This window comes from Stylophora pistillata, chromosome 2 (assembly GCF_964205215.1).
Source record: "Stylophora pistillata chromosome 2, jaStyPist1.2, whole genome shotgun sequence".
In the NCBI taxonomy this organism is placed as follows: domain Eukaryota; kingdom Metazoa; phylum Cnidaria; class Anthozoa; order Scleractinia; family Pocilloporidae; genus Stylophora; species Stylophora pistillata.
In genome coordinates, this window is record NC_142520.1 from 24,414,890 (window position 1) to 24,557,098 (window position 142,209).

Consider the following 142,209-nt stretch of genomic DNA (forward strand, 5'->3'; position numbering starts at 1 on the left):
AGAAGTGGGAGACAAGGCCGGAGAGGGAGGTAGCTATGTCAATCTCGGCAACGCTCATGGAGGTGAAGGAAAGTTCAGAAAAGCAATCGAGTACTATGAACGTAATTTAAAAATTGCTATAGAAGTGGGAGACAAGGTCGGAGAGGAAGCAAGTTATTGCAATCTCGGAGAAGTTCATCGATGTCTGGGACTGTTGAAAACCGCAACCAGGTACCATCACCTTGCTCTAGAAATTGCTAAAGAAGTGGGAGACAAGGTGGGAGTGGGAAGAAGCTTTTGCCTTCTTGGCAGCATTCGTCTAAATCAACGAGAGTTTAAAGCAGCAATCGAGGGTTATGAGCGTCAACTAGAAATTGCTAAAGAAGTAGGAGACAAGACTGGAGAGGCATGCTCACTCTGTTTGCTTGGTGAAGGTTTTGAGTGCCTTGGAAATGTTTTGAAGGCGTTTGTCTGCTTTCAGTCGAGTGTAGAGGTGTATGATGATATCAGGGCCAGTCTTCAACTCAATGATCAGTGGAAGATTTGTTATCGTGATCAACACCAAACGGCGTACAAAGGTTTGTGGCGTACACATCTACAGGAAGGTAACGTCGTAGAGGCTCTTCTTGCCGCAGAAAAAGGACGTGCGCAGTCTCTCAGAGATCTCATGGACATAAGATATCAGCCTGGAGATTCTTCAACAAACAGCCCTTCGAACAATACGTTTCTGAGTGCTGTTCCATCGAGCACGGTATTTATGGCCATAAATGGTCCTTGCGTTTACCTCTGGGTAATCCTCAGCAACAATAACATCAAGATGAGAAAGGTACATGTAAATAGTTTCAAGTATGAGGATGATTTGAAAATTTTCATTGAGCACCTGAACAACACCGCTCTTGAGGAGATTGGAGCAAAAATAAATGTTAGGTGCGAAAATCCTTCGCTTGATTCGCCGAAACGGGAGGAAATGGCGAGTGATGGCATCCCAATTAATGTGTTGTACTCGAAATCAAGGGCTTTACAGAAGCTTTATGAAATCATCGTTACTCCCATTGCTGAATTGATCGAGGGTAGAGAGCTTACATTTGTTCCTGAGGGGCCATTTTGCCTTGTACCTTTCGCTCCATTGGAGGACTCTAAGTGAACTTATCTAAGTGATTCTTTCACAATTCGTGTGCTTCCGTCCTTGACGACCCTCCAATTAATTCCTGATTACTCAGCTCAATTTCATATGACGACTGGTGCATTGCTTGTTGGAGACCCATGTTTCAAAGATATCATCTATCAGGGAAAATGTTTGCGGCAACTTCCAGGAGCACGGAAAGAGGTGGAGATGATCGGACGTTTCCTCAATATCGCCCCTCTCACTGGAGAAATGGCAACAAAAGATGAAGTGTTAAACCGAATGTCATCGGTGGCGTTGGTACACATCGCAGCGCATGGTAAAATGGAAACTGGAGAAGTTTTTCTGGCACCAAACACCACAAGAGAAAACCCAAAACCTCAAGAGAAAGACTACCTAATGACAATGAATGATGTGGCAGAATCTGGACTGCGAGCAGGACTTGTTGTATTAAGTTGCTGTCACACAGCTCGTGGGGAGGTTATGGCTGAGGGTGTGGTAGGCATCGCGCGAGCACTTTTGGGTGCAGGTGCTAGATCTGTTGTGGTAACCTTGTGGGCGATTGACGACGAGGGAACCCTGGAGTTCATGAGTTTCTTCTACGATGCGCTTGCTAAAGGAAAGAAGGCAAGTGAAGCTCTCAATCAGGCCATGAAGTGTATGAGAGAAATTGGAAAGTTCAAGGAGGTGAAGCACTGGGCACCATTTGTACTCATTGGGGATGACGTCAGCCTGGATTTCAACGATGTTTAGACACTGAAGTAAGCAACTATTCTGTTTATAATTTTTACTTAAAAACATAAAAAGTGACTTTGAATCATAATTCATTGTTTATATTTGAGCAGTGTTGCTTTTGCTATTGTTTTGCTTCTAATCGGGTTAAAAGTTTATCTTTTTGCCCCAGCTAATTGAGATGCGGTACAATCGCGTGGAGAAACCTACGATTACAACAATCTTTTAAGAAAAGATGATACGAGCTAAAAAGGAAACATCTTATATGAAAATCTTGTTGTGTAGTGTATCTCTTCATGTCTAGGGAAAAATTTTATTGTAACTCAACGATCTATTCTAAATTTAGATTCTTTTATTTAACAGCTGAGGCAGTGAGCATTGGAATCCAGAGGAGTTTGTAGTTACCAACAAATGTTGATATTTGGAGCAAAAACCAGGAAGATACCGATGAAATCTACGTCAAGAGTCTTCTTTGCAAAGCAGAGACAACCAAAAGACGGCCAACGTCTAATTCAACAAGTGGCATTAAAGATTTCCATTGACTCAAAAAGTTGAACTGCTGTGACGAGCATGTAGAACTTTCGACACTCAAAAGGAGAACTTTTAAGTGTTTTGATCTTTGATATCTTGCTTAAACTTATTTCTATACATATTTTTAATGAGAAAGTTTTAAAATTATCAGGACTAGCAATCTGAAAAGTAACATTTTTTATCTAACTTAATCTATCAACAGGATCTCGGGCGTAACATTTACTTCGAGGTTAGAACGTCTGGAAAACGCTGTCAGCGTTTTCTGACAGGTTTTTCTCGATCATTTTTTCTCAGGAGGAATGTAAGGCTATCATAGCCATATGCATGTCTAGAGAATTTCCATTGAACTTAGAGAGTAGTCAGTTGCCCCATTGCTCCGTGATCATAGTTTATGTTCGAAGGAAATTGTGATTAGCGGTTTGAGGATTTTTACTAAGTCATTGCTTAAGTCAATGTTATTTTAATTTCCGGGAAAATAACAGATTCTGACCTTTATGGCCGGAAGTTAGTCTTCGGATTACTTATTTTTTTAAGATTTCTCCTTTACGTTTGAATGCGATAAATTGTGTTTTTTGTATAAGCATTTCAACGTATTTTTAGGATGCTGTTTAAACTAATCGTCCAAAGGCAAAACGAATATTTTTTTTTAATTTGTTACCGACCAGCATAAAATTGCGTATCCTACGAAGCATTGAAAGAAGCACAGAAATTGCGAGGGAGTAGGAAACAAAGGATTTTATTTAGTCCCTTTAATATTGTTTACCTATTGTATGAGTACAATAAAATAACGTTCGAATGTCAAAAAATGAGACAAATCGTTAGAAATTTTGTTGGAAGGGTAGGGAAAGTCAATAACAAAATGAAGAAAAGTCTCTAGCAACCTGCAAGCAGCAACTGCCTTGAATGGATATATATGTATATATATATATCTCTTTGGCATACAAAGCTTTGCTTTCATGTCCAAATTGAGCACTCTATCTAGGATGAGTCATTGCCGTTGCAATTGCGCATGCTCGCTGGTTTACTCTAGTTTGAGCACTCTGGCATGGCTTAGACGATACCACAAAGGTTGGGTCGTTTGGGGTGACCGTCTCGGTTCTCCCCCATCCTAGCATTAGCACTGCACTGATGAGGCCCAGAAGGCCGAAACAGTACTGTCTGCAGTTAGTTATATATATATATATATATATATATATATATATATATGTAATAATTTATAGCTGTATGACAGTTATCGATGAATGCCTGAATCATATCTGTGAGGCCATCAAGTATTTGGCAGAATGTGTCAATAAAATTGAACCCCTAGGACAAACAAATGGGAAGAAGATAGTTATCAGAGTACTTAACCTCATAAAATCAATATTTCATCAAATAAATTCAGCTTTTCTCTTTCCCTTCTGTTTTATTTAGTTCTTTCACATGCTAAAGTAAGAAAAACAACTAAATCAGGGCTAACTTAGAGCACAAGAGTAGTTTTTGATTGTGTTTCTTGATGGGGACTCACGTTTTTTCTTCCTACGCTCGTGACAAGACGAAAAAACGTCTTTCTCTGAACAAAAGTTCGTTTCGAATTTCGCCCAGTGATCAGTGTAGCTTACGCGATTTTCTGTTCTTGCACTAGCCTGCGAGGAAGTCCTCACTATAACCGCTTTAAGTAGAAAACTTGGATAGAGATCAACGGAGAAATCTTTCTGCGCAAGAACAATCCAAGAAGGTATTTTGAGTCGCAATTTCCTCTTCCCCCCCATACCCCCTCCCCCTCCTCCCATACCCCCTCCCCTCCATACCCCCTCCTCTCATACCCCCTCCCCTCTATACCCCCTCCCCCCTTCTTTTTACCTCGCGCAGGCAGTACGGGTGAACTGAGGAGAAAGTTGCAACCCACAGGAAGAATCCTGGAGCAAACGGTGAGATAAAGAAACACTCCCACTTTTTTTCTATCACCCAATTTCTTCATCGTTCTCTACCTCTGGAGACTAACGTAACGATTGCACTTTAGATTGAATTTTATTCCACTTTCTTAGGCCCTACAGCAAATGATGCAGCAACTGGATCACGAACGGAACTTGAAATTCGACGCTTTTGAACGCGTGGAAGATCTTGAGAGACAGGTTCATCGCGTTTTTTTTTTTTATTTTCTTCAGATAAGGTGGCGTCTTAAAGACATTATTCTGTACACTGGGTGGTTTTGTTCTCATCTCCGTATTTCTATTTTTTTCTTCCTTTCAGATTTATAAATACAAGCAACATCTGATCAGCGATCTATCAAGGCCAGGAGTTGGAGCAGGTACGGTTTATGGCACGCAGACTAAAAATAATTCGAGTTTTAAAGAAATCCGTGACTATCCACGACTATCTGATGTTATTAAACGTTTTAATTTTTTTTGACATATGGAAGGATATTGTTGACACATACCGCTTCACTCTCTCTCCAACCCCCCCCCCCCCGCTCCATAACGAATCACTAGCCCTTGCATTTTTAATTGAATTGACGTGTATGTTCTGTTTTAAATTGGTTTGAACCTCTTGCCCTGGATTTTATCCGCGTCCTTTCTTCTCGAAGAGGGTTAGACGCCGCTAGAGAACAAAGATAGTTACCTTAGCAATAAGTGATCTTTTGTGCTTATGATTTCCAAATTTCAATGAGACTTTGGGCTTTTGATATAGCGTCTCTATGTTATGAAACAAACTGCTAAAACTCCGAACCAAGGGTTGGTGCAATTTACTCAGAATTGGAAGCTCTGGGTGCATTCCGTTGCACTTTAGAGCAAGACATTTTACCCATATATTTTACTGACATTCTATTCTCCATCCTGGATTATAAATGGATTTTGGAGAATTTTTGGGGACTTGGCAAATTCTTGTAGGGAGTGGGGAATAACTCGCGGTGGACTCGGTTTTAGTTGCTTCTCACTGTCGAAACGGGATGATCACTGTAACGTAGCAACGTCAGCCACTTAGCCTGCGAGCAAAACTAAAGGACATATGTGAAAAATGAAAAATTCTCAGTGCTGACGTTATAGTAACCACACAAAAATCATGAGACGAACTCTTATCCTGGTCTCTTTTTATAGGCTCGAGAGCCGCATCACGCACAGACAAACGCTTCTTGTCCTCTTACCAGACGGTGCCGGACATCTACGCAGCGTCCCTGCTGTTCGTCCCATCCGCCAGTCCATCCGGCTAAGCCTGTCAAAGTGGTGCAGCCAGTAGCTGGAGGAGGTTTATGGCCACTCCCTGTAGTATTTCCACAGAGACAAGCTCCCACACCGGACCCTGGTGAGTCATAACAATAGGTGATGGTTCTTTAGTTTTTTATTTGTTTGTTATTTTCTTTGACAATTTAGAGAGGACGGGATTAACGCTTTCCACCCTAGTTGTCAGAGATACGTCATCTGATTGTATCAGTTTTCCCTAGTTCACATTTTTCTTGATGTTTCAGTGAGTGGCTCGTATTCACCGCCTCCCAAAATTCAAAGGCCGAAAACTGTAAGTACTTAGAGAACGATATTATTTGCCCAAGGCATTACGTCCTTTCGAATCCAGATGAATTATCATCCTAGCTTCCCGTTGAAGGACATATTGCACATATCTGCCTTGAGTTTAAAGGACTCCACAAATATTTGTTACAAAACAAAATAAGAGATAACATCAACAACAACAAGAGACGGGCAATAGAAGCAGTTTTCAACTTACTGTAGAAAAACCGAAATCAATCTAATCACCAAAGCCAATCACAATAAAGGCTTACATCATTATTAGCCAATGAGAACTAATACTTAAACCCGGCAAGCAACCAAAAGCATGGGAAAACGCAGCTGACCACGATTGGTTTTCGTTTTGCCTGTGATTGGTTGAGCGGATGGTGCGAGTTTTCTGGACGAATCAAAGAGAAGGGTAAAGCATAAACAGAGGCTCCCGGATTACTTTCGACACCCAATTTCACAATTCAAATTCTCGATTTAGAATGTTCTAAATACTCGTCTTTCTTCCTGCAGCAGACTGGTCGTTTAAGGGGGAAAATTTCTCACAGTCTCTTGGGCGACCTTCAACCAGCTGATGTTCCAAATACAAGACCTCCTTCAACATTTTTAACTTTTTTGCTGAGAGCAAAACAGACTCACTAATTGGGCTACGTTTAGCGCAATACGACCGAAACGACTTGAAAGGGCCCCGGAGAGATGAACTAGCAGCCCTAGCACATACTCGGGTTTCTTATTAAGCAGCTTGTTCACACGCTAAGGAAATGCCTTTCTTCTCTGATGATTTGGCAGCTTACTATTTCAGAGGAAGTCTATTACCTCGAATCTACAAGTTTACTCCCAGAGACACGACTTGGGTCCTAGGACTCGAAAATACGAGACCTCATTGTATTATTGACTCGAGTGATTAGTTTAATATTATCTTGAATATAACATAATATGTGAATAATCATCACAAAGAAATTGTGTGGAAGAAACTTAAAAGCTCCAACAGAATAGATCAACATAGTGGAAAGTACTTTTCTCATCTCTAGAATAAATGAGTTATTCCTACCGTGATTATGGATACATTCTTATGCTAATGAAAACATTTGCTGAGGTTTTAACTTTTAAAAAACTCGATTGTAGAGAATTTTCAAATGGAGGAGTTAGTTGCAGCAAAATTTTCCTTATATTATGTTTATTTTCTCTTCAGTGGTACAAATGACATCAAAACATCTTAAAAGGTTTCTATGAACCACTATTTTAAATGCAGGCTGGTAAAATGATTTTTGAAGAACTATATATAGTCGAAATTGTGGTTGAGAATTAACTCCGAAGCGTAAATTAAAGTGGTAAATGAAACCCATGAAAAACCCACTGAGCGTTAGCCCTAGTGAAGGGTATCAGGGAACTACACGATATAAAGAAAATGATCTTGTGACCTCGGTGTTGGAATCGAACCCACGACCTCCGAATTAGATCTACCGTTGCTCTTCCTACTAAGCTACCTTCACTAGGGCTAACGCTCAGAGAGTTTTTTATGGGTTTCATTTAGCACTTTAATTTACACTTCAGGGTTAATTCTCTGTTCCATCATTCATTAATGACTATGACAATTAATATCTACGAGGGCTCAATGATGAGCCGCTGGTCGGAAAATGATACCTCACTCCTTCCTCAAGGAACAAAGACTGAACTTAAGGAGTGGAATGCGGGTTCATTTATGAAGCAGAGTTCATAGCCTATTAAATCTGGTGAAAGGAAGAACTTAAAACGCGGATGATGCATACATTTAATGTCAATACTTACCGGATAATGCTCATTTTTAAAAACTAGATCATTGGATAATGCAATTCAACAATTTTTATTGGCTTAGCCATTATGGTATATCAGCCAATATACCATAATCTACAAATATGGCAAGCGTACGTGTCAGCCTAAAATTAAAAGGGAGCTAAAAATTTAATAAAATTTAATAATTTAATTTAACGTTTTTAATAAAACAATTATTCCGCTCGCGCTTGTTGGATATGAGATGACTATAGCCAACGAGGCGCCGAGTCGGCTATCTATCATCTCATATCCAACGCGCGCTTGTGGAATAATTGTTAACTACCGCTTCTGGTTTTTCGCAGGAAAAAAATATTTAGCCAATCTCTTAACTTGTCTTCAAATTCTACTAACAAAGGTATTAGACAAGAGGGGTCTGTCACACAAAGTCGTAGAGATACTGTACAATATCAAACTCGAGTTGTCTAGCAGTTTGTAAGATGGTGTAGAAGCTCACAAGGCATTTGTATTTAGGACAATCTATCTGATCATCTGCTGTGATTTGCGTCAAGAGATTTAGTGACACAAGGGATGATATCTGAAAAGGATGTTAGCGGTTGGAGCGACTTTATCCTCCACAATACTGCGAAATATGGTCATTAGTCTGTCCATTTGGAAATTCTTTGGACCTAACAAAACAATTATTCACTATGAAATAATTAATAATAATAGGTACATACGCCTTTGACTGAATTTTTATTGGATCGCACGTTTTTCCAAGGCGGATTAAAAAACACCTTGAATCGTCTGAACGTGATAAACTTTAATCCGGATTTAGGATTTTGTTTGTTTGGAAGTAGACATCGAGAATTGCACTGTTTGTCTTCGGTCGCCCTTGGTCGCTATGATTTGGTGTCTAGTTCACCTAATTTTGTAGCTTGAAGAATATAAAAAAGATTGGGAAGGCTTTCAGTGACTTGAAGAACCTTACTGTGTAGCGTAGTTCTAAAGAGACCGATTAAACGATACACATTTTCATCTAACATCTTGACAGAGGAGCATGTTTGCCCGTTTCACCTACCTCTCTCACAGGATGTAAATCAAACATTTTCTTCTGATATCTTGCTTCCCGAGCAAATATTTGATCACTCAGAAAGAGGTGTTGTAGCGTTGGCGAATTGACTCGTTACATACATACATTTACATACATATACATGCATACATCATCTTTATTTCACCTCCGATTTACACGAGTACTGAGCTGTATGGCTAATTTCTCCGAGAAAGAGAAAAAGAAAAAATTAGGTTAGTAAATAGATAAATAAATAAGTAAGTAAATAAAAAATATAAAAACAAATAGAATCGTATATTATATACAGTACATTACAATACTATTTACATAAGTAACAATTGCATTTATGTTCGAAGGAAATTTAATGTTCGAAAGAAATTTGACATCTTTTAGTTCTAAACTCATTCAAAGACGTCACTGACCTCAGGTCCTCTGTTAGTTTGTTCCACATGTTTGCACTGAGAATTGTATCTGAAGGAGTGAAGACCATAAGTGGTGCTATTGGCATAATTATGGGATAACAAGTTTCCTTGATCCTCGCAGTTTGTATCCAGTATTCCTCCTTTGGAAAATACCACGTATGTACTTCGGCATTGTTTCGCACTGAATTGTCTTAAAAACTATTTTCATCGTGTCTTGGCACCTAATACTGTTCAGATCACTAGAATTAATTTTGCTCAGTAGCTCCTAGTAGTGTAGGAGAATACTTGTTTTTCCCATTTTTGGAGTAAAACTACTACAAAAGGCGATCAGTCTCAGCCTTAGTGTCTTTTACCTACACTGTTACTCAATGATGCATCAAAATCGTTTACAATTTAAGAGACCTTGTTAAGGATGACAGTATTGACGCAAAGAAAATCTAGATATTAATTTCACAGAGATGTCAACAGTACTTCGACATGCAACGTCTAGCTTTAGCCTTTAAAGGCGCAAACAACTACTGTAATTAAGTACATAATATTTTGAAACAACGATGCTATTTAACATTTCTAAGTTTACTCAATGTTTCTAAGAATTTCATTTCGTTTTAAGCGTCGATCTTTCTCATTAAGAACAAAAATATCTGTTCTTGCAGCTAATCGGTCAAGTACTTTGCTTCGGTGTGCATACTTGTTTAAAGCACGACCTCTTTCATCGAAGAATACAGGCATTCAATGACGTGGAAGTCCAGCATCTTTATCTCCATCTAAATAAAGGGTAGCCACATCTTTAACTGTTTCTTCACACTGCACTGGCATTGGAAAACACCAATCAACATTTGTTCTTTTCACAAGCGTGTCATTTAATTGTCCTCCTTCCATTTTTTTATGCCTTCATCACAGAGTAATATGACTCGACAACTGCCTCAGAGCCACTCATAGCTGAGTGCAACATCGAGTGCAATACAAAAGGTGGTATGATGTTGTCCATAGCAGCGCTGTATGACGAAAAGTTGACTTTGACTTTCAACGAAGACTCACGTCAGATATTCTGGACAAATATATTTATCCAGGGAGTAGAGAAATTATGCTGAGTGAATGCTGTTTTCTAGAAAGGGAAAAACTATGTTCAATTTTACGCCGTTGCAAGAAAAATGACGTTCTTATAGTGCTGTGGATTGGTTATTCAAGAAGAATAATTGTTCCAGATTTTACGCAAACATTGAACATCGGCCATTTACAATTTTTGGAATTAAGTCATTGTAGAGTTACAGACTTGCTCTTCAATCAGCTTCCCTCAAAGTGCCCACTTCTGAAATTTTTTCTTCTACAGGACTGCCACGAGATAGCCAGGGAAGCTTACATAAACTCCCATTTTAAAACACATGGATGTCTCACCCTTATCAATGTAGCAGGAAATAGAGAAGCTCTTTCAGTAAACTGTGTAATTGAACTATTGAAATATATAGCTACCGTAAAAGAATGGTGGACATCCGAGGAAATCATTTTACAGAGGAGGATTTTGATAGAATTGTAAAGGAACACCCAGATGCAATCGAAAGAATAAAGGATGTTGAGGAATACCGCTTCATGTTAAGTTGAAACCAACTAAAGCAGAACCTTTTTTGTTCTTGTTTTGTACGTTCATTTTCGTGCAGCCAAGAAACTGTATGTTTACTGTGATTGAAAGAGACGCAAGTTACAGTAAAGTTGATAATATTTATTTAGCACTCAGTTTTATCTCTTTTTAAGTCTTAGTTATAAATTTGGCGATATTTGTGATAAAAAACAGAAACAAATGTCTGTCAGTGACTCTCAATCCGCCTAGTCTCAGTCCCCCAGAGGTTGTCACTTAGGTATGCGCAGCCTCCAATGCTCCATTGACGATTGAATTCCAAAAGCTGTAAATCGCGTTACATTCGGTTGCATAAAAAGGTGTTCGAATTTTTCAAAGACCGCTTTGAGTGAGGAAAATTAACTATATTGCTAGATTCTCTTTAAGCTCAACGCTTAGCGAGCCAACGGGGCACATAACTGCAACCACTGCATCACCATGCACGCTGGGCACAGGTTACCCAGGCTCACTGTTTGTGTCACGTACACATGGTTAAATGGAGAGAACATATGGGGCGAAGTTAAGGTCTGGAAATTTTCTTGAAAATGGAAATAAAAATCAATGAAACTTACCATGTGGTGATTTGTTGTTGTACTTTATATGTACACGAAGTTTCGGGAAAAATACACTTCTTCACTTTTCCTTCATAAAGAAGAGTATTTTTCCTAAAAATTCGTGTACATTTAAAGGAAAACATAAAATCACCCCATGGTAAGTTTCATTGATTTTTATATCCATTTTCAAGCAAATTTCCAAACCTAAACTTCGCCCCATATGTTCTCTCTTTTTAACCCTTTGTACGTGACACAAACAGTGAGCCTGAGTTACCTGTGCGCTGGGTTGCACGCGTGAGTTTTTGGTCACATTGCACGCGGTGCACGCGGCAAAAAATGGCTCTGCACGCGCGAGATCTCGTCGAGTTCTGCCATACTCTGCAAACTGGTCTCTCAGCAAAGTCTGCACAACAAATGACTTCCCTGTACCGATGTGTCCACAACTGGAGATCGCTGAAAAAGAGAACGCCTTCCTTTGCCCAAAAAGAGTTAAAATTGTATCGATTTGATTCTTTCTGCCAATTACTTTGGTGTAAAGTTTCTTCACGTCGTCTTCACTAAACTCGAATGAATAGCTATAGCTCGCCATTCGCCATATTGCTTAACGCAAAGGCACTGGGGCGAGTTGCCAAATCTTTTACTGTCCAGGAGTAGGTGCATTGCTGGTTTTTGGTCTGCGTTTTGTTTTATGATCTCAAATTGAGGTATTTTGGTCCTTTTACCTTGATAAATGCAACCAGGACCTATAATATCCAGCGATAGACCCATAGCTTATTTTGGACAACTTTATTTCATTTTTTCAACGGTTTGAAATTACGAGAATAACTCTCCTCACTCTACTTGTGTTGGGAAGGATTCTTTAGAAAACCAAGATGGCGTCCTTTGTTTTCACTGTTCTCTATTTCATCTTTATAACTTTGTGTATGACTGTATTTACCCTTGTTCTTTGCTTCGTGGTTTATCTGCAACATAAGCACAAGACACTTGATCACATTCCAGGTCCTAAACGAGATGGATTTTTCCGAGGAAACATACAGACAATCGAACGCTTGAAAAAACAGCATGGATTCACCAACGGCTTCGAAGTTTTCAAGTTTCTTTCCCAAGAGTACGGCCCTGTGATAATCGTCTGGATTTTTCACATCCCGTTTGTCTACGTTTCAGATGTCGAATTAGTTAAAAAAGTGCTGATTACCTCCAATCTCCCCAAAGATGCTTGGTCTTACGATCAGCTTGGTTTCCTCTTTAAGGAGAGGTTTATGGGTAAAGGTCTTGTTTCTGAGACTGATCATGGAAAATGGAAATCCAAACGGCTGGCAATCAATCCTGCATTTCACAGGAAGTATTTAAAGGAGCTTATGGAACAGTTTAATTTGAGTTGTGATGTGTTTTTGGCAAGACTGACTGAATTAGCTGATGGTAAAACTGAGGTGAAAATGGCAGATGAGTTTAACCGGATAACTTTGGATATAATAGGGAAGGTACGTGAGGAGTGTATTTCGCAGTTAAGATGCAATTTAATTTTAATGATATGAATGACATTCAGGAGATACAAATGAACTCACCACTCTACCGAATAACGAATAGTGAGCATACCTTTTTTTATCTGCACCCTCCTTTTCACTGTCCAGATTTTGAGTGCCTACCCCCCTTCCGCGTGGATTATTTCTCGTTTTGGGCTATGGAGGATTTACTACTGAGTGGGATCACAATTTTACAACTGCATTGATGATAATGGGGTTGCATTTTCAACAGCTTAACTCTAGAATGGGGTAAAACATTCTGGAAATTAACAAAGGAATTAAAATTGGGGAAATTCAAAAAAGTTTTTACCTTATTTCCAAATGTAACCAAGATGGGTCTATAATTGGCCACAGAATAGACTGTAATAGAGTAGGGGCACTGAAAGGCCAGCAGCATGTACACTGCACCCAGCCAAAACTGAACCAATTACCCTCCCCCCCACACAAGGCCTGTTTGGTGGTGCTGAATAGATACATCATTATTTTTTCAGCTCATGGCTGACCCATTTTAAAACTTTTTTTCTAGGCTACTCAGTATCCTTTTGGAGTTGCACCACTAACACTAGAGACCTTTCTGCATATGTATGGCATAAAGCTTGTACTTTCTTTCTTTTTCAGGTGGCCTTTGGAATTGATCTAAATGCTGTCAATGATTCTGATTCCTTGTTTCCAGCAGCCATTAAAGAGTGTTTAGTTGCTCCAATTTGGTGTTTATCCCATCCTCTTCATGCTATTGATTTCACAACCTATGGCTATCAAAACACTGTCATTGCAGCAGTTCATTTTTTACGGGATACTGGCAAGAAGATCATAGATGAGAGAAGAAAGGCAATACTGAATGGTGATGATGTTCCATCAGATATTCTCACCTATATCCTGAAGTTAGCTCCTGAAGACACTCAGTTGGACTATGAAGAGATGTTGGATCATTTTATCACATTTTTTATTGCAGGTATAACAAGCACTGACAATAGCATAACATGTTAAAGTGAAGTCTGTTTATGAGCCAAGTAACCCATAAGGCCTGCACTTAGCCCCGGTTTCCGTACCATGAAGCAACAAGGAGTATTTGTACTCCCCCCCACCAAGATGCCATGTTAGTCCATCATAGGGTTACTCCCCAGCATTAACATTGTTTTAGTACCCATTTAACAAACACCTAAATGAAAAGAGGCACTGTGACAATAAAGTGTCCTGCCTACATGTAAGAACACAACACAATGTCCTCAGGCCAGGGCTCTAACCTGAACCAATTGATCTGCACTAACTATGAGGCCACCATGTGTTCACAATATAACATGTACAATGTAGGAAATGTGGGGAATGCTTTGAACAACTTTCAAATTCAAATAATGGAGTAAAAAAAAGTTAACTACAACATCCTTTTAAAGTAAGCAGTTTTGATCTCATTCAGATTCTTTCTCTTTCACCAACAATATATTAGCCAAAATGTTCAAAAGTCACTTGGTAATTTCATTATCTTTCTTCCTTTTTACTAAACATGGTGCTTGCAAAGCAAATCATTCAATATTTTCATTCACTTTTCAGGCCAGGAAACCACTTCAGCAGCTTTGTCCTTTATGTTGGCTGAAATAGCAAAGAATCCTGAAGTTGAAAACAAGTGAGTAAAGTGTTACAAAAATCTCCTCTCAATCTAGTATGCATTCATCATGCCACTACATTTCAACAGCATTCTGTAAAATGTAGAGACCTGAGTAATAATCAGGGATAAATTCCTTTCAACTTTGTTACAGGTTAGTGTAAGAGGTTGATGATATCCTTGGCTCTCATCAATGTGTTTCGTATGATGACCTTGGCAAACTAAGTTACATGGGTCTTGCCATGAAAGAAACACTTCGGCTTCACCCCAGTGTCCCTGGTTTCACTCGCGTAATGTATAAGGCTGGTGAATTAGGGGGGCACAGAATACCAGCAGGAACATTGATAAATATCGGCGTGTTTACTTTACACAACAGCCCCAAGTATTGGGACAACCCTGAGAACTTCAATCCTGAGCGATTTTCAACCTTAAATGATGAAAAGGAAGGAGGACATTCACACTATGCCTACATTCCTTTTTCACTTGGCCCACGGCATTGTATCGGTCAGACCTTTGCCGAATTTGAGTTCAAGGTACTCATGTCACGGTTTCTGAAGTCGTTCAAGTTTGAGCTGGTTCCTGGACAGGATTTGAACTATGAGGAACCCAAGACAACACTATCACCAAAGGACAAGATTCGTTGCACTTTGACTTTGCGTTGATTGTTGTTAACTGAACACTGTTAACATGCATGTTTGATTCAAGCAACTGAAAATTTAATTATACCAAGGACCATAAGCAGTTAGAGGAAAACGTCAATTAAAAAATGGATATTTTCACAAATGGCTGGATTCATTTACTGTCTCTTGCAGCACCACACCTGAACTTCAGCAAAGCGTACATGACCAGATCAAGTTTCAAATGAAAACTTGTATAATTATTTTGCGGCTCAGTTTCTGTTCTCAGACTATGCAAATATTAATGATTTCACATTCTTGTTGTTATTCAGAGGTATAGACTAAGAAATGTACACAGTTTTAAAGCAATTGTTCTGCCCATCAAATCTTTTGTTTTGCCACATTTTGTTACCATCACCGTTGTGGTTTACTTAAGGTCCTTAATACTGGGTTAGTGCAGTTCATGGAAAGCCCCTGGAATTCATGGAATTCTCACAGACTTTGCAAGCAAAAGAACTCATGGAAGCTAAGTGCCAGTCATGAAAAGTAATGGTTAGGAATTTTAGGATTCCACAAGAGATTATGAATCTTGTGTTAGTGAAATTTATAGTTTTATTTCCTTACAATCTCTTAAATACAAGTAATATCATCTTCAACGGCACAAGAACTGCCTCTGATATAATTATAAGAGGCTTATAAATTTATCAATCAATATAAGTTGAACTAATTGGTACTTTTATTATTCTTACATGTTCAAGTACACCTGTTGCTCTTAGTTTGACTTGTACATTTCTTATTAAGGAGATTTTTTTCAAAAATTAATGTCTCCTGGAATTTACAGACAAGAACACTTTACAGAACACAGTATAATACTACAGGAAAAGTTCATTACCTGTTGAAGGAATTCCATGTGAAAACCGTTATTGCACAAATTACAAAGCAATGAGGGTAACATCAGTTTTCAATTATAATTTAGTGTGGAATTCAAGAGTCAGGTAATGGATCTTCCTTGAATCGCATAATTGAATACAAAATAAGAAAAAAAGAAAACAGCGATAATATTGTTTGTTTGAGCACAAAAATAAGAGTTGCAAAACATTTTTAACTCGCAATTCCATGCTATAATACCTCTTTGTTAACCAATCAGAATGCAAGATTTATTCAATTACGTGACTATTTAGAACGTGTAAGTGTGTACAAAGAAGAAATCTATCAAGAGAACTGTGTCTAGAGATGGTGAAAATACTATTTGCCCATGGCAAATATTAAGTTATTGTCAACACTAGCGTTGAAAGTTTTAGCGATCTGAGACTGTTTGAATTTATAATTTAGTCCTTGTCTCAGCAATATAATTTGAAAGGTCTCTGATTTGTATAATATTTCTCAGCTGCAACATGCGATATCCATTTGTTCCAGATCTTTGGCTGTTACCTTGTCATGAAAGCAAAACTTGTTTGCCTTGCTGTATAGCAACAAGACACAGACCATAGTCACTATAATGTCATACATGTCTGCTTTCACTGTCAAAAGAGAGGCAAGGGCCTGAATAATTGACAGACCATAGAGTTTCAGGTCTTGAGAACTGATCTATTAGTAAGTAAAATTAGGAGTTTACTTGAATCAGCAGTTGATCTTTAACATGCCACTTGGCAAGAAGCAGACTCGCCATTCTCTGTATTTGACTCTAAATTCAATGAAACAGGACTACAGAGAACTCTTCCATCTTTTCCCACTGCTTGAATCAATTGAACTTAAAAATAAATTTCAAGTGATAATGTACTAATTAAGTAATATATTGGAACAACCAGAGTGTAACTAAACATAGAGGTTAAAACTCTCAACTGGCTGGGGGTAGCCCAGTTGGTTATAATTATTCAAAACACAGCCAAGTAGTTGAACTCATGACAACCAGGACTTGAACTGGGAACCACCAGATTACACAAACTGTCCAGCACCCTAACCTCTCCAAGGCTCGAAATTAACACTCGCAAACTCACAAAATGAGAGTAATTTTGATAATCTGTGAGTGAGAAAATAATTATCCACTAGCAAACGTTTTCAAGAGAGCTAGAATCATCCATGTCTCCCAAACATTTGGAGAAAGCTATTCAAATGCAAGAATAAATATTATACAGATGACATCTGAGGAAAATAAAGCAGTGAATGCTGAGCATTTTGATAGTCACTGGTCAGCAGTATTACACTGATTGAGGCTCTGTGCCAAACCTCTGCATTCGTGTGTTGTTGTTGTTCCTTGTGGTTTTGGAGCTATCATTTTCATTACCCATGTCAAATGTATTCTTTGAGTAAGAGCGCCAGTGCCAGTGGTAATTAATTTGCTAGTTGTCTCACCAGTTTGCTGATAGAAAAAAATCTTACTAGCAAAACTTTACAAGTGGACTAAAAAGTTAACTTCCAGCCCAGCTCTCCACACACCACACTGCCTCCCTAAGTATTAAGTAGATGTACTATAAAGTTCATTATTGCTAGCATTTACACTTTCAATTTTCACTGGTTTGCTGTCTACAGAGGTGTGAAGATTGTCTCAATTAACATCCAAGTCATCTAAAAAGATTCAATCATGTGCTAAATGTGTTTAAAAAAGACTCACAAACTTGTCCTTCTTTTTCCAGTTTGGTTAGATGATGGTTGACATTGTTTTCAGCTGCTTTGTGAAGGTACCAAGGAGTTTCCTGTGTGAAAAGTGTGATCAGTTTGTAAATTAATTGGATTTGTATAAAGTAAGAACTAATTAATTGAACACCTTTGAAAAACCTGACTATGATCAAGGAGGTAGTGTGGTCAAGTGGTCAGCGTGTTGGACTCACAATCCACTGCTCCTGGGTTCGATTCCTGCCCCGACCACTACCTGGATTTGTTTCAAGGTAGTTCCGAGTTCAAATCCTTGGCAATGCTTGTACATAGCCAGCTGGTCTGCCTCTGGCCAGTTCAGATTCTTAATCATGTTATATGTTCAATTTGAATTATTTGTTTCAGTTGTTTTTGAGGGCCACTATAGTTCATCAGTTGAATTACTGTCATGTGTTACCCCCTCTTAAATAAAGTTGTTATTTATTGATTTAATATTTACTTATCTTCATTATTTTAACCCTCAACCCCACCTTGGATGTTACAACAATTTCAGTTTGTTTTCTAGCAGCCAAACTAGCTGGTGGAAATCGAAAACCACTAGCCAAAACTGAACTTCAACTAATCTGTGGCTAGTTGGCTACTGCTAGTGTTGATCCCAGCTTCTATTTTTCTCTCTACTGTACCACTCATGAATATCAAATAATGTGAAATAGATTTTGTTGCAAACTCAGCTACAATACAAAGTATGTAATTATGAAAGAAATTAGTTCAATCTCAATTTTGACAAAACTTACAACATAGACTTTCTTTACAATGTCCATTGCAGTTACTGGATTTTCCGGTTTTTCTCCTAATGTCGCGTTCCCGATGCCGCAGACACGTGGTGTTGTGCACCGGAGTTCGCCAGTATAACCACAGTGTTGAACTTTAGACAAGCAGCAGCATCAAACTCTTTATTCACTTAAGCTGGCAGTCTTTGTACAGCACAGGCGGTAAAAACTATAGAACGGATACATGAAGGTTCGAGATAAGGAAAACCGAAAGACTACGAAACTAGAAATGATAAAAATGAGGAATATTACAAGCGTAACTTACATCGGATCTTGACTCCGGGGTAGAGAACTCCTAAACTTCGTTCGGCTCCGAAATGCTTTCGCTACAGTGACTCCTCGCAACTGAGCTACTTGCTTATAGAAGGCGAATTTAGTTCTTACACTTTGACGTACGGGAAATAGAAATGAACAGAGCTTTATGTAGCTAGCTTTGAGCGGATATTCGCTAGTCACGGAACAGAAATCAAACAAAGCGCGCTAACAAATTAAATAGAAAGTCATTGAAAGTTTCTTAGTGTCTTTGTGCTAAAAACGGAATAGTTACATAAGTAAAAAAGATTAGAGTTCGTATCCGTAAACGTGACACCTAAGGCTTGAAGTATCTAGAATCAAAACACTGCATAGTTGATTTAATAGAGCTACAATCCTATTTAAAACAGATTTTCTTCAGCCTTTAAAACAAAGTATCTTATACTCAACTGAGGTACTTCTGCTGTAAATGAACAGCAAATTGATATAAAGTATCACATATTGTCTTGGAGTTTTGTTTAAGGACAACTGCATGTCACAGGGCTTCTTTAAAACTTGAAGCTCTCAAAAGCGAACTTCCACAGAAGCTTGCTAACCCTTCAATTCCCAAGATGTAATTGTAAATTCTCCCCTCTGGCTGCTACACATTTCCTTGTAACTTAGGTACAAGAATTTGGTGTTGGATCAAGATAACTTTTACATGTACCTGATGAGTTTGAATATTCTCATTACCTGTTTGCTTAATAAGGTAAGGAGTCATAAGGAGAAGTTGCATGTAAAAGACACCCCTTGAGGTTAAACAGTTTATTACCTACCACACATATAAATCTATATTAATTTGATTTAATAAAAGTGAATTTGAATTAAATCTAAACTTTCAAAGGCTTCAATTAATGCCCATCTGAATTGAAAAATAGTGAACACCACAGCATGGATGCATGCAGGAGGTTGCTAAGCATGAGTCATGCGAAGCGATAGATGCGAGCGACTCTAGCTTTTCGCATCTCTGCTGTTTTAACAATTTTAGCCTGTGTTAAACCTTTTCCCAGGTTGAAAATCATGATGACTTTTTTACTACCGGGGAAGGTCGGGTTCATATTCAGGATCAAAGAGGATACTACATCCTATACGATACGGCGCTTGCAAGCTTCAAGTAAGTGCATTTTTCGTCAACACCAGTGAAAGGTAGCTTACGAGTTGTTCCTATTTTTTTCTTTCCTTAAAAAAGACTATAGGAGGCGCGGCAAAAGACAAGCAAAGTTTACACAAGTTTAGAGGCTTTCTTGTTTGTGTCTTGTGGCATTTTAATGTTTTGATGTTTTACAACAGGGAACTGGAGACAGAACTTCTTCTTGTGGCCACTCATTTCCTTCAAAAAGACAAAGATTTGAGGCTGGCTAGAAATCTGAAGGTTAGTTTCTGAAGGTTAGCGCTAAAAATCATCATCCCTGCTAAAATAGAAAGATTTGATAATGTTTTTGTGCCTATGTTAGTTTCAGGGAGATCATATTGATCTGGCAGCGTATGGACATCAGCAAGTGGGCAGATTTGCTGTTCTTTTAGATTTGTGGACAAATGAAGCTGCATATTTGGAAAACAAGAGACAGGTAATTGCCCGGATAAGACAATCTATATAAACCTGCAGTGTTTAAAAGCAGTGAAAAGGGCTGCATCTACACCATTTAGCTGACAGACATGTTGGCTTCAAGGTTAGCGCGCTGAACTTAGAGTGGGAAATGTTGAGTTCAATTCCTGGCCGTTATCTTCGAGTTATCTTATTAGGGATCTTAAGTAAACCACAATGGCAATGGCAACGAGGACGTGATAGAACAAGAGAACTAGTTTGCAAAATAATAGCTGTGCACGTGCATTTTAAAACTTTGAACACTTCTTAGCCATCTTCTGCCAAACAACAAAGTGAAATCATCAAAACGTACGTGGTCTGAGAATTGAAAGACCGACGCTAAATTATTCAAGTTTAAATTTGGAACCCAACCCCGCTCATATACATGATGCTGAGGTTAAGGTGTGGCGCCGTAAAATAAGCCATTCACGAAATTCTTGTTATAAATTTAAATTAATTTTTTAATCAACGTTTTCTTTGCCGTTGTCGCCATGACTACTTAGGCAGGGCCAACACTAACAGTAGCCAACTAGCCACGGACTAGAAGAAATTCAGTTTTGGCTGGTGGTTTTGGATTTCCACCAACCAGTTTGGCTTGTAAACAAACTGAAATTGTGATAACATCTAAGTTTTCACTAGCCACTTGGCTAGTGAGTAAGTTGAAAAGTTAGAGTCGAGCCCTGCTAAAGCGTCCATATTGGGCGTGGTTTGCGCTTTCGTTTCGAAGCGTTACTGTAGCTTTGAAGGTTACAGATGTATGGTGACCCGTTTATTTTTGTACTGGTTGCCAGAGGAAGCAAGTCAAACTAAAAAACAAATTCAGATTTTTTTAAATATAGAATAAAATTTGAGAGTTCAATGAAATGTAACTTACAATTAGTAGGGCATTCCATACATCTTATAGACCTTTACCTTATCTCTGGCTGACCGTTATTTTAAATATTGAATTCGTCGCGTCTTTAAATAAAAAGAGGGGTTGGTCCCCAGACTCCCTGGTACAACGCTCTGGTGCCAAAACTATTAAACACTAAGTGCAAATCAGAGCGAAAACCTTTAACACCACAGTTCCCCTTAAAGACAAACTACTGTTTGAAGACATTTTTATTGTCTTTTAGTTTTTTTATTTATTTACTCGTTTTTCCAGCTTTTGGATTGTTATCTGGAAGCTTATCATCATGTCTTTGACCCAAAAGAAAAGAAACGGCTCGCTCAGGTTTGTTAAAGTTTAAATGATCTCAATTTTCCATGAGAGAGATCCCCAGTATATATTTTGTTTGTTTGGTTGTTGTTGTTGTTGTTTTTTTTTAGTCGTTTGGATAGTTTTTCTAAATTTCTTGGAATGTTTTCCTTAGAATTTAGCAAGATAGTCATGTATATGAACATAGATGTCGATCAATATTACTGATCGGGACACTGATAAGGATTACGTTGGGAAATTTGTAGGTGATAAATTTTTCAAGACAGACATACTGTGTCATAGTTCATTTGATAATTTTTTTCCTTCTCAGATTATCATTAACGTGATGTACTCGAGACCAAGATACGATTTTTCTGCTGACTACTTCGTGAAGACGTATCGAGCTGAATGTGTCTGTTTGCGACTTCACAGCAACTTAATCAAGTCAATTCTGGACAAACAGGTACAGTATGGAAACCTTTATTTTGCTTTACTTCGATTCAAGCGACACATCCAGTGAAGAGACGCGAGGGAGTTTAAGAAAACCACGGCGGCAACAGCAACGGGAACGTCACTAAGCAGAATAGTGGCTGTGCACGCGCCTTATAGAGCACGTGCACGTGCCTTGTACAGCAGGTGCACGTGCTCTGTAAACTTCTTTGCGTCCTCTGCAAATGACCAAATTTTGTGTTGTCTGGAGAACATGAGCGACGACGGCTAAGTCTTTTAAATTTAACTTTTGTTTTAATTCTATGTTCCACATTCAGTTTCGAGATAGTTTTGACTGTGAGAAACAAACTGAATGACTTGGGAGTATCGTGAGATTCGTAAAATATAAGTCGCCGTCGTTGTTCCTTAAACTCCCTAATGACTTTTTCCGCCTGTGAGAGTTTTTTTTAGAGTGCCTGGCTTCTAATTTCTCCTCATAGTACCCCCCTTGATACCGTAAAGGTTATGGTGAAGGATCTCCAATTTATAAAGCTCCTGACTTACAAACTAATTTTTTTTTTTTCAGTACTAGAAAAATGTAAAGAGAACGATGTGGAGAAAAATGAATACTTAAATTAGGGTGTAAAGGCTGCAACTACACTGAACAAAATCTTAAAATTACATTGTGCAGCATTCAAGTTGATTTGTTGATTTGCAAACGAACTTAAAGAAAGATCATAAAGTTGTTTATATAAATTTCAGATTGACGACGAACGAGAGGACATTCAGAAAGTTTCTAGGGAAGATACTTCTAGTACGTCGAAAATCACTGCTTGATTTGAGAACTTTATTATTATGATAAGCTTTTCGTAGGTCATGCTATTATTTGACAGGGGAATGTATTTATTTCTTCAGCACTTCATCTACTTGGTTTAATGAAACAAAGACATGTTCTGAGTAAATTTCACAATAACACGCACACACACACACACACGCACAAAAACACGAAACACAAAACACAAAACAAAACAAACAAACAAAACAAAACGGCTGCCAAAGGATGAAAGATTAATTTTTGACCTAATGAAATGATTTCGATAAGACGATAATCTTTTTTTTGGTTTATCTATTACAGCATTGTTTGGTCTTCCACATCGGATCATTCCTCAGCAGCATATTGCGGTGAACACCAGTCGGTGAGGAAACTGATGCAGATATTTTAAGCCATTTTAAGGATTATTTAATTTGTTATTCGTCGAAGACAGTTTACTTCTGTGTGTATACAATATTTTTATGATAAGCTAAACTGCACATGCATTTTGATTGGTTCTTTATGGTTATCACAGACGCATATATTACGTCACCATGACCAACATTTTTCTTTTTTATCATATTTAACAATGGTTAACACCACAGCGTACACTATTGAGTTATGGATGCACGCGGGAGGTTGCTTAGCACGAAATCGATCAATCAATCAATCGAAAGAAGCATAAGAGTCGCGCTGGGCGATAGCCGAGAGCGACTCTAGCTTCTTGAGTGCTTAGCAAACCACCCAAGTGCATCCGTAACTCAATATTGTACGCTGTGGTGTTAACCATTTCTTTTACATGTATAACATAACATTGATACATTGTAGCAAAAGAGTTCCCTTTAATTTAACCAATCTTACGTGACCAGAAGAAACAAGCGCGCGCGGAAAACTTGTCTTCGTATTTGCTCCCGTCAGCAGTGTACACCCAGGGGCAAATGGTGGACGCTGAATTGACCAATCAGAGCGCGCGCTTTACCTTGGTCATGTTATAAAAAGCAAATAGATTCCATGTTTCCGTGAGTCTGTACGGTGATAGGTCGTCAGTGAAACACTCAGCCGAGCTTTGTGTGCCACTTTTTTGTTCTTCCAACATTTCGACGCCTTCAGTGATCTGTTACTGGGCAGATGCAGGGGTTTCACGGGCACTGGGCAAATTGGTTTTGCCCATATCTGGTTTGACCATATGGAGGAAATTTTATCTTGTAAAGAAGTTCAATTCAAAAAGTTTTGCCCTCCTGTGAAAACCAGTTGCCTTCTTGCTGCAAACGTTAATGAAACCCCTGACAGACGCACGGCAACATGGTATCTTTTTCTTGTTCAGACTTATTTGCTGTCAGTAGGCCTTTCCGTTGCGAGTTCCCTTCCTCACAGGTGCTTCCTCCACTATGCTGCCTCTGTGATACAGGCGTCTCTGGGTAGGCACCAGTGATGAATTGTTTTACAAGCATGCTGTGCGATACACTTTCGCTGGAAACCTTCTCTTTGTAGTCTAAATGCCATTCAACAATGATGCATTTATCAGAAAGTAACTATGAATGGATTTCATCACAGACCCGCTCTGAGGTACGTCTACATGTTGGAATTCCATCCATCTCTCGGTCTAGCCAGCAGAGTATACGAGGCAATGCAGAATGCTTTAAAGGTATGCCTGTAATTTGCATGATGTATTTCTTGGTAGACCTTTAGAGTGCTGAGCTGTGCCTTTAAAAAAGCAAATAAACAAACAAAACTCACTTGGTCATGCATGTATGGATTACTCTTGGAAACTTTCATTTGGCAGTCCACGATGCACGCTATTCATCGAGACCTACTAAACCTTCAATATGGTGAAAGATGCTCTTACAACTCTATGAAAAACTGTTTGGTTTTATTTTGTGCCAAACAGGTTCTAAAAACTAAGGTGTCAACGTAACCTTTGCTCACCAAGTCTCGTCAACATATTGAATTTCATCGATGTCGTCATGTTTGCTTCCTTAAACCTTAACTCCCAGAAGTGATTAAACTGTAACTTCTCCCTATAATATCCATACATGTTCCGGCAAACAGGTAATGAGAATACTCAAACTTATCAGATAGAAGTTGTTACCTTGATTGAACACCAAATTCTCATAAGCAATTGACAAAGAAATGTGTAGCAGCTTGAGGGGAGAATTCATAATCAGATATTGGGAGTTAGAGAGTTAAACCCTGGCATTTCGTTTATATACTTAATATTATACCGGTACAATACTGGTGCCACACTAGTACAATACTGGTACAATACTATTACAATACTGTTACAATACTAGTACATTACTAGTACAATACTGGTACAATATTGGTACAATTTTCATGTCTTTTCTTGTTTTGTTTTGTTTTGTTTTTTTTTTTTAGATTCGAGAGGATACCTCTTATTTCTTCTATGATCACTTTCCAACTAGTGAAACATCTTGTTTCTTATCAGATGTTTATCCAGATACACAAACCAAAAAGCACAGGAGAGATGATTTCACTTGAACGCCGCTTATATGAAGTAGCACAAAAGGAATGGGACAGTCGAGAACCAACTGGCCACTCGTTTGCACAGCAGACACAGAAAGACGTAAGTACCAAAGCCTGAAGAACAAGCGGTTGTGCCACTGCGCATTCCACAATGATAACATTTTCATTTTCTAAAAAGGTTGATCATCGAACTTCCTATATATGCTTTTAGTCAGGCACTTTCTCCGTGACATACAGAACTTATTCTCAATATACAATCAGTGTGCAAATATTTAACACCTTAATATTGTTCTTTTATCTCAGCTCTTTTCTGAAGTATTTGTGGAAGATCCTATCTTTGTTTGTGAGGTTGCGCAGTCCCTGGTAAACCAAGCTTCTAATTCCAAAAAAGGAGGGCGAAAGTCTGTTAAAGAAAAGCAAAAGATTTTAACAGAAACCTGGTCAAAACTGTTGGAGGTGAGCAATGTGACTGATTAAGTATCTCGTGAAATCTTCAATGGGTCCCAAAGAATCACTTATGCTTTCCATGTCCCTTGAAAGTGGAAAACTCTCCTTTATGGTAGCTTAAGTGATCCGTCATCTCTGGAAGATCATTCCTTTTCCCTTGACTGTTTCAGGTTATAGCGTTAAGACACAGGCTTATAACTGCTGCACAGGAAACAGATGTAGTCACTAAGGTATGTGTGTTTTTTTGGACAACGACAAAAGCGTTCATCTCTTCTTTAACCCTATCGTAGCAATCTTCTGATTTGCCTGTGGTAATGTGGATCATGGCCAAAGGCCGCCCAATCACCATGGTTAGAACATTCTTGCTCACAACGCAATCAGGTAGTTGAGTCATTTTCTGAGCCAGAAGGCAAATCGTATTTGCATCACACCACAGGCGGCCCAAGCTCTCTTTGAGAACCACACAAGGAACACAATTTGCATATCGATTTATAAGGATTTGTATGGGATTTTCTATAAGATAGCCATAGAGATAGTTAAAAGTGAAAATATTAAATAAAATTTGGCTTACCTTATTCCATACGTGTGTTGCTTGCTCCTGGTGTCGTTATTTTACCGATTTCACTTGATTTAAGGGGTTTTTTTTAATCCTGGTTTTCTCTTCTCAAAGAGAAGACAAGGACTACCACTTCTGTCCAGACAGCCTCCCGAACCATACTTAATGGTTTAATTAATGGTTTTTTTTATTTTAATTAATTTTTTCATTTTAGTTAATTTTTTACTTCGTTCGGGCATAGTTAATCGCGGGGGTACTAGATCTCAACTTGTCAACAAAACCTCTTGTAAAACCCGGGATCCCCTCGGGTTTAGTACCCCCGCGAGTCTTATTTTGCCAACATGACGAGGTTACCAAGCCAATTTCAACGGTCGTTGTGTCGTGTTGAAAAAAGACTCGGATGTCTACAAACGTTTTAACGTTTCACTGAGGACACGAAGAGCTGCCTGGCGTCGATCGCAGGGCCGAGATTGTGTGGCTAGAGAATCGAAATGAAAGGTCAACCTTTGCCCTTGACTTCTGCGGTGGATTTGTGGCCGTGGGTACATTTTAGCTCGGGATTTTTTACTTCGTTCGGGAGGTTGTCTGGACAGAAGTGTTCGGCCTTGTCTTCCCTTTAAGAAGAGAAAACCAGGATTAAAAAAAACCACTTAAATCAAGTGAAATCGTTAAAATAACGACACCAGGAGCAAGCAACACACGTATGGAATAAGGTAAGCCATTTTTATTTAATATTTTCACTTTTAACTATCTCTATGGCTATCTTGTAGAATATCCCATACAAATCCTTATAAATCGATGTGCAAATTGTGTTCCTTGTGTGGTTCTCAAAGAGAGCTTGGGCTGCCTGTGATCACGCTTAAACCCTTCCAACGCTAAGAGACTTGCGTCAAGTCAGAAATTTGCTCCTGTTTAGCTCGGTTATGATCACTTTTAAGGAGTTAACAATATTTGCCTTTCCGCAGGCATACAAGCGACAAGCCAAAGAGATTGGATTTGATGAATACCATGCGTTTCTTCGTGCCGTATCGTTTGACTTTGCACAGGCAAAACCAGATGCTGAGCTACAAAATGTTCTCATTACCGTGGTACAAGAAGACGATAGTAGGGTAGACAGGTGATAACACAACCCTTTTCTTCATTGTTGTGCTGGCTAAGTCAAGTCACATTTATTCAGAACGTTCCTAACTGAAGGTTCTAGGACCAAAACCGAAGTAGCCGCGACGGCCAATCGGAAGGAAGGAAAATAACCGAAGGACCAAATCATAACTCAGTGTCACTTGATGTAACGAATATTTTAAAATGCGCTGAAGAGTCGCGATTGTGATCAGTTTTGCATCTGCCATCTTAGAAGGATGGCGTAAGGTTTGTAGTTCAAAGACCCTTGTATGTAAAACCAAAAGAATCCTGAGTTACGTTTGAAACTCGACTCCAAAAATGAGAGGAAGAAGAGGAAAAGCAGGACTTATGTTGTTAAACTTTTACGTTATAATTTTATTTCAATCGTGGCTTTTTGTTCATTATGTTAATTCTATGTAAAGGATAGGTTCTCAATGTCTATAATTGAATGCATGTATCCTGGGTTATTCTGAATTGCACTTTCCTTCCTTTTCTCCTACCCTATCTGGAATTCAAACGTTTTTTTTTCCTTTGTTAGATACACACCAGCATATACTCCTCTAGCCATCCAAGAATTGGATGAAAAGCATTTGGGCACCTTCAGCTTTCGCACAAGAGAAGGACTGTTGCAGGTTTGTTAATAACACAGCCCTAAAAACAACTCAGCGAGAAAGTGAAAAAAAGTAGAGACAAAGCTCTTTAGGGCTTGAGCGAGATCGAGGTCCAAACTTATAAGACTGTCTACACTTCATGAAACAGGTGTCGAATTCTGTCCGAAATTATACTCACTATTAACAGATCGGACCTTGTTAATCACTCCTACGATCATAGACCGACTTGGACTTTACTCAGTTCAATTACCATTAGCAACCACACATGTCATCAGAATCCCTTTATTGCAGATCATGTCAGGAACAGGGGTGGAAAAGTTACAAACGATCCTAATGGCTCAGGTAAGTACGAATGAATTTCTCAAGCAGAAACATAAATAGAATTATCAATTTATTATACTAAACTGATTGTTTTTTTCAAGTTATCTCCCTTTCGGTGCAAGCGTTGAATGGATATCTCCACTTCCATGCATACTTGTTGAATATCTATAAAGTATGCTCAATAAATTATTATTATTATTATTATTATTATAATTATTGTTTACCGTGTGATTTTTAGATTAATCGTTTTGTTACATGATTTGATTATAATGTAATTACTTTGAACACCTCTAGTATTTTACTAATTGCTTTGCGTATAGGTTGTTCACAAGAATCTTATTATTGCATCCATTCTTCAACTCGACGGTTGTTCTAAAATCATCAAAGCTGCAAAAGCGAAGGAAGCAGAAACCGAGAAAAGGTATTCGTCCTGAATTATAGTCATGAATAAAGCTGCAAGATGAAAAATGTCATAAAAGTGCTTTGTTTAACGTTGCAAATCCCAAGGGAAATTTAAGAGCCAGAGGAGGTAGTTAACAAAGTGGGCGGAAAGATCATCGCAGATTTTTATCTTTTTAAACTTCGGAGATAAGATTCTGGTGCATATTACTTTGAAAAGTTGACTGTGTCGAGTCAATTCTCGAAACTATCGCGAATCGAGGATAGAGACGCTCGAAGGACCTTTCGAGGATCTAGATCCGCAGTTTCGAGGAAGCAATTGAATTAGTCCTCGCAGGCAAAACAAAGGCGAAGGACAAAGAGCTTAACTCGCGGCTTCAGGACAGGAGCGTTTACATATATACAAATATTTCTTTTTAAACAGGATTCAAATGCAAATGCTCAGATCGTCAACTTTGGATCTCTCTTCTTACGGTAGTCAGTTCACATTATCAACTCAGTTGAGAAAGCCAAATTATCTGGTAACATCTCGCATCAAGCAAGTTATTTGAATCACCAAAATTGTTTTTTTTTGTTTTTTTTTTTAAGAAGTATTTTTGAGGACTTTAATTTCTTAGCCATTTTGTAATCGGTTCTACAGGGTAAAATATAGTGACTGAAATGTCGCTTCAAATGTACTTACACGAAAGAAGTAAGCAAAGCCTGAACCAAAACAACATTTGTCCTTCCAAGCGATAACCTGACTCCCTTAACATTTGATTCGCTTTCAGTGCTGGATTGTCCCTAGGCTCCTCGCATGACACTTCCTTTGCTAGTCGGCCAAGTTCAGGCGAGGTAACGTCTGCTCATCTTCCATCATTCTCCACAAAGAGACTGGACCGAGAGTTTGAGCGTAAACTTCAGGAGGTTTTTGTATCGGTACAGTTGGAGAAGGTGCGTCGCAGAATAGGAAAATTTCTTTACTAATACAATGGAAACTCGATTTAACGAAGTGCAAAGGGACTGGGGAAATTGGTTCGTTATATCGAGGGTTTGTTATATTGAGGTTTTGTGGCATACATTTTACCGTAACTTTAGCCGGGCTGAAGCTGTATCGTTCGTTATACCGAGGACTTCGTCATATAGAGGTTCGTTAAATCGTGTTGTGTTTTTTTTTTCCTGCACAATGTTTGATTCTGCCAAAAACACATTAAATTGCAACCCCATATTGCTTTTTCCTCGCTGGTCTTTCGTTTATGAACTGGAAATCTTTCCTATATCTTTGTAATCTGTCAAATATGAAATGTCGGAGACTGGGCCCGAACTTTGGTTGAGTTTATTGACACTACACGAGAGTGTAGTGATGCAAGTCGCTTTGAGTGTTTTTTTTTTTTTTTTTTTTTAACTACAGAGTAGGTGTGAGAGAATAAAACGAAACGGTTGTGTTTATCTTAAGATTTTGACTTCGGGAAACTAAAGTTCTGCCACCGATAGGGTAACACTAACGGTAGCTAAATAGCCACAGACTAGTAGAAATTCAGTTTTGGCAAGTGGTTTTCGATTTCCTCAAGCCAGTTTGGCTATTAAACAAACTGAAATTGTCGTAACATCTAAGATGTCACTAGCCACTTGGCTATTAAGTTGAAAAGTTAGTGTCGAGCCCTGTACGGAGGCATTCCCGAAAAAATTTCCCGAACAGTTTCCCGGCAAAGAATAACACAGCGTTTTGTTGTTCCAGACGTTTTTGAGAGACAGAATGCTCAATGACTATATCCACAAAAAGGAACAACTGGGAACTGCCATGAAGAACATTGATGAGGTCATCAAGCTGAAAAGGTGATTTTAATCACTTAGTTGTAAAAAGAAATTTGTGGGAAAAAATCAGAAAAACAGTTTGGCGGTGACTTTTGTCCAGAAACTGATAGCATTAATCGCAGACGAAGGGCGAGTGCTGGAATCGTCAGCTTTGGATCTCTCTCTACGAACGGTAGTCAGTTCACATCAACACAGTTAATAATTTGTCAATCTATTTGTCACGAACGTGAGACATGGAGTTTGCCATAAAGATCGAAAGGAAACCTTCCGATTACCCGTAGAATGTTTTGACATTGAATTGCCGCGAACTTATAGCCTCTGACGAAGGGTAAACGCCTGGAACGTGAGCTTTTAAAACTCTTCACGGTGGCCAGATTTCATCATCAACTGATCATGAGTTGATGAAACCAAAGTATCTTGTCATACTTCCCCACTGACGCAGCACCATACTTTATTTAATTAGAAACTTACCCTCTTCATTCATTAGATGTATTTCTAGATTAGTTTTTTTTTTATCCCTGTGTTTCTTCACTTTAGAAAACTAGTCAGGGATTTCTGTGAAAACCTTCACAAAAGAGTGTCGCAGTATTCCTTGCAGTCTCAGGTAATTATTTTATCCTGCAAAGTTCCCTATGCCGCATACATGCCTCCCCTGGGTGTGCCATGTTATGGCCGACGTCAGCGTTTGTGGACGACCATCTTGATGATGCTTGGCCGTTATGAGTTTTGGTATTCTCCATTTCCTGTACTCTTTTAATACTTTTTCGTTTTTTATCTTCCTATCTTACCGAAGTTGATATTTTGTGGTTGCCGCCACGTTGAAGATGGTGATGCCATTAGCAGAAACCTCAAATTTCCAGAAGTTACTTTTTTTTGTAAAAAGTTAACATTGGGGTGAAATGGGCAGAAAAGATCACAATAGGGGCCGACCATTTAACTCTTGAGGGTGGGGGGTGGGTAATTTTGAAAACAAATTTCCTGCAAGCGCTTGTTGGAAGAGAAAATTGCATGCAGCCCAAATGAAACAGAAAAAAAGAGCATTTAGAACGGAAAAAATATCCTGCACAGCAGATAGCTAAACAAAACATTTCTTTATGACCAGAAATCACCCATCCCCCCCTCAAAAGTTAAATGGTCGACCCCTCTCAAATTGTTCACGTAAACTATGTCAATCGCAGTAATTGTGGGAGACTCATCAGCTCATCAGCTCATCAAAATAGACACTGCGGGTGCGAACTGGCTGTGCATGGTTCACAGGTGTCTTTGAATGTCGCTCAACACTGATGATAGTTATGTGTATAACAAAGACTTTTATTTTAACCTTAAAGAGTGAAATAAGTTCATTCTCTAGTACTAGTCCTACTTTCTATTGATTTTCTTTAATGCTTCTCCTGTATTCTGTAGATAATCGCTTATTCTGCAAGTCTATTAAATCTAATGGCGGACTTTCCGACCACGAGGTACTTATATTAAAATTGATTTTTTCTCTCTATTGTACCCGAAGTGATGATTTGAAATTTAAGACAACAAAAGAAACTTAACAAACCCTATAGTTTTCAAATAAAGTCTCTGAAGTCCATGTCGTGACTTTTCCGAATGCGCCTCTACAAGAGTGAAACAAGCACTGTTTACCCAGTCTGTACCATAGGAACTAAAAATACTCAATCACATTGGCATAACTTGGTTGAAAGTGCCATTTGCTAGGGGGCTGGCTAACCAGTTGGCTTTGTTTAAAGTAAAACCAAAGAGTTGAACTTTGGGCAACCGAAAACAAACGCTTGGAGCAGCAAGAAGGAGGACTTTATTCCGGGACCACTGGATACAGCACGGCCGCGTCGTGTACTGGAAAAGTTCACACGAAGCCTCGACTTCGTGTACTTAACCAAACATATCGAACCTTGACTTCTTGGCTTGGTGACGGCTTTCTTACTTTCGTTTTCTTTGTTTTCTTTGTTTTATTTTTTTTCTCAGAGATGCTCATTTTGTTATTGGTGAGGAGGATGAGAAGAAGTCGGAAGAAGATGATAACTTGGTTTCTGATCCCAAGTACGCTATACATGACACCTTATTTTTACTTCGTAACTTTGTTTTAGTTTTTATCTTTTACGATATCTTATGCACAGCTTTAAGTGCCCTTTCGCGCTCCTCTTTCCCTCTGAAATGCTCGAACAGGCCAACTTGGAATAGGTGGATGTCGCCGAGTTTATTCATAGTTAGTTGAAGATTTATTTTGTACGTTCACATCATACGCTTTTTTTTTAATCTCAGGCAATTCAGACCCAGGCCCCGAAGGTTGCTGTCGTCCGATGGCAAAAGTCTATTAAACCTCTGGTTTATTCCTCATTACACCGAGGTAAAGGGAAAATATTTAAAAACTCAAATATGATACTCAATTTAAAAGCTTTAAAAAATGATAACTTAACACCTCTTGGAATATCGATGGTCATACTGGTCTTTACTGAGCTCAACGCCTGTCTCACCATGCCTTTTTCAAATGTGTGTCGAAAGTGATCCGGGAATCATTGCTTTTCCTTTACTTTACTCTGTGATTGTTCCAAAAATCTCGCACCACTCTCTCGACCACGCATGTAAAACCAAAACCAATCACGACTTGGTCACCGCGTTTCCCCGCGCTTTAGGCGGTTACCTTGGTTTCACTTTGAGTTCTCTTTGATTCTCGAGAGTATTTTATCTTTCTTCTGATTGGTCGCGACTTGCTCACCCACCTTTTCCCGCGCTTTGGATGGTTGGCTTGGGTTCATTTGAGTTCTCTTTGGTTCCCAAGGGTATTTTATCTTTCTTCTTATTGGTTGTTGGGATAACCTTGGGTTTGGTTTAACTACACTCGATCGAAAAGCTCTAAAATCAAGTGCACGATTTTAATTTTCAGGTAACAAGGATGTTTTCTAAAATGAAAGGAGGTGAAAGAAATGCAGCTCTCAAAGTGATGCTGGTGGGTTGTCCCTGTCATGATCTTTTTTTTTTTTTTTTTTCACCAACTTACTAACTTTACCTTTCTCTTCCGAGTCTTTTATTCCCATATTTAGATCTCTTGTGGTCAAAGATGCATGCATGATCTACTTAAATTTTATTGTGATGCGGTTCCTTTTTATTCTTGTTATCAGCAATTGATTTCATCGCTTCACGACATTTGTCAGTATCTCTGTGCGCATGCCCGCCTCGGTAGCTCGCATGCCCGACTTGGATCCCAGAAGCTAGAATTTTCAGGGGTGACCGCTGACTGGGGAGGCACCGAGGGCATCGGTGAGTATACAGTGTAGAGGAAGGCGTTAACTTTTAAAGAGCTCTTACCTCATTCGGATGCAAAACTAGACCCAGTGGCGACTTCGAGGGGTCTCTTGCATTTTCACGCGCTTTGTGTTCTAGTCATAAATCTGTGTTATTAGTTTATTGACGAGGGATGTGCCATCTACAGTACCTGGGCACTGCATTGCAGCAAGCTAAGCTCTCATGAATCCCTATGTAACCAAGGGAGCACTGCAGAATTTGTTTTCCCTTGATTTCGTGCGTCTTTCCCATATTTCGAGTCACCATGTTGTTTTTCTGCTTTTATCTGCTGACCGCTATGTTGAGCCGCGAAGCGGCGACTTTCCGAGGTTAATACGAATGAGCCCCGAAGAGGCGAGATGAACCGCGAAGCGGCGAGAGTAGCGGTCAGCGAATAAAAGCGGAAAAGCAACATGGCGACTCGAAATACGGGAAAGACGCCCGAAATCAAGGGAAAATGAATTCTACCGTGCTCCCTTGATGTAACGAAGTCTTCGAGATAATGGAAGGTGGTTGGTGTTGCTATTGTTGTTTTCATGTTTGTTTTTCTTCCTATGAGATTGCGGGGACGAAAATTCTGTTACCTACTGCGTTTACCGCGTTCTTTTTTTCTTATACGATGAATATATGAAGTTCATATATTTTGAACTGCGGTTATAGATACGTATGATGCACGATCCTCGCAGTAGAGAGCGCTATTTATGCAATAGCGAAAATCAAACCTGAAAAAAATCGGGCCTGTACGGGATTCGAACCACTGACCTCTGCGATACTAGTGCAGCGCTCTACCAATTGAGCTAACAAACCAACTGGGATCATCACAGGTTTATTACAAATCAACTTAACGGCCTGCTCCCAGTTGGCTTGTTAGCTCAATTGGTAGAGCGCTGCACTAGTATCGCAGAGGTCAGTAGTTCGAATCCCGTACAGGCCTGATTTTTTTCAGGTCTGATTTTCGCTATTGCATAAATAGCGCTCTCTACTGCGAGGATCGTGCATCATACGTATTTATTTCTTATTTCGCTCACGCTTATGGTGAAGACTGACGACCCAATAAAGTTCTGTTTTTCATACTGTGCTAGTTGAAGAGATTTACCACTTTTAACCCTTCGTATTTGAAAATATCCTACTACATATTTATCTCTTCACTTGTTACTTCAGGTGCTGAGTTACGCGAAATACAGAAACAAATAAACCATCTGGAAAACCCGCACGATCCTCAAGAGGTACGCGGACTAGATGCGATACTTCTCCTTACTGTTTGCCATGTATTTCGTACATTTTCAGTCCTCGGAATGTAGTGTCAATTTTAGAGCTTTGTGTCTCTTCACGTGCTTGCTTTTCCCTGTGCTGATATTGAAACCAGAAAGAACTTATCAAGCATGGCTTTTGAGAGTGAAGACTTACATTGAAGGAACGGGTCAGCAAACTCAGAGTTTCTTCTTACAACATTTTTCATCGCCTGTTTATGGAAGCCCAACTATTATACTTCTCTTTGTTGCAGGTTGCAGACTTCCTTGCCAAGCGGCGAGATAATATGTTCTTGGAGTTCGATATTTCCATCAGCCATTCAGTGCGTGACACTTTCCTATCTACTGGGAACGAAGCTGCTTACAAGGTTAGCGGTTAGCATATCTGCAAAAAAACACAAAAGAGGATTTAGAGAAGCGAAGAACCATAGCATTCTCAAGGCGTGATCAGAACATTTCCACATGTTCGCATCGCGAGGAGCCAAGTAAAACTCGAAGTAAATGCATGTGTACGAAGCCAGCCTCGAGGGCTGTATACCGCGGGTGGAAAAATTCACGATTGGTGTGTCTTGCATCTGATTGGCTGAGATAGGGACGCGCGGTTTTTGGACCAATCACACAGCGCGATAAAACAAATGATATATCACCGGATTACTTTCGACTCAGGTTGAGAATTGCTCAATGACCTTTTGGTGAACCAATAACTTGGTAGATGGCTTGCAATATTGCCCTGGCTTTCCCTAAGTTACTAGTTGTGTGTTTGTGTACTATCGGAAGATCATTGGATGGTTGTTTAACTCTTTCCAGTCTCTCACAAAGCCCTTAACGTGAAATCTATTTGAGTTCCTATTGTCTTCTTGTCACAACCTCGTTCCCGGGGCTTTTCCCTTTTTGAATATTTAAAAAGGGAAAAGCCCTGGGAACGAGGTTGTTCTTGTCATAGTTTTCCTTGGTCCGATACACCGTTGCCAAAAGGTTGAATTTGAATTTTCGGTTTGTTTGTTTATTTTGTATCAGTGTGTTTTTGACATTTAATCGAAATGAGCACTCCATGTGACTTTAGACAGTGTTTGTTTGACTTCAAATAACTTAAAACTACGCTAACATCATGATTTTCCCTTTCTTTGCCTCTCAGAGCATAACGGATAACATGGAATTTGCTCTTCAGAACCTCAGTAATCTCCCCAGGTTTGATGTAATATTCATCTTTCTCCTCAAACCGATTTTGATTTGAGGTTTAAAACTAAAGAAAAAAATGAGGCTAAATGAAATGGAGGCCACGTTAAAACCGAGCCGGACAGTGGTTTCACCACTAAGGTGTAAGGGGCCGGGGATGCTTTGCAGAGGCTTTGCCACGTGCTTTCCCTCGGTTTCCTTTTTTTCCCTCCTACTCGCCTAATTTTTGGGAAATTATCCATTTCACATACTGGTTTGTTGGTGTGTTGAGTTGAGAGGAGTCTGGAGGTACGTTATGGCCCAGTTACTATAGTGACTTCCTAATTGGTGAAGAGATTGGGCCTCCCTCTGTCGTTATCCTTATAGCACCACCCACTACAAAATTTCTTGTGCTGAAGATCGACTATATTTTTTACTCTGCCCTTTTTTTCCCATAGACCTTGTATCTATAATGCTCAGATCTCTTTGCCTGAGCCCTTTGAAGCAAAAGAAGCTATGGCGAGAAGTCTTTATCCTTGGAGAACCTTCCTAGAAAGGTAAGAGATGCATTGCACAAAAGTTTATAGTTTTAAAAATCACTTTGTTGAGATTCTCTCGGAAAAGGATTGAAAAGAATGGATATTTGCTGCTTGAGGAGCCTAATTCTTTAATTTAATCTTTGCGGCTCAATGAAAGATGCAGGATTATTTACCACGCCTTGATACAAATAAACAAATCTTAGGACTCGGGAAGAAAAAATGGAAACGAAGTTAAGGTGTTTATTGTAATGTTCGCTAGGAACTATGGGATAGATTCTAAGAGAAATACCATCCTGGCGTCCACATGTTTCAACTGTTGATTAAAATCGTTGTGTATCAGACACATCTTACTCTCAAATTTGTAGTCAAATATACATACAGTTTACTTTTCACATTAAAAAATATACCTTTGTCAATCCATATGTTACGGACGTGGAAGATAGAGTTCGCGACAAGGATCGAACCGGGACCTTCCGATTAACCCTTGAATGTTCTGACAAAGGCCAAACGCTCGGAGAGTGAGCTTTAAAAATATTTTACGGTGGCCAGTTTACATTATCAACTCGGTTGATAAAACAAAATTATCTTGTATTACCCCCACCGATGCAACACCACAGTTTCTCTAGAAACTTACCCCGTTTGTTCTTGGCGAGGTTGGCTGTTATGATCAAGTACCGATGCAATACCAGAATGATATTGAGAGTTGAAAGTCAAGCAGAGCCATCCGTCCAGTATCAAATTGTACGACATTTTATTTCAGGTACGGTCCTTTTCCAATGATGTACTGGCAGTGGGATCTCATTGGGGAGAACATGCAGTTGTGTTTGGCTGGATTGCGTGATGTGGATAGGTTAGTTGTCAGTTGTAAGTTGTAAATGCCGATTGACTCTGGGAGTTTATGCTTTATTTCCTATAAAATGTAGTATTTTGGAAAGAACTCTTTCAGTAATTCCTGGAAGTCATCCTTTTAGGATTTTTGGTCATGATATTGTCCATGAATTTCTTTTGCGTCAGCAGTTTGAAGCTGCTAGCCCTAAATAAAAGAAATTGTGAATAAGAATTTCCCAAAATACCATGTTCTATGCCTCGCTATATTAATTTTATCTAAATCGCCCATTTTATTAGTAAATCATGAATATTCGAAAGTGATGCAGAGCTTTGTTCCCGTGATATAAAGAGCTCAAGAAACCCATTATCTTCCTCTTTGCTCAGGGCTCAACACTAACTTTTCAACTTACTAGCCAAGTGACTAGTGACAATTTAGATGTCACAACAATTTCAGTTTGCTTACAAGCCAAACTGGCTAGTGAAACTCGAAAACCACTAACCAAAACCGAATTTCTACTAGTCTGTGGCTAGTTGGCTACTGTTAGTGTCGAGCCCTGGTTATGGAACGTTACCTCTTCCAAATTCACTAAGATCATTAAAAATACAGTCGCTGTTTGGCTGTAAGAATAATAGTATATTAATAATGGGTGTTCTGTGACGCAGACATGTCGTGAATGGTGAAATCCTTGGGGTATCCCTACTTCTGGAAGATGTCCTCCAAAATGGCCTTCCAGAATTATTTTCACAACAACCAGACGACTCGGCAGCCTCCGGTTCCACAGGGCAGCGTTCCCGACCGAACACGAGCACTTCCCGAAGACCTTCGAGCCGTCATGGCGATAAGCGGGACAGCAATGAAGATGAAGGAGGTGAAACCTCTGTTCCTGTGGAAACTGGTCCCTACGGAGACATCCCCAAGGGAGCGGTATCGTTTAGTACCAATCCGCAAGCGGCTGTCAAACTGATAAATTTCTTTCTGTTGGTGTGTTCCCGTTTGGAACTTCTTAAAACTGACTGGGGATGTAGAAAGCTTGGAGTCAACGAAATATCAACTTCTAGGCTCTACAGAACCATGTGGTAAGCCATCTATACCATGGATGATTCCCATCATTAACAACGTGTTTCACATTAGCTGGTCTCAGTGCGTTTTGGTCGTTCAGTTGAAAAATGGGCTTCCACGTATAATTTCATGTTTAACTGCTATGCGTAGCCGGTACAACGGCAGTAGACTTGGAAAATGTTGTATTTGGTGTTGCTCAGCCATGTTACCAACCAAATTTGATTTATCGTTTTCTTTCAGCAAAGTGTACAAGATCGAAATCCTGCAGCCAGTTTACCAACAAGTTGCTATTAGAATGGGCCAGGTATGATTAAAAAATAATAATTCTCAAATACAAGTATTAGCCCCAACGAAAGAAGGAAAGTGTTATTGTATATTAACACAAATGAGTGCAGTTTTTGTCTTTCTTTGTATTAATTTGTTACCTCAACCTTCCACAGGGCCAAGAGTACGCCGCCCTAGGTGCGCTGGTGAACGACGACGAACCCCTGTCCTCTCCTCCTGGAGCAACAGAGATGGAGCTGAAAGTCAAACAGGTCTGTCCTGATTTTTGCTGGAATCGATTCAGAGTACCTCAAACCTACAGAGTGAAATATGTATGCCGAAAATTTCTTGTTAGGGTATCGAAAAGAACAATGGTAGACCGTTCACCGCAATTATTGGGTTTCAAGAAGGATTTTTCTTTCTCTTTTGCAGCTCATTCGATTACTGGAGAACTTAGAGTGCACCATGATTTATGACGTTATTAGGAGGATTTCCCGTGAGCACACGCTGGTCGTGTCTGAGAGAGGAAGAGATGATGCAACACTGCCCACTGATCTGTGGAAGAGACCGGTAAGAAAAAATTCCCTGTCTTCACCACTAGTCTTGGGTAGGAATATATTTCACGCTCCTTTTTTAGCTGTTACTGGTTTGGTTGTGCTTAATGTTGTCAGCAGGGAGCTTAAGAAACGACGACGGCGACGCCATGGACAACTTCGGTTAAAAAATGAACCTATATTTTTTTTACCAATCTCGCAGTACTCTAAAGTCATTCGGCTTTTCACTGTCAAAGCTATCTCCAAACTGAATATGGAACACATTGTTAATTTAGAAATAGAAATCTAAAATATTAGCCGTCGTTGTTCACGTTCTCTAGACAACGCAAAGTTTGGACATTTCACATTGTTGTTTTGCAGAGGACGCGAAGAGATTTACAAAGATTTATAACGCACGTGCACAGCCATTGTTCTGCTCATTAAACCTCTTGTTTAGTGGTGTTCTCTTTGCCGTTACAGTCGTGATTTTCTTGAACTACATAATATGTTAGGAAAACGGTAAAGCTGACGAGAAAGTGCACCAAATGGTGGCTTATTGCCAAATTTATCTGTTATATCATGTGACAGGTCATGAAAGAAAACTGCACCATCGCTAAACCTCATCTGGTGGATAATTTCATCCAGGATCTAATGTCCGAGAATACGGAGAAGGACGACAATGTTTCCTTTACAAGGGTATGAAGTTTTCTTTTTTTTGGTTTTTTGAGTGTCTAGTCAATGTCCCGGACGGGACATTGTGTCGTGTTCTTAGGCAAGACACTTTACTCTCACAGTGCCTCTCTCCACCCAGGTGTATAAATGGGTACCGGCAATTTAATGCTGGGGGTAACCCTGCGATGGACTGGCATCCCATCTAGGGGGGAGTAGAAATACTCCTAGTCGCTTCATGCTACAGAAACCGGAGTTAAGCACCAGCCTAATGGGCCACTAGGCTCGTAAACAGACTTTACTTAGTCACTTATAGTTCATTAGGAGAGGTGTTGACGTATTTATGGTATTGATAAGGGAGTGCTGGGCTTCCTACCTCTACCTTACTATGAGAGGACCTCTCTATAAGGATATTTTAAAACCCTTTACACTCTTAACATCAGTATTCATACATTTCCTGAGGTACTGACAAGAAGAATTTGTTTAATTATCAAGCGCTTCTTCTGTTGGTGACCAGTTCCGGCGTTTATTCTTGTGGTCTTCATGTTTGATTCAGGGGTGACTTTGTGGGCAGAAATTAGTTGCTAGTCACTGTTAGAAGTAAAACGATGTAGGGTTAGTTTCCCTCCACTTTCTTTCCCACTGTAATCTCATAGTTTTGTCCCTTCTCTCGGAGAGAGGGAAACTGCTTCTGGGTAATTGTGGTTCTGATGGTGCTATGTAAAATTGTATCCTCCCGCACGTTTTCTCATGCTTACCCTTTTCAAACTCGCTTCGTTTCTTTGAAGACTACAACACATTTTGAAAGTGGTGAAAATAAAAAATTCAGTCCCGTATGGGCTTTGAACCCATGATCTCTGCGATACCGGTGCAGTGCTCTACCAACTGAGCTAACAAGCCAACTGGGTGTTGGTCATTAGGTTGGTTCTTATTAAACCCATTCACTACTGCGAGAATCGCTTCCATACATATCTTAAAACCGCAGTACGCATATATGATTTTCTTATATTCAAATTCATTGATTCTACAACATGTTTTTATGAGTTGAGTCACTTGGTTTCTTTATTTCTGTATTTATTTTTTTAATTCGATTAAGTCAATATTTTAAACGCTTCCTTCGGATTTTGTCTAATACTTGCTTATTATTTCTTTGTTCATGTTGTTTGCTGTTAAGGATCATTTGGACAAGTGCCTCTTAAAGCTAGCGTCTGAGACAATGCTGAGAGAAAGGAACTGTTTCGAGAGGTAACATTATAGGCTTACAGCAAAACCGATGACACAATGGAGGATTTGACTCTGCTACATTCAAAATTCGAGTCCAGTCTCCTAGCTAAAGCAAGTGACCTGCCCCTTTATTTACCTGGAAGAGGCCTCTATGATGCGATGTTCATTTTGTTTGTTCTCATGCTCTTTAAACAGGAAGACGTAGACTGTAATCAACTGTTTGAAAGAACTGATTAGCTGTGGTAAATCAGACAGAAAACAAGTAGATTTGGAAAGTTTGTTCATGTACAGTACAGGTTAGAAGGGAGTCATTTTAGATTAGAGTTGGGTAGTTGTCAGTTTTACATGATGTACTTTATAATGTAGAAAGACAGAAGTAGAAAATTTGGCAGTGTGATAGATGAAACGTTAACAGTAAAATTTCAGAGATAGGTTTGCGAAATAAAAATGAAAATTTTCCAAATAGGTAGGGTAATAACTTTGTTGAAGACCTAAATCTCTTATTTTAAGATAGTTCGCCAAAATTTAAGGAAACTTTTTCAGTGTAGTCGTCGCTGAGGTAACGGCGTAGTTGCCCATAGGTTTCTGAATTGTGCAGATTTTTTTAGCGATACAGTCAATTCCTGACACTGAGTATTCTGCAAAGAAACTTCATTAGCCGAAAAAGTTGTAATGAATGCACTCTTTAGTTGAGTGTCAAAACTACTCCAAAGAGACATTGTTTGTTCTTCACTTCGCTCTGTGAGTGGTCAAGAAACTGAAACCAATGGTGACTTTTTGTGCGTCACTCTCGTTTTCCTGACCTGGATATGCATGGGTTCCCTTTGCGTTGTTGTTTTATCTTGTAAGAAAGACGTTCTGATTGGCCTGCATTCGGTTTTACGGGACACTTATTGGAAAGTGCATTGTTTAATGTCGTAGCAATTTACAAACGTTGGTATATCTATTTGGACTAACTTTCCGTTTTGCTTATTCCAGCTACGCCATGTATTATGAGAACCTCCTCCGTCACCAGCACCAGTTACTGTACATGAAAGAGCAGGTATGATGGCAATGAGTTTCCATTCGCTTTACCAGTTGCTTATCTAGTTTATGATTTCAAAAGAAGAATTTTTTACATTAAAGATAGTTCAACCCACAGAGAAGTGATCAGAATCAATACATCTGGCGCGAAGATATCCAAAAACAATCGATGATGTGTACCATAGCAATTATGCTTTTACGTCACGACTTCATTTATTTCTGTTTAATTCTTCTTGGGTAGACCTATCGACAAGTAACCCTTAAATATCAAAAAGCATTCATGTGCCCCAACAGATATTAACTTCAATTTTGCAAGGCAGCACAATTAGCGTCTAAACAACAAGTTCCATTTGCAAGAGCATCGTAGCGCGCGATCTGGAATCTGAAGGTCTGCGATTCGATTACTCATGGCCACTCAGATTTTTTTCTTCGCCCTGCACTCTTAAGAAGACAAATGAAAATCGTTCTGTAAGTTCCAATTTAACTTGTAAATGAGGTGCCAGCTCAAAATTAATGAGACTAGTGGACTGCGATGATAAGACATATGGTCTCTTACCAAGTAGTATATTAGGGGAAATGTCTTTGAATAATATGAATTTCGTTTCACTCGGTGCAGGAGATTAAGCAGCATCAAGACACAATAGAAGCTAACAGTTCTGCTACCATCGTAGATGTTCACTGTCAGTTAGCAGATCGAAGCCATGAACAACTGCTTGGTATGTATCCTCGGGAAACAAGTGGTATCCTCGGAACTTTGCCGGACTTTTGAAACACTCCGATTCTTGGAGTCGAGGCCTTCGATGTGAGGATGAAGAAATACGGTCTAAATTTCGTATCATAAATTATTATATTCGTAAATTATGGCACCCTTCAGACGGCAGTGTATCTGGAAATACGTGGACAAGGAGCAGTTTGGGCTTGCCAAAAGAACTTGCCTTTCAAATTCGCAAAATAAAATTGCATTTTAGCCAATAATTTGTTGGTTTTTTTTCTCCTGTATGGTTTCGTGCACGTTTGTTATTTTCAAAAGTATTTTATTTAAGCAATAGTGAAAATCAGACCTGAAAAAAATTCCATACAGGCCTGAATTTTTTTCAGGTCTGATTTTCACTACTGCTTAAATAGTCCTTTACTGCGAAGGATCGTGCACATATACGTTTCATAACCGCAGTTCATATATATGTATTTCATATGTTTGTTGTTTCAAAAGTATTGTTCCATTTTTGTTCTTTTTATATTTCTCTAATCAGAAATCACTGCTCTCCGAGCGAAGATTGCAGAGATGAGAGAGTCCCTGATGAATCAGGTAAGAAAACACTTTTCTTCCTCAGATAGTTAGTATCATCTCACTTATTTGTCTCTCTTCATACGTTTTAGGAAAAGGAACTCCGAGAACGAATCAAGAGCGATTTTGCATTTCTAGTTCAGGAACTATTTTCAAACTGCTTTTCGATGAAAAACAGTTTCGAAGAATTCAGGTAAGATAGTCGTAGCCCTATTGTTGGGTTGTGCCATTCGAAATCAATTCTGTTGGAAGAATTCATTTTGTTCAATTCTCACTTTGCAAGCGAAGTGACCTAACCTATGAAGGATTCCACTCCTGCGTTACGTAACAAACCGATTCGTAGGTGGTGGAGAGGGGAAGGGCAACGGGGGAAGCTCTCGCTAAAAATACGAAAATCAGGGGGGAGGTGACAAAGGCCCCCCTCAGCTACAATTGATTAATTCGTGAAAATGAAAACTAAGAAAATCAGAAATTTGATCGTTGTAAAGAAATCTCGTCTCGATTAGCTAAGATTTTGACAATTATATCTCTCCTTTTCTAAACAAGGACTTCTGTGTTTGGTATGTTATATATGATATAATTGTCGTTTCACTCATACCAGATTATTTCTACACGATGATGTTCATGAGGGACTGAATGACGTGCGTCGTAAAGCTGTGGAAGACATGAAAAAACTCAGAGAGAAGTCTGGAACATTAAAAGGTCTTGTTTGGCTCTAAGACTTTTTGTTTCTGACGCAAACACAACAGATTCTCTTTCGCTTAAATTTCGTTTTCCTCAAACCCGATATCCAATCCAAGCTCCAACGCGTGGATCTGAGTCCTTGTTTGATTTTACCCTAGATATTTCGAACATCATTGAGCAATTTTGATTATTAAGCCCCTTTTAATTATTATACTCCTAAAAGGTTCGAGACTCAATTAATATCATAAAAGAAGCCCACCTGTACTCGCTGCTTCAAAATCCGCGTGCATTAGCGGTAGGTTGAGGATTCGAGTCTCAGATCGAACAATTAATTAGCATCGAAGAATACACATGTAAGTAACGTGCTACCTTTGTGGTGGCAGTGACATCTGTATCATAGAATAGGAGTCTCTTGTTTTACTCCAGGGTGAGGTGGGGGAATGATAGCAGATATGTCTTAAAAGTCGTGTATATACTTATGGCTGATCTCACTCAGTATTGACCCTAAATATCCCTGATATGGAGCTTCCATATATCAGTAGAGGTGCATAAGTAACATTTTGTCTTTATACCTCTACAGAGGAAAGCGAAGCTGCTTCTAAACAAGTTTTAGCCAAATCAGAACAAATCAGAAAATTCCAAGAAGAGAACAAATACCTTGGACAACTGGTGAGTACAATTGCACTTTTTTTTCATTTTTTCCCGTTTATTTCCCATGTAAAAGGATCCTTATAACATATTAGCATGTAATAACCGTCAATTACAACAAATAAGGGAAAAACGTAGAGCACTTATACTCCATTCAGGTAAGGAGATGTTGGATAGTAGAGGTTCTCTTTTTTCAGGAATTTCCATGAATCTATTTTTCTGTTCCATGTTTTAATGCACGAGTTTTCTTCAAATCTGAAGCAGTTTATGTAGTAGAAAGGTACTGAATTTGTTCTTGTCACTGGTGTTTTTTTTTCCCAGTTTCTAAAGATAAAGACTATGAACAACTGGAAGCGGACCCGTCTCTTTATCCGGTATCACGACTCGGTAAGATCAACAAATTGACAGTAGTTTAGTAGTGGTCTGTACTTTTACTTGTTGACAATGATGTTCGTCATCATAGTCGCTCAAAAAGGCGACCAAAGAACTGATGTTTGAAAAACCGCGAAACTGCCTTTAGGGGTACCGGAGAACTTTCAAGTTTATAAAATGCCGGGGGATGAATCTTCCATCAAATCAAAAACCCACGTAATGCTATTCGCCATACCCATCAGCTTGGTTGTGTTGGTTACCTTGCATAAAATACCTTTACTTTGGTTTTGGGTTTTTCTACTCTTCGCTGAAAATTGCTCTTTGGGACTGATTTTGACAGTTTTTATTTTATTACGCGTTTCTTTGTTTGTTTTAAAGGTTGAGAGTTTACGAGATGAGGCTGACAAAGCTAAACGAGAGTGCTTAGGAGTTAAAAAGATTGCGGAAGAGAAAGAAGTGCTATTTAAACAAGAACAAGCAGCACTGAGAAAGGTCATTAATCTAATCCAAAAGGGTTTCTGTCCATTGTGACACTGTCAGCAGTTACTTTTAAAATCACACTTATAGATTTGACCTTTTTTCCAGTGAATTATGTTTAGATTCAAGAGGTGACTGAATAAATCAAACAGCATTCGTATGTAGCAGAAACCGGAGTTAAGCACCGGCCTAATGGGCCACTAGGCTCGTAAACAGACTTTACCTTTTATTCGTATGTAGCACTCTAAATATGGTGGCTATCCTTTTTAGTGGCACGTGGAACTTTTAAACTTTGAGCGTGTTTATGTGAGGATTTTGGCATCAGTTCCCGTCCCCAACGGTAGTAATAAATTAATAATGAATAAATATCTTCAGCCAGGAGACAACCTCACCCTTTGTTGGTTTTCAGTCTAATCGTGAGTACGGAGTCTCCGGTTCAAAAGTGGATCAAATTCTAAAGGCGAATTTAAAGATGAACAAGACCTTCCTTTTTGAGTCTTCTGGCAGGCTACTCCTATTATTACTTGTATTTACATAATGATTGTTAATATCATCATCATCTTCTACAGGCTCTTTCAGAGGTGGAGCGAGAGTGCCAGAAACTGCGTAAAAAGCTACAATACGAGGTAGGAAATTTCAAGAACTTGCTTGAATGATTGTTTTGGTTTTCGCGCAGATAGCGCCAACAAAGAAAAGGAAAGGACTTCGGCTTGATGGATTGCTATCAAGAATAGTCACATCAACTGCGAGTCGTTCTCATAGTTCAAATAGCTCTGCTATTTGTGGGTAGTGCGTCATTATGCTAAGTGTCATGTCATGTCTGATTACAATAAATGAATAAATATTAAATAATAAATAAAAAGATAATAGTAAATCACCAAATTCGCTTCACTTATTTACGAAATACGAAGCTGGCGGCAGCGTGAAGAAAGAATTAGGAATTATACCGTGGGAACTAAAGAGTGAAGAGTACTAAATAGCCACAGTTAGCTGCGTTAATTAAGTGATTGTAGTCTCGAAGAAAACAGACAAATATTCTTAAGCCTTTGAACCCACAGGAGTGACTCGCCTTTAATTTCTCCTTACAACATCACCCTTGAATCACAAGGGTGATGTTGTAAGGGGCTGAAATGCAGACACTAGGTTGGTTTGACTTGACGTAGTTTTAACTAGGATGATTTTGAAGTGTTTGGGTGTTTCGTGTTTTCAGCAAAAGACCAAGCTACAGAAGATGCATGCTCAGATGCAAGAAGCTCACAGTATGAGACAACTGGAGCTGGCCAAGTCTACAAACATCGATAAACTAGTGAGTGGATTAATGATCCAGGTTTTTTTTTCGTCAGCATACAAAGTGATTTCATTATGAAATATGATACTAACATAAAAGCTTTGCAATAGAATTAGAAAGATGGTGAGTTTTGATCTCGTTCTTGCACTAGCCTGCGAGGAGGTCCTTATTGTAAACGCTTTTCTGCTCGCGGAAAGATTAGAGACGAGTCGGGATGAGGTTTGCCGGGGGTCTGGCACCAATAATGAGATCCCTTGCGGACCTTCCGTCTACTCACGTTGCTAAAAGACTCAAACTTTCCCGCGGATGAGCGTGCTGAAGCGATGATATTCCATTCAAGCACAGATTGAAAGTTATTAAGGATTTTTCTCTTTTTCATAACATCTATTTAGACTCGAAACGATTTTCATGCAAGCAGTTCAGGAAGTTGATTGTAATTGCTCTCTCTGCTTCTAGATTGCAGATCTGGAGGAGAAAGAACTTCAGCTTCGTCTTCTTACGCGTAAGTTGTCCTTTAATGTCCTTTGATCGATTTATATCTTTTCATTTTATTTCGCTCCATTTCTCTTGATTTCTTTTCTATTTTAAGACTTAATGAATGTCATCTGATTCTCTTTTTTTACATAGAAAACTTGGATAGAGATCAACGAAGAAATCTTTTCGCGCAAGAGCAATCCAAGAAGGTATTTTGAATCTGAATTTCCCCTTACCCACTCCTCCCCCTCCCCCCCTTTCTTTTCGTTCTTTTTACCGGACGCAGTACGAGTGAACAAAAGAGAAGAAGCTGCAATCCACAGGAAGAATCCTGGAACAAACGATGCGATAAAGAAACACTCCCACTCTTTTTCTATCTCCCAATTTTCCCCTCGTTTTCTACCTCTGACTTTTATTCCACTTTCTTAGGCCCTAAAACAAATGATGCAGCAACTGGATCACGAACGAAACTTGAAACTCGACGCTTTTGAACGCGTGGAAGATCTTCAGAGACAGGTTCATCGCTTTTTTTTTTTCTTATTTTCTTCAGATAACATAGCATTTCAAAGACATTCTGCTGTACACTAGTTGATTTTGTGCTCCTCTTCATATTTCTATTTTTTCTTCCTTTAAGATTTATGAATACGAGCAACATCTGACCAGCGGTCTATCAAGGCCAGGCTCTGGAGCAGGTATGGTTTATGGCATGCACACAAAAAACATACGAGTTAAAAAGAAGTCCGTGATGCCAATATTGTTGCTATTTTGACGTGAGAGATTACTCTCCGTAAGAATCGCTAGTCCCCGCATTCTAAGTTGAATTGACTAAATGGTCAGTTTTAAATACAAATTTACTATAATTGTAAATTGGTTTGAAGCACTTGCTCTGGATTTTATCCGTATCCTTGAAGGAGGTTAGAAGCCGCCAGAGAGGGAAATGATCATGCGAGGAGTGAATCTTCTGCGCTTCGATATCCGGATTTCAATGAGACTATGGCAAATAGGGGACATGGCAAAAAAAGGAGGGAGAGGGGGGGGGGGAATAACTTAGCTAGATTCAGTCCTAGTTGATTCTCACTGTGGAAACGGGATAATCACCGTAATGTGGCAACGTCAGCCACTTAGCCCGAGGGCAAAACAAAAGGACAAGTGTGACAAAATGAAAAAGTCTTAGTGCTGACGTTCTAGTAACTGCACAAGAATCATGAGACGAATTTTTATTCTGGTGACTCTTCACAGGCTCGAGATCCGCATCTCGCACAGACAAACGCCCCTTGTCCTCTTACCGGAACGTGCCGGACTCTTACGCCGCGTCTCCGTTGTTCGTTCCATCTTCCCGTCCATCTAAGCCTGTCAATGTAGTGCAGCCAGTAGCTGGAGGAGGTTTTTGGCCACCCCCTGTTGTTTTTCCACAGAGACAAGCCACCACACCAGACCCTGGTGAGACATATTTACTCTAGCAATAGGTCTGCTTGATATTTTCTCTGGCATGTTTGAGAAGGCGGGAACAACACTTTTCACTCGATAGTTTACAAAGATATGTCTTGTGATCTCATCGAATGAATAGAATCTAATTCACATTTTTCTTGATTTTCCAGTGAGTGGTTCATATTCACCGCCTCCCAAAATTCAAAGGCCAAAAACTGTAAGTATTAGTGAACGATATTCTTTGCCCAAGTCATTGCGACCTTCAGAATTGAGATGAATAATGATAATAGCTTCCCATTAAAGAACATGTCACTGTAAATGTTTGTTCTAAAAGAAAATAAAAGCTTCCATCCGAAACAACTACAGCAAAAAGGAGCAATAGAAGCAGTTTTCATCTGACTGTCGAAAACTAAAATCAATCTACTCGCTACAGCAACTTGCAATAAAGGCTTACATCATTAGTAGCCTATGAGAACTAATATTTAAACCAGGCAAGCAACCAAAAGCGCGGGAAAATTGCGGACTACGATTGGTTTTTGTTTTGTGTCTGATTGGTTGAGAGGATGAGTTTTCTGGACTAAAGCAAAAACAAAGGTTCCCGGGTTACTTTCGACACTCAATTTCACGATTCAAGTTCTGGATTCAGAATGTTCTAAATACCCGTCTTTCTTCCTGCAGCACACTGGTCGTTTGAGAGGGAAAGTTTCTGAGAGTCTCTTAGGTGACCTTGAACCAGATGATGTTCCAGATACAAGACTTCCTCCGACATTTTGAAAAGACTCACTTTGAGTAAAGTTTAGCGCAATATGACCGAAACGACTCGATAGATAGGGACCTGATAAGAAGTCGCAGCCCCAGCACATACTTGGGTTTCTAAAACGGCAGCTTGTTCACACGCAAGGGAAATGCCTTTTCTCTATGATGATTTAGCAGCTCAATATTTTAAAGGAAGTTCATTACCTGAAATCTACATGTTTACTCTCTGAGACACGACCCAACTCCCAGGACTCGAAAATACGAGAGCTCGTTGTATTATAGACTCGACATTAAACAATGTTATCTCGAAAGTTATTTAATATATGAATAACTAACACGAAAAAATTGTGTGGAAACTTAAATGCCCTAATGGAATAGATCAAGGGATTATGAAGACTTTTTTATCTCTGGAAGATGAATTATTTATACCATGATTTTGGATGCATGCTTACGCTCATGACAACATTTGATGACAGAGGTGTACTTTTAAAAGAGTTAATCGTAGCAATTGTCTACTTTATTTAAGATATTTGTCCTATAAGAGCTAGAAGCAACAAAATCTTGCTTTCACCGTGTTTATTTTCTTCAGTAGTTCAAATGATTTGAAGACATCTCAAAAAGTCTTTTTTGAACCACTATTTAAATGCAGGCTTGTGGGAAAAGTATCGTTCCAAAGCTAACTTTTTAGCAACTGATACAGTATTAACAAGTTCAGACTCGTCCGAGTGTTACCAGTAATATCACGTCTCAAATTTCTTAGTGATCGTGCACCTCCGGTGAGATCAAACGATTCGTTCCCTCTTCGTCCAATTCAACGAAAGTTCGCGGGTAACGACACTTTTCCTTCGGACATTTTCAACCAACCTCATGCCGAAATACACACCCGCTAATTAGCTAATATCCTTTTAAATAACTGATATTCCTTACGAGCTCTGTGTACTCGGGAATTTTTATATGGAAAAGAGATTTTGCACTTTGCAGTCTTATAAAAATAAAGTTTTCCACGATATGATTCGAGTGTTAATTCTTACGACTATCCAGTCTTAGGGTAATACTACAATATTCATTTAATTGCACATCCTTACTACGCATGATTTTCAGGCGACAGCAGCCCACAAATAAACACAATGGCCGCTTTTATTATGGCGAAAGCTCGCCAATGAGGTAACTCGCGATTACCTGTGTAGGGCTATGATGAGCTGTGTTGGCCTATGGATGCTTATACATCAAATCGTTAAATGACTACAACTGACAATTCGTATTTACGAGGGCTTGATGATCAGCCGTTGGTCGGAAAATGAGCCTTTACCCCTTCCCCAGTAAACAAAGACTGGACTTTAGAAGGTGGAATGCGGGTTCATTTACGAAAGGGAGAACTTAAAACGTGGATGATGCATATATTATATCTCAATACTTTCTGGATAATGTTCAATACCGCTTCTTGTTTATCGCAGGAAAATATATTTAACCAATCCCTAACTTGGCGTCCGTTATACTGGACGAATTTTTAGAAAAAGGGGAGGGGGGAGGAGGTCTGTCATACAAAGTCGTACAAGTACTGAATAATATCAAACTCAAGTTGTCTCGCGATCTCTGAGATGGTGTTGAAGCTCACGAGGCATTTGTACTTAGGACAATCTATCTGATCATCTGCTGTGATTTGCGCCAAGAGATTTAGTGACACAAGGGATGATATCTGACAAAGGATGTTAGCGGTTGGAGCGACTTTATCCTCCACAATACTGTAAAATATGGCCATTAGTCTGTCCATTTGAAAATTCTTTGGACCTAACAGGACAAAAAGAAAAAGAGATTACGGTTAAAAACAATTTTGGGCCAGTTGGATTGGACTAAAGAAAAAGCGGGGGGAGGGGGTGGAATATGGCTAATTAATATTATTAAGTTATGATGCCTTTCACTGAAATTTTATTGGATCACACGTTTTTCTAAGGCGGATGCAAAAATACCCTGGATCGCTTGAACGTTGAAAACTTCATTACGGATTTTGGATTTTCGTTAAAGGAAGTAAGCATCGAGGATCGTACTCTTAGTCTTCGGTCGCCCTGTGTCGTTATCGGTTGGTGTCTAGTTAGGTTTACGGTGAAGTCGCCCGAAAGTCATCTCGCCCGAAACTGAGTCATGTTGCCCGAAATTCATAGTCATGTCGCCCGAAATTTTATCGAGTGTTTAGACTTGAAGAAAAGTAACTTAAGTAAATTCTTAAGTAAATCGCAAGGAATAAACTCAGTGCTAAGGAACATGCGGAAAGCTGTAGTCTCAGGCTTCCTTAAGGTTACCGTGCACCTTCAGGGGTGTCTCGCGTGCAAGCGATGTAGCGCGTCCGGTTTAAACTGTAGATATCTAAACCCATATATTAAATTAAGGCTTATAGGCCACCGTAACGATTACAAAAGATGACGAAGGGCTAACGCTCGAAACGTGAGCTTTTGTAGTCGTTACTGTGGCCAATTTACCATTTCCACTTTGTTGATATATCCAAATTATTTCGTTACTCCCACCGACGCAACCCCAAACAGTTTCTTTCGAAACTAGCAGCCTTTAAGGCTTATGGGACTGGCTAACAGACTATACCAAAAATTTTGAAAAAAAATTAATTGACGAGTTTTTCACGACTTCTAAATGCGAGCGCCCGAATCACCTTTTGAACATTATATGTCGGAGCGAATTTTGTTTTTCGCTTATTTAATAATTGTTCCTCCGTTTCCGGGGCCAAAGCGCTAAAAAAACGTGTCTGCGATTTGCCATGTTCAATTTCAGTGAAAAGTTAAAGAACATTTTTGAAATAGGATTAAAAAAATGTGGAGTGATCGTACAAAAATCGCTCTTGAAAAAAAAGTATTTAGAAATAAAAAATTCGGAGACAAGTTTTTGTTGTTTATATGTAAAACTAGCTACTGTCAAAATTTGAGAGCAGTCAAACAAATTCCCTTTGACTTGTAGTTCGATGCCGCAAGAGAACATGCAACGCACAACCAATCTATTCTTCCTCTGATTACAGAGCCAAACGGTAGGTGGTTTGCTCGGTACCAGTCCTACAGATACGATGCTGCCAAAAACCGCAATTGTCGCACTGAAGGGCTTACTGGCGTGCTCGAACTTCATTTTCGCACTCGATACAGGGATGATGGCTCATTGTATATTTCGTTTGCGTACGCGTAACAATCTCGTGTTTCAGCGAGCTGATTATCTCGGATTGAGGTGGCTGTCATTAATTTACCCTCTTTAAATATGATTAACCGGATCAAAATTTACATGCGACCGGTTGAGGAACAGAACAAGTTGCGTTAATTTATGCCGAGTCTGATCCTGAGGGGGGGATGCTGCTAACACGCTTTGTTCGCGCGGTTGACAATAAACAACAAAAAACCGCAGTAAAAGTTTCAGGTTGTTTTTTATACGATAAGTCAAACTAAGAGAAATTGATGTATTTTTCTGATATGTGCGAAAAATTCTGATAACTGAAAGTGTTCCGCTTATAATTACTAGAATCTGTGCTGTAGAATGATCAGTTTAGTTCATAGCAACGGACAACGCTGAAATGAACAGCGCTATCTGAGTCTTTCTTTAACTTCATATTTGCATAGGTTAGCGGACGAAAACAGTTTACGAGTCAACATTTTAAGAGTTTATTCTTTGCAATTTACCTAGGATGTTACCTTTCTTCAAGTTTAAACACTCGAGAAAACTTTGGGCGACAGGACTCAGAGTATTGGGCAACATGACTATGAGTTTCGGGCAACATGACTGGTTCCGGGCGACATGACTTTCGGGCGAGATGACTTTCGGGCGAGATGACTTTCGGGTGACATGACTTCGGGCGAGATGACTTTCGGGCGACTTGACCGGTTACCGTCTAGTTCACTTCATTTTGTAGTTTCAAGAACATAAAAAAGATTGGGAAAGCCTTCAATGACTTGAAGAATCTTCCAGTGTAGTGCAGCTCTGAAGAGACCGGTCAAACGATACACATTTCCATCCAACATCTTAACAGAGGAGCAAGTTTGACTGTTTTATTCACCTCTCTCACAGGTTCCATTTTCCATTTTATAAATCACACATTTTCTTCTGATATCTTGCTTCACGAGCGAATATTGGATCATTTAGAACAAGGTGTTGTAGCGTTGGCTAACTAACTCGTTGGCCTCCCGGTTAGCTCAATTCGAGCCCCGGCCTGACCAACACTCAGGGTCTTAAAATAATTGAGAAGAATATGCTACCTTTCTATAACATCAAGAAATGATTAGATATTCTAGTCTTCTCGGATAGGGACGAATAAATGGAGGTCCCGTCTCCTGCAGGGTTAGGGGCAGGAGACGTTAATTTCCCACGCACGAGATTACTGCGTGATGGATGTCCTCCCCTGGGGTGGGATGGGTGGGTAACAGGACCCCCGTTGATACCAGTGTTCACTACACTGAAGGGGCTATCCTGTATAATTATAGATGTCTACTCTACTCTAGATGACTGGTTACCGATGAACGCAATCAGCACGATGCTGAACGAAACTTTTTCTCGTATAAGGTTAAGTGGGGAGGTAGAGATCCGACGGAAAAATTGAACCCCTCTGTTGTAAACATCTATCAACCACACGCTTCAGACTAGTAAGTTCTAACCTGTCAGCTGAGTGTTGGATTTCTTCCCTTTTGCAGCAGCTTTTGCTCGGTTACTTAATCCTTTTCTCCCCTGTTTGGTAAAAAACCTTCTGTCTGTGTGAGCTGGGTTATACGATGCCAAATATGCTGAGATCAACAGATACTTGGCATAGAATGGCAGCTCCATGTGGCAACGAACAGAAATTCCTGCAAAAATCGCACTTCTTGGATTAGACATCTGTAGTTGTTAGGGATTTTGCTGCATAGTAGAAAAATATCTGACGCAAAATTTACCAATCAAAATACTGGTCGTCAAAAGTTCATTTAAACCCCACCTCTACGACCTATGATCAAACATCCTTTACACTGCAATGGAAAGGTTAATTCCAAATTATTTTAAATGGAGATGAGCAACACCAGCTTAATACAGAGCTGTTTTTACTTTTTCAATTTAAAAATGACAAATTAAAGAAACAAAGAATGAATGAAAACAATCTCCTACCCAAGGCTCCAAAGTTTTCACTGCCTGTCTGTGTTCCCTGTCCAATGATATTCTCCCACTGGTAACTGGACACCTCCCTAAGGTAGACTGTGTGGAGAGCTTTCTTGAGATGAGGCTCAATGTTTCGCCACAGCTTGCGACTGTCTGTCAATTGAGCTTCACCAGATGTTATTGGTTCACAATATTTTGGAAAATGAAGAAGAGCCTACACGTATCACAACAGTGAGAATTTAATTCTTTTGAAAAGTAACTTTAAAAAAATTAATTAATAACCATTTCCTTCCAATTTCGAACTTGAGCAAGGTGATGATGATTTCTAATGTTGTTAAACTAGGTAAATTTGTTCCTCCCCCCAGAAAAAAGGTTCTAACAAAATTGACATGTAATCTGCATTTGTAAAGATTCAGCTCTGTGTAAGGTTATAAAAACAAAATCCCAACTTTATGAGCACAGCCACCTTTATAAAAAAAAAATTTATGGTGACTGTGCACATTTCTTTCTTAACCTTTACAGAGAGAGGAATTTAATTCTGATATGCAGATTCCTACTCAATAATACCACAGTGCTTCTCCTTTAGAGGAATCCTCCACCTACCAGATGTCTGAGCTCATTCAAATCCCTACACACAGAATAGAACACACTCAGGAGAAGCTGGCAGTATGCTTTGAAAAATTCCACTGGATATGAAGATGGGCTGTCTCTTGCCATGATCTGCAGCAATTCAGACTTTGAATAGTCAGGAAAGAGAATGACAAAGGGCTCACAGAATCCAGTACCAACTTGAAACTTTTCCCAAACAATTTGACTGAGCAAGATGACACAAATATTTAGCTGAGTTAGTTCCTGAAGTCTTAAAAAGGCAGGAAGAAAATTTGCTTCGATATCTCGAAGTCTCTCTGCTTTGTCAAGCACAATGTAGAATGTTTCATTCATGAGTTCCTTTGCTGATAAAGAATGTTTAAAGTGGCGTAAAAATTCCGTCATATTTTCACATTTAGGAGGGGCATTCCAATTGTCATCTTCATCTGGATCTTGTAGCCGGTATAAGATGTGCTCAAATATCAGTCTTGCTGTAAAACTCTCAACACAGTTAACCAGCACATGTGGAAGCTGTTATATCAGAGGAACAAAAAAAAAAGAGAGAGTTACTATCAGTTGATGGTTTGATCCAAGGATTAAGAGGCAATTGTGTAGTGTGATTGCATGTGAGGGATTAGCAGTGCTCTCCCATATTTTAGGCACGACAGGTGAAAGAAATTTTTCAAACTGTTGGACCACTTCTTTTACTTGTTGAATTTTCAAGATTTTCAAAAGATTTTAGACAGTAATACAAAGTATCACAAATGGCTCACAATCTGATGTGGGCTCAGCACAAACTCTTGAACTTACTAACCAAGTGGTTGGTTACAACAATTTCAGTTTGTTTACTAGCCAAACTGGCTAGTGTAAATCTAAAACCACTCGCCCAAACTGAACTTCTACTAGTCTGTGGCTACTTGGCTACCATTACTGATACTGTCGCATCCTGGTGATCGAGATTACGCACAAGTGCTTGAGATAAAATAGCATAGCCTGTATACAAAATGCACCTTTGCATTCAAATCAAGAGCATGCAGCTGGACCATTCAATGACAGCTGTGTGGGTAGTCAAATGATACAAGGTTACCCGGCCGTCATGAGCCTCCAGCAGCCTCTCTGAGTATCTCAGTCAATAACCCTATGACACCAAAGAGTGACTAGAATCTAATTTCTCCTTACAATATCACCCCTGAATCACATATGAAGGTCAAGATAATAAAGAAAATGATCACCAATTGCAAGATGCTCTTGATTGTTCAACAAATTCTCTTTGTCAGTGCCTTAGGAAATGCATAAAGAACAGTAATAGAGATTACATTTATGCTTGTTAAAATTCTAGTTAACCTCCATAAGATAGGACAGTCTGTTTTCGCGTCAAGACACACAAAATCAACATTACGAAAAGCTTTTTCTTTCTTAGCAACAATCAGTTGATGTGATTTCTCCCAAATTATACTCGTTTGTACTCACCTCCAAATCTTTTAGCAAAGTCTGCACAACAAATGATTTCCCTGTACCGATGTGTCCACAAATGAAGATCGCTGGACAAGAGAATGTCTCCCTTTGCCCAAAAAGAGTTAAAAGTGTATCGATTTCATTCTCTCTGCCAATTACTTTGGTGTAAAGTTTCTTAACGTCGTCTTCACTAAACCCGAATAGCCCGCCATTCGCCATATTGGTTCACGCTAAGGCACTGGGGCGAGTTCTCAAAACTTTTACTATCCAGGAGTGGGTGCATAACCCGTTTCCTTTTTCTTTTTTTTTTTTTTTTATTTATTTATTTATTTTTTTATTTTTTGGTCCGCGTTTTATGATGTCAAAAGAGAGGAATCTTGGTCCTTTTATCTTGGTAAATACAACCAGGACTTCTAACATGTAGTGATAGCCCCATAGCTTTTTTTTGGTTGACTTTATTTCATTTTCAATGGTCTGAAATTACGAGAATAACGCTCCTCACCCTACTACTGTTGGCAAGGATTCTTTAGAAAACCAAAATGGCGTCCTTTTTGTTCGCTGTTTTCCATTTTCATCTTTATAACTTTGTGTATGACTGTATTTACCCTTGTTCTTTGCTTCGTGCTTTATCTGCAACATAAACACAAGACACTTGACAACATTCCAGGCCCTAAACGAGATGGATTTTTCCAAGGAAACATACAGACAATCGAACGCTTGAAAAACAGGCTGGATTCACCAACGCCTTCGAAGTTTTTAAGTTTCTTTCCCAAGAGTACGGCCTTGTAATAATCGTCTAGATTTTTCACACTCCGTTTTTCTACGTTTGAGATGTTTAATTAATCAACGAAGTGCTGATAACCTCCAATCTCCCCAAAGATGCTTGGTCTTACGATCAGCTCGGTTTCCAATTCAAGGAGAGGTTTATGGGTAAAGGTCTTGTTTCCGAGACTGTTCTTGGAAAATCGAAATCCAAACGGCTGCCAATCAATCCTGCATTTCACAGGAAGTATTTAAAGGAGTTTATGGAACAGTTTAACTTGAGCTGTGATGTGTTTTTGGCAAGACTGACTGGGTTAGCTGATGGTAAAACTGAAGTGACAATGGCAGATGAATTTAACCGGATAACTTTGGATTTAATAGGGAAGGTAAGGGGTGTATTTCGCAGTTAAGATGCAACTGAATTTTTAGGATATGAATGACATTCAGGAGATAAAAATGCACTCACCACTCTACCCAATAACGAATAGTGAGGTATACTTTTTTTTATCTGTGCCCACCCGGAAATTAACAAGGGAATTAGAATTGGGGAAATTCACAGTTAAAAAGTTTTTACCTTATTTCCAAATGTAACTAAGATGGGTCTGTAATTGGCCACAGAATAGACTTTAATAGGGTAGCAGAACTGAGAGACCAGAAGCACATACACTGCACCCAGCAAAAATTGAATCAAGTACCCTCCCCCCATGGGAGGCCTGTCTACTGGTACAGATACACAGGGGCTTCATTAATGTTTTCTGCAGGAGGGCAACTGGTTTTCACAGGCGGGCAAAACTCTTTGAACTGAACTTCTTTACTAGATTATAACTTTCCTCCAGACCGTCAAATCAGGTGGGCAAAACCGTCCTCACAACCGGTCAATTTGCCCAGTGCCTGGCCCTTAATGAAACCCCTGGATACATTGTTATTTTTTCAGCCCATGGCTGACCCATCTAAATTTTTTTTCTAGTCCACTCAGTATCTTTTTGGAGTTGCGCCAATAACACTAGAGACCTTTCTGCATGATGATGTTTAGTGTAAAGCTTGTACTTTCTCTCCTTTTCAGGTGGTGTTTGGAATTGATCTAAATGCTGTCAATGATTCTGATTCCTTGTTCCCAGAAGCCATTAAAGAGTGTTTAGTTGCTCCAATTTGGTGTTTATCCCATCCTCCTCATGCTATTGACTTCACAACCTATGGCTATCAAAACACTGTTGTGGCAGCGGTTCATTTTTTACAGGATACTGGCAAGAAGATTATAGATGAGAGAAGAAAGGCAGTATTGAATGGCGATGATGTTCCATCAGATATTCTCACCTATATCCTGAAATCAGCTCCTGAAGACACTCAGTTGGATTATGAAGAGATGTTGGATCATTTTCTTGCATTTTTATTGCAGGTACAACATGACTAACAATACCATAACCTGTGCTCATTAAATTAGGAAAAATCCAGGTTGCCCTTATGGGAATTGCCAGACAACCAAGCCCCTGACTTTGGTTGCCCTGATGAGAACTTGGTTGCGCTCATACATGATCTCGAGCCCTTCAGCTACTTGTCAGTGGTTATTTGTGAGAGATTAAGTGCAGGTATCTCGCATGCAGTATCGAAAGAATTGATACTCTATGCTAGTTTTGATAATTTTTTATCTGACCTTGGTATCGTTGGTATCAAATATTTGGTATCAGTATCAGCCCATCCTTACTTATTGAATCAAGCAAACGGCGTTAATTAATTTTCACAACCTTCCTGGGTGGATCCATCCATCAGTATCAGGGATAAACCTCACATTTTAGGCTATTTTCATCTCTCAAGTTTATAGCTTCTGCGCTTTATTCTGTTAGGCATCAAAGTAATGTAAGTACTTCAATTTTTTCCTGGGTTGTCTGGCGAATCCTTCTGGGGCAACCTGTCCTTTATTTACCCTAAAATCTGATTGCCTGAATGAATGAATGAAGTTTTAGTTGTCTCAGGGCACCGGGCAACTGCTAATTTCGAGCACTGCATAACATGTACAATGTAGGAAATGCTTGTTTGCTATGACACAGTTTGAAATTAAAATGATGGGTGGAACAGCTTTTGAAATCAAATAATGTAATAAAAATCAAAAGTTTGTTCCAGTGTCCTCTTAAGCAGTTTTGTACTCAATATATTAGCCAAAATCCTCAAAAGTCTCTTGGTAATTTTATGATCTTTCTTATTCTTTACTAAACATGGTGCTTGCAAAATTGCTGACCATAGCCATATACAAGACAACACACTGTCACTCGTTCATTAACTCAGTGGCAGGCCCAGCTTACCAAAGACTCCTCTCAGTGACAGAACCTTGGACAGCCAATGTCAGGTGTCTAGGGATCTGTTCATTGAAAAAAAGTCAATTTTTTCCCCTCCCACACTTAAAACTTAACTACATTTTGTGTGCTAATTTAACATGAATTAAAATTTCAAGGCTGACATGTTATGGAAAAGCACAGTAACAACTATAATTTCCTCTCTACTTTAGTTACATGGATCATATATAGTAATCTATCTCAAGGCATCGCGTCCCATTCAAGGGGAAGAAAACCTAGAAAATATTTGGCACACTGGTAGGTTCAGGCAACTGAATACAGATCAAGGTTACAACTAAAACAATCTAAAATGAAATTTAACTGCAAATTGTTCAATATTTTCATTCTTTTTCTTAGGTGAGGAAACCACTTCAGCAGCTTTGTCCTTAAATGTTGGCTGAAACAGCTGCAAAGAATCCTGAAGTTGAGAACAAGTGAGTTAAGTATTACACAGACCTCTTCTCCATCTAGTACACAGTCATCATACCACTACATTTCAACAATTTCTACATTGTGTAATAATCAGGGATAAAAGCCTTTCAAATTTGTTACAGGTTAGTGCTAGAGGTTGATGATATCTTTGGTTCTTGTCAGTATGTTTCATATGACGACCACGGCAAACAAAGTTATACAGGTCTTGCCATGAAAGAAATGCTTTGGCTTCACCCCAGCATCCCTGGTTAAACCTGAGTAATGGATGAGAATTGTGAATTACGAGGGCACAGAATACCAGCAGGAATATTGATAAATATTGGTGTGTTTACTTTACACAACAGCCCCAAGTACTACAAGTACAGCACGACCCCGAGGGATTCGATCCTGAGTGATTTTCAACCTTAAATGATGAAAATGAAGTAGGACATTGACAATTTTACTACATTCCTTTTTCACTTGGCCCACAACACTGTATCGGTCAGGCTATTGCTGAATTTGAGTTCAAGGTACTCATGTCAGGGTTTCTGAAGTTCAAGCTTAAGCTGGTTCCTGGACAGGATTTGAACTATGAGGAACTCAATCACCAAAGGACAAGATTCGTTGCACTTTGCAGGCATTGTTGTTAACTTAAGACTGTTAGCACGTATGTTTGATTTAGGCAATTGAAAATATAATTCCAAAAAGGAACTTAAGCACTAAGGACAAGAAATGCAGAGGAATTAAAAATTAGTAAATAAAAAATTAATGTATATTATAAGCTGCAATTTTGCAAATGCCTGTGTGCCTTTACCGTCTCTTGCATCACCACACCTCAACTTCAGCGTAACTTATGTGAGCAGCTTGTGTTCCAAATGGAAACAAATAATTTGCTTCTTGCGTTTCAGTTCTCAGCCCATGCAAATGTAGTTGATTTCATGTTCTTGCTGCTGTGTAGAGGGAAGCCAAGAAATGTACAAAGTTTGAAAATGCATAAGCCGAGCAATTTTTCTGCTCATCAAAGCTTTTGTTTCACCTCCTTGTTACTGTGACTGTTGTTATCTGTTTAACAGTGGCGGATCCAGGGGGAAGGTCGGGGGGTCTGGACCCCCCCCTCCCCTATCAAACCTGACGCTTACAACTTTGAGACAGGATCGTATATCACTTTTAACTGGCTGATTTTTTTAAATTAATCCAAATAAACGGTAAGCGGCCAAGGAATTATAACGTGCAACCGCGACCGGTGGGAGGGGGTGTGGGGGAGAAGTAATTTGCCTCAGAGTCCAACAGTCCTTTGTGAACCAAAGTTTGGACCCCCCCAATCAAAATTTCCTGGATCCGCCTCTGTTTAAGCATAGTTAGTAGAGGTTTAAGGTCCTTAATACTGGGTTAGTGCAGTTCATAAAAATCCCCTGACAGTCATGGAATTCTTTCAGACTTCACGCAACTAAACTCGAGGAAGATGGGTGCTAGTCAGGAATATAATGGTTAGGAATTTTAAAATTTCAAAAGAGTACCAATCTCGTGTTAGTGAAATGTCCACTAATTTTGTTAATGTACTTATATTTTACATGTCCATATACACCTGCTGCTTTTAGTTTGACTGGAGCATTCATGTTTTTATTTATATGGAATTCAAAGTCTGCGCGCGTTTTAATTTCCCTAACCCATTAACTCCCAGAAGTGATTAACATGTAAATTTTCCCTGCAATATCCAGACATTATCCAGGAAACAGGTAATGAGAATACTCAAACTTATCAGGTAGAACTTGTTGTCTTGATGTAAAACCAAATTCGCGTAATTTATTTCAAAGAAAACATGAGGAGAATTAATAAGCAGATCTTGGGTGTTAAAGCTCAAACTGTACGTATCAGTATGCGGCAGAAGCGCATGATGAGCACGTGACAGAGCTAGATTACGTTAGCTCTTGTCAACATCAAACCAGCCAAAATTTCCTCCAAAATGAAGCGAAGTGTAAAACAAAGCCTTAGGTTAAAGAGAGAAAAATAAAAATACAAAATGCCTACGGTTCTCCTGTATTTCTAAAGATTAACTCCCAGAAGTGATTAACATGTAAATTTTCACGTATGATGTGCGATCCTCGCAGTAGATAGCGCTATTTATGCAATAGCGAAAATCAGACCTGAAAAAAATCAGGCCTGTACGGAACTCCAGTTCAAAATATATGAACTTCATATATTCATTGCATCTCATTTATCTTTTTCACGGGTTTATTAGGAATCAACTTAACGGCCTGCTCCCAGTTGGCTTGTTAGCTCAATTGGTAGAGCGCTGCACTAGTATCGCAGAGGTCAGTGGTTCGAGTCCCGTACAGGCCTGATTTTTAACATATTTGTAACATATTTGCTAAATAAAGGTGAAAAAAACGCCATTTCGCAAAATAGTAATTCTGTCAAAATTACTACTTTGCGAAACGAGTTTCCATTATGGTCAATAAATTGAGAGGTGACCAGGCTCTTAGAAAGATTGATCATTTTATTAGTGGACATATTTTGTTTCGGACGAAGAGGACATATTTGCTAAATAAAGGCGAAAAAACGCCATTTCGCAAAATAGTAATTCTGTCAAAATTACTACTTTGCGAAACGAGCTTTATTTTGGTCAATAAAATGAGAGGTGACCAGGCTCTTAGAAATATTGATCATTCTATTAGTGGACACATTTTGTTTCGGACGAGGAGGACATATTTGCTAAATAAAAGCGAAAAAACGCCATTTCGCAAAATAGTAATTCTGTCAAAATTACTACTTTGCGAAACGAGTTCTGTTATGGTCAGTAAAATGAGAGGTGACCAGGCTCTTAGAAATATTGATCATTTTATTGGTGGAAACATTTTGTTTCGGACGAAGAGGACATATTTGCTAAATAAAGGCGAAAAAACGCCATTTCGCAAAATAGTAATTCTATCAAAATTACTACTTTACGAAACGAGTTCTGTTATGGTCAATAAAATGAGAGGTGACCAGGCTCTTAGAAACATTGATCATTTTATTGGTGGAAACATTTTGTCTCGGACGAAGAGGACATATTTGGCGAATAAAGGTGAAAAAACGCCATTTCGCAAAATAGTAATTCTGTCAAAATTACTACTTTGCGAAACGAGTTCTACTATGGTCAATAAAATGAGAGGTGAGCAGGCTCTTAGAAATATTGATCATTTTATTAGTGAAAACATTTTGTTTCGGACGAAGAGGACATATTTGCTAAATAAAGGCGAAAAAACGCCATTTCGCAAAATTTCGTTTCGTTTCGTTTCGTTTCGCAAAGTAGTACAAGCCCAGCAGAAGCGCATGATGAGCACGTGACAGAGCTGGATTACGTGCTTTATATAATTTTAGCTCTTGTCAACATTAAACCAGCCAAAATTTCCTCGAAAATGAAGCGAAGTGTAAAACAAAGCCTTAGGTTAAAGAGAGAAAAAAAAAACAAAACAAAATGCCTACGGTTCTCCTGTATTTCTAAAGATTGCGGCAGCAGTTTTGATTTCGCGACATTCACCATCTATAACGATAACAACGGTAATGTAGTTGCCGGTGACATAACAGCATTTTTATCTGTTTCGAAACCATGACATCTTCATCGCACGCAAAAGAATCGGCAGCAGTGGCTTTCAGATGTGTGATTGCAATCTGGATGAAAACACTGGCCCATCGCAAACTTCGTCTCCGTGGCGTTTTGACTCGAATTATTGCTCACCAGGTGCTTTTGTCCGCTTATTATACTCTTCAATAGTAAGGCCAAAGGTTATCTTGATTCTCTTTATCTTATTTCTATTATTGGAGGATAAAATGCGCTATTATAGCTCTTGAAGTGTTCGAGGTCAACGACAATGTGTCACGCTAGGGACGCCATATTGGTTTGTTTAGACCACAGAATTCCGGTGCTATGGAAACGTGACGTAAGCACTTTAGGACTCTATGGGCTCAGACTTTGGGGGTCACGTGACTTAGATCCCCCGCTCGTGTTTGGATGCATACATACATACTTTATTTATTCCAGAAGCAGACTATGTATACACTAAGAGGAAATGGAAAATATGCTTCCAGAAAAGGAAGTTAAGAGGTTATCCCTATGTGAAAACTCCCTAAAAAATAAGTCTAAATGAAAATAAAATACTTAGTTATAATTAAATATTCAAATACAATTTAAGCTGAGATTTAAAATGCTGAAGATTATCAGCTTCCACTATGTTTCTTGGTAATTCATTCCATAATTTAACAATCCTAATGAAGAACGAATGTTTATAACAATTAAGTCTTGCTGGTTTGACGTAAAGTTTGTACTGATGATTTGCTCTCGTACATCTAGTTGTGGCAAAATCAAAAAAGGTTCCAAAATCTAAATGGTAAAAACCAAAAACAATTTTATAACACTCAATTAAAGATAGATAAGTTCTACGGTCGGAAAGAGTAGGCCATTTTAGCAATTTGCATCGGTCTTCGTAGGTCATGTCTCCTTTGCGTTGATTAAAAGCAAGTCTTGAAGCTCTTCGCTGTACATTCTCAAGAGCATGGATGTCCTTGACGAGGTAAGGACACCAGACAGGTACCACATATTCCAAAATTGGCCGTACAAGAGATTTGTAGAGCATAGAAAAAATATTTGCATTAGCGGTGCCTATCGAGCGTTTAATAGAACCTAGGACTTTATTCGCTTTGTTCACAGTTATACCAATGTGGTTACTCCATGAGAGGTCCTTAGTTATTATAACACCGAGATCTTTAAATTTATCTACGTCTTTCAAGGGCTGTCCAAAGAAATAATTGGTCACTGACTTATCACGTGAATGTGTAATTCGCATAGATTCACATTTATCCGCGTTAAAACGTAATTGCCATTTACAAGCCCATTCGCCAATATTGGTAAGATCTTCCTGAAGACGCTGACAATCTGTGATCGGGTCAATTATCTCTCTATAGATCTTCGTATCGTCTGCATATAATTTGATTGTGGACGATACACATTCTGTTATGTCATTAATATACAGCAAAAACAATAAAGGCCCAAGGATGGTCCCCTGTGGAGTGCCGGAGGTTACATACGACCAATCAGAACAAGATCCCCTGATAACTACACGTTGTTTGCGACCAACCAGAAAATGTCTGAGCCAGTTAAGCAGACAACCGTCGATGCCATTACTTTTTAATTTTAAAAGCAGCCGCTCGTGAGGGACACTGTCAAAGGCTTTAGCAAGATCGAGAAAGATGACGTCGGTAGGAGTGGAGAGATTTCGTGATTTCGCCCAGTCATTCAACGTTGATAATAATTGAGTTGCAGTAGATCTTCCTCGCAGAAAGCCGAATTGATTGTTGTTGATAAGGTCAATTTCACGCCAGAAATTAAACATCCTGTCGGAAACAATTTTTTCACCGATCTTACAAGGGATTGAAGTAAGGGAAATTGGGCGGTAGTTTTCTCTCGAAGACTTAGGACCCTTCTTGTGTAGAGGTGTAATATCTGCGTGTTTCCATTCATCTGGTAAGAGGCCAGCAGAGAACGATTTGTTTAGCATATAGGTCAACGAAGGTGCTAATTCCGAAGCACACGATTTTAAGATGCACGGCGCGATAAGGTCAGGCCCAGGGGACTTGTTGGGCTTGAGTTTTAGGAGGAGGCGGCTTACCTCATCAACACAACAATCAATGTTTGCAAGCTTCTTGTCGACAATACAATCCTGTATAGGGAAATTTACATAATCTTCAGTGGTAAATACCGAAGAGAAATATGAGTTCATGCTTTGAGAAATATCAGAGTCGTCTGTTAGAACAGATCCATCAACTTTCAAGGAGATAAGAGTGTTAGTACCTCTTCTCTTAGACTTGACAAAATTCCAGAAAGGCTTAGGGTTTTCATTTTCCTGCAGATCAAGCGCTAGTTTCTTTATATATGACCACCGCGCTGTGTTACAAAGTCTCTTAACTGAGTTGTTGAGTTTCCGATACTTTTCCCAAATAACAATTTTGTTACTTCTGCGCGCTCTGTGATACAACGATTTCTTCTTTTTACACAAAACAATAAGCTCCTTGGTAATCCAAGGGACATTCAATCTCGTTTTGCTCTTGCGTTTGGGAATACACTCGTCGACTGCTGTGAATAATAAATCTTTCCAGCAAGCCCAGTTATGATTGATATCGCTGTCGAAGAAAGCGCAATGCCATGGAATGTAGGACAGCAATGATCTTAGGTGATCCCAGTCGGCTTTACCATAGCAATACAACAGCTTTTGTGATTTGCGCTGGATATAAGGAATACCAGATAACAAAAAAGAGATAGAATTGTGATCCGAGAAGGGTTCCCCAACTGCCAAATTGTCTACGAGGTCGGGCGAAGTAGTGAGAACTAGGTCTAGGATGTTGGACTCTCTAGTAGGTTGATTTACTAACTGTGTCAGAAAATTATCCTGGACGACGTCCATCATCAGCGTGTAAATGTCAGAGTGCCGTAAAGCTCTGTTATTCAACCAATCAATCTCCGGAAGATTAAAATCGCCAAGAAGAATCAACTCGTTTGTCGAAAGCTCTTGCAAAGCAGCTTGCAGGTCCTCTAAAGGCTTGGGATCATTATTAGGCGGTCGATAGAAAACTCCCAAGATAATTTTTCGGTTGTGCGAGAGCAGAAGATCGACGAAGATGAACTCTGAGTCCTTCTGTAGAGTGTCACGAGGAACTGCTTTGATATAATCTCGCGTAGCAATCAATACCCCGCCTCCATGGCGTCCATTGAGTTTTCGGTCCCGTCTAAAAACCGTGTAATTAGCTGGAAATATTTCACCGTCTGGAATTGAGCTGTCCAGATGAGTTTCAGTTAAAACAATTATATCGTAGCCCAGAGCAGTGATGGCCAAATCAAGCTTACCCGTTTTATTTACAATGCTTCGTGCATTAGTGTAAAATGTTAGAAGACGAGTAGACTTTGGCTTTTCTATAGCATTATGCTGTTGGTTACCATTTGGACCAGGATTCGGGTTTATATCGCCGCTCAACTGGAGAAGAATTATTTGATATCTTGCAACGGAGTTAGGATAATAACTAATTCTCGACGAAGAAAAGCCCTTGCTGAGAATTGATGAAACAATATGGCGCCTATCCCAAGACGTTGTGATGAAATTAAAGTTCTTTAAAACTATAGCATCATCTTGCGGGGCCAAGTCGAAGTCGTCAGCTAAATGCGAAAACACTTGGGATTGGCCTAAATCAGCCGCTATTCCGCAGTATAGGAGAAGTAAACGCAATATAAAACGTGAGAGAACGGAGCGTCGAAATGGACGACCGACCGCCATGACACACTATGAGGGATCAAGGTCGTTTAAATGAAGCGAAACTCCTCGTCAAACTACCGTTGAAGTAACTGAAGTTCGGTGGCTGGTACAACCTTCATGTACGCAGGTTGTACCATGCCAACCTTCGGTGGCTGGTACAACCTGCGTTCAAATCGATTCGTTTTCTCGCGTTTATAAGTGTTTTTCGAGCTATTTTCCCTCTACAGAAGCCCTCAGGACAGCAACATTAAGCTGGAATGTGGGTAGAGGCAAGCCACTGAAAGAAAACAGAGGTGAGATGTTGTTTCATGTAGACTGGACCGCCAAAATGCTTTCATGCAAGCTTGGGGAGTTCACAAGTGAATTCGTGTCTCTGGCCCGTCTGTGGATGGCTACCAGGACCTACCAAGGCTTTTTGGGCCAGTTTTGAGTGGCAAAAGTCTCGATCGATGTGATATTTTGTTGGTAGGACTGGGTGTCCCGACACGATTCTAATAACTCGCTAAAATTTAAATGTGAGGTGTTGCCTTCTCGAGTTGTGGTGTAATTTCCCAGAATTCTTTTCGGTCATAAACGAGGCAAAGGTTGTGTTTGTGACACTAGTGACTTTAAGCAGTCAGGACGGGAACGCCATGGAAGACGTCGATTAAAAAATGAGTTTCTACTTTTAGTTTGAATTTCCAAAATGGCTGCATATGTTTACCATCTCATAGGGCGCCAGACCTCAAACTCAACATAATGCATAAAAGTAGCGTTGAGTTCCAAATGTAAATTAAAATAATTTTCCGCCGCGGTTTCGCTCGGCAGACGACACAAATTTTGGTGATTTCACGTTGTTGTTTTGCAAAGGACGGCTAAGAAATGTACAAAGTTTTAAAACGCATTCGCTGGGCGAATGCGTTTTCATATCAATATGATGACTGGAGTCATCATATTGATATGAAGACTAATAAGGCAAACAGAATTTTGGGTTTCTTAAAAAGGAATCTTGGAAAATATCCTGAATCTATCAAAGAACTGTCATATAAATCCTTAGTTCGACCGCATCTCGAGTATGCAAGCACAGTCTGGGACTCCTGGAAGGACAAACACGTAAATCAAATTGAAGCTGTTCAAAGAAGATCTGCACGCTTTGTAAAAAATTGTTGGGAGCGTAAACCAGGGACTGTATCAAATCTTCTAAATGATTTGGACTGGCCTCCATAACAGAAAAGAAGAAAGTCTGCACGTTTAACCATATTCTACAAGATTCTCCAAGGGGAAGTCCAGATGAAACTCCCAAATTATTTCAAGAGGAAAAACCGTCAATTAAGATCATATCATAAGGATAAATTCATAGAAATAAAACCGAACACTGAAACGTATAAGAATTCATTTTATTGTAGAACAATCAAAGACTGGAACTCCTTACCAAATAGTGTTTTAGGAATTGATAAATTAATTAGTTTTAAAGATGCAATTAGAGGAATTTAATCTTTAACATATGTATATATATATATATCATTTAAATTTACTTTTCTTATCTCATTTTGTTAATATTATTGTTATTTTATGTCTTGCGTGATGGCCCCCCTTTGCAAGACTAATAAATGTAGATGTAGATCTTTTATGATAAGTGGGTTGTAAGTCACGTGATCTAATGGATCACGTGCAGTGTGAAACTACTGAATAAACAGGCTGAAGAAAAGTTGAACTCACAACATGGTACCAGGATCTCTTTCAAAGAAACTTTTCTAACTCCTAACTCCGACATGGAACGTATTAAACCTCCCTCAGAATTGGATATTGATAGTCTCAATCTCGCAGATATATGGAAGGAATGGAAAGAAGCGTGGGAATTGTATCGGATATCGAGTGGCCTTAACGAAAAGGACGATGCCATAGAGATAGCACCTATCCAAACTATTCTCGGGACCAAAGCAAGACGAGCGCTCAAAACTCTACCAAATATTCCCGAAGATATCACGCAAAGGACTGTTGGAGGTATCTTAACAGCGCTGGAAACGTATTGTGTTCCTCGGAAGAATACAACCTACGAACGATACGTCTTCAGAACGATCACCCAAGAAGACCGCTCGTTTGACATATTTGTCACAGATCTCAGGAGAAGAGCTGCATACTGCGATTTCGGAGCGATTAAGGATTCTCCGATACGAGATCAGATTGTGGTGGGCATAAATGATATCAAACTACGAGAGCCACTGCTACGCGAGGCGGATTTGACACTCGAGAAGGCCATGAAACTATGAAAAATCACGGAGCAATCTAAGGAAATGTCGAAAATATTCATCTCACCAACCACTAAAACGGGTAACATTGACACTGTAAAGAAGGCAGAGCCACCGGTGGACAAAGCAAAATCCAAACACGAAGACTGGTGCAGAATAGTGAAATGCAAATTCTGTGCAGCGTCTCATGACAGGGGAAAATGTCCGGCCTATGGAGCCACGTGTCACAAATGCAATGGAAGAAATCACTATATGCTCGGTGCTGCTTCAAATCGAAGAATGACACGGAAGAAAGAAGTGTTCGTCACGTGGAAATAGAGGAACACGAAAGCAATGAACTGTTGGAGGGTCTGTACATCGAGGAAATTCAAGGTAGTACTAGGAGGAACATTCAGTCAAATCTAATTGTTAATGACATTCCCGTAAGTTTTAAACTTGATACATGTGCAGAATGTAATGTAATTTCCTCAGGTTTGGCTACTGAGTTGAATGCTCAGGTACAGCCAACAAGCATGTTACTCAAGTCATTTGGGGGGCACCAGCTAGATACTGTGGGCAAATGCCTTCTTGATACGAAGGTAAAATGGGCTAAGGGTTCAACACCCTTTGAGTTTTATGTACTCCGAGATAATGTAAGACCCCTCCTTGGTTTAGAATCATGCTTAGACCTAGAGCTAATCACCTTGAATAACAAAATAGAACAAATAGGTCTCAGTGTCAATGAAGTTCGAGAAAAATTCACCCTTCTGGATGAGTTTCAGGATGTTTTCAAAGGTTTATGGCTGGTCCATTAGTCAACTCTCGATAAAGGTAAATAATTTTGAAACTGGGCACTATTATCCACTTATTTACTAAGCCATCTTTTGGGAGCTCGCGATTTTTTTTCGTTCTTTTTTTTCTCAAAGAAATTGAGTTTCTTTCTGAGCTTTCTAATTAAGTTTTATGCTTTTAGACAACTAAAATTGCTATTCTCTGTGGCAAAACAATTTATTGATACGAGAACTGAAAACTGTTGCAAAATGCGTCCAAAATACGCGACGTCGCACCTTACTGTGATATTAGCTTAGCTGCTTTTTTCCTAATTTTTAGCTCAAGTCTGGCCTAAAAATGCCACAAAGCCTAGCTGGTCGTCTGGTAAGAATAGCGGTTCAGTGTGGTGTTCGGAATTCGGGCTCACCGTTTAAAACCTCGTGCGTTCTCTTCAAGGTTCAAAGAATCAATTCATGTAAGTGTCTTGAAGAACCTTTGGTAAAGTCCGTGATCAAGGGGTCTTCTTGAGAGGAGATAGGCGTTTATCAATTTAACAAAATCCGGCAGTCAGAATTTATCACCCCGCTACAGGCGCACCCTTACATGTGTCACAATGAATTAAGGATCGTTAAAATTAAAGTTTTTTGAACATGTGTATTGACATTAATCATGATTTAAAAAATGGAGAAAAAGACACGTGTTCTACACGCCAAAAAGATTTTATGGGTGATATTTTATGGGTGATATTTTATGGGTGATATTTTATGGGTGATATTTTTTTACGAAGGATGATAGTAACAGTTCATTTTTGTCATGCGTCATACGTTGGCATTCAGTTCTATTGTGACTAGCAGGTATTCGTGCTTGTATCAGGCGGTTTACACATTCCTTTTCTTTTACTCCCCTTTTACAGACAAGCAAGCAGATCAACGGGCTGTACACGAGGCTGGCCTTGGCGAATATTCCAGAGATGAAAGATCGGTCTCTGTCAAAAATTTCCGAGCCACTGATATCACAGTAGAGACACAGAAGGGGAGGGGTCCAACTGATGGAAAAACTGACTATGCCGACTATTACCACCCTGACAGCTTTCCTAGCCACTGATATCACAGTAGAGACACAGGAGGGGAGGGGTCCAACTGATGGAAAAACTGACTATGCCGACTATTACCACCCTGACAGCTTTCCTAGCCACTGATATCACAGTAGAGACACAGGAGCGGAGGGGTCCAACTGATGGAAAAACTGACTATGCTGACTATTACCACCCTGACAGCTTTCCTAGCCACTGCTTTTTCTTTCCCCGTCATCAGCTTTTCATTATCAGCTTTTCATTGGAGAGTTACCTCGACCTTTTGTAAATCGAGTACGCAGGGATTTGGAGTAAACGGCCAGAGTTCAAGGTAGTGGGCTCCAACGGTAGATTTGATAAAAGGTGTATAAAGCTTACCCTTTAGTTTTCAAATGACGATTAAAACCCTAAGTTCAGCACTGGATTCCCAGAAATTCCAGATCATTCTATGCAAATAAAGTTTTGACGCAAATCTGTCACGTAGACGTTTTTTCATTCTTAAAGAGGGAAGGGAAATGCCTTTGAGGATAGTGGTTTTTTTCTCCGTGGTCATGAAAAAAAAACAACTCAATTTTCTGTTTATAGAGTGAGTTAAGATGTGCAGAACCTTCTGTGCAATGAATGCAGAAAAAACATTGTTTTTCACAAACAGCACTATGCAGTGTCATCTACAATGACCCTCCTTATTTCAGATCCTTCCCTGATTTCAATTTCATTCATGTATGATTATCGAATCCTATGGCGCCAATAACCTAAGCTTTCTTGGAGTTTGACGGCTAAGTAGTTGAGAGCGTCATGATTAAAATGATTAAATAAAAAATAGTGATTAAAATGATTGAAAAGTTTTCTTTTTGGTAATCAATCAATCTTACCTGGGAGTAATAGCTCAATGGATAGAGCGCTGGACTGTTGTGCGGGAGGTCGAGGGTTCGAGCCTTGGCCGGACCAACACTCAAGGTCTTAAAATAACTGACAAGAATTTGCTACCTTTCTATAACATCAAGAAATGATTAGATATTCTAGTCTTCTCGGATAGGGACGAATAAATGGAGTTCCCGTCTCCAGCAGGGTTGGGGTAGGAGACGTTAATTTCCCACACACGAGATTACTATGTGATGGATGTCCTCCCCTGTGGTGGGATGGGTGGGAAGGTGAGATCGATAGACTCAAGCGGCTGCCAGAGGCACCTGATATGCTGACGTCTGTTCTCAACCTTACACTGCGCCCGTCATTCAGCCTCTGGGCTGCAAGTGGTCAGATATAAACTATATTCGTATAACTATATTCGTATGTTTATAATGCGCAAATTAACATGTGGATATGATCAAATGCGCATCACAACACTTTTCGGGGGACTTTGGCCGGACTGCATCAGCAGTTTACAAACAATCGAAGGAAACTTATTTGAAGATTCCCCCTCCCACCTAATTCCCAGTAAACAGGCCAGACTACATCACTGTAATCTCGTGAGTGGGTTCTTTAACGTCCCCTGCCTAACCAAATTAACTAATTAATAGATGCAGGAGACGGGACCTACGGTTTATTCGTCCTTATCCGAGAAGACTAGAATGTCTATCCATTTCTTGATATTATAGAAAGGTAGCGCATTCTCCTCATTTATTTTAAGACCTTGAGTGTTGGTCCGGCCGGGACTCGAACCAACACGCAAAAATACCTTTCCTATCAGTTGTCTTTCTGCGAAGGCGGGGGTCGTCAAGGCTAGCAGGTCAACTATTATGACCAAGACGTTCGCCAGAGCAATGTTAAGAAAATATGGCGTGAGGTAAAAGTTACGAAACTACTTTTTGCATAATATTAGAAACAAAAACACCTTGACTGCAAAACCACTAATGGCCAGCACGATAACGCTGATCCCAATGCCGAGAAACTCCACGTTACTTAGTGAAGGCATTTTAGAACTGTTGTGGAGAATGAGAGAACTTGCAGCGGACTTTCAATCCCTTTCATCTTCATACGTCATTGTCTTTCCTCAACTATTTTTATCATGTCAGAAGTATTGAGAATGTAAATACCCATCAAACTAAAAAAAGTAAATTGGCCACCGTTACGAAAACATTATAAAAGCTGACGTTTCGAGCGTTAGCCCTTTCGTCATTCGCTCCGAGGAAGGGCTAACGCTCGAAACGTCAGCTTTTAGAATCGTAACGGTAGCCAATTTACTATTTCAACTTTGTTGATACATTCAAATGATCTCGTTACCTCCACCGACGCAGCCCCAAAGAGTTTCTTTAGAAACTATCAGCCTTTATAAAAAAAATAAAGCTAAGTAATTTTAATTTGCCATACCTTGCTTCCTTATTGAGGACAAGTTTATGCAAGTTAATGATTAATTTATCCCCAGTTTGTCTCAAAAGAACTCTATGAACTTCATATATACATTGTATCTGATTTATCATCACGGGTTTTATTACGAATCAACTTAACGACCTGTTCCCAGTTGGCTTGTTAGCTCAATTGGTAGAGCGCTGCACTAATATCGCAGAGGTCAGTGGTTCTAATCCCATACAGGCCTGATTTTTTTCAGGTCTGATTTTCGCTATTGCATAAATAACGCTCTCTACTGCGAGGATCGTGCATCATACGTATTTAATACCGCAGTTCAAAATATATGAACTTCATATATACATTGTATCAGAACTCTTAGTGTCCTCGTTTGATGGATGGACTGTACTTTATTAGCTTTGATCAATTTTTTCTCTGAGTTGTTTATTTTTTTCTGAGTTGCTTTTTTTTTCTAAGTTGTTTTTTTTTTACTAGTAAGCTTGTTTCCATTTACGTATGTCACTTTAAATTATGTAACGTTTCATCATGTTACATAATGTTATGCTATGTTTATTTAACAATTATTCGCCGAAGGCGAGGTGAATATCGTCGAATAATCCCCGAGACGAAGTCGAGGGGATTATTCGACAATATTCACCGAACCTGAGGGGAATAATTGTTAAATAAACTTAGCATAATTTCAGAGCTGAACAACAGAGAAATTTCTAAAATCATAACATTTTAGTAACATTTATCAACATTTTATATAAACCGCGTGGATACAGCGTTATATAAGGAACCGCTCGACCAATCAGATTGCTGGAAACTCTTTGCACAGCTCTGACATTATACTGTCCATCCCGCCTCCTGACCATTTTTTATCTATTTATTTTTTGCGTTGCTATGTGAATTGACAGGTCGGTTCGTTGCTATGGGCCATGTGCATGTGTTTTTTAGTAGAGAGTCGAGTTGAGTTTGGAGTAGCGCGAGCGAATAAAGTAATTAAAATATATATATCGAATCAGCCGAGTTCATTTGTCGTTCGACATTGACATATACTAAAATGTTATATCGTTATATCAATTCAATCAAAATACTCATCATAAATATATTAGGGGGACTAGCTACACTGACATAGACTTTCAACATGTGTTTGTTCGTAAATAAGACAGTTTTCTACCATAAAATTAGTTCGAAAATCTTCTTGCTGACTCTCTATCATCAAACACAAATCCAAACTTTTCGTTCATTCAAACTTCTTCGTCATATCTTTTGAGCATGTGGAATAAAAGGACGACTAGGGATCGATTTCGACTGTGCTAATCCTACATGAGGCAGTTAACCACTTGTGTGTGCCATCTTGGTCATTTGGATACCCCTTGATACCTCGGTAGAGAATAAGCGTGTCAAAACACACGTGGTAGGGTACTTAAACACGTGTGTTTGGATATCCAAACACACGTGTAAGGAAATCCAAACACGTAGAGACATACATACATACATTCACTTTAATTAGCATCCCTAAAAAGGGATTTTCAGCATCAAAATTAAAAAGAAAATCAAATAGATGAATAAATTATTCGTGTTTACGTGTGTTTGGATATCAGTTAGCCACTTCTTGAACGAACTTCAGTTAGCCACTTCTCGAACGAACTTTGAAGGGCAGAAGTTTATAAAAAGGCTGTCCAGGATTTCAAACCTTTCTTCAAGACGTTCTAGAAGGTGGACATCATACTCCTTCAATACACTATTCCATCAGTGTCTCTAAACACTCGAAAACAATAAAAGGACGAGGTCGAATCAGTCGCCCTCGTTTATGAAATATTACATAACATACAAAGCTTGAAATAGTTTCAAATACAGCAATATAACCAGCAACTTTAGATTCACTTATTGGACAGTTTGGTTTAACTGAATGTCCAAATACCAAAAGCAGGGTTATCACATTGGCCAATCAGAATAAACGTGACATCATCATTAGTTAGCCAGTGACAACTCAAAGTAAGACAGCTTAAAGCGCGGGAAAATGCTGGTGAGCCAGTCGAGATTGGTTTCAGTTGTGCATCTAATTGGTAATTAAGAGGATGGCGTTTGACGTGAGTTTCTGGACCAATTACAGGGCGGAGTAAGTCAAAACAAAAGCAATCGCAGATTTTCATATTAGAATTGGTTATTACTCGGTAATATCGTGCACCCTCCCTGAAAAGTGTCTATTCCGTTTGCAATAATTAGCTACTAGGGACTAAAAACCTCATTCCATCAGTAATGATTTCAGAGAGAATCGCATGATTGAATAAAATCCCGCTTTCTGATTTGTTGACGACGCGAGGTATTTGGCGCGGAAATGCGAGTTGAAAACGAGGTTAAGTGATATTGTTTCGCATCTCTTGTTTCGCGCTCAGGATGAAAACATACAATATTATTGCTGTTTTTCCCCCTTTAATTTTATTCAATTGTGCGATTCAAGGAAAATCCATTGCAAGATTCGTGAATTCGCCGTTAAATTGCAATTGAAAACCGATATCGCACTTATCGACTCATCGCTTCGCGACTCATGCAAGTGCAATTTAACGTGGAATTCCCTCGTCAGGCAATGCATTTTTCTATAGAATTCCCCTCTCCAAAGTGTTGATTCTCGAATATACGAAAATATAGAACCGTGCATTAGAGTTACAACCTCGTCACTGTCAAATACTGGCAGTTAATCAATGAAATGAATTCAGCACATTTTGAACTTCGAGTGGAAAACTAAGTAAAGACGTGATCCTCCGCATGCGAGCGGCAGGAACTTTTAACGACCAACGATGTTCCTCACACTGTAAGTTGTTTACTAAGTTTTATAAGTGATATACTTTTATGACCAGTTCTGAAAGTAAAACAAAAGTATAGAATTTCTAAAGAAAACAGAAATTACGTGCGAACAATGCACTGTCCGTGAGGTGAAAGCTGTGACAAGTGGACGTCCTGTCAAAATTCGCCTTTACTCAATTTTTATTTCGGAGCTTGTTTGATTTCCATGGTCACATATTTACATACGACTTTAAACCAGTCTGCAACATTGGAGTTGAATGAAAATATTTGATCATGATGACGTGAGTTATGCGATCTAGTTCGGTAGAAAACGAATTGTGACTTTGTAGAATGCTGTACGATGAAATGAAGTCTCATTTTAAGAAAACGCTTTTGATGTTCAATGCTTGTTGCAAAACTCAAGACTGAATTCGCCCTTAGCTTTCCCCTGATGGCACTTTCGGAAATTTTCGTCGATTTGTAATATACAGTTTACATTGTCTATAACCAGTCACCTCTTTTCTTAGATTTAGAAAAAAAAATAGATCAGTGCTGGTAAATGAAAAATATGATTTGAATCGTAGTTTTACCATAAGCGTTAGTTTGTAAAGTTTTGAGACAGAAATTAAAGCATAAACAGTTTAAAATCACATGAATGCGAATCGCTTTTAAAGCTGCAATGTACGTAATGTTTGACCAACACCAGTCAAACAGGAATTTTTTCTAATATTTGATTGTGATGAGGTAAATAATTTGACTGAGCGGACAATCGCGGACTTATTGGTTTTTTCCTTTTTTGTTCGACGTTTATTAAGCGATCTAATGGAGTCAGTCTTTTCAAATCTTCCTAGGTCTTTGGAAACGATCACTGATACTTATTTTAGGACCGCGGTGCGTTTCATGTGAAAGCAACATAAAGCATCGCAGATGCACATTGGTTTTTGTACCGAGAGTAATCATTTCTCGAAGGAGTCTGTTTGAGAGGCAAGTCTTAACGACAAGGAGAATGCGGAAGATTGCCCTCACCATAGCGCTTGTTTTGACTTTACAAAGGGTAATACCAGAATTAACGACCGCGTCATTTGAGATAAGCCTTTTTCATTACTTGGACATCAGTCCTCTGGAAAAAAGAGTTGTTGTCGACTCCATTGACTGCAGCTTTGCTTGTCTACGAAATATCTTCTGTGTTTCATTTAATGTTGCTGCCGTTGCTAGTGAAAAAGGGAAGTATTGGTGTGAACTTCTTTCGTCCAACGTGAACACTGTTGATGCAAAATTAGTAGCAGATCACGGATCACACCATTACAGCATTTCCCAGGTATTTTAGCACTTAGCAGTTTCGGTTTTCGTTTTCTCTTTCTCTGAGACTAAAATAACAAAGGAACTAGCTGTTTTTTTGTTGTCAATGTCTTGGGATGTTTCATGATTGAATTTCCAACATAGGTATTCCAGTATACTTCTTATTCAACTTTGTAGCTCCCAGGTTAATTTTTTTGCAGAAAGATATCCTTATACGTAATTCATGAATGTATTTCCTGCTGATTTATGCGACCCATTTTTTTCTTTATTTCACAGAATTTTTGCGGAAGTGAAATCTGTTCCAGTCGTGGGAAGTGTACAGGAATATCGTTCAGAGACGGACCCTTGAAATGCGTTTGTCAACCCGGATATTTCGGAAAGCAGTGTGAAACTAGTAAAATTAATTTTTTTCCAGATTTATTTGAATTATTTAGATAGATGTTACTTCTCGCGGTGATTACCCTAAAAATGTAAAGCTTAATCTGTGTGGTTTACATTACATTTGACATGACCATGCCAAGTAGTTTGTGTAATGTGAGGTGGGGCGTCTGGGAACACAACTAATCAGTAAACAAGTCGTTATGGAAAATAAGATGGGCGATAGAGAAATAAGGTATCCATTAATCTGCGGTGAATTTTAGTTTGTGAAACTAAAACAAACAACAACCTTATCACTATGTTTTTCTCTACTTCATTCGATTCAATTTGCTTTTGCCACGACTTTGTCATGGAAGCGGCTGGCTCTTCGATAAGTTTAAGGGTACAGTAGAGACAGGAGTGAGTTTATAGTTTTCTCTAACATGTAGGCTAACTCCATTTTAAAGGAATCATAAACACTGGTCCAGAAAGAAAAAAAAATCACCACAACGAAAGGAATAAACTAGAAAGGGACACGAGTTCTTAAGGACAGTGAAGCGTACGTGTTATGGATTGCAGATCATCAACATAATCATGTTGGAAAATCTGTTTCAAGGCTGACAAACCATTAGCTGGGCCCTTTGATACTTTTGCTTCTTCTTACCTTACTTCCTTTGAGGTTTCCAAATATCTTACCTGATTATAATTACTTTTTTTTTATATCCAATTGGCTGATTTTTAACTTTGGTGCAATTTGTTCAGCTGCATCGGAGTGCTCGAATTATAAAGTGTTGAACGAATCAGATAGGCACTTCTCTTACGGAAGAGGTCAAGAAAAAGACAGTTTCCTGATCCCTGGCTGGTACAGATTTCAGTCCAATTCATACTCAAAGATGCTGGACTATTGCTTCAATTATCACAGATGCCACACAGACATAACAGGCTGGTTAAACGGCTCACATCCATCGATAGAAGATGGCATTGTTGACAGGGAAGTTTGTTTCTTTGGATACCGAAAGTGTTGCTACAGAAAAGTTCACATTCGTGTGAGAAGGTGTAATGGGTTTTATGTGTATTACTTAAAACCATCTCCTCCCGGACTTTTTCGTTACTGTGCAGTGTAATGGACCCTACTGTATTAACAATAATTAACTTGTACTGACCTCAATTTAAGTAACACTTACTACGGATGGGGGTCATTACACCAAGGGTAAAATAAATCAAAACATTTACAGTAAAGTTCCTGTCGATATAATGAGTTTTAATAATCTTTAATAATCTAAATAAGTCGAAAAGATATCCGGGTAACTAAAGGTTTTGTGAGAAAGTAACTTCTGCCAATCATGAGGTCTCAAGTTAGTCTCTAAAGAAACTGCGTTACGTTAGAAACAGTTGACTGGTTATCAACTACAATTTGACAAATGATGTGGGGAGAGAATTTTAAGAAGCTGAAGTTCAGAGAATTTTCTCTTTGTTGGAGTAGCTTGCGTAGTCTCTGAGTATTGCCTACACCGTAGGTAAAGAAAAGTTTACAGACATCCTTTAAAAAATAAATAATAACGAGAATGTCAAACTGTTTAGAAACAGGTTGGGGGCATCTTTGTCTTTGATTTAAATTTGATGCCTCTCAGACAATCATGAAAACGACCACCTAATCTGTTTCTTCCTGTTTGTCCGATATAAAGCTATTACCAATGTTGGTACAATAAATTTGTGGGGGTCCAAAGAAAATGGTCGGTTTTTTGTTTGTAGCATTTGCATGGTAGCTGAAATTAAAAATAAGAAGGGACAGGTGTTATATTGCGGGTTTATTTCCGTTGGTGAATTTCCCATCAATTGTCACACATTGTCATAACTACAGGATATATTACATATATCTTGTCATTTAAAGATATCAGACATCTCTTTGGCGTGAAAATTTGTTTGGTACAAAAGACCACAAAAGTCAGGAGATGAAATTCTGCGCCACCACCGCGTTAATACTTTGCCTTTTGTACTGTCATCGATTTCTTGCTAAAAATGAAGAAGCTTCGTATGAGCCTTTACTATATCATTACCTTAACGCCTCTCACAGGGTGAGAATGTTTGTGGAGGGCAGTCTCGATTGTAGTCTTGCCTGCCTTGAGAACGACGTCTGCGTTTCATTCAACCTGGCTGTTTTTCCTGATAGAAAAGGAAAACGTTGGTGTGAGCTTCTATCGATTCATTTCTTCGAAAATGCTGAAAAGCTCATTGCAGATCAGTTTTCACATCACCTCACATTGAAGGTACATAACTAGTAACATCGGTGCAGCCTGCGGGTCGGTATAATGTAAGCAGAAACTGGAAGTAATTTGAAGTATCATATAAAACGCCACGCAATAATAACCCAAATTCTTTAAAAGGAACGAGCTTACTTCGTATAATTTGAGAAATACTGAGAATAAGCTTGCAGTTTCACTCTTCCGCATAGGTTTTTCAAACGTAGCTTTAGTTACAGTCGTGCGGTGTTTTGGAATAGCTTTCCTCGCCACCTGCGTCAAGTGTCGTCACCAACAACGTTTAAAACTTTAACTGAAAAAATGCCTCAATTTTCAGAGTGAGTGAATCATTTATTTTTTAATCACATATCTGTAGCATGATCGCCTTTAAAATGAGTTTATTTATCTTTATATTTCATCATTTATTCATATTCACATAAACTTATACTGATATTCCTGAAGGATCCATATGTAAATAAGGTTGACTTGACTTGAAGTGCGTCAGTAATGTCAGCTCAAAGGGAACACGATTCAAAACACACAGAGTTAGAAGAGTCTTACTTAGCGTCAATCTGGAATATGTTTACAAAACTCTCTTGCCAATAGTCTGCCACTAAAATTACATATATATTAGGAAAGATATAGATTAGAAAGATCCCAATCATGTGTAAACTTTTCTGTACGAAAAATAAGTAAACTCAGCTTTGACACTCATTCATACCACGTGTGCATGTATATGTTGGTAGATTCAGCTAAGGGGAAATATTCAGAATTACAGTCTCCATGAACTTGGCCATGAGGCGTCGTGGTGTCTATCTTAATAAAAAGGCAGATCTCCTGTGGGGTTAGATAAATTATGCCGGCATGAAATTTGCCTGGCATAATACTATATTCAAAGCATTGAGCATAATACCGGTATGATGACCAAACCTCCCTTGCTATAGCAAGAAATAAATTCTGTAGCTTGAGTAATGTCAACAGTGAGCCTACTTTTCTCGCTAGCACTTAAGTATTTTTTACCGCATAAAATGTTGTGTTCTGAACTTCTATTCAAAGCAGCTGTTGCATTGGTATCACGAGTGAGGAGGCGGAGACAGCCTGAAGGGCTATAAAAAGTTTTATTACACGACTAGGGCAGTCAGAGGGCCAATAACTAAAATCAACCAATCAAAATGCTCTATTACCGGTCAATATTCTCTCAGTATTGGACCGGGCACTGTCCCGAATGGTCCCGAATGGTCCCGAATGATACCGCACTTGTGTCCCTTTGAACTTCAGTCGTATAATAAATCTCTTATTAACCAAGCTTGCTCGGGACTGTACTGGAAGAATATCGGCCCTTGGTCTTTTTTGTACGGACCTCGCTGCGCTCGGTGCGTACTGTCAAGACCTCGGGCCGATATTCTCCCAGTCCGGCCCTCGCGCTTGTTTAATAAGATATATTTATAAGGAGTCATGACATTGAGCATAAATAAAAATTTCGAGCAATTTGTTTTGGTGTAATGCTGTGTTTTCAGGAGTGAAGCTCAAAAGCATAAGGCTGAAGTTTACGAGTGTAATTGATCTGATCTTAATCTTTTGGAGGGCGACTCTTCTTAAAAAGCTAAGGTAATTTGGTTATATTAACTTTGTTGAAATTGTAAATCGGCCACCGTAAAGAGTTAAAAAAGCTGACGTTTCGTCAGAGCGAAAGACGAAGGGCTAACGCTCGAAACGTGAGCTTTTTAACTCGTTACGATGGCCAATTTACAATTTCAGCTTAGTTGATATAACTAAATTGCCCGGCCCGTATGCAAACTAAGGGCGTTCTTTCTAAGTAACCTGTGTAGTCAGTAGTTTTCAGACGCACGGTCATGAAAATAGTAAACTCAACTTGATTCAACAATGTTTATTCTTTTAGAATCCTAGTGCTGGACGAACCTGTTCCAGTCATGCCGGATATGTTCACCGATTTCACGGAGAGACAAAGTCTACAAGTGTGTTTGTTACCCGGGTTATCGTGGCAAAGATTGTGAAATTGGTACGTACAACTTTTGAATTTTTCGTTACATATATACTGAAACGAATATTCTTTGCTACGATACTGATAATCACATTGGTCTTTGTGACAGATTTGAGATTTTTGGATTGGTGATACCAATTTCCCGCGCAAAATTTCAAAGGAAAACCGCTCTCTCGTACAGAAAACGAAAGAAAATTGAAACGTTCATAGACATCTGTTCTGTAGAAAGAAAGAAAGGTAGGAAAAAGTAACGCTCGAAGCTTTTCGAACACAAAGCTCATTCAACTGCAGGTATTCTGTTGATTTACCATTCCATTTTGAGCTTTGCTGAGAAAGCCGATACGACTCTACAACACCGTGACTTACCGGCTCGTGTACTTGTTTGTAACTAAGCGCCATCTGATCGTTACAACATTGCCCCATGCGCAAACATTTGTAGTAGAAACCAGCTCACATCCCATGGTTTAAAAGAGGTGGTAAATCGATCCTCCCCCTTCTTTTCGGTTTCCACTCCTTAACTGAGAAACACTTGTGGCTCTAACATTGGTACAAGAAGAGGGGGGATGAATAAACTCTCTTTCCAATGAATGGTTTAAAAACCATTCATTGAATTGAAATGGATGGTCTTCAATGTCGGTGATCAAATTTATACCTGTACCAATGCGTTGCTAATTGGTACAGGTATACCCTTCGCTCCGACGAAGGGCTAACGCTCGAAACGTCAGCTTTTGTAATCGTTACGGAGGCCAATTTACCATTTCAACTATGTTGATATATCCAAATTATTTCGTTGCTAATTGGAGCTTTCCATTTTAAATGTTCTGAAAACGATTCTTAAGCATGACAAAAAAAAACCCTGACGACCTTGATAAAAATAAATAGCCTAAACTCTCGCTCTCTACAGTTCAAGCTTTTTTAACTTTGAATAAAATGTAATCATTTTTTCAGCCCCAGTGGAGTGCCTTCATTACAGTGTACTGAGTGAACCCGGTCGCTCTACGTCTTACGGGAGAGGAGCGAGCTCAGACACATCCCTCGTACCTGGATGGTACAGATTCCAGTCTGGTTCATACAAAAAAATGCTGGACTACTGCCTCAGTCACCACAGATGTTGCACAGACATAACAGGCTTCTTGAACGGGCCACACCCTTCCCTCTAGGATGGCATTGTTGACAGAGAGGCGTGCTTTCACGGCTATTATAATTGTTGCTACAGACGAGTCCAAATTCAAGTGAGAAGATGTGATGGTTTTTATGTTTACTACCTAAAGCCGTCACCTGCAGGAAGCTTTCGCTATTGTGCAATTGCCTAGAATGAAGCTAAAGCCACAGAACAGTAGCGTGTGCATGAGCAGCACTCCCTTTTTTCATATTCAGGTTCAATATGTTTATAACGTCGCAGGAAGGACAAACTTTGGTGGCGCGGAGCCAAGACGGCTGAAGACTTGCTTGTGAATTTTTAGATGTTTTCAGTTCCCAAGATTTCTTAAACCAATCATCTGACCTGAGCTGTAGTTTACTGATCAAGTGACATCAAAAAAATAATATAACGGAAACATAACAGATACTTTAATTAAGTGCTCAACAAGATACGGCTATGTAAATGAAAAGTATCGCTTAGGGTAAAAAAACATTGACATTTTTGTTAGCCGTTAAGGCCAACCTTGTTTAGCATACGTAACGTGGTTGTAGAAATGCAAGTAACATGCAAATGATTCCCGAAGTGATGTATTTTTGGTAATCATGTAGATCGTTCTCACAGAGTAGATATCAATGCAACTGATTCAGTCAAAAGAAAATTCTGATCGTTGAGAGCCGAGAAAGTTTTCTCTTATGGGAAGTATTTTGATGTAGCACCAAATTCTCTTTCCAGGCGGGAGGCAGTCACCGAATGAAACCATCGGATAGATGGACGTCCATTTAATCTTATTTTAATTTAATTTAATTCATTCCATTTTCACTGCATTAATTTGCAGTGGGGAAGGACTAGAAGAAAACATACGAACCATTCGAGCTAGTCCACCTTCCCACCCAATCCACCCCAGGGGAAGACATCCATCACACAGTAATCTCGTGTGTGGGAAACTAACGTCTCCTACCCCAACCCTGCAGGAGACGGGACTTCCATTGATTCGTCCCTATCCGAGACGACTAGAGTATCTAACCATAAGGCCTATCGTGCTTACATAGTAAACAAAATAATACATGGGGGCTTGTGGATATGGAATTGCTCACTTGTTATCATCTCGATATCTCACGAGAGAGTGCAGCGAACGAGTGATATATCGAGTTAGTTACTCCAAGAGAAATTGTATTGGTGAAATATAACTCACGGTATGAATTCATCCTTTTCGACTCAGTGTACGTCCTACTCTGAGGAGAAAAAGAATTTCACGGATTTTAAGTGTTTTCCGCTGAAAGGGAAATAGCTGAATTTACATCGCACAATGAATCAATCGTCATGCAGAAAAATGTAAACAAATCATAAAGATAAAAAATGGAAAACAGCAAAAAAACCACAATAACTTTCTTTGGGTAAAACAGGAATTTCGATCACGAAAACAAAGTCTGCGCACGTTTTAATTTCCTTAAACCTTTAACTCCCAGAAATGATTAACATGTAAATTCTCCCTGCAATATCCATACCTTATCCAGCAAACAGGTAATGAGAATACTCAAACTTATCAGGTAAAACTTATCTTGATCTAAAACCAAATTGGCGTATCTAATTTGAAAGGAAACATGTAGCAGCAATAGGGAAGAATTAACAATCAGATCTTGGGAGTTAAAGCTTTAACTGTACGTGATCAGTGTGCGGCAGAAGCGCGTGATGAGCACGTGAGAGAACTAGATTGCGCACTTATTTAATTTTAGCTCTTGTCAACATCAAAACCAGCCAATATTTCTAGAAAGTGAAGCGAAGTGTGAAACAAAGCCTTAGCTTGAAAAGAGAAAAATATCCAAAATGCCCACGTATCTGATGTATATCTAAAGATAGCGGTAACACTTGATTTCGCAACATTCACGATCTATAGTATTATTAAAAACTCGATGATTGGATAATGCAATTCAAGACTTTTTATTGGCTTAGCTATTATGGTATATGAGCCAATATACCATAATCTACAAATATGGTAAGTGTACCATTTCTGATCGTTGAGAGCCGAGAAAGTTTTCTCTTATGGGAAGTATTTTGATGTAGCACCAAATTCTCTTTCCAGGCGGGAGGCAGTCACCGAATGAAACCATCGGATAGATGGACGTCCATTTAATCTTATTTTAATTTAATTTAATTCATTCCATTTTCACTGCATTAATTTGCAGTGGGGAAGGACTAGAAGAAAACATACGAACCATTCGAGCTAGTCCACCTTCCCACCCAATCCACCCCAGGGGAAGACATCCATCACACAGTAATCTCGTGTGTGGGAAACTAACGTCTCCTACCCCAACCCTGCAGGAGACGGGACTTCCATTGATTCGTCCCTATCCGAGACGACTAGAGTATCTAACCATTTCTTGATGTTATAGAAAGGTAGCAAATTTTTCTCAATTATTTTAAGACCTTGAGTGTTGGTCCGGCCGGGGCTCGAATCCTCGACCTGCCGCACAACAGTCCAGCGCACTATCCATTGGGCTAACTGGGCAGGAATCGATTACGTACGAACAAACCCATATTTTTAGTTTTGCAAGTCAGCATCATTCTCGTGTTCGGAGAACAGATTTTATCATTCCAAAACTGACTGTAATGGGATGAGATCTATAGCGTCATTAAATTTCACTGGAGACTTTTCACTTTTGACTGCAAACATATTTAGTGTCGAGTTCGCGGGAGTTATTGACAAGAAAAACGTTCACCTTTATTATTTTTAGAACATTTATAAGGTTGTAACGAGGAAAGAGAAAAATGAAAATTAGAAAAAAACGTAGCGCATTTTCATGGAAAGACGATAGAAAAATATCTTTCATGTAAACTGCACTGATGGCTGCTGATACGTCATTCGTCTTTCGCGCCACTTTGTCAGGTTGATCAAAAAATTGCAAATTTTCATTCCTTGATAAAGCCGCCTTTCTTATCAGTAAAGGCCTATCGTGCTTACATAGTAAACAAAATAATACATGGGGGCTTGTGGATATGGAATTGCTCACTTGTTATCATCTCGATATCTCACGAGAGAGTGCAGCGAACGAGTGATATATCGAGTTAGTTACTCCAAGAGAAATTGTATTGGTGAAATATAACTCACGGTATGAATTCATCCTTTTCGACTCAGTGTACGTCCTACTCTGAGGAGAAAAAGAATTTCACGGATTTTAAGTGTTTTCCGCTGAAAGGGAAATAGCTGAATTTACATCGCACAATGAATCAATCGTCATGCAGAAAAATGTAAACAAATCATAAAGATAAAAAATGGAAAACAGCAAAAAAACCACAATAACTTTCTTTGGGTAAAACAGGAATTTCGATCACGAAAACAAAGTCTGCGCACGTTTTAATTTCCTTAAACCTTTAACTCCCAGAAATGATTAACATGTAAATTCTCCCTGCAATATCCATACCTTATCCAGCAAACAGGTAATGAGAATACTCAAACTTATCAGGTAAAACTTATCTTGATCTAAAACCAAATTGGCGTATCTAATTTGAAAGGAAACATGTAGCAGCAATAGGGAAGAATTAACAATCAGATCTTGGGAGTTAAAGCTTTAACTGTACGTGATCAGTGTGCGGCAGAAGCGCGTGATGAGCACGTGAGAGAACTAGATTGCGCACTTATTTAATTTTAGCTCTTGTCAACATCAAAACCAGCCAATATTTCTAGAAAGTGAAGCGAAGTGTGAAACAAAGCCTTAGCTTGAAAAGAGAAAAATATCCAAAATGCCCACGTATCTGATGTATATCTAAAGATAGCGGTAACACTTGATTTCGCAACATTCACGATCTATAGTATTATTAAAAACTCGATGATTGGATAATGCAATTCAAGACTTTTTATTGGCTTAGCTATTATGGTATATGAGCCAATATACCATAATCTACAAATATGGTAAGTGTACGCGTCGGGTTAAAATTAAAAGGGAGCTAAAAAATTTAAGATTTGGTAAGATTTGTGTAATATCTTGGGGACGTTTTTAATAAAACAATTATTCCACTCGCGCTTGTTGGATATGAGATGATTATAGCCAACTCGGCGCTACGCGCCTCGTAGGCTATCTATCATCTCATATCCAACGCGCGCTCGTGGAATAATTGTTAAATAGTGGTAATGTAGTTGTCGATGAAATGCCAGCATTTTTTTCTGTTTGGAAACCATGACATCTTCATCGCATGCAGTAAGGGTACCAATTGTACTTTCACCTGTAAAGATGTCAATGTCGTCACCACAACCAGATTCATCAACATGATGGTTTTACTTTCCATGCAAAGACTTTGTTTACATCTACGGATGTTTCTAAGACTGAACTCAACACGTTTTAGAGGAAGTAGTCCCTGTAATGAAAAACTGTTGAATTTCTATGTCCAAAGTTGAAGTGGTTTTCGGGCGAGCTGAGTTTTCGATGCGACAGATCTCTGCACTCAATTCTTCGATAATGTGTTTCAAAATTGTCTTTGATTCAAATTTGCAATCATCAATGTTGAAAGTGTCATGTATAAAAATTATGTAACGAAAGAAAACATATTTCAAGCTCCATCGTGACAGATGAAAAAATAATTTTTAAAAAGATTGCCCATCTCTCATATCATTTAAAACAACAGAATTTGTTTCTCAATGCTGACTTTAAGAATATATTAATGGACCTTGAAGTAGCTGACTTTTTTGCCCACGAGGATGTATGAAATGCAACATTACTGATTCCAGTGTAATGTGCACCGCTTGTCTTACATGAACCATATTATATGACCTCCCTTACTGCATCTTAACACAAGAAAAAAAAGGTGGATCAAAGAGAGAGGGACTTAAAATTATTTTTCACGGTCCCAGCTTACAAGTGGTTCGGTGACAATTTATTCATAAAAGCTCCTGTAAGATACATGGAGGGTTTCTACACACATACACAGATAAAAAAAAAACACTTGAATAACTTCAGCGGTAACGATTTTTTAAATCTCTTTTCCTTTAGTTACGACGCGAAGTCAAGTATCCGTGGCAAAATAGTTTTGTTGGAGTTTAATTGCGGCACTCTTTGGGTAAGGAAAGACAGTGAAGTATTATAGGGCATGCTGTAACTAAAAATCGGAAAATCGTGCAAAAAAATACACAAAAATGCTACTATATTGTGGATAGGATGTTTTTTCCTTTACGTTTCCCTCCGATGATGAACATGTGTAGATTGTTCTCACAGAGTAGAAATCAATGCAACTGATTCCACCAACGAAAAAGTTGTGATCGTTGAGAACCTAGAAGGTTACCTCATAAGGGAAGTATTTTGATGTCACAGCAAATTCTCTTTCCATGTGAGAGATCAGAGAAGGAACACAAATAATATTGATGTCTGTTTAATCTTTCACGGGACTCGATTACGAACGAACATAACCAAATTTTTAATTATGCAAATCAAAATCATTCTCATAATCGGAGAGAACAGATTTTATCATTCTAAACCTGATTGCATTGGCATAAGAGCTATAGCGCCACTGAATTTCACCGGAGACTTTTCACTCTTGGCTGCAAACATATTTGGTGCGGCATCGGCGGGAGTTATTGATGAGAAAAAAGTTCACCTTTATCATTTTTAGAACATTTATAACGTTGTAACGGTGAAAGCGAAAATTGAAAATTTGGAAAAAACGTAATGCATTTTCATGGAAAGATGATGGAAAAATATCTTTCATGTAAGCTGCATTGATCGATATCGCCAATCAGCTGCTGACGCGTAGCTCGCCTTTCGCGCCACTTTGTCAGGTTGATCAATGAATTGCAAATTTTCATTCCTTGATAAAGTCGCCATTCATACATAGTAAACAAAATAATACATGGTGCCTTGTAGATATGGAATTACTGTCTCGTTATCATCTCGACATCTCACGAGAGAGCAGCGAACGAGTCGTATATCGAGTTAATTACTCCAAGAGAAATTGTATTGGCAAAATGTAACTCGCGGTATGAATTCATCCTTTCGATTCAGTGTACGTCCTGCTCTGAGGAGAAAAAGAATTTTACGGATTGCGAGTGTTTTCCGCTGAAAGGGAAATACCTGAATTTAAATCGCACAATGAATCAATCGTCATGCATAAAAGTGTAAACAAGTAATAAAGATAAAAATAAAAAACCAAAAACAAAAAAAGCACAATGACTTTCTTAAGGTAGAACAGCAATTTCGATCACGAAAAGAAAGCGTAACTAATTTAAAAGGAAACATGTTGCAGTAATAGGGGAGAATCAACAATCAGATCTTGGGAGTTAAGGCTTTAACGGAACGTAGTCAGAATGCGGCAGAAGCGCGTGATGAGCACGTGACATAGTTAGATTACGCGCTTTAGTTAGTTTAGCTCTTGTCAGCATAAAACCCGCCAAAATTTCTCGAAAATGAAGCGAAGTGTGAAACAAAACCTTAAATTAAAGAGAGGGGAAAAAAATATAATTTTCCTACGTTTCTGCTGAATGTCTAAAGATCGCGGCAATAGTTTTGATTTCGCGACATTCATGATCTATAATGATAATAACGGTAATGTTGTTGTCTGTGCATACCAGCATTTGTTTCTGTTTCGAAACCAAGAGATCTTCATCGTACGCAGTAAGGGTACCATTTATATCTTCATAAGTAAAGATGTCAATGTGGTCACCACAACCAGATTTATCAACATGACGGTTTTACTTTCCATGCAAAGATTTTGTTTACATCTACGGACTTCTTTTAAGACTGAACTTAATATGTTTTAAAGGAAAGAGTCCCTGTGCAATCAGTTCTCTTGGGAGTTAAAGCTTTAACCGTGCGTGATCAGTATGCGGCAGAAGCGCGTGATGAGCGCGTGACAGAGCTAGATGACGTGTTATATTTAACTCTAGTTCTTTTCAACATCAAAACCAGCCAATATTTCTCGAAAATGAAGCGAAGTATGAAACAAAACCTGAGGTTAAAAAAGGTAAAAACATTACAAACTGCTTACGTTTCTGTTTTATGTCTATGAATTCCGACAACAGTTTTGATTTCGCAACATTCACGATCTCTAGTATTAATAGCGTTAATGTAGTTGTCGGTGAAATACCAGCATTTTTTTTCGGCTTTTAAATCATGACATCTTCATCGCACGCAGTAAGGGCATCATGTATATTTTCACACGTAAAGATGTCAATGTCCGCCGTCATCACAACCAGATTTATCAACATGACGGTTTTACTTTCCATGCATCCAAATATATTGTTTACATCTACGGACATTTCCAAGACTGACCTTAATACGTTTTAAAGGAAATATTCCCTGTAATAAGAAATTGTTATATTTCTATATCCAAAGTTAAAGTTTTTTTCGGGCAAGTTGAGTTCTCGATGCAACAGATCTCCGCATTCAGTGCTCCTAAATTATGTTTCAAAATTGTCTTTGATTCACATTTGCAATCAAATATCTTCATACTAAGCAAGATGATATCCGTTCGCTTTTTAGATAGATAGATACTTTATTGGTAAATACTTTGCAGTATGAACTGAATTGCGTATTCACAGATATAAAATAGAAATTACTATGTACATGTAGACATCTTAGTATTAAAATTACATAGTTCATCGTAAGGTGGAAACTGTGCATTATTTGTGGCTGTTGACTATTCTGGCCGAAGCAATAAAAAAACTGTTTTTAAGTCTATTTGTCTTGCAAAGTGGCAAAGCAAAGGTACGCTCGTGCCTTGACCTATGAGAGCTTACATAGCGGGGTGGTAAAAGTTTACTTAATTTATGCTGAGGATCGTTCATTATATCGCAAAATATTGCTGTACACATATTTTCATGGTGGTCTTTCACCATGGAAGATTCATAATAACTAAGGCCTGTTCGTGTTGCATACCACGACAAATGACTCTCATAGATATCTTTCCTGAATACGTTCTAGTTCTTGGTGGAGGTATTCAGGGAGAGAGTAATGAAAAACTTGTGCTGCATAATCGATTATGGATCTTACACATGCCGTATAAAAGAGGCAAAGGTCTTTTGGTGGAACGTGAGCTCTTTTTAGCTGAACAAGGAAATAGGTTCTCTTTGCTGCTTTCTTGGTAATCTCAGTTATGTGAGCGTTCCATTTCAAATCTTCGGAGATGGTAACACCCAAGAGTTTGGCTTGTTTAACCAATTTCATGTGTTTACCATCTATTGAAACTGGATCAAAATCCCTTGGAATTGAAGAGAAACCAATTCGCAGCTCTTTCCATTTGTCTATGTTTAGTATTAGTCTGTTTTTCTTCGACCACTCTATTACTTAGTTCGTGGTATTTTGAGCTCCACTGGGGTGATCTTTCTTTGAGGCCGTCGTCTCGTCGACAAATTTCCATAGGGAGGCGTTGGTGATCGCTAAATCGTCTATCATAGTCAAGAAAAGCCAGGGACCTAGTTTGGTACCTTGCGGGACACCAGATGGAACAGAGTCCCATTCCGATACGCACCCATCAGACATCTTAATTCTCTAATAACGGTCTATCTCACCTAGTTTGAAATTTCTCTTTGAAGGAGTTCGAGATATAATTTACACTCGATGGTAAATAAAAACTGATATCCACGTGCACTATATTACCACCTTCATGTGCATTACTGACCAAGTGTGAGCTTAAGAAGGCTGCGTATTGACCTTCACTAAGTTTTTAAGAACCGAGGCGAGATCCTCGTCAAAAAAAGGATTCTTTGCGCGATACAAACAAACATCTACATGCCCCATGGAATTACTGAATGAATCGACGAGTCTCGTCATAATGTTCTTTGTTTTTACTAGAGAAGTATCTGTGACTCCGTTGTAGCCAAAACTGCCAAAAATAACCTTTTATTCATGTGACAATAATATTTGTCTAGTTCTGACATTAGACGAGATATCTAATCGGCTACTCGAGTGTTGGATATGATATGATAAATAGGCAACGAGGCGAGTTGGCTATAATCATCTGATATCCAACAAGCGCGAGTGAAATAATTGTTTTATTAAAAGGAAAACGCCCCCAAGATATTAGACAAATCTTCTTGACTTTATTTTGTAGGAAGAAACCGGATGTTACAATGTACAGATATTAGATTATGGTATATTGGCTCATATACCATAATGGCTAAGCCAATAAGAAGTCTTGAATTGCATTATCCAATGATCCAGTTTTTAATAAAAGAACATTTTTTTTTTTATGTGTGTGACCTAAGCAGGAATCAAAAGACAACACATTTGGTCCTCTTGAGTAGCCAATCGCAACACAACATTCGCCAAATCTTGCTCGCTTACGGGTCCCACCACTTTAGAAGAACAAAGACACAGAAGGAATATTTGTGAATAACGTGACAAAAAGCCAACAAAAGGGAAATTTTTACCCCAGAAACCACAATGACTCTGAATACGAGCAATTATTTTGATGTAAACTGGAGGCTATTATGCTTCAAATATTTTTGCAACGTACAGAGATATATGAATAGGAATAAAAACTTTTGTAAAGCAAAACTTTTACTCTTGTTACTTTCAGGCATGTAGATATAACAAATGGCATCTTTTGGAGAATAGAGGGATTTAGCGGATGACGGTTTGACAGGTACAAATCAATTTTTAATTTGGAATTTATGACAGCTGTTTAGAGCTCATGTTATTTATGGAAGCGCGTATTCCTGTGTTTCTACCTCCTGACAACTGAATTAAATATAATTTCAGTAGATTTTCCTGGTTTATTGTTTTCAGATCGGAAATTATTTCACAAAAATCAAGAAAATAAATTTGTATTGGTTTCTCTCACTTAATTCACTTCTGACTAGTCTGCGCGCGTTTTAATTTCCCTAACCCTTTAACTCCCAGAAGTGATTAACATGACAATTCTTCCAGTAATATTGTAAAATCCAGCAAATAAATAATGAGAATACTCAAACTTATCAGGTAAGAGTTGTTATCTTGATAAAAAACCAAATTCACGTGAGTAGTTTAAAAGGAAACATGTAGCAGCAACCAGGTCTTTAGGAGTTAAAGCTTTAACTGCACGTGAAAAGTATGCGGCAAAAGCGCGTGATGCGGAGCGCGTGACAGAGCTAGATGACGTGTTATATTTAATTATAACTCACGTCAATGTCAAAACCAACCAATATTTCTCAAAAATGAAGCGAAGTGTCAAATAAAGCCTTAGGTTAAAAAAAGCAAAAGTTACAAAATTCCTGCGTACCTGCTCCATGTCTATGGATTGCAGCAACAATCTGGATTTAATAACAACGGTAATGTAGTTGTTGATGAAATACAAAAACTTCGATATTTATTCTGTTTCGAAACCATGGCATCTTTATCGCACGCAGCAAGGGTACCATTTATATCCTCAGATATAAAGATGTCAATTTCGTTACCACAACCAGATTTATCAACATAACAGTTTCACTTTCCATGCAATGCTTTTGTTTACATCTACGGGCGATTCTAAGACTGAACTCAATGTTTTAAAGGAAATAGTTCTTGTAATGAGAAATTGTTATATTTTTATGCCCAAACTTTTTAGAGTGATTTTCGGGCGAGCTGAGTTTTCGATGCCGCAGATCTCTGCATTCATTGCTCTTCGAATGTGTTTCAAAATTGTCTTTGATTCAAATTTGCAATCACTATCGACAAAATAAACAAGAGGATATACCTTCGCTTTTTAATACGAATTTTCCCCCTAGTTTAAGATTTCTCTTTGAAGAAATGAATATTCGTATCCAAGTGCGGCTATGTAATAGCCTCTTTATGCACATTACTGACCAAGTGTGAGTTTGAAAAGCCTGTGTATTGGCTAAGTTCCTTCACTCTATTTTGAAGAACCGATACAAAAGCTTCGTCAATAAAGAATTTATTGCATGAAAAAAATTATTTACACGCCTTAGGAATTACTACATGAATCTGCGAGTCTCTTAGTGATTTTCCTTGTTTTTACGAGAGACATAACTGTGATTCCGTTGTAACCAAAACTGTCAAAAAACCTTTTTTCCATGTCACATAAATACAAAGTGGTGTCATTAGACATTACACGAGGTATTAAACCGGCTACAAGCAATTTTTTTCGTTTTTGCGTAATCTAAGTAGGAATCATATTAATAAACCATACACTTTGTCCACCTTGGTAGCCGGTGTGAGCACAGGATTCGTCTAATATCGCTCCGCGCTCGCGGATTCCAACGCTTTAGAACAAGGAATATTTGATAAACGTGACAAACCTAACAAAAGTGAAATCTTTACCCTAGAAACCACAATCACTACGAATTCTTAATCACATATAAAAACGAATCCTCGCCAACGTCACGATTAATCATTTGGGTTTCTTAACTCGGATACTGAACGTATCATTAATTCGAGATATAGGTATGAATGGAACATTTACTTCTTCCCTCCTTCGATTCCTGTTTATTTTTTTCTAAATCCGATGAATCTTGATCACGTATGAAAACGAAACCTCGCTAACGTCGCGATTAATTATTTTTCCTTTGAAGGCTTGCCAACATCATTCGAACTTGACCCGTTATTAATGTGGTTTGCTAGGGAACTAGACTTTTGTCTTCATTTATTCGAACTACGTATCCACAAGGTGGTTCGTCAAGTTATTTCTGACTGGTTTTCAGTTGGAGTTCCGTTTTAGTAGATATATCTTTTGCTCAGTAATAGACTGAATTTGGTACATATTGAGCTTGTTTATTCATTTCGTTCGCTGAAAGATTAAAACGTGGGCTCAATGAATGCTGATGATGGTGCAGAATCTGATTCTAAGGGACGAGATCACCTCACCAGCTATTAGAAATTATCAAAATATCTTCTTCAAAACTATACAGCAACACATTTTCTTTTTCAGCGATGCGTTTACTGATATTTTCAAAGTTCTCCCTAGTTTTGCGATATCAATAGTGTGCTGCAACAATAGTGTGATAATGGAAACTTTGAGATTCTCCCTCTTTCTTTATAGTTAAATATACATGTGTTTCACGTTCTCTTTAAATTACTTTTGTGTGACTCTCCTCTTTCCATGTTTTCTAGCACAGTACAATTGATTCTATTTTATTTCCAGCTATGGCGGAAAGTAACCTCCCTACAACGGGAGAAGAACTGGATGCAAAAGATGAGCTCCCGGTCACAAGTGAGAAACATAGGCTTGCAACGTATACAAGAGGTATTATTTTTGGATAAGTGGGTTCAGATGGGACACTATTTTTTCTTTTTTGTGCAAGAAAAAGATCATTAACTTTCAAAGTTTCCAAAAAATATATAGTTCAAGAGAAAGAGCAAAAAAGACCCTTCCCATTGACATAAAATCAGATCACACACAGGTATTTTGTGGTCTGTTGTCACTGTTCTCTGAACAATTCTAAGTGGGAATAAACTACATTGACGCCACGCTTACCATATTCTCCTTCGCAGCCGCCGTTTGATTTCGTCACGGAACCTGCTCTCTCCCCTGTAGCGTGACGAGACTAAACAAAAGATGCGAATGAGATTTCTCTAGCTAGCGAGTAGGCCCGAATACTAGGCTTTTAAGTAATGGGCTCCAGGCTTTTATTATTGGTGTTCCGCATGAGTGTTTAAAAATTTACTGCGATAAAGCAAACCGAAAATCCATTTTATCTCCAGGAGATCTTGACCAAAGATATGTTGCGGTCTGCGTTTCCCGAATAGGTGAAAATATATTAAACGAAGAAAAAAGGAGTCATAGTTAAAAGGCTTTTATAAAAAAGGGAAAGTCCTCTTTACGGTAATTTTGAAGGGGTTGTTATTTGAGAGCAATTCAACTTGAAGGTTTTGGAAATCTGAAAATTCGCTTGGTTAGAATTACACATTGCTGTGATCACTGATAAGTTTAAAATAACTTCTTGTTAATTTCAGCGACCGAGGAAAGTCAAGTAACTTCATGTGACCATGAATTCGGTGTATACGTTGATCCTTTAAGAGGTGAGAAAACAAGATGAAATTGCACTCTTGAAAGACGCCCCAGTATAGTTTTGGCACATTTACATCAACTTTTCTTATGTACTGTAAATAACTTTAGAAACAGAAAAATATAACTCTTCGGATTTCAAGCTTTGTCACCATCAGAAAAAAGAATAAGATTTAAGATTTCATCTAAGATTATTCGTCCCAAATGTAGAAGAGTCAATTTATATAGTACATGCACTTGTTAATTATTAATTAATCAATTAACTTATTTATCTTTTGTTGCTGAATTGGTGAAGGATTTTTCTTGTTTTTAAATATTTATTGAATTGTCACTACCATGGGGCTGGGCTGGTAGTCGAACCTTGTAGAGGACATGATTTCTTATTATTTCCACAACCCCCACATTGTAAGTTGTGTGCAAATCTTTAAATAAGTATATAATTAAATAAAAAAATAAACAAAGCAAACGAACCTGAGCCCGGTTTGTTTTCAGGGATAGCAAAAGAATGTCTCGAGACAGGAAACAAAGAATACAGACAAGGAGAGGCTAATAACGCGATAAACTCCTACACTGAAGGACTTCAAGTCAACTGCAGAGATAAACGGCTCAACGCCAAGCTTTATAGTAACAGGGCAGCAGCTCATTTCCATCTGGGTAAGGATTTCATTTCAAACTTATAAATTTGTCGTGCAGCGATAGATAATGGAATGCGCAATCTCCTTCAAGCAAAGACGTGATTCTCGCAAGTGGACCACAATCTCAGGCGCGGATCCAGGATAATGAAATGGGGGTGAATTTTTGTAATAATATAATAGAACCAAAGCCTGGTTGAGGTGTTTGAGGTCTGTACATCAGCATGATTGATTTCCCATGAATAATTAACATTTTCGAATTTTAGACAACGCAAATGCCAATTGTATTATTTTAGAATTGTAAAAAAGCCAGCTGTTGAGCGCTGCATTGTGGATGGAGGTGCAAAACCTTAGAGTTATAAACAGAATCTAAAAATCGAAATCGCACGTCGTCGGAATGGCAGAGTAGTCAGACCTGGCCTGGAGGACGACAACGCAACGTCGTTAAAGCATGGAAACGAGGCGTTTTTGGATTACATGCTGGACAGTGTGTTTGTGGGTTCAAAATGAATAGATTGATTGGTAGAACCAGTCATCCCTTATGCATATTCTCCACCGCAATCAGAGAAATCAGAGAAATCAAATATTATTTCAATATTTGAGGGATAATAAAAAAAAGAAGGAACGGGGCTCAGAAAAGGGGGGGGGGGATTAACCCATTTCACCTCCCCTGGATCCATACCTGAATCTAAGAAATTGCATCAAAGAAGCCGAACCCAGTGCATCCCAGATACTAGCTGGGATAGGAGACCACAGGTTAGGAGCGAGGCAAATTTTTTTAACAGTTATTTTTTCCGTAAGAGAATCTGATCACAACATTAAATGAAATAAATTTCCTTTTTCGTGACACCGCATAAAAATCAATTAAAGAAATGATCCTCGCAGATGGACCTCGATTTAAGCCATTGCAATTTTTTTTGGCCTCTTTTCTGCATTTGCATGTAATGAACACCTAAAACTCATACCCTAAATTCCATAGGAAACTACCAAGAGTGTCTCGATGATGCAGCAGTTGCTGTTCAATTGGAACCCACTTTAATTAAAGCCATCAAAAAAGGTGGGTTCTCAGCCATAATTCATCAAAAATCTTTCTATGATTTCGTCAAAAATGAAAAGTGTGGATCACAGCAGGATACATCACCCCAGGTGTCCATGATATCTGCTGTGTTTATATCTGCTATAAAGGTAAAAAGCACTAGTAAACGTCAATAAACTTTCAACTGAACCTTCGTTGGAAGCCGCTTTGTATAAGCTCCTTATAGTCCATTTTAAGTTCTTCCACTGTTGATAATTTCTTCTTTATCACAATTTTTGTTTTCGAGCTCAACAAAAATCAAATCGTTTTCTGCATACGTTTGTACCTTGACGGTAATAACTACCTTGCACCACCGACTGCTACCTTCTTTTCAGGAGCCAGTGCTTGTGTCGAGCTTTCCTTGTATAAAGAAGCAAGAAGCTGGTTTCATATGGGATTGGCCGTATCCTTTCACCAATGTTTCAAACGTGATACAAGAAGCTACGCAGGAAATATTTCTAAGAAAATTAACACGTTACAGTCAGATTCGTATACACGTAATGCAAGCGATGTTCACTGATACCACACTGAGCAGTTGTTAGGAGTATTCTCAAAGGGCTCTTTCAATTACTGCGCAAATCTCAGTTTAAAAAATTTCATTTCAAAAATTCATTAAAAAATTTCCAACTGATGGCCCCTAGTTTGTATCTCTAGGCGAACATCACCTTCACAACCAAAACTAAGCAAATAACTGCGCTTGAGAGCTGGTTAGTTCACTCTAAGATAATCAAAGAGATCAAATCTCCAGAATAAACCCAAGTTTGAGCTAGCGCTCCCATTCCTAAGGTTCCATCTCGTATTCTAAATTGATAAATAACACAATTCCACCACATTCTCGCACATCCATTCATAATTTATTTATCCTTAACAAGTTTTAAGATCGAAAACAATAGCAAACCCCTGGTTCATTTACTGAGCAAATCTAATGCTAAACTAAAATTTATGGCAAACAGTGATGTCAGTCTCGGCTGTGGTTATCAAGACCAGGGACAGTTCAAAACAGCAATCGGGTACCATCAACGTCATCTAGAAATTGCAAAAGAAGTGGGAAACAAGGTCAGAGAGGGAAGTAGTTATAGCAATCTCGGCTGCGCTTATCAAGGTCTAGGACAGTTCAAAACAGCAATCGGGTACCATCAACGTCATCTTAAAATTACTAAAGAAGTGGGAGACAAGGTCGGAGAGGGAAGTAGTTGTGGCAATCTCGGCAATGCTTATAACAGTCTAGGACAGTTCAAAACAGCAATCGGGTACCATCAACGTCATCTAGAAACTGCTAAAGAAGTGGGAGACAAGGCCGGAGAGGGAAGAAGTTATGGCAATCTCGGCATTGCTTATCAAGGTCTAGGACAGTTCAAAACAGCAATCGGGTACCATCAACGTCATCTAGAAATTGCTAAAGAAGTGGGAGACAAGGCCGGAGAGGGAAAAAGTTATGCCAATCTCGGCTGCGCTTATCGAGGTCTAGGACAGTTCAAAACAGCAATCGGGTACCATCAACGTCATCTAGAAATTGCTAAAGAAGTGGGAGACAAGGCCGGAGAAGGAAGAAGTTATGCCAATCTCGGCATTGCTTATGACAGTCTAGGACAGTTCAAAACAGCAATCGGGTACCATCAACGTCATCTAGAAATTGCTAAAGAAGTGGGAGACAAGGCCGGAGAGGGAAAAAGTTATGCCAATCTCGGCTGCGCTTATCGAGGTCTAGGACAGTTCAAAACAGCAATCGGGTACCATCAACGTCATCTAGAAATTGCTAAAGAAGTGGGAGACAAGGCCGGAGAGGGAACAAGTTATGCCAATCTCGGCTGCGCTTATCGAGGTCTAGGACAGTTCAAAACAGCAATCGGGTACCATCAACGTCATCTAGAAATTGCTAAAGAAGTGGGAGACAAGGCCGGAGAGGGAAAAAGTTATGCCAATCTCGGCTGCGCTTATCGAGGTCTAGGACAGTTCAAAACAGCAATCGGGTACCATCAACGTCATCTAGAAATTGCTAAAGAAGTGGGAGACAAGGCCGGAGAGGGAACAAGTTATGCCAATCTCGGCTGCGCTTATGACAGTCTAGGACAGTTCAAAACAGCAATCGGGTACCATCAACGTCATCTAGAAATTGCTAAAGAAGTGGGAGACAAGGCTGGAGAGGGAGGAAGCTATGGCAATCTCGGCTGCGTTTATGCCAGTCTAGGGCAATTTAAAACAGCAATCGGATATCATCAGCGTCGTCTAAAAATTGCTAAAGAAGTGGGAGACAAGGTCGGAGAGGAAGGAAGTTATGGCAATCTCGGTAACGCTTATCGAAGACTAGGACAGTTCGAAACTGCAATCGAGTACCATCACCTTGCTCTAGAAATTGCTAGGGAAGTGGGAGACAAGGTCGGAGAGGGAACAAGCTTTGGCCTTCTTGGTAGAATTCGTCTAAGTCAAGGAGAGTTTAAAGCAGCAATCGAGTGTGATGAACGTCACCTGGAAATTGCTAAAGAAGTAGGAGACAAGGCTGGAGAGGCATGCGCACTCTGTTCTCTTGGTGAAAGTTTTAAGTGCCTAGGAAATGTTTTGAAGGCGTTTGTCTACTTTCAGTCGAGTGTAGAGGTGTATGATGATATCAGGGCCAGTCTTCAACTCAACGATGAGTGGAAGATTTGTTATCGTGATCAACACCAAACGGCGTACAAAGGTTTGTGGCGTACAAATCTACAGCAAGGTAACGTCGTAGGGGCTCTTCTTGCCGCAGAAAAAGGACGTGCGCAGTCTCTGAGAGATCTCATGGACACAAGATATCAGCCTGGAGGTTCTTCAACAAACAGCTCTTCGAACAATACGTTTCTGAGTGCTGTTCCATCGAGCACAGTTTTTATGGCTATAAATGGTCCTTGCGTTTACCTCTGGGTAATACTCAGCAACAATAACATCCAGATGAGAAAGGTACATGTAAATAGTTTCAAGTATGAGAATGATTTGGAAATTTTTATTGAGCACCTGAACAAAACCGCTCTTGAGGAGATTGGTGCAAAAATAAATGTTAGGCGCGAAAATCCTTCGCTTGATTCGCCGAAACGGGAGGCAATGGCGAGTGATGTCATCCCAATTGATGTGTTGTACTCGAAATCAAGGGCTTTACAGAAGCTTTATGAAATCATCGTTACTCCCATTGCTGATTTGATCGAGGGTAGAGAGCTTACATTTGTTCCTGAGGGGCCATTTTGCCTTGTACCTTTCGCAGCATTGGAGGACTCCAAGTCAACTTATCTAAGTGATTCTTTTACAATTCGTGTGCTTCCGTCCTTGACGACCCTCCAATTAATTCCTGATTGCTCAACTCAATTTCATATGACGACTGGTGCATTGCTTGTTGGAGACCCATGTTTCAAAGATATCATCTATCAGGGAAGACGTTTGCGGCAACTTCCAGGAGCACGGAAAGAGGTGGAGATGATCGGACGTTTCCTCAATATCGCCCCTGTCACTGGAGAAATGGCAACAAAAGATGAAGTGTTAAACCGAATGTCATCGGTGGCGTTGGTACACATCGCAGCGCATGGTAAAATGGAAACTGGAGAAGTTTTTCTGGCACCAAACATCACAAGAGAAAACCCAAAACCTCAAGAGAAAGACTACCTAATGACAATGAATGACGTGGCAGAATCTGGACTGCGAGCACGACTTGTTGTATTAAGTTGCTGTCACACTGCTCGCGGGGAGGTTATGGCTGAGGGTGTGGTAGGCATCGCCCGAGCACTTTTGGGTGCAGGTGCTAGATCTGTTGTGGTAACCTTGTGGGCGATTGACGACGAGGGAACCCTGGAGTTCATGAGTTTCTTCTACGATGCGCTTGCTAAAGGAAAGAAGGCAAGTGAAGCTCTCAATCAGGCCATGAAGTGTATGAGAGAAATTGGAAAGTTCAAGGAGGTGAAGCACTGGGCACCATTTGTACTCATTGGGGATGACGTCAGCCTGGATTTCAACGATGTTTAGACGCTGAAGTAAGGAACTATTCTGTTTATAATTTTTACTTAAAAACATAAAAAGTGACTTTGAATCATAATTTATTGTTTATATTTGAGCAGTGTTGCTTTTGCTATTGTTTTGCTTTTAATCGGGTTAAAAGTTTATCTTTTTGCCCCAGCTAATTGAGATGCGGTACAATCGCGTGGAGAAACCTACGATTACAACAATCTTTTAAGAAAAGATGATACGAGCTAAAAAGGAAATATCTTATATGAAAATCTTGTTGTGTAGTGTATCTCTTCATGTCTAGGGAAAAATTTTATTGTAACTCAACGATCTATTCTAAATTTAGATTCTTTTATTTAACAGCTGAGGCAGTGAGCATTGGAATCCAGAGGAGTTTGTAGTTACCAACAAATGTTGATATTTGGAGCAAAAACCAGGAAGATACCGATGAAATCTACGTCAAGAGTCTTCTTTGCAAAGCAGAGACAACCAAAAGACGGCCAACGTCTAATTCAACAAGTGGCATTAAAGATTTCCATTGACTCAAAAAGTTGAACTGCTGTGACGAGCATGTAGAACTTTCGACACTCAAAAGGAGAACTTTTAAGTGTTTTGATCTTTGATATCTTGCTTAAACTTATTTCTATACATATTTTTAATGAGGAAGTTTTAAAATTATCAGGACTAGCAATCTGAAAAGTAACATTTTTTATCTAACTTAATCTATCAACAGGATCTCGGGCGTAACATTTACTTCGACGTTAGAACGTCTGGAAAACGCTGTCAGCGTTTTCTGACAGGTTTTTCTCGATCATTTTTTCTCAGGAGGAATGTAAGGCTATCATAGCCATATGCATGTCTAGAGAATTTCCATTGAACTTAGAGAGTAGTCAGTTGCCCCATTGCTCCGTGATCATAGTTTATGTTCGAAGGAAATTGTGATTAGCGGTTTGAGAATTTTTACTAAGTCATTGCTTAAGTCAATGTTATTTTAATTTCCGGGAAAATAACAGATTCTGACCTTTATGGCCGGAAGTTAGTCTTGGGATTACTTATTTTTTTAAGATTTCTCCTTTACGTTTGAATGCGATAGATTGTGTTTTTTTGTATAAGCATTTCAACGTATTTTTAGGATGCTGTTTAAACTAATCGTCCAAAGGCAAAACGAATATATTTTTTTTAATTTGTTACCGACCAGCATAAAATTGCGTATCCTACGAAGCATTGAAAGAAGCACAGAAATTGCGAGGGAGTAGGAAACAAATGATTTTATTTAGTCCCTTTAATTGGATTGTTTATCTATTGTATGAGTACAATAAAATAACGTTCGAATATCAAAAAATGAGACAAATCGTTGGACATTTTGTTGGAAGGGTAGGGAAAGTCAATAACAAAATGAAGAAAAGTCTCTAGCAACCTGCAAGCAGCAACTGCCTTGAATGGATATATATGTATATATATATGTAATAATTTATAGCTGTATGACAGTTATCGATGAATGCCTGAATCATATCTGTGAGGCCATCAAGTAATTGGCAGAATGTGTCACTAAAATTGAACCCCTAGGACAAACAAATGGGAAGAAGATAGTTATCAGAGTACTTAACCTCATAAAATCAATATTTCATCAAATAAATTCAGCTTTTCTCTTTCCCTTCTGTTTTATTTAGTTCTTTCACATGCTAAAGTAAGAAAAACAACTAAATCAGGACTTAGAGCACAAGAGTAGTTTTTGATTGTGTTTCTTGATGGGGACTCACGTTTTTTCTTCCTACGCTCGTGACAAGACGAAAAAACGTCTTTCTCTGAACAAAAGTTCGTTTCGAATTTCGCCCAGTGATCAGTGTAGCTTACGCGATTTTCTGTTCTTGCACTAGCCTGCGAGGAAGTCCTCACTATAACCGCTTTAAGTAGAAAACTTGGATAGAGATCAACGGAGAAATCTTTCTGCGCAAGAACAATCCAAGAAGGTATTTTGAGTCGCAATTTCCTCTTCCCCCCAATACCCCCTCCCCCTCCTCCCATACCCCCTCCCCTTCATACCCCCTCCTCTCATACCCCCTCCCCTCTATACCCCCTCCCCCCTTCTTTTTACCTCGCGCAGGCAGTACGGGTGAACTGAGGAGAAAGTTGCAACCCACAGGAAGAATCCTGGAGCAAACGGTGAGATAAAGAAACACTCCCACTTTTTTTCTATCACCCAATTTCTTCATCGTTCTCTACCTCTGGAGACTAACGTAACGATTGCACTTTAGATTGACTTTTATTCCACTTTCTTAGGCCCTAAAGCAAATGATGCAGCAGCTGGATCACGAACGGAACTTGAAATTCGACGCTTTTGAACGCGTGGAAGATCTTGAGAGACAGGTTCATCGCGTTTTTTTTTTTTTATTTTCTTCAGATAAGGTGGCGTCTTAAAGACATTATTCTGTACACTGGGTGGTTTTGTTCGCATCTCCGTATTTCTATTTTTTCTTCCTTTCAGATTTATAAATACAAGCAACATCTGATCAGCGATCTATCAAAGCCAGGAGTTGGAGCAGGTACGGTTTATGGCACGCAGACTAAAAATAATTCGAGTTCTAAAGAAATCCGTGACTATCCACGACTATCTGATGTTATTAAACGTTTTAATTTTTTTTGACATATGGAAGGATATTGTTGACACATACCGCTTCACTCTCTCTCCAACCCCCCCCCCCCCCGCTCCATAACGAATCACTAGCCCTTGCATTTTTAATTGAATTGACGTGTATGTTCTGTTTTAAATTGGTTTGAACCTCTTGCCCTGGATTTTATCCGCGTCCTTTCTTCTCGAAGAGGGTTAGACGCCGCTAGAGAACAAAGATAGTTACCTTAGTATAAGTGATCTTTTGTGCTTATGATTTCCAAATTTCAATGAGACTTTGGGCTTTTGATATAGCGTCTCTATGTTATGAAACAAACTGCTAAAACTCCGAACCAAGGGTTGGTGCAATTTACTCCGAATTGGAAGCTCTGGGTGTATTCCGTTGCACTTTAGAGCAAGTCATTTTACCCATATATTTTACTGACATTCTATTCTCCATCCTGGATTATAAATGGATTTTGGAGAATTTTCGGGGACTTGGCAAATTCTTGTAGGGAGTGGGGAATAACTCGCGGTGGACTCGGTTTTAGTTGCTTCTCACTGTCGAAACGGGATGATCACTGTAACGTAGCAACGTCAGCCACTTAGCCTGCGAGCAAAACTAAAGGACATATGTGAAAAATGAGAAATTCTCAGTGCTGACGTTATAGTAACCACACAAAAATCATGAGACGAACTCTTATCCTGGTCTCTTTTTATAGGCTCGAGAGCCGCATCACGCACAGACAAACGCCTCTTGTCCTCTTACCAGACGGTGCCGGACATCTACGCAGCGTCCCTGCTGTTCGTCCCATCCACCAGTCCATCCGGCTAAGCCTGTCAAAGTGGTGCAGCCAGTAGCTGGAGGAGGTTTATGGCCACTCCCTGTAGTATTTCCACAGAGACAAGCTCCCACACCGGACCCTGGTGAGTCATAACAATAGGTGATGGTTCTTTAGTTTTTTATTTGTTTGTTATTTTCTTTGACAATTTAGAGAGGACGGGATTAACGCTTTCCACCCTAGTTGTCAGAGATACGTCATCTGATTGTATCAGTTTTACCAAGTTCACATTTTTCTTGATGTTTCAGTGAGTGGCTCGTATTCACCGCCTCCCAAAATTCAAAGGCCGAAAACTGTAAGTACTTAGAGAACGATATTATTTGCCCAAGGCATTACGTCCTTTCGAATCCAGATGAATTATCATCCTAGCTTCCCGTTGAAGGACATATTGCACATAACTGCCTTGAGTTTAAAGGACTCCACAAATATTTGTTACAAAACAAAATAAGAGATAACATCAACAACAACAAGAGACGGGCAATAGAAGCAGTTTTCAACTTACTGTAGAAAAACCGAAATCAATCTAATCACCACAGCCAATCACAATAAAGGCCTACATCATTATTAGCCAATGAGAACTAATATTTAAACCAGGCATGCAACCAAAAGCATGGGAAAACGCAGCGGACCACGATTGGATTTCGTTTTGCCTGTGATTGGTTGAGCGGATGGTGCGAGTTTTCTGGACGAATCAAAGAAAGGGGTAAAGCAAAAACAGAGGCTCCCGGATTACTTTCGACACTCAAATTTACAGTTCAAATTCTCGATTCAGAATGTTCTAAATACTCTTCTTTCTTCCTGCAGCACACTGGTCGTTTAAGAGGGAAAATATCTAACAGTCGCTTGGGTGACCTTCAACCAGATGATGTTCCAGATACAAGACTTCCTTCAACACTTTTAACTTTTTTGCTGAGAGCAAAACAGACTCACTAATTGGGCTACGTTTAGCGCAATACGACCGAAACGACTTGAAAGGGCCCCGGAGAGATGAACTAGCAGCCGTAGCACATACTCGGGTTTTTTATAAAGCAGCTTGTTCACACGCTAGGGAAATGCTTTTCTTCTCTGATGATTTGGCAGCTTACTATTTTAGAGGAAGTCTATTACCTCGAATCTACAAGTTTACTCCCAGAGACACGAATTGGGTCCTAGGACTCGAAAATACGAGACCTCATCGTATTATTGACTCGAGTGATTAGTTTAATATTATTTTGAATATAACATAATATATGAATAATCATCACAAAGAAATTGTGTGGAAGAAACTTAAAAGCTCCAATAGAATAGATCAACATAGTGGAAAGTATTTTTTTATCTCTAGAATAAATGAGTTATTTATACCGTGATTATGGATACATTCTTATGCTAATGAAAACATTTGCTGAGGTTTTAACTTTTAAAAAAATCGATTGTAGAGAATTGTCAAGTGGAGGAGTTAGTTGCAGCAAGATCTTCCTTATACTATGTTTATTTTGTCTTCAGTGGTACAAATCAGATCAAAACATCTTAAAGGTTTTTATGAACCACTATTTTAAATGCAGGCTGGTAAAATAATTTTTGAAGAACTATATATAATAGAAACTGTAGATGAGAATCAACTCCGAAGCGTAAATTAAAGTGGTAAATGAAACCCATGAAAAACCCACTGAGCGTTAGCCCTAGTAAAGGGTATCAAGGAACTACACGAGATAAAAAGAAAAAATCCTTGTGACCTCGGTGGGAATCGAAACCACTACCTCCGAATTAGATCTACCGTTGTCCTGCCTACTAAGCTTCATTAGGGTTAACGCTCACAGAGTTTTTTATGGGTTTTATTTAGCACTTTAATTTAAACTTCAGGGTTAATTCTCTGTTCCATCATTCATTAATGACTATGACAATTAATATCTACGAGGGCTCAATGACGAGCCGCTGGTCGGAAAATGATACCTCACTCCTTCCTCAAGGAACGAAGACTGAACTTAAGAAGGCGGAATGCGGGTTCATTGATGAAGCAGAGTTCATAGCCTATTAACTCTGGTGAAAAGAAGAACTTAAAACGTGGACGATGTATACATTTAATCTCAACACTTAACGGATAATGCTCATTATCAAAAACTAGATCATTGGATAATGCAATTCAAGAATTTTTATTGGCTTAGCCATTATGGTATATCAGCCAATGTACCATAATCTACAAATATGGCAAGCGTACGTGTCAGCTTAAAATTAAAAGGGAGCTAGAAATTTAATAAAATTTAATAATTTAATTTAGCGTTTTTAATAAAACAATTATTCCGCTCGCGCTTGTTGGATATGAGATGACTATAGCCAACGAGGCGCCGAGTTGGCTATCTATCATCTCATATCCAACGCGCGCTCGTGGAATAATTGTAAACTACCGCTTCTGGTTTTTCGCAGGAAAAAAATATTTAGCCAATCTCTAACTTGACTTCAAATTCTACTAACAAAGGTATAAGGCAAGAGGGGTCTGTCAAACAAAGTCGTAGAGATAATAATAATAATAATAAATAATAAAATCTTTATTACCGTGTCAATGTATTTAGCTCATAGAGCTAATTGGGGACACCTACTTTTACTAAATTAATAAAAAAAAACTATGTACAGTATCATAATAAGTAACAATACAGCCGATAAACTATGCATTAAAATTTTAAAATATTTAGAAATATCAACAGTGTTCAGATAACATAAAAATACTTGTACCATGCAGATAATAAAAAAAAAAAAAAAAAAAAAAAAAAAAAAAAAAAAGTCACGTGCTGCAAAGATTGCAGCAGTTGCCACTGTCTTCCACTAGGCTGACCAGGTCAACTCTACGGATTCTAGTTTTAAAGATACTAAGGCTTGGTAGTTCACGCATACCATTTTCTAATTTGGACCAAATATATGGTCCTTGATACCTTAGTGTGTGTTTACCATAGCGTATAGTGTTAAATCGTGGTATTTCAAAGTCACTATTCCTAAGGTTATAACGAGTACCCTTTCGAGTAAATATCTCAGATATGTAGCTGGGTACTAGATCGTTCTTTACTTTATACATTAGTGTTGCTATGTCCTGTAAGCGTCTATTATGAAGCGTAGGTAACTTAGCACGCTTAAGAAGTTCCTCATATGTCTCTGTTGTTGTTTTGAAGACCGCACGCAGGGCTCGCTCTTGGATGCGTTCGATTTTGCGCCCATCTGAAGATTTACAAAAGTTCCAGACTAAATGACAGTATGTTAAATGTGGCATTATAGCTGTTTTATACAGTATGAGCTTAGCTTGGCATGGTATTAGGTTACGCAAGCGCATGAGGACTCCTACTTTCTGGCTGGCTTTAGTGCATATTTCGCTAATGTGTTGTGTAAAGTTAAGGTTCTTGTCTATATTTACCCCTAATAGCTTGATTTCTTCAGTTTTCCTGATCGCGTCATTGGCGATGGTGAGAACGCTGCCCTTCTTATCTGCATCTATGTTTCTTGGGTTAATCGTAAGAGACTGAAACTTATCTGGATTTGCCAAGAGGAAGTTGTCCCTATACCATAACAGTGCTTGTTGACCCTGAGTCACTAGAGTAGATTCGACTTCTTCATAGGTTTTTCCTGTCACATATAATTGGTGGTCATCAGCATAGAGCGTAAGGTTTGAGTCAGGGATATGAAATGCCATATCATTTTGGAACATGTTCCAGAGGAGAGGGCCAAATGACGATCCCTGAGGACAACCACGTTCCATAATTCTCCATTCACTCGTGTGGCCATTTATTTTTACTCTGTTTAGCCTGCTATCAAAAAATGATCTAATCAGTTCAAGTGAACTGCTATTAAAACCGTAGGCATCCAGCTTTTTTAGAGTGAGTGAATAGCTTAACGAGTCAAATGCTTTACTCATGTCAGCAGATAATATTGTTACCAGCTCTTTTCTGTCCACTGCAGACCTCCAGTCTTCAATCAACATCAGCAGGGTCGTCTCACAGCTGTGTTGTTTTCTATAAGCTGTCATCCTGTGGTACAGAGCAGGGTCATAATGTCTGGTCACTTGTTTGCTTAGTAAATGTTCAAAAATCTTGTCCACACATATAAGTGAAGTGATTGGACGATAGTTCGATTTGTCTTGTCTGTCTCCCTTTTTAAATACAGGGGTCCATTCGCCTTTCTTCCATTCAGATGGCCACTCGCCTAAGTCAATGCAGTTATTGTAAAGTCTAGTCAGGGATGGTGCAATTCCTTCAGCCACAATATCAAACTCGAGTTGTCTCGCAATTTGTAAGATGGTGTAGAAGCTCACGAGGCATTTGTATTTAGGACAATCTATCTGATCATCTGCTGTCATTTGCGTCAAGAGAGTTAGTGACACAAGGGATGATATCTGGCAAAGAATGTTAGCGGTTGGAGCGACTTTATCCACCACAATACTGTAAAATATGGTCATTAGTCTGTCCATTTGGAAATTCTTTGGACCTAACTGGTCTAAACAATTATTCACTATCAAATAATGAATAATAATAGGTAAATACGCTTTTGACTGATTCTTCTTTATACAAGGGTTTTAAAAGCAATATCAGCACTCTTGGAGCAGAACCACCTTATTTAAAAACAATAATAATAATGGTGACTGTGCACATATCTTTCTCAACCTTAACAGAAAGAGGAATGTAATTTTGATAAGTAGATTCCTACTCAATAATACCACAGTGCTTCTCCTTTAAAGGAATCTTCCACCTACCAGATGTCTGAGCTCATTCAAATCCCTACACACAGAATAGAACACACTCAGGAGAAGCTGGCAGTATGCTTTGAAAAATTCCACTGGATATGAAGATGGGCTGTCTCTTGCCATGATCTGCCGCAATTCAGACTTTGAATATTCGGGAAAGGGAATGACAAAGGGCTCATAGAATCCAGTACCAACTTGAGACTTTTCCCAAAACATTTGACTGAGCAAGATGACAGAAATGTTAGCTGAGTTAGTTCCTGAAGTCTTAAAAAGGCAGGAAGAAAATTTGCCTCGATATCTCGAAGTGTCTCTGCTTTGTCAAGCACAATATAGAATGTTTCATTCATGAGTTCCTTCCCTGATAAAGTATGTTTAAGGTGGTGTAAAAAGTCTGTCATATTTCACATTTGGGAGAGGCATTCCAATTGTCCTCTTCATCTCGATCTTGCAGCCGGAATAAGATGTGCTCAAAAATCAGTCTTGCCGTAAAATTCTCAACACAGTTTGTTGAGGACATTAGCAAGAAGGCTCATCTTTTGATTGATTATTTTTGATTGATTAGTTTACTAATTTCAGAATGATCTTAGATAGCCACATAGTTACAGTGCTTATCGGTTTTTCTGTATTTCTATTGGTTTTGTAATCGGACCTTTCAACGTCACCACGCGCATATAAAAGGCAAGTTTAGCGTCCCTTTAATCAGTTCTTCGTAAGTTTTGAATAGTCTTGGCAAACTTTCGCCCTTTCGTTTTTCTCAACCTTTGGCACAAGCGGGACCGACATGTGAGTACCTTTGTAACTTTGCTTTTTCCTTTCCAGTCTTTTTAGTGTTAGGCGACAATATACAAACAAATTTTGCAATGATCTCTACGGATTTAAGATTTAAAGGCCAAATTAATTCGTGCCTATTTGCGAGTCAGTGAACGCCCATCATTTAGATAGAATAATGGGCTGTTTATCAGCCACCAAAATTCTTTTAGTTTGTTTCGAAACTTTTGTTCTGTTTTACTTGTGTATTGTTAATCTCGTTATAGACGTTAGAACCCAGTATTTGACACGCGAATCTTTGATTATAATTATGTATTCCGCGGCTTTTCATTAGATTGAAAGAACTTCGTTGTATTGTTGTTTCAGTTTACGATCGATCGTTCGATAGATTCATTGACTGTGAGAATAATTGTTATTTTCGTCATTGATTGTGGTTCGTGGTCGATTGCCTTTCAAGAATAAAGATTCGTGCAAACAGTCAACTTTGGTTCGTCATTTCGATCAGTAAAGAGTCCCAAACACCTCGTTAACCGCGTTTTGGAGCGACACGCCCTTGAACTTGAGAATTTAGATTTTGGTCGCCGTAAACGCTACACTGTTAACTAAAACATGTGGAAGCTGTTATATCACAGGGAAAAAAACAAAAAACCAAAGAGAGAGTTACTATCAGTAAATGATTTGATCCAAGGATTACTAGAGAATTATGTTGTGCGATCGTTTGCATGGGGTTGGCAGTGTTCTCCCATACTCAAGTTAGGAAGGACAGGTAAAAGAAATTTAAACCGTTAAAGCGATTCTTTTACTTGTTGAATTTTCAAGAATATCAAAGGATTTTAGACAGTAATACAAGGTACCACAAATGGTAAATTTTACCGGCACTGCCTAAAAGAGAGAACACTGGGTTAGTCGAAGAAAGGACTGCTATTGTCAATAATTTGGGTTTTTGACAGCCTGAGCAGAAATTAATGTCTCTCACAAGTGAGCAATGATGAAACAACAACTCAAACTCATAAAATTCAACTCACAAACAAGTTTGATCATTACTTGACTCTGATGCCTCATGATGAGATCTGCTCAGCTTATCTAACCATCAATCTCAGTCACTAACAACAGTCTCTTTAAGAGCCTTACCTAATACACGCATGCTCACAATGTGATTGACAATATGTGTTCATCTCAAGTGACTGAGATGAAACAGTATGGCCTGTATACAAAATGTATCTTTGCATTCAAAGAAAGAGTTTGCAAATGCGGAACCATTCAATGACAGCTGTGTGGGAACAGGGCTGAATAATGAAATGCTACATCAGAGGGTAACAACAACGTGGGCTCAAGCATGCAAGGTATAAAATTTAATGAAATTACCGCAAAGTAACTAGAGCTGACATTTAAAACCCAGGCATTTTGTTGTCCTGCAAGACATATTCCTATTTCCAGAGTTTTTAAGGAGAAAATTAATTTTCGAAAAGTTTAAGAGAGTTGAGGCAAAAAAATAGGAAATCAACCATGGAAACGAATCAAAGTCTGTTTTCTATGGCAAAATGTAGGGCATGTACAAACGTTATTCAGCTCTGTCCTGTGTGGTTAGTTAAATGATATAAGGTTACCTCCCATAAGCCTTCAGGAGCCTATTTGAGTATGGTCAATAGCCCTTCGACACCAAAGAGTGCCTAGAATCTAATTTCTCCTTACAATATCGCCCCTGAATCGCGCCTAAAGGTCAAGAGAATAAAGAAAATGACCACCAATTGCAAGATGTTCTTGATTTTTCAACAAATTCTCTCTGTCAGTACCTTATTAGGAAATGCATAAAAAGGGCTGTGGTCTAGCAGCGCCCCGTGGCTCCTGGCACCTTACTTTTGCTCTTGAGCCACTCGCGAATCTTTTTCCATAAAAAGTATATGCTGGGCACCCTAGATTTCAGAGTTTCAGAGCACTGGGTTCGCTTCAATTTTTCTTAGAGCACAGCCTTGATAAAGAACAGTAATAGAGATTACATTAGTTATTTATGCTCGTTAAAACTAAAGTTACCATCCGTAAGATAGGGCAGTCTGTTTTCACGTCACGACACGCAAAGTCACCATTACAAAATTTTTTTCTTACTCGGCAATAATCGATCGATGTGATTTCTCTCAAATTAAACTCGTTTGAACTCACCTCCAAATTTCTCAACCAGTTTTCAGAGTATGGCAAGTGCACGCACGATTTCCTTTTGTAAACGTCCATTTTGCACGCAAGAATCGCTGCATTTCACGCGGTAGCTGTAAAACTAAGATATGCGAAACGTTTGAAGAATACTTGTTTTTCCCATTTTTGGAGTAAAACTACTACAAAAGGCAATCAGTCTCAGCCTTAGTGTCTTTTACCTACACTGTTACTCATGATGCATCAAAATCGTTTAAAATTTAAGAGACTTTGTTAAGGATGACAGTATTGACGCAAAGAAAATCTAGATATTAATTTCACAGAGATGTCAACAGTACTTCAACATGCAACGTCTAGCTTTAGCCTTTAAAGGCGCAAACAACTACTGTAATTAAGTACATAATATTTTAAAACAACGATGATATTTAACATTTCTAAGTTTCCTCAATGTTTCTAAGAATTTCATTGTCGTTTTAAGCGTCGATCTTTCTCATTAAGAACAAAAAATCTGTTCTTGCAGCTAATCGGTCAAGTACTTTGCTCCGGTGTGCATACTTGTTTAAAGCACGACCTCTTTCATCGAAGAATACAGGCATTCGATGACGTGGAAGTCCAGCATCTTTATCTCCATCTAAATAAAGGGTAGCCACATCTTTAACTGTTTCTTTACACTGCACTGGGATTGGAAAACACCAATCAACGTTTGTTCTTTCGACAAGCGTGTCATTTAATTGTCCTCCTTCCATTTTTTTATGCCTTCATCACAGAGTAAAATGACTCGACAACTGCCAAAGAGCCACTCATAGCTGAGTGCAACATCGAGTGCAATACAAAAGGTGGTATGATGTTGTCCATAGCAGCACTGTATGGTGAAAAGTTGACTTTGATTTTCAACGTAGACTCACGTCAGATATTCTGGACAAATATATCTATCCAGGGAGTAAAGAAATTATGCTAAGTGAATGCTGTTTTCTCGAATGGGAAAAACTATGTTCAATTTTACGCCGTTGCAAGAAAATTGACGATCTTATAGTGCCGTGGATTGTTTATTCAAGAACAATAATTGTTCCAGATTTTACGCAAACATTGAACATCGGCCATTTACAATTTTTGGAATTAAATCATTGTAGAGTTACAGACTTGCTCTTCAATCAGCTTCCCTCAAAGTGCCCACTTCTGAAATTTTTTGTTCTACAGGACTGCCACGAGATAGCCAGGGAAGCTTACATAAACTCCCATTTTAAAACACATGGATGTCTCACCCTTATCAATGTAGCAGGAAATAGAGAAGCTCTTTCAGTAAACTGTGTAATTGAACTACTGAAATATATAGCTACCGTAAAAGAATGGTGGACATCCGAGGAAATCATTTTACAGAGGAGGATTTTGATAGAATTGTAAAGGAACACCCAGATGCAATCGAAAGAATAAAGGATGTTGAGGAATACCGTTTCATGTTAAGTTGAAACCAACTGAAGCAGAACCTTTTTTGTTCTTGTTTTGTACGTTCATTTTCGTGCAGCCAAGAAACTGCATGTTTACTGTGATTGAAAGAGACGCAAGTTACAGTAAAGTTGATAATATTTATTTAGCACTCAGTTTTATCTCTTTTTAAGTCTTAGTTATAAATTTGGCGATATTTGTGATAAAAAACAGAAACAAATGTCTGTCAGTGACTCTCAATCCGCCTAGTCTCAGTCCCCCAGAGGTTGTCACTTAGGTATGCGCAGCCTCGAATGCTCCATTGACGATTGAATTCCAACAGCTGTAAATCGCGTTACATTCGGTTGCATAAAAAGGTGTTCGAATTTTTCAAAGACCGCTTTGAGTGAGGAAAATTAACTATATTGCTAGATTCTCTTTAAGCTCAACGCTTAGCGAGCCAACGGGGCACATAACTGCAACCACTGCATCACCATGCACGCTGGGCACAGGTTACCCAGGCTCACTGTTTGTGTCACGTACACATGGTTAAATGGAGAGAACATATGGGGCGAAGTTAAGGTCTTGAAATTTTCTTGAAAATGGAAATCAAAATCAATGAAACTTACCATGTGGTGATTTGTTGTTGTACTTTATATATACACGAAGTTTCGGGAAAAATACACCTCTTCACTTTTCCTTCATAAAGAAGAGTATTTTTCCTAAAACTTCGTGTACATTTAAAGGAAAACAGAAAATCACGCCATGGTAAGTTTCATTGATTTTTATATCCATTTTCAAGCAAATTTCCAAACCTAAACTTCGCCCCATATGTTCTCTCTTTTTAACCCTTTGTACGTGACACAAACAGTGAGCCTGAGTTACCTGTGCGCTGGGTTGCACGCGTGAGTTTTCGGTCACATTGCACGCGGTGCACGCGGCAAAAAATGGCTCTGCACGCGCGAGATCTCGTCGAGTTCTGCCATACTCTGCAAACTGGTCTCTCAGCAAAGTCTGCACGACAAATGACTTCCCTGTACCGATGTGTCCACAACTGGAGATCGCTGAAAAAGAGAACGCCTCCCTTTGCCCAAAAAGAGTTAAAATTGTATCGATTTGATTCTTTCTGCCAATTACTTTGGTGTAAAGTTTCTTCACGTCGTCTTCACTAAACTCGAATGAATAGCTATAGCTCGCCATTCGTCATATTGCTTAACGCAAAGGCACTGGGGCGAGTTGCCAAATCTTTTACTGTCCAGGAGTAGGTGCATTGCTGGTTTTTGGTCTGCGTTTTGTTTTATGATCTCAAATTGAGGTATTTTGGTCCTTTTACCTTGATAAATGCAACCAGGACCTATAATATCCAGCGATAGACCCATAGCTTATTTTGGACAACTTTATTTCATTTTTTCAACGGTTTGAAATTACGAGAATAACTCTCCTCACTCTACTTCTGTTGGGAAGGATTCTTTAGAAAACCAAGATGGCGTCCTTTGTTTTCACTGTTCTCTATTTCATCTTTATAACTTTGTGTATGACTGTATTTACCCTTGTTCTTTGCTTCGTGGTTTATCTGCAACATAAACACAAGACACTTGATCACATTCCAGGTCCTAAACGAGATGGATTTTTCCGAGGAAACATACAGACAATCGAACGCTTGAAAAAACAGCATGGATTCACCAACGGCTTCGAGGTTTTCAAGTTTCTTTCCCAAGAGTACGGCCCTGTGATAATCGTCTGGATTTTTCACATTCCGTTTGTCTACGTTTCAGATGTCGAATTAGTCAAAAAAGTGCTGATTACCTCCAATCTCCCCAAAGATGCTTGGTCTTACGATCAGCTTGGTTTCCTCTTTAAGGAGAGGTTTATGGGTAAAGGTCTTGTTTCTGAGACTGATCATGGAAAATGGAAATCCAAACGGCTGGCAATCAATCCTGCATTTCACAGGAAGTATTTAAAGGAGCTTATGGAACAGTTTAATTTGAGTTGTCATGTGTTTTTGGCAAGACTGACTGAATTAGCTGATGGTAAAACTGAGGTGAAAATGGCAGATGAGTTTAACCGGATAACTTTGGATATAATAGGGAAGGTAGGTAAGGAGTGTATTTCGCAGTTAAGATGCAATTTAATTTTAATGATATGAATGACTCATCATTAATGATACAAATGCACTCACCACTCTACCCAATAACGAATAGTGAGCATACCTTTTTTTATCTGCACCCTCCTTTTCAATGTCCAGATTTGGAGTGCCTATCCCCCTCCCACGTGGATTATTTCTCGTTTTGGGCTATGGAGGATTCACTACTGAATGGGATCACAATTTTACAACTGCATTGCCAATAATGGGGTTGCATTTTCAACAGCTTAACACTAGAATGGGGTAAAACATTCTGGAAATTAACAAAGGAATTAAAATTGGGGAAATTCAAAAAAGTTTTACCTTATTTCCAAATATAATCAAGATGGGTCTATAATTGGCCACACAGTAGACTGTAATAGAGTAGGGGCACTGAAAGGCCAGTAGCAGGTACACTGCACCCAGCCAAAACTGAACCAATTACCCTCCCCCCACACAAGGCCTGTTTGGTGGTGCTGATACATCGTTATTTTTTCAGCTCATGGCTGACCCATTTTAAAACTTTTCTTCTAGTCTACTCAGTATCCTTTTGGAGTTGCACCAATAACACTAGCGACCTTTCTGCATATGTATGGCATAAAGCTTGTACTTTCTTTCTTTTTCAGGTGGCGTTTGGAATTGATCTAAATGCTGTCAATGATTCTGATTCCTTGTTCCCAGCAGCCATTAAAGAGTGTTTAGTTGCTCCAATTTGGTGTTTATCCCATCCTCTTCATGCTATTGATTTCACAACCTATGGCTATCAAAACACTGTCATAGCAGCAGTTCATTTTTTACGGGATACTGGCAAGAAGATCATAGATGAGAGAAGAAAGGCAATACTGAATGGTGATGATGTTCCATCAGATATTCTCACCTATATCCTGAAGTCAGCTCCTGAAGACACTCAGTTGGACTATGAAGAGATGTTGGATCATTTTATCACATTTTTTATTGCAGGTATAACAAGCACTGACAATAGCATAACATGTTAAAGTGAAGTCTGTTTATGAGCCAAGTAACCCATAAGGCCCGCACTTAGCCCCGGTTTCCGTACCATGAAGCAACAAGGAGTATTTGTACTTCCCCCCCCCCCCAAGATGCCATGTTAGTCCATCGTAGGGTTACCCCCAGTATTAATATTGTTTTAGTACCCATTTAACAAACACCTAAATGAAAAGAGGCACTGTGACAATAAAGTGTCCTGCCTACATGTAAGAACACAACACAACGTCCTCAGGCCAGGGCTCTAACCTGAACCAATTGATCTGCACTAACTATGAGGCCACCATGTGTTCATGATATAACATGTACAATGTAGGAAATGTGGGGAATGCTTTGAACAACTTTCAAATTCAAATAATGGAGTAAAAAAAAAGTTAACTACAACATCGTTTTAAAGAAAGCAGTTTTGACCTCATTCAGATTCTTTCTCTTTCACCAACAATATGTTAGCTAAAATGTTCAAAAGTCACTTGGTAATTTCATTATCTTTCTTACTTTTTACTAAACATGGTGCTTGCAAAGCAAATCATTCAATATTTTCATTCACTTTTTCAGGCCAGGAAACCACTTCAGCAGCTTTGTCCTTTATGTTGGCTGAAATAGCAAAGAATCCTGAAGTTGAAAACAAGTGAGTAAAGTGTTACATAAATCTCCTCTCAATCTAGTATGCATGCATCATGCCACTACATTTCAACAGCATTCTGTAAAATGTAGAGACCTGAGTAATAATCAGGGATAAATTCATTTCAAATTTGTCACAGGTTAGTGCAAGAGGTTGACGATATCCTTGGCTCTCGTCAGTATGTTTCGTATGATGACCTTGGCAAACTAAGTTACATGGGTCTTGCCATGAAAGAAACACTTCGGCTTCACCCCAGTGTCCCTGGTTTCACCCGCGTAATGGATAAGGCTGGTGAATTAGGGGGGCACAGAATACCAGCAGGAACATTGATAAATATCGGCGTGTTTACTTTACACAACAGCCCCAAGTATTGGGACAACCCTGAGAACTTCAATCCTGAGCGATTTTCAACCTTAAATGATGAAAAGGAAGGAGGACATTCCCACTATGCCTACATTCCTTTTTCACTTGGCCCACGGCATTGTATCGGTCAGACCTTTGCCGAATTTGAGTTCAAGGTACTCATGTCACGGTTTCTGAAGTCGTTCAAGTTTAAGCTGGTTCCTGGACAGGATTTGAACTATGAGGAACCCAAGACAACACTATCACCAAAGGACAAGATTCGTTGCACTTTGACTTTGCGTTGATTGTTGTTAACTGAACACTGTTAACATGCATGTTTGATTCAAACAACTGAAAATTTAATTATACCAAGGACCATAAGCAGTTAGAGGAAAATGTCAATTAAAAAATGGATATTTTCACAAATGGCTGGATTCATTTACTGTCTCTTGCAGCACCACACCTGAACTTCAGCAAAGCGTACATGACCAGATCAAGTTTCAAATGAAAACTTGTATAATTATTTTGCGGCTCAGTTTCTGTTCTCAGACTATGCAAATATTAATGATTTCACATTCTTGTTGTTATTCAGAGGTATAGACTAAGAAATGTACACAGTTTTAAAGCAATTGTTCTGTCCATCAAATCTTTTGTTTTGCCACATTTTGTTACCATCACCATTGTGGTTTACTTAAGGTCCTTAATACTGGGTTGGTGCAGTTCATGGAAAGCCCCTGGAATTCATGGAATTCTCACAGACTTTGCAAGCAAAAGAACTCATGGAAGCTAAGTGCCAGTCATGAAAAGTAATGGTTAGGAATTTTAGGATTCCACAAGAGATTATGAATATTTTGTTAGTGAAATTTATAGTTTTATTTCCTTACAATCTCTTTAAATACAAGTAATAACATCTTCAACGGCACAAGAACTGCCTCTGATATAATTATAAGAGGCTTATAAATTTATCAATCGATATAAGTTGAACTAATTGGTACTTTTATTATTCTTACATGTTCAAGTACACCTGTTGCTCTTAGTTTGACTTGTACATTTCTTATTAAGGAGATTTTTTTCAAAAATTAATGTCTCCTGGAATTTACAGACAAGAACACTTTACAGAACACAGTATAATACTACAGGAAAAGTTCATTACCTGTTGAAGGAATTCCATGTGAAAACCGTTATTGCACAAATTACAAAGCAATGAGGGTAACATCAGTTTTCAATTATAATTTAGTGTGGAATTCAAGAGTCAGGTAATGGATCTTCCTTGAATCGCATAATTGAATACAAAATAAGAAAAAAAGAAAACAGCGATAATATTGTTTGTTTGAGCACAAAAATAAGAGTTGCAAAACATTTTTAACTCGCAATTCCATGCTATAATACCTCTTTGTTAACCAATCAGAATGCAAGATTTATTCAATTACGTGACTATTTAGAACGTGTAAGTGTGTACAAAGAAGAAATCTATCAAGAGAACTGTGTCTATAGATGGTGAAAATACTATTTGCCCATGGCAAATATTAAGTTATTGTCAACACTAGCGTTGAAAGTTTTAGCGATCTGAGACTGTTTGAATTTATAATTTAGTCCTTGTCTCAGCAATATAATTTGAAAGGTCTCTGATTTGTATAATATTTCTCAGCTGCAACATGCGATATCCATTTGTTCCAGATCTTTGGCTGTTACCTTGTCATGAAAGCAAAACTTGTTTGCCTTGCTCTATAGCAACAAGACACAGACCATAGTCACTATAATGTCATACATGTCTGCTTTCACTGTCAAAAGAGAGGCAAGGGCCTGAATAATTGACAGACCATAGAGTTTCAGGTCTTGAGAACTGATCTATTAGTAAGTAAAATTAGGAGTTTACTTGAATCAGCAGTTGATCTTTAACATGCCACTTGGCAAGAAGCAGACTCGCCATTCTCTGTATTTGACTCTAAATTCAATGAAACAGGACTACAGAGAACTCTTCCATCTTTTCCCACTGCTTGAATCAATTGAACCTAAAAATAAATTTCAAGTGATAATGTACTAATTAAGTAATATATTGGAACAACCAGAGTGTAACTAAACATAGAGGTTAAAACTCTCAACTGGCTGGGGGTAGCCCAGTTGGTTATAATTATTCAAAACACAGCCAAGTAGTTGAATTCATGACAACCAGGACTTGAACTGGGAACCACCAGATTACACAAACTGTCCAGCACCCTAACCTCTCCAAGGCTCGAAATTAACACTCGCAAACTCACAAAATGAGAGTAATTTTGATAATCTGTGAGTGAGAAAATAATTATCCACTAGCAAACGTTTTCAAGAGAGCTAGAATCATCCATGTCTCCCAAACATTTGGAGAAAGCTATTCAAATGCAAGAATAAATATTATACAGATGACATCTGAGGAAAATAAAGCAGTGGATGCTGAGCATTTTGATAGTCACTGGTCAGCAGTATTACACTGATTGAGGCTCTGTGCCAAACCTCTGCATTCGTGTGTTGTTGTTGTTCCTTGTGGTTTTGGAGCTATCATTTTCATTACCCATGTCAAATGTATTCTTTGAGTAAGAGCGCCAGTGCCAGTGGTAATTAATTTGCTAGTTGTCTCACCAGTTTGCTGATAGAAAAAAATCTTACTAGCAAAACTTTACAAGTGGACTAAAAAGTTAACTTCCAGCCCAGCTCTCCACACACCACACTGCCTCCCTAAGTATTAAGTAGATGTACTATAAAGTTCATTATTGCTAGCATTTACACTTTCAATTTTCACTGGTTTGCTGTCTACAGAGGTGTGAAGATTGTCTCAATTAACATCCAAGTCATCTAAAAAGATTCAATCATGTGCTAAATGTGTTTAAAAAAGACTCACAAACTTGTCCTTCTTTTTCCAGTTTGGTTAGATGATGGTTGACATTGTTTTCAGCTGCTTTGTGAAGGTACCAAGGAGTTTCCTGTGTGAAAAGTGTGATCAGTTTGTAAATTAATTGGATTTGTATAAAGTAAGAACTAATTAATTGAACACCTTTGAAAAACCTGACTATGATCAAGGAGGTAGTGTGGTCAAGTGATCAGCGTGTTGGACTCACAATCCACTGCTCCTGGGTTCGATTCCTGTCCCGACCACTACCTGGATTTGTTTCAAGGTAGCTCCGAGTTCAAATCCTTGGCAATGCTTGTACATAGCCAGCTGGTCTGCCTCTGGCCAGTTCAGATTCTTAATCATGTTATATGTTCAATTTGAATTATTTGTTTCAGTTGTTTTTGAGGGCCACTATAGTTCATCAGTTGAATTACTGTCATGTGTTACCCCCTCTTAAATAAAGTTGTTATTTATTGATTTAATATTTATTTATCTTCATTATTTTAACCCTCAACCCCACCTTGGATGTTACAACAATTTCAGTTTGTTTTCTAGCAGCCAAACTAGCTGGTGGAAATCGAAAACCACTAGCCAAAACTGAACTTCAACTAATCTGTGGCTAGTTGGCTACTGCTAGTGTTGATCCCAGCTTCTATTTTTCTCTCTACTGTACCACTCATGAATATCAAATAATGTGAAATAGATTTTGTTGCAAACTCAGCTACAATACAAAGTATGTAATTATGAAAGAAATTAGTTCAATCTCAATTTTGACAAAACTTACAACATAGACTTTCTTTACAATGTCCATTGCAGTTACTGGATTTTCCGGTTTTTCTCCTAAGGCTTGAAGTATCTAGAATCAAAACACTGCATAGTTGATTTAATAGAGCTACAATCCTATTTAAAACAGATTTTCTTCAGCCTTTAAAACAAAGTATCTTATACTCAACTGAGGTACTTCTGCTGTAAATGAACAGCAAATTCATATAAACTATCACATATTGTCTTGGAGTTTTGTTTAAGGACAACTGCATGTCACAGGGCTTCTTTAAAACTTGAAGCTCTCAAAAGCGAACTTCCACAGAAGCTTGCTAACCCTTCAATTCCCAAGATGTAATTGTAAATTCCCCCCTCTGGCTGCTACACATTTCCTTGTAACTTAGGTACAAGAATTTGGTGTTGGATCAAGATAACTTTTACATGTACCTGATGAGTTTGAATATTCTCATTACCTGTTTGCTTAATAAGGTAAGGAGTCATAAGGAGAAGTTGCATGTAAAAGACACCCCTTGAGGTTAAACAGTTTATTACCTACCACACATATAAATCTACATTAATTTGATTTAATAAAAGTGAATTTGAATTAAATCTAAACTTTCAAAGGCTTCAATTAATGCCCATCTGAATTGAAAAATAGTGAACACCACAGCATGGATGCATGCAGGAGGTTGCTAAGCATGAGTCATGCGAAGCGATAGATGCGAGCGACTCTAGCTTTTCGCATCTCTGCTGTTTTAACAATTTTAGCCTGTGTTAAACCTTTTCCCAGGTTGAAAATCATGATGACTTTTTTACTACCGGGGAAGGTCGGGTTCATATTCAGGATCAAAGAGGATACTACATCCTATACGATACGGCGCTTGCAAGCTTTAAGTAAGTGCATTTTTCGTCAACACCAGTGAAAGGTAGCTTACGAGTTGTTCCTATTTTTTTCTTTCCTTAAAAAAGACTATAGGAGGCGCGGCAAAAGACAAGCAAAGTTTACACAAGTTTAGAGGCTTTCTTGTTTGTGTCTTGTGGCATTTTAATGTTTTGATGTTTTACAACAGGGAACTGGAGACAGAACTTCTTCTTGTGGCCACTCATTTCCTTCAAAAAGACAAAGATTTGAGGCTGCCTAGAAATCTGAAGGTTAGTTTCTGAAGGTTAGCGCTAGAAATCATCATCCCTGCTAAAATAGAAAGATTTGATAATGTTTTTGTGCCTATGTTAGTTTCAGGGAGATCATATTGATCTGGCAGCGTATGGACATCAGCAAGTGGGCAGATTTGCTGTTCTTTTAGATTTGTGGACAAATGAAGCTGCATATTTGGAAAACAAGAGACAGGTAATTGCCCGGATAAGACAATCTATATAAACCTGCAGTGTTTAAAAGCAGTGAAAAGGGCTGCATCTACACCATTTAGCTGACAGACATGTTGGCTTCAAGGTTAGCGCGCTGAACTTAGAGTGGGAAATGTTGAGTTCAATTCCTGGCCGTTATCTTCGAGTTATCTTATTAGGGATCTTAAGTAAACCACAATGGCAATGGCAACGAGGACGTGATAGAACAAGAGAACTAGTTTGCAAAATAATAGCTGTGCACGTGCATTTTAAAACTTTGAACACTTCTTAGCCATCTTCTGCCAAACAACAAAGTGAAATCATCAAAACGTACGTGGTCTGAGAATTGAAACACCGACGCTAAATTATTCAAGTTTAAATTTGGAACCCAACCCCGCTCATATACATGATGCTGAGGTTAAGGTGTGGCGCCGTAAAATAAGCCATTCACGAAATTCTTGTTATAAATTTAAATTAAATTTTTTAATCAACGTTTTCTTTGCCGTTGTCGCCATGACTACTTAGGCAGGGCCAACACTAACAGTAGCCAACTAGCCACGGACTAGAAGAAATTCAGTTTTGGCTGGTGGTTTTGAATTTCCACCAACCAGTTTGGCTTGTAAACAAACTGAAATTGTGATAACATCTAAGTTTTCACTAGCCACTTGGCTAGTGAGTAAGTTGAAAAGTTAGAGTCGAGCCCTGCTAAAGCGTCCATATTGAGCGTGGTTTGCGCTTTCGTTTCGAAGCGTTACTGTAGCTTTGAAGGTTACAGATGTATGGTGACCCGTTTATTTTTGTACTGGTTGCCAGAGGAAGCAAGTCAAACTAAAAAACAAATTCAGATTTTTTTAAATATAGAATAAAATTTGAGAGTTCAATGAAATGTAACTTACAATTAGTAGGGCATTCCATACATCTTATAGACCTTTACCTTATCTCTGGCTGACCGTTATTTTAAATATTGAATTCGTCGCGTCTTTAAATAAAAAGAGGGGTTGGTCCCCAGACTCCCTGGTACAACGCTCTGGTGCCAAAACTATTAAACACTAAGTGCAAATCAGAGCGAAAACCTTTAACACCACAGTTCCCCTTAAAGACAAACTACTGTTTGAAGACATTTTTATTGTCTTTTAGTTATTTATTTATTTACTCGTTTTTCCAGCTTTTGGATTGTTATCTGGAAGCTTATCATCATGTCTTTGACCCAAAAGAAAAGAAACGGCTCGCTCAGGTTTGTTAAAGTTTAAATGATCTCAATTTTCCATGAGAGAGATCCCCAGTATATATTTTGTTTGTTTGGTTGTTGTTGTTGTTTTTTTTTAGTCGTTTGGATAGTTTTTCTAAATTTCTTGGAATGTTTTCCTTAGAATTTAGCAAGATAGTCATGTATATGAACATAGATGTCGATCAATATTACTGATCGGGACACTGATAAGGATTACGTTGGGAAATTTGTAGGTGATAAATTTTTCAAGACAGAAATACTGTGTCATAGTTCATTTGATAATTTTTTTCCTTCTCAGATTATCATTAACGTGATCTACTCGAGACCAAGATACGATTTTTCTGCTGACTACTTCGTGAAGACGTATCGAGCTGAATGTGTCTGTCTGCGACTTCACAGCAACTTAATCAAGTCAATTCTGGACAAACAGGTACAGTATGGAAACCTTTATTTTGCTTTACTTTGATTCAAGCGACACATCCAGTGAAGAGACGCGAGGGAGTTTAAGAAAACCACGGCGGCAACAACAGTGGCTGTGCACGCGCCTTATAGAGCACGTGCACGTGCCTTGTACAGCAGGTGCACGTGCTCTATAAACTTCTTTGCGTCCTCTGCAAATGACCAAATTTTGTGTTGTCTGGAGAACATGAGCGACGACGGCTAAGTCTTTTAAATTTAACTTTTGTTTTAATTCTATGTTCCACATTCAGTTTCGAGATAGTTTTGACTGTGAGAAACAAACTGAATGACTTGGGAGTATCGTGAGATTCGTAAAATATAAGTCGCCGTCGTTGTTCCTTAAACTCCCTAATGACTTTTTCCGCCTGTGAGAGTTTTTTTTAGAGTGCCTGGCTTCTAATTTCTCCTCATAGTACCCCCCTTGATACCGTAAAGGTTATGGTGAATGATCTCCAATTTATAAAGCTCCTGACTTACAAACTAATTATTTTTTTTTCAGTACTAGAAAAATGTAAAGAGAACGATGTGGAGAAAAATGAATACTTAAATTAGGGTGTAAAGGCTGCAACTACACTGAACAAAATCTTAAAATTACATTGTGCAGCATTCAAGTTGATTTGTTGATTTGCAAACGAACTTAAAGAAAGATCATAAAGTTGTTTATATAAATTTCAGATTGACGACGAACGAGAGGACATTCAGAAAGTTTCTAGGGAAGATACTTCTAGTACGTCGAAAATCACTGCTTGATTTGAGAACTTTATTATTATGATAAGCTTTTCGTAGGTCATGCTATTATTTGACAGGGGAATGTATTTATTTCTTCAGCACTTCATCTACTTGGTTTAATGAAACAAAGACATGTTCTGGGTAAATTTCACAATAACACGCACACACACACACACGCACAAAAACACGAAACACAAAACACAAAACAAAACAAACAAACAAAACAAAACGGCTGCCAAAGGATGAAAGATTAATTTTTGACCTAATGAAATGATTTCGATAAGACGATAATCTTTTTTTGGTTTATCTATTACAGCATTGTTTGGTCTTCCACATCGGATCATTCCTCAGCAGCATATTGCGGTGAACACCAGTCGGTGAGGAAACTGATGCAGATATTTTAAGCCATTTTAAGGATTATTTAATTTGTTATTCGTCGAAGACAGTTTACTTCTGTGTGTATACAATATTTTTATGATAAGCTAAACTGCACATGCATTTTGATTGGTTCTTTATGGTTATCACAGACGCATATATTACGTCACCATGACCAACATTTTTCTTTTTTATCATATTTAACAATGTTTAACACCACAGCGTACACTATTGAGTTATGGATGCACGCGGGAGGTTGCTTAGCACGAAATCATCAATCAATCAATCGAAAGAAGCATAAGAGTCGCGCTGGGCGATAGCCGAGAGCGACTCTAGCTTCTTGAGTGCTTAGCAAACCACCCAAGTGCATCCGTAACTCAATATTGTACGCTGTGGTTTTAACCATTTCTTTTACATGTATAACATAACATTGATACATTGTAGCAAAAGAGTTCCCTTTAATTTAACCAATCTTACGTGACCAGAAGAAACAAGCGCGCGCGGAAAACTTGTCTTCGTATTTGCTCCCGTCAGCAGTGTACACCCAGGGGCAAATGGTGGACGCTGAATTGACCAATCAGAGCGCGCGCTTTACCTTGGTCATGTTATAAAAAGCAAATAGATTCCATGTTTCCGTGAGTCTGTACGGTGATAGGTCGTCAGTGAAACACTCAGCCGAGCTTTGTTTGCCACTTTTTTGTTCTTCCAACATTTCGACGCCTTCAGTGATCTGTTACTGGGCAGATGCAGGGGTTTCACGGGCACTGGGCAAATTGGTTTTGCCCATATCTGGTTTGACCATATGGAGGAAATTTTATCTTGTAAAGAAGTTCAATTCAAAAAGTTTTGCCCTCCTGTGAAAACCAGTTGCCTTCCTGCTGCAAACGTTAATGAAACCCCTGGCAGACGCACGGCAACATGGTATCTTTTTCTTGTTCAGACTTATTTGCTGTCAGTAGGCCTTTCCGTTGCGAGTTCCCTTCCTCACAGGTGCTTCCTCCACTATGCTGCCTCTGTGATACAGGCGTCTCTGGGTAGGCACCAGTGATGAATTGTTTTACAAGCATGCTGTGCGATACACTTTCGCTGGAAACCTTCTCTTTGTAGTCTAAATGCCATTCAACAATGATGCATTTATCAGAAAGTAACTATGAATGGATTTCATCACAGACCCGCTCTGAGGTACGTCTACATGTTGGAATTCCATCCATCTCTCTCGGTCTAGCCAGCAGAGTATACGAGGCAATGCAGAATGCTTTAAAGGTATGCCTGTAATTTGCATGATGTATTTCTTGGTAGACCTTTAGAGTGCTGAGCTGTGCCTTTAAAAAAGCAAATAAACAAACAAAACTCACTTGGTCATGCATGTATGGATTACTCTTGGAAACATTCATTTGGCAGTCCACGATGCACGCTATTCATCGAGACCTACTAAACCTTCAATATGGTGAAAGATGCTCTTACAACTCTATGAAAAACTGTTTGGTTTTATTTTGTGCCAAACAGGTTCTAAAAACTAAGGTGTCAACGTAACCTTTGCTCACCAAGTCTCGTCAACATATTGAATTTCATCGATGTCGTCATGTTTGCTTCCTTAAACCTTAACTCCCAGAAGTGATTAAACTGTAACTTCTCCCTATAATATCTATACATGATCCGGCAAACAGGTAATGAGAATACTCAAACTTATCAGATAGAAGTTGTTACCTTGATTGAACACCAAATTCTCATAAGCAATTGACAAAGAAATGTGTAGCAGCTTGAGGGGAGAATTCATAATCAGATATTGGGAGTTAGAGAGTTAAACCCTGGCATTTCGTTTATATAATTAATATTATACCGGTACAATACTGGTGCCACACTAGTACAATACTGGTACAATACTATTACAATACTGTTACAATACTAGTACATTACTAGTACAATACTGGTACAATATTGGTACAATTTTCATGTCTTTTCTTGTTTTGTTTTGTTTCGTTTTTTTTTTTTTAGTTTCGAGAGGATACCTCTTATTTCTTCTATGATCATTTTCCAAATAAGTGAAACATCTTGTTTCTTATCAGATGTTTATCCAGATACACAAACCCAAAAGCACAGGAGAGATGATTTCACTGGAACGCCGCTTATATGAAGTAGCACAAAAGGAATGGGACAGTCAAGAACCAACTGGCCACTCGTTTGCACAGCAGACACAGAAAGACGTAAGTACCAAAGCCTGAAGAACAAGCGGTTGTGCCACTGCGCATTCCACAATGATAACATTTTCATTTTCTAAAAAGGTTGATCATCGAACTTCCTAAATATGCTTTTAGTCAGGCACTTTCTCCGTGACATACAGAACTTATTCTCAATATACAATCAGTGTGCAAATATTTAACACCTTAATATTGTTCTTTTATCTCAGCTCTTTTCTGAAGTATTTGTGGAAGATCCTATCTTTGTTTGTGAGGTTGCGCAGTCCCTGGTAAACCAAGCTTCTAATTCCAAAAAAGGAGGGCGAAAGTCTGTTAAAGAAAAGCAAAAGATTTTAAAAGAAACCTGGTCAAAACTGTTGGAGGTGAGCAATGTGACTGATTAAGTATCTCGTGAAATCTTCAATGGGTCCCAAAGAATCACTTATGCTTTCCATGTCCCTTGAAAGTGGAAAACTCTCCTTTATGGTAGCTTAAGTGATCCGTCATCTCTGGAAGATCATTCCTTTTCCCTTGACTGTTTCAGGTTATAACGTTAAGACACAGGCTTATAACTGCTGCACAGGAAACAGATGTAGTCACTAAGGTATGTGTGTTTTTTTGGACAACGACAAAAGCGTTCATCTCTTCTTTAACCCTATCGTAGCAATCTTCTGATTTGCCTGTGGTAATGTGGATCATGGCCAAAGGCCGCCCAATCACCATGGTTAGAACATTCTTGCTCACAACGCAATCAGGTAGTTGAGTCATTTTCTGAGCCAGAAGGCAAATCGTATTTGCATCACACCACAGGCGGCCCAAGCTCTCTTTGAGAACCACACAAGGAACACAATTTGCATATCGATTTATAAGGATTTGTATGGGATTTTCTATAAGATAGCCATAGAGATAGTTAAAAGTGAAAGTATTAAATAAAATTTGGCTTACCTTATTCCATACGTGTGTTGCTTGCTCCTGGTGTCGTTATTTTACCGATTTCACTTGATTTAAGGGGTTTTTTTTAATCCTGGTTTTCTCTTCTCAAAGAGAAGACAAGGCCTAACACTTCTGTCCAGACAGCCTACCGAACCATACTTAATGGTTTAATTAATTATTTTTTTTTAATTAATTTTTTCATTTTAGTTAATTTTTTACTTCGTTCGGGCATAGTTAATCGCGGGGGTACTAGATCTCAACTTGTCAACAAAACCTCTTGTAAAACCCGGGGTCCCCTCAGGTTTAGTACCCCCGCGAGTCTTGGTTTGCCAACATGACGAGGTTACCAAGCCAATTTCAACGGTCGTTGTGTCGTGTTGAAAAAAGACTCGGATGTCTACAAACGTTTTAACGTTTCACTGAGGACACGAAGAGCCGCCTGGCGTCGATCGCAGGGCCGAGATTGTGTGGCTTGAGAATCGAAATGAAAGGTCAACCTTTGCCCTTGAATTCTGCGGTGGATTTGTGGCCGTGGGTACATTTTAGCTCGGGATTTTTTACTTCGTTCGGGAGGCTGTCTGGACAGAAGTGTTCGGCCTTGTCTTCTCTTTAAGAAGAGAAAACCAGGATTAAAAAAAAAACACTTAAATCAAGTGAAATCGTTAAAATAACGACACCAGGAGCAAGCAACACACGTATGGAATAAGGTAAGCCATTTTTATTTAATATTTTCACTTTTAACTATCTCTATGGCTATCTTGTAGAATATCCCATACAAATCCTTATAAATCGATATGCAAATTGTGTTCCTTGTGTGGTTCTCAAAGAGAGCTTGGGCTGCCTGTGATCACGCTTAAACCCTTCCAACGCTAAGAGACTTGCGTCAAGTCAGAAATTTGCTCCTGTTTAGCTCAGTTATGATCACTTTTAAGGAGTTAACAATATTTGCCTTTCCGCAGGCATACAAGCGACAAGCCAAAGAGATTGGATTTGATGAATACCATGCGTTTCTTCGTGCCGTATCGTTTGACTTTGCACAGGCAAAACCAGATGCTGAGCTACAAAATGTTCTCATTACCGTGGTACAAGAAGACGATAGTAGGGTAGACAGGTGATAACACAACCCTTTTCTTCATTGTTGTACTAAGTCAAGTCACATTTATTCAGAACGTTCCTAACCGAAGGTCCCAGGACCAAAACCGAAGTAACCACGACGGCCAATCGGAAGGAAGGAAAATAACCGAAGGACCAAATCATAACTCAGTGTCACTTGATCTACCGAATATTTTAAAATGCGCTGAAGAGTCGCGATTGTGATCAGTTTTGCATCTGCCATCTTAGAAGGATGGCGTGAGGTTTGCAGTTCAAAGACCCTAGTATGTAAAACCAAGAGAATCCTGAGTTACGTTTGAAACTCGACTCCAAAAATGAGAGGAAGAAGAGGAAAAGCAGGACTTATGTTGTTAAACTTTTACGTAATAATTTTATTTCAATAGTGGCTTTTTGTTCATTATGTTAATTCTATGTAAAGGATAGGTTCTCAATGTCTATAATTGAATGCATGTATCCTGGGTTATTCTGAATTGCACTTTCCTTCCTTTTCTCCTACCCTATCTGGAATTCAAACGTTTTTTTTTTCTTTGTTAGATACACACCAGCATATACTCCTCTAGCCATCCAAGAATTGGATGAAAAGCATTTGGGCACCTTCAGCTTTCGCACAAGAGAAGGACTGTTGCAGGTTTGTTAATAACACAGCCCTAAAAACAACTCAGCGAGAAAGTGAAAAAAGTAGAGACAAAGCTCTTTAGGACTTGAGCGAGATCGAGGTCCAAACTTATAAGACTGTCTACACTTCATGAAACAGGTGTCGAATTCTGTCCGAAATTATACTCGATATTAACAGATCGGACCTTGTTAATCACTCCTACGATCATAGACCGACTTGGACTTTACTCAGTCCAATTACCATTATTAATCACACATGTCATCAGAATCCCTTTATTGCAGATTATGTCAGGAACAGGGGTGGAAAAGTTACAAACGATCCTAATGGCTCAGGTGAGTACAAATGAATTTCTCAAGCAGAAACATAAATCAAATTATCAATTGATTATACTAAACTGATTATTTTTTTCAAGTTATCTCCCTTTCGGTGCAAGCGTTGAATGGATATCTCCACTTCCATGCATACTTGTTGAATGTCTATAAAGTATGCTCAATAAATTATTATTGTTATTGTTGTTACTATTATTATTATTATTATTATTGTTTACCGTGTGATTTCTAGATTAATCGTTTTGTTACATGATTTGATTATAATATAATTACTTTGAACACCTCTAGTATTTTACTAATTGCTTTGCCTATAGGTTGTTCACAAGAATCTTATTATTGCATCTATTCTTCAACTCGACGGCTGTTCTAAAATCATCAAAGCTGCAAAAGCGAAGGAAGCAGAAACCGAGAAAAGGTATTTGTCCTGAATTATAGTCATGAATAAAGCTGCAAGATGAAAAATGTCATAAAAGTGCTTTGTTTAACGTTGCAAAACCCAAGGGAAATTTAAGAGCCAGAGAAAGTAGTTAACAAAGTGGGCAGAAAGATCATCGCAGATTTTTATCTTTTAAACTTCGGAGATAAGACTCTGGTGCATATTACTTTGATAAGTTGACTGTGTCGAGTCAATTCTCGAAATTATCTCGGATCGAGGATAGAGACGCTCGAAGGACCTTTCGAGGATCTAGATCCGCAGTTTCGAGTAAGCAATTGAATTAGTTCTCGCAGGCAAAACAAAAGCGAAGGACAAAGAGCTTAACTCGCGGCTTCAGGACAGGAGCGTTTACATATATGCAAATATTTCTTTTTAAACAGGATTCAAATGCAAATGCTCAGATCGTCAGCTTTGGATCTCTCTACTTACGGTAGTCAGTTCACATTATCAACTCAGTTGATAAAGCCAAATTATCTGGTAACATCTCGCATCAAGCAAGTTATTTGAATCACCAAAACTTTTTTTTTTTTTTTTTAATTTTAATCACTATTTTTGAGGACTTTAATTTCTTAGCCATTTTGTAAACGGTTCTACAGGGTAAAATATAGTGACTGAAATGTCGCTTCAAATGTACTTACACGAAAGAAGTAAGCAAAACCTGAACCCAAACAACATTTGTCCTTCCAAGCGATAACCTGACTCCCTCAACATTTGATTCGCTTTCAGTGCTGGATTGTCCCTAGGCTCCTCGCATGACACTTCCTTTGCTAGTCGGCCAAGTTCAGGCGAGGTAACGTCTGCTCATCTTCCATCATTCTCCACCAAGAGACTGGACCGAGAGTTTGAGCGTAAACTTCAGGAGGTTTTTGTATCGGTACAGTTGGAGAAGGTGCGTCGCAAAATAGGAAAATTTCTTTACTAATACAATGGAAACTCGATTTAACGAAGTGCCAAGGGACTGGGGAAATTGGTTCGTTATATCGAGGGTTTGTTATATCGAGGTTTTGTGGCATACATTTAACCGTAACTTTAGCAGGGCTGAAGCTGTATCGTTCGTTATACCGAGGACTTCATCATATAGAGGTTCGTTAAATCATGTTGTGTTTTTTTTTTCCTGCACAATGTTTGATTCTGCCAAAAACACATTAAATTGCAACCCCATATTGCTTTTTCCTCGCTGGTCTTTCGTTTATGAACTGGAAATCTTTCCTATATTTTTGTAATCTGTCAAATATGAAATGTCGGAGACTGGGCCCGAACTATAGTTGAGTTTATTGACACTACACGGGAGTGTAGTGATGCAAGTCGCTTTGAGTGTTTTTTTTTTTTTTTTTTTTTTTTTTTTAAAAATACAGAGTAGGTGTGAGAGAATAAAACGAAACGGTTGTGTTTATCTTAAGATTTCGACTTCGGGAAACTAAACTTCTGCCACCGACAGGGTAACACTAACGGTAGCTAAATAGCCACAGACTAGTAGAAATTCAGTTTTGGCAAGTGGTTTTCAATTTCCTCTAGCCAGTTTCGCTAGTAAACAAACTGAAATTGTCGTAACATCTAAGATGTCACTAGCCACTTGGCTAGTAAGTTGAAAAGTTAGTGTTGAACCCTGTACGGAGGCATTCCCGAAAAAATTTCCCGAACAGTTTCCCGGCAAAGAATAACACAGCGTTTTGTTGTTCCAGACGTTTTTGAGAGACAGAATGCTGAATGACTATATCCACAAAAAAGAACAACTGGGAACTGCCATGAAGAACATTGATGAGGTCATCAAGCTGAAAAGGTGATTTCAATCACTTAGTTTTACAAAGAAATTTGTGGGAAAAAATCAGAAAAACAGTTTGGCGGTGACTTTTGTTCAGAAACTGAAAGCATTAATCGCGGACGAAGGGCGAGTGCTGGAATCGTCAGCTTTGGATCTCTCTCTACGAACGGTAGTCAGTTCACATCAACACAGTTAATAATTTGTCAGTCTATTTGTCACGAACGTGAGACATGGAGTTTGCCATAAAGATCGAAAGGAAACCTTCCGATTACCCGTAGAATGTTTTGACATTGAGTTGCCGCGAACTTATAGCCTCTGACGAAGGGTAAACGCCTGGAACGTGAGCTTTTAAAACTCTTCACGGTGGCCAGATTTCATCATCAACTGATCATGAGTTGATGAAACCAAAGTAACTTGTCATACTTCCCCACTGACGCAGCACTATACTTTATTTAATTAGAAACTTACCTTCTTCATTCAGTAGATGTATTTCTGGATTAGTTTTTTTTTTTTTATCCCTGTGTTTCTTCACTTTAGAAAACTAGTCAGGGATTTCTGTGAAAACCTTCACAAAAGAGTGTCGCAGTATTCCTTGCAGTCTCAGGTAATTATTTTATCCTGCAAAGTTCCCTATGCCGCATACATGCCTCCCCTGGGTGTGCCAGGTTATGGCCGACGTCAGCGTTTGTGGGCGACCATCTTGATGATGCTTGGCCGTTATGAGTTTTGTATTCTCCATTTCCTGTACTCTTTTAATACTTTTTCGTTTTTTATCTTCCTATCTTACCGAAGTTGATATTTTGTGGTTGCCGCCACGTTAAAGATGGTGATGCCATTAGCAGAAACCTCAAATTTCCAGAAGTTACTTTTTTTTGTAAAAAGTTAACATTGGGGTGAAATGGGCAGAAAAGATCACAATAGGGGCCGACCATTTAACTCTTGAGGGTGGGGGTGGGTAATTTTGAAAACAAATTTCCTGCAAGCGCTTGTTGGAAGAAAAAACTGCATGCAGCCCAAATGAAACAGAAAAAAAGAGCATTTAGAACGGAAAAAAATATCCTGCACAGCAGATAGCTAAACAAAACATTTCTTTATGACCAGAAATCACCCATCCCCCCCTCAAAAGTTAAATGGTCGACCCCTCTCAAATTGTTCACGTAAACTATGTCAATCGCAGTAATTGTGGGAGACTCATCAGCTCATCAGCTCATCAAAATAGACACTGCGGGTGCGAACTGGCTGTGCATGGTTCACAGGTGTCTTTGAATGTCGCTCAACACTGATGATAGTTATGTGTATAACAAAGACTTTTATTTTAACCTTAAAGAGTGAAATAAGTTCATTCTCTAGTACTAGTCTTACTTTCTATTGATTTTCTTTAATGCTTCTCCTGTATTCTGTAGATAATCGCTTATTCTGCAAGTCTATTAAATCTAATGGCGGACTTTCCGACCACGAGGTACTTATATTAAAATTGATTTTTTCTCTCTATTGTACCCGAAGTGATGATTTGAAATTTAAGACAAGAAAAGAAACTTAACAAACCCTATAGTTTTCAAATAAAGTCTCTGAATTCCATGTCTTGACTTTTCCGAATGCGTTTCTACAAGAGTGAAACAAGCACAGTTTACCCAGTCTGAACCATAGGAACTAAAAATAATCAATCACATTGGCATAACTTGGTTGAAAGTCCCATTTGGTAGGGGGCTGGCTAACCAGTTGGCTTTGTTTAAAGTAAAACCAAAGAGTTGAACTTTGGCCAACCGAAAACAAACGCTTGGAGCAGCAAGAAGGAGGGCTTTAATCCGGGACCACCGGATACAGCACGGCCGCGTCGTGTACTGGAAAAGTTCACACGAAGCCTCGACTTCGTGTACTTAACCGAACATATCGAACCTTGACTTCTTGGCTTGGTGACGGCTTTCTTACATTCGTTTTCTTTGTTTTCTTTGTTTTCTTTTTTTCTCAGAGATGCTCATTTTGTTATTGGTGAGGAGGATGAGAAGAAGTCGGAAGAAGATGATAACTTGGTTTCTGATCCCAAGTAAGCCAGACATGACACCTTATTTTTACTTTGTAACTTTGTTTTAGTTTTTATCTTTTACGATATCTTATGCACAGCTTTAAGTGCCCTTTCGCGCTCCTCTTTCCCTCTGAAATGCTCGAACAGGCCAACTTGGAATAAGTGGATGTGGCCGAGTTTATTCATAGTTAGTTGAAGATTTATTTTGTACGTTCACATCATACGCCTTTTTTTAACCTCAGGCAATTCAGACCCAGGCCCCGAAGGTTGCTGTCGTCCGATGGCAAAAGTCTATTAAACCTCTGGTTTATTCCTCATTACACCGAGGTAAAGGGAAAATATTTAAAAACTGAAATATGATACTCAATTTAAAAGCTTTAAAAAATGATAACTTAACACCTCTTGGAATATCGATGGCCATACTGGTCTTTACTGAGCTCAACGCCTGTCTCACCATGCCTTTTTCAAATTTGTGTCCAAAGTGATCCGGGAATCATTGCTTTTCCTTTACTTTACTCTGTGATTGTTCCAAAAATCTCGCACCACTCTCTCGACCAAGCATGTAAAACTAAAACCAATCACGACTTGGTCACCGCGTTTCCCCGCGCTTTAGGCGGTTAGCTTGGTTTCACTTTGAGTTCTCTTTGATTCTCAAGAGTATTTTATCTTTCTTCTGATTGGTCGCGACTTGCTCTCCCACCTTTTCCCGCGCTTTGGATGGTTGGCTTGGGATCATTTGAGTTATCTTTGGTTCCCAAGGGTATTTTATCTTTCTTCTTATTGGTTGTTGGGATAACTTTGGGTTTGGTTTAACTACACTCGATCGAAAAGCTCTAAAATCAAGTGCACGATTTTAACTTTCAGGTAACAAGGATGTTTTCTAAAATGAAAGGAGGTGAAAGAAATGCAGCTCTCAAAGTGATGCTGGTGGATTGTCCCTGTCATGATATTGTTTTTTTTTTCACCAACTAACTAACTTTACCTTTCTCTTCCGAGTCTTTTATTCCCATATTTAGATCTCTTGTGGTCAAAGATGCATGCATGATCTACTTAAATTTTATTGTGATGCGGTACCTTTTTATTCTTGTTATCAGCAATTGATTTCATCGCTTCACGACATTTGTCAGTATCTCTGTGCGCATGCCCGCCTCGGTAGCTCGCATGCCCGACTTGGATCCCAGAAGCTAGAATTTTCAGGGGTGACCGCTGACTGGGGAGGCACCGAGGGCATCGGTGAGTATACAGTGTAGAGGAAGGCGTTAACTTTTAAAGAGCTCTTACCTCATTCGGATGCAAAACTAGACCCAGTGGCGACTTCAAGGGGTCTCTTGCATTTTCACGCGCTTTGTGTTCAAGTCATAAATCTGTGTTATTGGTTTAGTGACGAGGGATATGCCATCTACAGTACCTGGGCACTGCATTGCAGCAAGCTAAGCTCTCATGAATCCCTATGTAACCAAGGAAGCACGGCAGAATTTGTTTTCCCTTGATTTCGTGCGTCTTTCCCATTTTTCGAGTCGCCATGTTGCTTTTCCGCTTTTATCCGCTGACCGCTATGTTGAGCCGCGAAGCGGCGACTTTCCGAGGTTAATACGAATGAGCCCCGAAGAGGCAAGATGAACCGCGAAGCGGCGAGAGTAGCGGTCAGCGAATAAAAGCGGAAAAGCAACATGGCGACTCGAAATACGGGAAAGACGCCCGAAATCAAGGGAAAATAAATTCTACCGTGCTCCCTTGAGGTAACGAAGTCTTCGAGATAATGGAAGGTGTTTGGTGTTGCTATTGTTGTTTTCATGTTTTTTTTTTCTTCCTATGAGATTGCGGGGACGAAAATTCTGTTACCTACTGCGTTTACCGCGTTCTTTATTTCTTTTACGATGAATATATGAAGTTCATATATTTTGAACTGCGGTTATAGATACGTATGATGCACGATCCTCGCAGTAGAGAGCGCTATTTATGCAATAGCGAAAATCAGACCTGAAAAAAATCAGGCCTGTACGGGATTCGAACCACTGACCTCTGCGATACTAGTGCAGTGCTCTACCAATTGAGCTAACAAGCCAACTGGGATCGTCACAGGTTTATTACAACTCAACTTAACGGCCTGCTCCCAGTTGGCTTGTTAGCTCAATTGGTAGAGCGCTGCACTAGTATCGCAGAGGTCAGTAGTTCGAATCCCGTACAGGCCTGATTTTTTTTTAGGTCTGATTTTCGCTATTGCATAAATAGCGCTCTCTACTGCGAGGATCGTGCATCATACGTATTTGTTTCTTATTTCGCCCGCGCTTGTGGTGAAGACTGACGACCCAATAAAGTTCTGTTTTTCATACTGTGCTAGTTGAAGAGATTTACCACTTTTAACCCTTCGTATTTGAAAATATCCTACTACATATTTATCTCTTCACTTGTTACTTCAGGTGCTGAGTTACGCGAAATACAGAAACAAATAAACCATCTGGAAAACTCGCACGATCCTCAAGAGGTACGCGGACTAGATGCGATACTTCTCCTTACTGTCTGTCATGTATTTCGTACATTTTCAGTCCTCGGAATGTATTGTCAATTTTAGAGCTTTGTGTCTTTTCACGTGCTTGCTTTTCCCTGTGCTGATATTGAAACCAGAAAGAACTTATCAAGCATGGCTTTTGAGAGTGAAGACTCACATTGAAGGAACGGGTCAGCAAACTCAGAGTTTCTTCTTACAACATTTTTCATCGCCTGTTTATTGAAACCCAGCTATTATACTTCTCTTTGTTGCAGGTTGCAGACTTCCTTGCCAAGCGCCGAGATAATATGTTCTTGGAGTTCGATATTTCCATCAGCCATTCAGTGCGTGACACTTTCCTATCTACTGGGAACGAAGCTGCTTACAAGGTTAGCGGTCAGCATATCTGCAAAAAAAAAAAAAAGAGGATTTAGAGAAGCGAAGAATCAAAGCATTCTCAAGGCGTGATCAGAACATTTCCACATGTTCGCATCGCGAGGAGCCAAGTAAAACTCGAAGTAAATGCATGTGTACGAAGCCAGCCTCGAGGGCTGTATACCGCGGGTGGAAAAATTCACGATTGGTGTGTGTCTTGCATCTGATTGGCTGAGATAGCGACGCGCGGTTTTTGGACCAATCACTCAGCGCGATAAAAGAAATGATATATCTCCGGATTACTTTCGACTCAGGTTGAGAATTGCTCAATGACCTTTTGGTGAGCCAATAACTTGGTAGATGGCTTGCAATATTGCCCTTGCTTTCCCTAAGTTTCTAGTGGTGTGTTTGTTTACTATCGGAAGATCATTTGATGGTTGTCTAACTCTTTCCAGTCTCTCACAAAGCCCTTAACGTGAAATCCATTTGAGTTCCTATTGTCTTCTTGTCACAACCTCCTTCCCAGGGCTTTTCCCTTTTTGAATATTTAAAAAGGGAAAAGCCCTGGGAACGAGGTTGTTCTTGTCATAGTTTTCCTTGGTCCGATACACCGTTGCCAAAACGTTGGATTTGAATTTTCGGTTTGTTTGTTTATTTTGTAACAGTGTGTTTTTGACATTTAATCGAAATGAGCACTCCATGTGACTTTAGACAGTATTTGTTTGACTTCAAACAACTTAAAACTACGCTACCACCATGATTTTCCCTTTCTTTGCCTCTCAGAGCATAACGGATAACATGGAATTTGCTCTTCAGAACCTCAGTAATCTCTCCAGGTTTGATGTAATATTCATCTTTCTCCTCAAACCGATTTTGATTTGAGGTTTAAAACTAAAGAAAAAAATGAGGCTAAATGAAATGGAGGCCACGTTAAAACCGAGCCGGACAGCGGTTTCACCACTAAGATGTAAGGGGCCGGGGATGCTTTGCAGAGGCATTGCCACGTGCTTTCCCTCGGTTTCCTTTATTTCCCTCCCACTTGCCTAATTTTTGGGAAATTATCCATTTCACATACTGGTTTGTTAGTGTGTTGAGTTGAGAGGAGTCTGGAGGTACGTTATGGCCCAGTTACTATGGTGACTTCCTAATTGGTGAAGAGATTGGGCCTCCCTCTGTCGTTATCCTTATAGCACCACCCACTACAAAATTTCTTGTGCTGAAGATCGACTATATTTTTTACTCTGCCCTTTTTTTCCCATAGACCTTGTATCTATAATGCTCAGATCTCTTTGCCTGAGTCCTTTGAAGCAAAAGAACCTATGGCGAGAAGTCTTTATCCTTGGAGAACCTTCCTAGAAAGGTAAGAGATGCATTGCACAAAAGTTTATAGTTTTAAAAATCACTTTGTTGAGATTCTCTCGGAAAAGGATTGAAAAGAATGGATATTTGCTGCTTGAGGAGCCTAATTCTTTAATTTAATCTTTGCGGTTCAATGAAAGATGCAGGATTATTTACCACGCCTTGATACAAATAAACAAATCTTAGGTCTCGGGAAGAAAAAATGGAAACGAAGTTAAGGTGTTTATTGTAATGTTCGCTAGGAACTATGGGATAGATTCTAAGAGAAATACCATCCTGGCGTCCACATGTTTCAACTGTTGATTAAAATCGTTGCGTATCAGACACATCTTACTCTCAAATTCGTAGTCAAATATACATACAGTTTACTTTTCACATTAAAAATACCTTTGTCAATCCATATGTTACGGACGTGGAAGATAGAGTTCGCGACAAGGATCGAACCGGGACCTTCCCATTAACCGTAGAATGTTCTGACAAAGGGCAAACGCTCGGAGAGTGAGCTTTAAAAATATTTTACGGTGGCCAGTTTACATTATCAACTCGGTTGATAAAACAAAATTATCTTGTATTACCCCCACCAATGCAACACCACAGTTTCTCTAGAAACTTACCCCGTTTGTTCTTGGCGAGGTTGGCTGTTATGATCAAGTACCGATGCAATACCAGAATGATATTGAGAGTTGAAAGTCAAGCAGAGCCATCCGTCCAGTATCAAATTGTAAGACATTTTATTTCAGGTACGGTCCTTTTCCAATGATGTACTGGCAGTGGGATCTCATTGGGGAGAACATGCAGTTGTGTTTGGCTGGATTGCGTGATGTGGATAGGTTAGTTGTCAGTTGTAAGTTGTAAATGCCGATTGACTCTGGGAGTTTATGCTTTATTTCCTATAAAATGTAGTATTTTGGAAAGAACTGTTTCAGTAATTCCTGGAAGTCATCCTTTTAGGATTTTTGGTCATGATATTGTCCATGAATTTCTTTTGCGTCAGCAGTTTGAAGCTGCTAGCCCTAAATAAAAGAAATTGTGAATAAGAATTTCCCAAAATACCATGTTCTATGCCTCGTTATATTAATTTATCTAAATCGCCCATTTTATTAGTAAATCATGAATATTCGAAAGTGATGCAGAGCTTTGTTCCCGTGATATAAAGAGCTCAAGAAACCCATTATCTTCCTCTTTGCTCAGGGCTCAACACTAACTTTTCAACTTACAAGCCAAGTGACTAGAGACAATTTAGATGTCCCAACAATCTCAGTTTGTTTACAGGCCAAACTGGCTGGTGAAACTCGAAAACCACTAACCAAAACCGAATTTCTACTAGTCTGTGGCTAGTTGGGTACTGTTAGTGTCGAGCCCTGGTTATGGAACGTTACCTCTTCCAAATTCACTAAGATCATTAAAAATACAGTCGCTGTTTGGCTGTAAGAATAATAGTATATTAATAATGGGTGTTCTGCGACGCAGACATGTCGTGAATGGTGAAATCCTTGGGGTATCCCTACTTCTGGAAGATGTCCTCCAAAATGGCCTTCCCGAATTATTTTCACAACAACCAGACGACTCGGCAGCCTCCGGTTCCACAGGGCAGCGTTCCCGACCGAGCACGAGCACTTCCCGAAGACCTCCGAGCCGTCATGGCGACAAGCAGGACAGCAATGAAGATGAAGGAGGTGAAACCTCTGTTCCTGTGGAAACTGGTCCCTACGGAGACATCCCCAAGGGAGCGGTATCGTTTAGTACCAATCCGCAAGTGGCTGTCAAACTGATAAATTTCTTTCTGTTGGTGTGTTCCCGTTTGGAACTTCTTAAAACTGACTGGGGATGTAGAAAGCTTGGAGTCAACGAAATATCAACTTCTAGGCTCTACAGAACCATGTGGTAAGCCATCTATACCATGGATGATTCCCTT

General features: G+C 39.0%; 10 protein-coding genes, 3 long non-coding RNA genes and 6 pseudogenes across 14 annotated transcripts in view; 14 read left to right on the forward strand and 5 right to left on the reverse strand.

Annotated features, from left to right (window-relative positions):
• LOC148737963 (uncharacterized) overlaps window positions 1-1,855 on the forward strand; it is an 8,113-nt pseudogene extending 6,258 nt beyond the window's left edge.
• A 9,912-nt stretch (window positions 1,856-11,767) lies between these two features.
• LOC148737964 (cholesterol 24-hydroxylase-like) lies at window positions 11,768-16,365 on the forward strand. The gene is made up of 4 exons (XM_088751411.1): window positions 11,768-12,743; window positions 13,404-13,737; window positions 14,334-14,406; window positions 14,540-16,365. Exons 1-4 carry the CDS (start codon window positions 12,135-12,137, stop codon window positions 14,547-14,549), a joined length of 1,026 nt encoding a protein of 341 aa, XP_088607537.1. The 5' UTR covers window positions 11,768-12,134; the 3' UTR covers window positions 14,550-16,365.
• LOC148737965 (thromboxane-A synthase-like) lies at window positions 14,616-15,047 on the forward strand. Its single transcript, XM_088749368.1, has one exon. The coding sequence runs from the start codon at window positions 14,616-14,618 to the stop codon at window positions 15,045-15,047; it is 432 nt and encodes a 143-aa protein (XP_088605494.1).
• On the reverse strand, window positions 15,717-19,667 carry LOC148737966 (uncharacterized). The gene is made up of 3 exons (XR_015997452.1): window positions 19,014-19,667; window positions 18,389-18,444; window positions 15,717-17,695 (listed from the first exon to the last, which is right to left on the reverse strand). It is a non-coding gene; the product is annotated as an uncharacterized LOC148737966 (long non-coding RNA).
• LOC148737967 (uncharacterized) lies at window positions 18,515-19,010 on the reverse strand. The gene is made up of 2 exons (XR_015997451.1): window positions 18,690-19,010; window positions 18,515-18,593 (listed from the first exon to the last, which is right to left on the reverse strand). It is a non-coding gene; the product is annotated as an uncharacterized LOC148737967 (long non-coding RNA).
• A 502-nt stretch (window positions 19,668-20,169) lies between the features above and the next one.
• On the forward strand, window positions 20,170-50,705 carry LOC148737968 (coiled-coil domain-containing protein 162-like; the record flags this gene model as incomplete). The annotated part of the gene is made up of 49 exons (XM_088749369.1): window positions 20,170-20,283; window positions 21,445-21,513; window positions 21,809-21,940; window positions 22,669-22,720; window positions 23,042-23,102; window positions 24,272-24,362; window positions 25,164-25,301; window positions 25,505-25,657; window positions 25,819-25,878; window positions 27,170-27,321; window positions 27,862-27,955; window positions 28,226-28,276; window positions 28,576-28,676; window positions 29,425-29,587; window positions 30,372-30,469; window positions 30,986-31,052; window positions 31,853-31,908; window positions 32,420-32,494; window positions 32,717-32,801; window positions 33,339-33,401; window positions 33,574-33,712; window positions 34,898-34,962; window positions 35,241-35,354; window positions 36,122-36,174; window positions 36,600-36,698; window positions 37,441-37,530; window positions 38,172-38,585; window positions 38,809-38,872; window positions 39,009-39,104; window positions 39,265-39,402; window positions 39,954-40,061; window positions 41,209-41,279; window positions 42,237-42,300; window positions 42,898-42,997; window positions 43,532-43,587; window positions 43,659-43,759; window positions 44,168-44,268; window positions 44,831-44,919; window positions 45,220-45,285; window positions 45,649-45,762; window positions 46,317-46,373; window positions 46,958-47,053; window positions 47,492-47,537; window positions 47,663-47,718; window positions 47,939-48,025; window positions 48,144-48,201; window positions 48,749-48,949; window positions 49,108-49,154; window positions 49,616-50,705. Coding segments are annotated over 49 exons (4,761 nt in total), but the record flags the coding sequence as incomplete, so codon positions are not given.
• Window positions 50,699-57,089, reverse strand: LOC148737969 (origin recognition complex subunit 5-like). Its single transcript, XM_088751401.1, has 5 exons — window positions 56,858-57,089; window positions 55,403-55,918; window positions 54,809-55,013; window positions 54,328-54,513; window positions 50,699-51,481 (listed from the first exon to the last, which is right to left on the reverse strand). Exons 1-5 carry the CDS (start codon window positions 57,059-57,061, stop codon window positions 51,231-51,233), a joined length of 1,362 nt encoding a protein of 453 aa, XP_088607527.1. The 5' UTR covers window positions 57,062-57,089; the 3' UTR covers window positions 50,699-51,230.
• Window positions 57,090-57,415: 326 nt separating this feature from the next.
• Window positions 57,416-61,365, forward strand: LOC148737970 (cholesterol 24-hydroxylase-like). Its single transcript, XM_088751417.1, has 4 exons — window positions 57,416-57,990; window positions 58,668-59,000; window positions 60,105-60,189; window positions 60,289-61,365. The coding sequence occupies exons 1-4, from the start codon at window positions 57,769-57,771 to the stop codon at window positions 60,330-60,332; spliced, it is 684 nt and encodes a 227-aa protein (XP_088607543.1). The 5' UTR covers window positions 57,416-57,768; the 3' UTR covers window positions 60,333-61,365.
• LOC148737971 (cholesterol 24-hydroxylase-like) lies at window positions 60,463-62,367 on the forward strand (annotated as a pseudogene).
• A 6,165-nt stretch (window positions 62,368-68,532) lies between these two features.
• LOC148737972 (uncharacterized) lies at window positions 68,533-69,190 on the forward strand (annotated as a pseudogene).
• An 83-nt stretch (window positions 69,191-69,273) lies between these two features.
• LOC148737973 (uncharacterized) lies at window positions 69,274-70,622 on the forward strand (annotated as a pseudogene).
• A 6,946-nt stretch (window positions 70,623-77,568) lies between these two features.
• On the forward strand, window positions 77,569-80,316 carry LOC148737974 (uncharacterized; the record flags this gene model as incomplete). The annotated part of the gene is made up of 3 exons (XM_088749372.1): window positions 77,569-78,063; window positions 78,321-78,438; window positions 79,164-80,316. Coding segments are annotated over 3 exons (975 nt in total), but the record flags the coding sequence as incomplete, so codon positions are not given.
• A 28-nt stretch (window positions 80,317-80,344) lies between these two features.
• Window positions 80,345-84,424, forward strand: LOC148737975 (uromodulin-like; annotated as a pseudogene). Its single transcript, XR_015997449.1, has 3 exons — window positions 80,345-80,668; window positions 82,542-82,661; window positions 83,592-84,424. The product of XR_015997449.1 is annotated as a uromodulin-like (transcript).
• An 11,401-nt stretch (window positions 84,425-95,825) lies between these two features.
• LOC148737976 (uncharacterized) lies at window positions 95,826-103,627 on the forward strand. Its single transcript, XM_088751420.1, has 7 exons — window positions 95,826-95,892; window positions 96,636-96,701; window positions 97,180-97,341; window positions 98,299-98,376; window positions 98,730-98,797; window positions 99,274-102,377; window positions 102,712-103,627. Exons 1-6 carry the CDS (start codon window positions 95,826-95,828, stop codon window positions 102,367-102,369), a joined length of 3,537 nt encoding a protein of 1,178 aa, XP_088607546.1. The 3' UTR covers window positions 102,370-102,377; window positions 102,712-103,627.
• Window positions 103,628-105,707: 2,080 nt separating this feature from the next.
• Window positions 105,708-106,870, forward strand: LOC148737977 (uncharacterized). Its single transcript, XR_015997439.1, has 3 exons — window positions 105,708-105,883; window positions 106,047-106,093; window positions 106,603-106,870. It is a non-coding gene; the product is annotated as an uncharacterized LOC148737977 (long non-coding RNA).
• A 3,615-nt stretch (window positions 106,871-110,485) lies between these two features.
• LOC111319921 (origin recognition complex subunit 5-like) lies at window positions 110,486-116,105 on the reverse strand (annotated as a pseudogene).
• Window positions 116,106-116,122: 17 nt separating this feature from the next.
• Window positions 116,123-120,547, forward strand: LOC148737978 (cholesterol 24-hydroxylase-like). Its single transcript, XM_088751399.1, has 4 exons — window positions 116,123-116,924; window positions 117,581-117,914; window positions 118,515-118,587; window positions 118,721-120,547. The coding sequence occupies exons 1-4, from the start codon at window positions 116,316-116,318 to the stop codon at window positions 119,226-119,228; spliced, it is 1,524 nt and encodes a 507-aa protein (XP_088607525.1). The 5' UTR covers window positions 116,123-116,315; the 3' UTR covers window positions 119,229-120,547.
• Window positions 119,773-142,209, reverse strand: part of LOC111333738 (endoribonuclease LACTB2) — a 149,127-nt gene continuing 126,690 nt past the window's right edge. Inside the window, exons 5-7 of the mRNA XM_088751413.1 lie at window positions 122,571-122,642; window positions 121,796-121,877; window positions 119,773-120,935 (exon numbers count right to left, since the gene is read on the reverse strand). Of these exons, the coding sequence (XP_088607539.1) occupies window positions 120,889-120,935; window positions 121,796-121,877; window positions 122,571-122,642 (201 nt within the window). The 3' untranslated portion in view covers window positions 119,773-120,888. The remainder of the gene's footprint in view (window positions 120,936-121,795; window positions 121,878-122,570; window positions 122,643-142,209) is intronic.
• Window positions 125,296-142,209, forward strand: part of LOC148737979 (coiled-coil domain-containing protein 162-like) — a 28,845-nt gene continuing 11,931 nt past the window's right edge. Inside the window, 27 exon segments of the mRNA XM_088747857.1 lie at window positions 125,296-125,349; window positions 125,419-125,550; window positions 126,255-126,306; window positions 126,625-126,685; window positions 127,854-127,893; window positions 127,896-127,946; window positions 128,750-128,887; window positions 129,091-129,243; window positions 129,405-129,464; window positions 130,753-130,904; window positions 131,441-131,534; window positions 131,804-131,854; window positions 132,166-132,266; window positions 133,014-133,176; window positions 133,970-134,067; window positions 134,587-134,653; window positions 135,453-135,508; window positions 136,019-136,093; window positions 136,315-136,399; window positions 136,937-136,999; window positions 137,167-137,305; window positions 138,493-138,557; window positions 138,836-138,949; window positions 139,719-139,771; window positions 140,197-140,295; window positions 141,035-141,124; window positions 141,765-142,178. Coding sequence (XP_088603983.1) covers window positions 125,296-125,349; window positions 125,419-125,550; window positions 126,255-126,306; window positions 126,625-126,685; window positions 127,854-127,893; window positions 127,896-127,946; window positions 128,750-128,887; window positions 129,091-129,243; window positions 129,405-129,464; window positions 130,753-130,904; window positions 131,441-131,534; window positions 131,804-131,854; window positions 132,166-132,266; window positions 133,014-133,176; window positions 133,970-134,067; window positions 134,587-134,653; window positions 135,453-135,508; window positions 136,019-136,093; window positions 136,315-136,399; window positions 136,937-136,999; window positions 137,167-137,305; window positions 138,493-138,557; window positions 138,836-138,949; window positions 139,719-139,771; window positions 140,197-140,295; window positions 141,035-141,124; window positions 141,765-142,178 — 2,720 coding nt within the window.

Excerpts from the sequence above, each read along its gene's own strand:
- LOC148737965 (XM_088749368.1), top strand. The coding sequence starts at position 14,616 with ATGGGTCTTGCCATGAAAGAAACACTTCGGCTTCACCCCAGTGTCCCT.
- LOC148737976 (XM_088751420.1), top strand. The coding sequence starts at position 95,826 with ATGGCGGAAAGTAACCTCCCTACAACGGGAGAAGAACTGGATGCAAAA. Across the intron at positions 96,702-97,179 it reads ATACGTTGATCCTTTAAGAG|GGATAGCAAAAGAATGTCTC; the intron begins GTGAGAAAACAA and ends GTTTGTTTTCAG. Across the intron at positions 98,798-99,273 it reads GGTTTCATATGGGATTGGCC|ATCGAAAACAATAGCAAACC; the intron begins GTATCCTTTCAC and ends ACAAGTTTTAAG.
- LOC148737969 (XM_088751401.1), bottom strand. The coding sequence starts at position 57,061 with ATGGCGAATGGCGGGCTATTCGGGTTTAGTGAAGACGACGTTAAGAAA. Across the intron at positions 54,514-54,808 it reads TGAAAACTTTGGAGCCTTGG|GAATTTCTGTTCGTTGCCAC; the intron begins GTAGGAGATTGT and ends CGATTTTTGCAG. Across the intron at positions 51,482-54,327 it reads ATCCAACACTCAGCTGACAG|GTCCAAAGAATTTTCAAATG; the intron begins GTTAGAACTTAC and ends TTGTCCTGTTAG.
- LOC148737978 (XM_088751399.1), top strand. The coding sequence starts at position 116,316 with ATGGCGTCCTTTGTTTTCACTGTTCTCTATTTCATCTTTATAACTTTG. Across the intron at positions 117,915-118,514 it reads TATCACATTTTTTATTGCAG|GCCAGGAAACCACTTCAGCA; the intron begins GTATAACAAGCA and ends TCACTTTTTCAG. Across the intron at positions 118,588-118,720 it reads AATCCTGAAGTTGAAAACAA|GTTAGTGCAAGAGGTTGACG; the intron begins GTGAGTAAAGTG and ends AATTTGTCACAG.
- LOC148737970 (XM_088751417.1), top strand. The coding sequence starts at position 57,769 with ATGGGTAAAGGTCTTGTTTCCGAGACTGTTCTTGGAAAATCGAAATCC. Across the intron at positions 57,991-58,667 it reads CTTTGGATTTAATAGGGAAG|GTGGTGTTTGGAATTGATCT; the intron begins GTAAGGGGTGTA and ends TCTCCTTTTCAG. Across the intron at positions 60,190-60,288 it reads AGAAAATATTTGGCACACTG|GTGAGGAAACCACTTCAGCA; the intron begins GTAGGTTCAGGC and ends TCTTTTTCTTAG.
- LOC148737964 (XM_088751411.1), top strand. The coding sequence starts at position 12,135 with ATGGCGTCCTTTGTTTTCACTGTTCTCTATTTCATCTTTATAACTTTG. Across the intron at positions 12,744-13,403 it reads CTTTGGATATAATAGGGAAG|GTGGCCTTTGGAATTGATCT; the intron begins GTACGTGAGGAG and ends TTTCTTTTTCAG. Across the intron at positions 13,738-14,333 it reads TATCACATTTTTTATTGCAG|GCCAGGAAACCACTTCAGCA; the intron begins GTATAACAAGCA and ends TTCACTTTTCAG.